This window comes from Pleurodeles waltl, chromosome 5 (genome assembly GCF_031143425.1).
Source record: "Pleurodeles waltl isolate 20211129_DDA chromosome 5, aPleWal1.hap1.20221129, whole genome shotgun sequence".
In the NCBI taxonomy this organism is placed as follows: domain Eukaryota; kingdom Metazoa; phylum Chordata; class Amphibia; order Caudata; family Salamandridae; genus Pleurodeles; species Pleurodeles waltl.
In genome coordinates, this window is record NC_090444.1 from 1827672104 (window position 1) to 1827816282 (window position 144179).

The window sequence follows — 144179 nt, forward strand, 5'->3', positions numbered from 1 at the left end:
GAAGAGCAACGTGTAGCTGGCGGGGTTGCTTGAAATGCCGCCTTGAAAGTATTCACAGGTTTAAGTACCACTCAAGAAGGCGCACAGGTGCTTCACCCGAGCTCGTCAGCTCAGAGGCTCACGGGAGCCTTAATTACAACAGTCAAAATGGGGAGCACCCTGTCTTCCATTCCAGCATTTGTGACCCCAAGGCATCATGGTAAATGCAGTCATTAGCACGAATTTGAAAAGAGTTTTGAAAGTTTTTCACCATAAGTTGGTGCAGCGAGTGCCGTATCTTCGGACACGTGTTTCTGGCTATTTGGCCGTCATCAGCGAAGAGCAACGTGTAGCTGGCGGGGTTGCTTGAAATGCTGCCTTGAAAGTATTCACAGGTTTAAGTACCACTCAAGAAGGCGCACAGGTGCTTCACCCGAGCTCGTCAGCTCAGAGGCTCACGGGAGCCTTAATTACAACAGTCAAAATGGGGAGCACCCTGTCTTCCATTCCAGCATTTGTGACCCCAAGGCATCATGGTAAATGCAGTCATTAGCACGAATTTGAAAAGAGTTTTGAAAGTTTTTCACCATAAGTTGGTGCAGCGAGTGCCGTATCTTCGGACACGTGTTTCTGGCTATTTGGCCGTCATCAGCGAAGAGCAACGTGTAGCTGGCGGGGTTGCTTGAAATGCCGCCTTGAAAGTATTCACAGGTTTAAGTACCACTCAAGAAGGCGCACAGGTGCTTCACCCGAGCTCGTCAGCTCAGAGGCTCACGGGAGCCTTAATTACAACAGTCAAAATGGGGAGCACCCTGTCTTCCATTCCAGCATTTGTGACCCCAAGGCATCATGGTAAATGCAGTCATTAGCACGAATTTGAAAAGAGTTTTGAAAGTTTTTCACCATAAGTTGGTGCAGCGAGTGCCGTATCTTCGGACACGTGTTTCTGGCTATTTGGCCGTCATCAGCGAAGAGCAACGTGTAGCTGGTGGGGTTGCTTGAAATGCCGCCTTGAAAGTATTCACAGGTTTAAGTACCACTCAAGAAGGCGCACAGGTGCTTCACCCGAGCTCGTCAGCTCAGAGGCTCACGGGAGCCTTAATTACAACAGTCAAAATGGGGAGCACCCTGTCTTCCATTCCAGCATTTGTGACCCCAAGGCATCATGGTAAATGCAGTCATTAACACGAATTTGAAAAGAGTTTTGAAAGTTTTTCACCATAAGTTGGTGCAGCGAGTGCCGTATCTTCGGACACGTGTTTCTGGCTATTTGGCCGTCATCAGCGAAGAGCAACGTGTAGCTGGCGGGGTTGCTTGAAATGCCGCCTTGAAAGTATTCACAGGTTTAAGTACCACTGAAGAAGGCGCACAGGTGCTTCACCCGAGCTCGTCAGCTCAGAGGCTCACGGGAGCCTTAATTACAACAGTCAAAATGGGGAGCACCCTGTCTTCCATTCCAGCATTTGTGACCCCAAGGCATCATGGTAAATGCAGTCATTAGCACGAATTTGAAAAGAGTTTTGAAAGTTTTTCACCATAAGTTGGTGCAGCGAGTGCCGTATCTTCGGACACGTGTTTCTGGCTATTTGGCCGTCATCAGCGAAGAGCAACGTGTAGCTGGCGGGGTTGCTTGAAATGCCGCCTTGAAAGTATTCACAGGTTTAAGTACCACTCAAGAAGGCGCACAGGTGCTTCACCCGAGCTCGTCAGCTCAGAGGCTCACGGGAGCCTTAATTACAACAGTCAAAATGGGGAGCACCCTGTCTTCCATTCCAGCATTTGTGACCCCAAGGCATCATGGTAAATGCAGTCATTAGCACGAATTTGAAAAGAGTTTTGAAAGTTTTTCACCATAAGTTGGTGCAGCGAGTGCCGTATCTTCGGACACGTGTTTCTGGCTATTTGGCCGTCATCAGCGAAGAGCAACGTGTAGCTGGCGGGGTTGCTTGAAATGCCGCCTTGAAAGTATTCACAGGTTTAAGTACCACTCAAGAAGGCGCACAGGTGCTTCACCCGAGCTCGTCAGCTCAGAGGCTCACGGGAGCCTTAATTACAACAGTCAAAATGGGGAGCACCCTGTCTTCCATTCCAGCATTTGTGACCCCAAGGCATCAAGGTAAATGCAGTCATTAGCACGAATTTGAAAAGAGTTTTGAAAGTTTTTCACCATAAGTTGGTGCAGCGAGTGCCGTATCTTCGGACACGTGTTTCTGGCTATTTGGCCGTCATCAGCGAAGAGCAACGTGTAGCTGGCGGGGTTGCTTGAAATGCCGCCTTGAAAGTATTCACAGGTTTAAGTACCACTCAAGAAGGCGCACAGGTGCTTCACCCGAGCTCGTCAGCTCAGAGGCTCACGGGAGCCTTAATTACAACAGTCAAAATGGGGAGCACCCTGTCTTCCATTCCAGCATTTGTGACCCCAAGGCATCATGGTAAATGCAGTCATTAGCACGAATTTGAAAAGAGTTTTGAAAGTTTTTCACCATAAGTTGGTGCAGCGAGTGCCGTATCTTCGGACACGTGTTTCTGGCTATTTGGCCGTCATCAGCGAAGAGCAACGTGTAGCTGGCGGGGTTGCTTGAAATGCCGCCTTGAAAGTATTCACAGGTTTAAGTACCACTCAAGAAGGCGCACAGGTGCTTCACCCGAGCTCGTCAGCTCAGAGGCTCACGGGAGCCTTAATTACAACAGTCAAAATGGGGAGCACCCTGTCTTCCATTCCAGCATTTGTGACCCCAAGGCATCATGGTAAATGCAGTCATTAGCACGAATTTGAAAAGAGTTTTGAAAGTTTTTTAGAATAGGAGATGGAGACATCCCCCGTGTACAGACCCCTGGTGCACTTGGCAACAATGGAGGACAGGCACATTATCCTTACCTACAGACTTGATAGGGCCACAATCCAAGAGCTGTGTGCCCAATTGGAGCTAGACCTGATCTCAGCTATACGCCACCCCACTGGTATCCCCCCTCTTGTGCTGGTCCTGTCAGTGCTCCATTTCTTGGCAAGTGGGTCCTTCCAAGTGACAGTGGCCATGACAGCAGGGATGTCACAGCCTATGTTCTCAAAGGTGCTGACCAGAGTGTTGTCAGCCCTGATGAAACACATGCGCAGCTACATCGTATTCCCCCAGGTGGAGGATTTGGCCACAGTGAAGGCTGACTTCTATGCACTGGGACATATCCCCAGCATCATTGGTGCTATTGATGGTACACATATTGCCTTTGTCCCCGCCCCCCCGGAGAAATGAACAGGTGTTCAGAAATAGAAAGAGCTTTCACTCTCTGAATGTGCAGATAGTGTGCCTGGTGGACAAGTACATCTCCAATGTCAATGCAAAGTATCTTGGGTTTGTGCACAATGCCTTTATCTTGAGGAATAGCAGCATCCCAAATGTGATGGCTCAACTCCAGAGGCACAGGGTGTGGCCAATAGGTGAGCCCATGGTCCCCACCCAGTGTCTGTTTGTATATGGGTGTGGGGTTGGCCCTAAGGGTGAGGGTCTGGCTAACAGGTATCCCTGGATATTTACAGGTGACTCTGGTTACCCCAGTCTCTCATGGCTACTGACCCCAGTGAGGAATGCCAGGACAGGGGCAGAGGAACGTTACAATGAGGCACATGGACGAACAAGGAGGATCATTGAGCGCACCTTTGGCATCCTGAAGGCCAGATTCCGGTGCCTCCATCTGACAGGTGGATCCCCGTGCTACTCATCCAAGAAGGTGTGCCAGATCATCGTTGCATGTTGCACAACCTGGCCTTGAGACGCCAGGTGCCTTTTCTGCAGGAGGATGAGGCTGGAGATTGTCGTGTGGCAGCTGTGGAGCCTGTGGACAGTGACGAAGAGGAGGCAGAGGAAGAGGATGTGGACAACAGAACAACTATAATTCAACAGTACTTCTAGTGACACACAGGAAAGACACTGTAACTTCACCTTCCATTGCAATTTTGTGTTGGACATTGGACATGGCAGCCTGATTTTCTAAATTCTATGGCCACTTAATGTACCCTTTGGCATCTCCATTTTCAGATATCTGTGCCCCACCCTGGCTCCTGGTGTGTTTACTGCTGCCCACTACAGGTCATACATATGTATACATAACTGTACAGTTGAATTGCAATGTTTACAGCTTGTTAAACGAATACATATTTCAATCAGTTGACAGACTCCATACTTGTATTTGTTCCAAGGGTGTTTACTTATGTCCTAATAAGTGGAGGGGGTATTGCAATGGGCTGGTTTGCTGATGGAGGAAAGTCCAGGATAGAGTCCAGTCTATTGGTATCACAGGTGCATTGTCCAAGTGGGCACAGGAAGTGGAGCAATGGCAGTTCAAGGTGGACAGGGTGACATAGTGGGACACAAGGGTGACATTCAGAGGAGTCTTATTTCCTGGCTAGGGTCTTGGCAATGTTCTCTGGTTTCTGCCTGGATTGCAGGGACCTTTTGCGGGGTGGTTCTCCTTCTGCAGGGGGAGGGGTGCTTGTGGTCTGTTGTTCCTGTGGTGGGGCCTCCTGTCCACTAGCGTCAGCGGAGGTGGAGGGCTGTTCATTGGTGTGGCTAGTGTCAGGGGCCCGTTGGTGTGCCACTGCCTCCCTCATGGTGTTGGCCATGTCTGCCAGCACCCCTGCAATGGTGACCAGGGTGGTGTGGATGTCCCTCAGGTCCTCCCTGATCCCCAGGTACTGTCCCTCCTGCAGCCGCTGGGTCTCCTGCAACTTGGCCAGTATCTGGCCCTTGGTCTCCTGGGAATGGTGGTATGCTCCCAGGATGTTGGTGAGTGCCTCATGGAGAGTCGGTTCCCTGGGCCTGTCCTCCCCCTGTCACACAGCAGTCCTCCCAGCTTCCCTGTTGTCCTGTGCCTCTGTCCCCTGAACCGTGTGCCCACTGCCACTGACCCCAGATCCATGATCGTCCTGTGTTTGTGGGGTGGCCTGGGGTCCCTGTAGTGGTGGACACACTGCTGATTGACGTGTCCTGGGGACAGAGGGATGGCCCTGCTGGGTGGGTGCTGTGCTGGTGTTTCCTGAGGGGGGAGGCTCTGTGGTAGGATGGGACTGTGGCTGGGTCACTGACTGTCCAGAAGTTCCTGATGGGCCAGGTTGGTCATCTAGATCCAGGCGTGCAGAGCTGCTGTCATCACTGTGGGCATCTTCTGGGGGGGACTGGATGTTTCAGGTACCTTCTCTCCGGTGACATTGTGTGGGGGTCCTGTGGGTATGTGAAAGCAGTGTTATTGTTACTGCGTGTGACATCTTGTGCATGGGTATGTTTCCCCCTATGGTTGTTATTACCAAGGCAGCTTTGGCTTGTGTAAGTTGTGATTCGGTTGGCTAAGTGATTGTCACTAGTGTGCATGCTTTGGTGATGGGTGTCCATGCAGGGCTGTGAGTGGTGTCCATGCATTGGTGGTGCAAGCAGTGCTGGTTACTGGGATGGGTGGGTTGTGATGTTGGGGTATATGTGAGGTGGTGGGGTGATGGGGGTGAGGGTAGGGGTGAGGGTATGTGATGGCATGCAGGTGGGTGGATGAAAGTAGTAAAGATTTGACTTACCAGAGTCCAGTCCTCCTGCTACTCCTGCCAGGCCCTCAGGATGCATGATTGCCAAGACTTGCTCCTCCCATGTTGTTAGTTGTGGGGGAGGAGGTGGGGGTCCACCACCAGTCCTCTGTACAGCTCTCTGGTGTCTTGCAACCACGGAACGTACCTTCCTCCGTAGGTCGTTCCACCTCTTCCTGATGTAATTCCTTGTTCTGGGGTGCTGTCCCATGGCGTTGACCCTGTCCACGACTCTCCGCCATAGCTCCATCTTCCTAGCAATGGATGTCTGCTGCACCTGTGATCCAAATAGCTGTGGCTCTACCCTGATGATTTTCTCCACCATGACCCTTAGCTCTTCCTCTGAGAACCTGGGGTGTCTTTGTGGTGCCATGGGTGTAGTGTGAGTGGTGTGTGTGAGGGTGTGTGGAATGATGTGTTGGGGTGTGTGCTGTGAGCTGCGTGGATGGTGTATGGGTGATGGTGTTTTGTGGCTCTGGTTCTGTGGGTGCTCCTGGCGTGTCTCTCTCTCTGTTGTAAATTGTTTGTAGTGGTAAAGGGTTGTGGGTAATGTGGGTGTGTGTTTTATAGTGGTTTGTGGGTGTGGGTGTGGTGTGTGTATGTGTATCAGGTGTGTGTAGTTTGAATTGTCCAATGTGGTATTGTTTTGTTAGTGTGTGTGTATTTTGAGCGCAGCGGTATGTACCGCCAATGGTTTACCATGGTTGAATGGTGATGCGTGGGTCATAATGCTGTGGGCATATTTCTGTTGGTGTAACGGTGTGGGTTTTGTTACCGCCAGTTTATCACTGACCTTTGGGCTGGCGGACTTGTGTGTGTGTCTGTGTAGTGGCATATTTCTATGTGTGGGTTATAATACGCGTAGAGGTATACCGCCGCGGTCGCGGTATGTTGGCGGCAGTCAGCATGGTGATAAGCGGCACTTACCGCCAATGTCATAATGTGGGCCTCAGTCTGTTACATTAACCAAGAGTCTCATGGTTATCTGTCTCATGTGCTTACACCTAGCATACTACTCTGAAACAATTTATCAACTCTCTCCAAGACCTAATGCAATCTCCGCAGAGGAATGAATGACTCACTTGCATCTAGTAGTACTGTAGCTGGACAGTTCCCACAACGTTTTCTACACAATCCAATTCCCCCAAGCTAATATTATCAACTTAATATCGTCTCTCTAAAGTCTTACCTCAATCTCTCTATAGTTCATGCATTGCTCTTTAGTCACCCATTGCTCTCAGCGCCAATCAGCAACAGCGGCAAGAAATAGTGACTCAAGGCAAAGGCCACAGTGGTCGTCTCTCGCTATCTGGTCTTCTCGAACATACAAAATGTGTCACATTGTATCGACGCTATGACCTCTTCGTCTGTCAGTCCGTCCCTGTTTTTCCGTAGGACACCTTTTATAATTTATTTGATCGATACGTTTGTTAACAATGTTATGAAATTCTTGAGATGTTGTAACAATGGACAATGCATCATCTTGTTAGATGGCAAGGATTGGATACTTGCACTTCCTTGCCCATACGCTGTTCACTTCTGTAAGAAAATTTTTACATACATAAGTATAACACCCACTCATTTCACATCATTCACGTAATGTTAATGTTTCAACCAGTGCTTGAAATGGAAAAAATAAAGTGCCGGTACTCTGTGCCAGAGTACCTGCTTGTTTCTGAGAAGTGCCGGTACTCTCCAATTAAAAGTATTACGTTTTTCCTGAGATGTGCCGGTACTCACCCTCTCAAAATAAAAAAGTGCCGGTACTCAGTACCGGACAGTACCGGCCCATTTAAAGCACTGGTTTCAACTCAAGTGAATGTTATTTTCTAAATACATGTCAGCGCATTCCAAAGCAATATAGCAGGTGGGTTAGGGTGTAAGTAATACTGGTTTGATTGTTTTAAGGAAAGTTGAATCATTTCACAGGTCAAGAAGAGGTTATAGAAGAAACATTTAAATAAGTAACGCCAGGCTAGCAATTTTTGCGAGTCATGCAGCACAGGTTTGGTAAAGTTCAGAGCATGCTTTTAAATGTTTAAGCAATGACAGTTTTCGGTCTAGCAACCCATCCCAATGTTAGTGATTAGTATTATGCTTTTTAATTTTCTATTGGGGGCTTATCTGTGGTAAAGCTAATACAGCCTCAGGATATTACATGTGGATTTATTACAGCAATCTAGGGGCCCGTTTCACAAAGGTAAACTTACACCAAAAGTCTAAGTTAATACCAAAACTCAGAGGAGTAAAGTTAGATTTTTGGTATATGTTTAAACAAAAAGTCTAAACTTAGACCAAAAGTCTAACTTTACTACGACTAAAGTTAAACTTTGGGTCTAAGTGTAGGCTTTTGGTCTAAACTTACACCAAAAGTTTAAACTTAAGCCAAAAGTGTAAAATTAGAGTTTTGGTCTAAATTTAGACTTTTGGTCTAAGTTTACCTTTGTGAATCAGGCCCAAGGGCTTCAATTTGGATCTTTGTGGAGTGAGAAGGTAGCATGAAAGGCTCCAGTAGAAGATTGGGAACCAATCCAGGAACTCCCAAAGCCTGTTTAGGAAGGCACTAGTCTAATCACCCCAGAATGTGGTGAGGATACTCTGAGTTTGCCTTTTCCATGTGTTCCATCGGGCAGCCAAGTGAAATAACAACATCATTAAGATAGAGCTTGCACCACTATGCGGATGTCTGCAACCCTTCACCATTTCACCAACAACCCCCAGTTGCCACAGCTATCAGGTAGCGGAAGAGTATCCCTGTGTTATCAGCAGTGGGAAGTGTTGGACCTGGCTTTTTGACAGGGACATCCCCAAACTTTTTGCCTCCTTCCTCCTATTTTTTTCTGACCTGTTGTTGTTGGCTTTTGACCTCTGGGCACTTTACCACTGCTAACCAGTGCTAAAGTGCATATGCTCTCTGTGTAAATTGTACTACTGATTGGTTTATCCATGATTGACTATTTAATTTACTTGTAAGTCCCTGGTAGAGTGCACTACATGTGCCTAGGGCAGGTAGATTAAATGCTACTAGTGGGCCTGCAGCACTGGTTGTGCCACCCACCTCAGTAGCCCCTTAACCTTGTCTCAGGCCTGCCATTGCAAGGCCTGTGTGTGCAGTTTCACTGCCACTTCGACTTGGCATTTAAAGGTACTTGCCAAGCCTAGAACTCCCCTTTTTCTATACATAAGTCACCCCTAATGTGTGCCCTAGGTAACCCCTAGAGCAGGGTGCTGTGTGGGTAAAAGGCAGGACATGTACTTGTGTGGTTATATGTCCTGGTAGTGTAAAACTCCTAAATTCGTTTTTACACTACTGTGAGGCCTGCTCCCTTCATAGGCTAACATTGGGGCTGCTCTCATACATTGTTGAAGTGGCAGCTGCTGATCTGAAAGGAGCAGGAAGGTCATATTTAGTATGGCCAGAATGGTAATATAAAATCCTGCTGACTGGTGAAGTCAGATTTAATATTGCTATTCTAGAAATGCCACTTTTGGAAAGTGAGCATTTCTTTGCACTAAAACCTTGGTGTGCCCTTCAATCCACGTCTGGCTAGGTTTAGTTGACAGCTCCTTGTGCATTCACCCAGACACACCCCAAACACAGGGTACTCAGCCTCACTTGCATACATCTGCATTTTGAATGGGTCTTCCTGGGCTGGGACGGTGGAGGGCCTGCCCTCACACAAAGGACTGCCACACCCCCTACTGGGACTCTGGCAGACAGGATTGAACTGAAAGGGGGCTTGGTGCATTTCTTAGACACTCTTTGAAGTCACCCCCACTTCAAAGGCACAACTTAGTATAAAACAGGGCCTCTGCCCTATCTCATCAGACACTTACTGGAGAAGAAACCTGAACCAGAAACTACATCCTGCCAAGAAGAACTGCCTGGCTGCTCAAAGGACTCACCTGTCTGCTTTCTACAAAGGACTGCTGCCTTGCTGTTGCCCTGCTGCCTTGCTGAACTCTTGTCTGGCTGTGAAAGTGCTCTCCAAGGGCTTGGATAGAGCTTGTCTCCTGTTCCTTGAAGTCTCAGGACCAAAAAGACTTCTCTCTTTTACTTGGACGCTCCGTGCGCCGAAAATTTCGACGCACAGCTTGTTTCGCTGCAAGAAAAATGCAGCACTCCGACGCTGATTGACGCAACGCTCTTGGGACGATCGAAGATCCGACGCACGGCCTCGCAAGGACAACGCCGCCCGACCTCTAGAGGAGAAATCGACGCGACGCCTGCCGTGAGATCGTAATTTCAACGCGCAGCCCCGCAGATCGAAGTCTAGAGGAGAAATCGACGCGACGCCTGCCGTGAGATCGTAATTTCGACGCGCAGCCCCGCAGACCGACGCGCAGCCGGAGAACAAGCAGGAAAATCCACGCACAGACCCGGGACATCTGGTACTCCCCGCAAACCACAGTAAGAGACTGTCCGCGCGCCGGAAAACGACGCCCGACTCCCCGCGTGGAAAATAACGACGCAAGTCTGTGTGTGCTGAGGAGAAATCGACGCACACACCAGTTTTCCACGCACCTCTTCTCCTGTGGCCCTCTGAGGAGATTTTCCACCAGAAACCAGGTACTTTGTGTTTGAAAGAGACTTTGGGGGTCATTCTAAGTCTGGCGGGCGGCGGAGGCCGCCCGCCAGACTTCCCCCCTCCAAAATACCGCTCCGCGGTCGCAAGACCGCTGAGGGTATTTTGGCTTTTGCACTGGGCTGGCGGGCGACCGCCAAAAGGCCGCCCGCCAGCCCAGTGCAAAAACCCTTCCCACGAGGATGCCGGCTCAGAATTGAGCCGGCGGAGTGGGAAGGTGTGACGGGTGCAGTTGCACCCGTCGCGTATTTCAGTGTCTGCAATGCAGACACTGAAATACAAAGTGGGGCCCTCTTACGGGGGCCCCTGCAGTGCCCATGCCATTGGCATGGGCACTGCAGGGGCCCCCAGGGGCCCCACGACAACCCATACTGCCATCCTGTTCCTGGCGGGAGAACCGCCAGGAACAGGATGGCGGTATGGGCTGTCAGAATCCCCCATGGCGGCGCAGCAAGCTGCGCCGCCATGGGGGATTCCCAGGGCAGCGGAAAACCGGCGGGAGACCGCCGGTTTTCCGCATCAGACCGCGGCCAAACCGCCGCGGTCAGAATGCCCTGCGGGGCACCGCCAGCCTGTTGGCGGTGCTCCCGCCGACCCTGACCGCCGGGGTCAGAATCACCCCCTTTGTTTACTTTCTAAAGACTTAAGACACTCTCTATCACTTTTCAGTGATATCTTTACAAATTCGTATTGCAACTTTGATCGTTTTGACCTGAAGATACCCAGATAAATATTATATATTTTTCTAAACACTGTGTGGTGTATTTTTGTGGTGTTATGCTATGGTGTTGTATGATTTATTGCACAAATGCTTTACACATTGCCTTCTAAGTTAAGCCTGACTGCTCGTGCCAAGCTACCGGAGGGTGAGCACAGGCTGATTTTGGATTGTGTGTGACTTGCCCTGACTAGAGTGAGGGTTCTTGCTTGGACAGAGGGCAACCTGACTGCCAACCAAAAAACCCATTTCTAACAGGAAGGTACCATTATAGTGGGTTCCCTGGCTCAGGTCCAAATAGTGTTCTATGTTACATGGATTTTAGTTTTTTGCTAAGGGTTTGCTTTCATCCAGTTTAAAGTGACCCTCTGATGGCAAACTACTGATTTAGGAGCTTTTGTATAAGCTTAGAAAATTCTTCAAGACCATGCACGCAATAAATATTTTTAACGTTGAATTTATCTAAAAGCAGGCCCCAGGTAAGCAGCAACTAAATCCAGAAATCAGCACACCTCAGGTCTCCCAGATGTTACTACACTGTGCCACACATGTTAGCCCAATTCTGGAAAATGTTCTAATTTGAAAAACATCTTGTACTCTGATCAAGGTTGGTTAAAGCACCTTTTTGCTTCACTTCTCTTCAGGCAACTGAGCCATATTTTGTGCTTGTTGATGCAGCAGAACACCAAAAGCTGATAGGACCTGTCTCATCCGAGAACTGGCATTGAGGTCAGGGGCTCTTGGGAAAGTGATTGAGAACATCACAAAGGCTCAGGCAAACATCCTGCAGCTTGTAGCAGAGAGAAGCATCACAGACTCCACCACCAAGGAACAACTAGTGTTTGCCAAGTTTTCCGCCATGTTTATCACCATCCCTCAACATGTTAAAGCAGCCAATAGCATCCCAGACAACACTTCTGAAACTTAGCTCCCGGTGCAAGGCTCAACCAGAGCACTCCACATTTCCAGTACGATTTCCTGCCACATCGCAGCCTCTAAAATCACTCAGTTGTCAGAAACCCAATTGCTGTGGCTCCGAGGTCAAGGAAACCCACCAGCTAAGACCAACCACCTTATCTTGTACACTACCTGGGCATACTGGGTCTCTTTGGCTAATGGTGTGCTCAACTAAGAGGAGGCAAGGACAAAGGCATCAACTGTGGAGTCATGTTAAGGATCAGTACCCTGACCTGCCACGCTACTGAGCGGTATAATTATGGTCACTCTCCCCTCTCTGATACATCTTACCACATCCATCTCTCATCCACATTCACCGCTAGCATCAAATCAGCACATTGAGCTCCTGCAACCAGAAAAATGGCCAACTCATCATTTCCCACAGCAGACACCAGAAAACGGATGCTCCCCAACAAACACAGCAACACACAACGTGATAGGAAAAATGCTTGAATTAATCTCATCCATCGGCAATGGCCCAGGGCCACATTTGAGTCTATTGTAGTCTTGGTCCTGCTTCAAAATGAACAGTCCAAACTACACGATCAGTCACAGAAACATGGAAACACAAGCAACCCCAGACCAGTTGTGGCCTACTTTGACTTGTCAGTGTGGTACCGCTTGAGTCTCATGGCACAGTGAGCCTGGTACCCACATCTGGGCTTGCATCAATGCACGCTGGAACTCACATGCTTGTCAGTGCTTAGAAACAGCCAGACTGCTGGGACCCCTGCATCCTACTCCACACAGAGTAACCCAGTGCTCGTAATATGCATCCTTGCCTCCCTGATATACCACATCACACCGTCTCTTACACCCAAACACATTACAAACTACATCAGACCGCTACACTCCAACAACCAGAAGGACCTCCTCAGTATACAAATGATCATCATCTGCAGCAAACACACAGAACAACCTTGTTGACTTAAGCTGATCGCTTGGAAGTCCAACACACAACGGAGACGTTTTAAGGCTTGGGCAAAGTGGCCCCCTGATAGAGCCAGCTCTGTTCTGCCCAGTGTCTTGCCCTGATGAACTGGAATAATTCTTAAACGATTGTTTTAATGTTTTAAATACAGTTTCCTTGTAATTTATTTTTAATGTGGGTGATGTGTGAGTGTCTTTTACAGACATTTTGCAGATAAATGCTGTGTTTATGTTACAGGCAACATCCATAAAAACGTTTTGTTTAGCTCAAAACAGGACTTCACTTAATGAGAAATGGGGGGTATCACAGAGATTATTTTCAGTGATATTAGTGAGCTGCTGCTGTGTTACAATATTGAAAACACACTTCACTATCCTTGAATATTAGATGTAAACACATTTAGAATTTGGACAGAGTGCCTGTGCACTGTCAGTGACCCGGCCAAAGAGGGCATAAAAGAGTGGAAACTGGATCACGAAATCACAGATATTCTGAACAGGGGCCCACAAAATATGTTTAGCCCCAGGCTCCCAAAATCCTTATGATGCCCCGAGCAGAGATAGCTGGCTCCATCACAACTACTAGATCCCCACTTATCTATTTGACAGCCCACTTCCACAAAGGTACAGCATGCAGCACATCAAGATGCCAGCTGGAGCAGGAGGGGTGTCACCCACCTGCCATGAACCCTGCAGCAAACACCAATCAATCAATCAATCAATCAAGGATTTATAAAGCGCTCTACTCACCCGTTAGGATCTCAATGCGCTGGAGGGGGGAGCTACTGGTCGTAAAGCCATGTCTTGAGGCGTTTCCTGAATGTCAAGAGGTCTTGGGTCTGGCAAAGGTGGAGCGGTAGGGAGTTCCAGGTCTTGGCGGCTAGGTGAGAGAAGGATCTTCCTCTGGCGGTGGTGCGGCGGATGCGGGGGACGGAGGCAAGGGCGAGGCTGGCGGAGCGAAGATTGCGGGTGGGGGTGTGGAAGGTGAGTCTGTCATTGAGGTAGGCTGGACCTGTGTTGTGGAGGGCTTTGTGTGCGTGGGTGAGGAGTTTGAAGGTGATCCTCTTTGATACTGGTAGCCAGTGTAGGTCTCTGAGGTGGGGGGAGATGTGGTTGTGGCGTGGGACGTCAAGAATGAGGCGGGCGGATGCGTTCTGGATTCTTTGCAGCTTTGTTTGGAGTTTGGTTGTTGTTCCTGCACATAGGGCATTTCCGTAGTCCAATCGGCTGCTGACCAGGGCATGGGTGACAGTTTTCCTGGTTTCGACGGGAATCCACTTGAAGATTTTGCGGAGCATGCGGAGAGTGTTGTAGCAGGAAGAGGAGATGGCGTTGACCTGCTGAGTCATGCTGAGTGAGGACCTCTGTCTTGTCTGTGTTTAACTTGTGGCGTGAAGTCCGTTGTGGAGGTTGTTCTTTGCAGTTGTAGGGTCTTTCATGAGGGAGAGGATCAGCTGAGTGTCGTCTGCGTAGGAAACTATGTTGATGTGGTGGGTTTGTGCGATGTTGGCGAGCGGGGCCATGTAAACGTTAAAGAGCGTGGGGCTGAGCGATGATCCTTGGGGGACGCCACAGATGATCCTAGAGGCTTCTGACAGGAACGGTGGAAGGCAGACTCTCTGGGTTCTGCCTGCGAGAAATGACGAGATCCAGTCGAGAGCCTTGTCGCGGATTCCAGCGTTGTGGAAGCGTGTGCGGAGAGTGTGATGACATACCGTGTCGAAGGCTGCGGAGAGGTCCAGGAGGATGAGTGCTGCTGTTTCTCCTTCATCGAGCATGGTCCTGATGTCATCTATGGCAGCAATGAGTGCGGTCTCGGTGCTGTGATTTTTGCGGAATCCGGATTGGGAGGTGTCGAGCGCCTTGCTGTCTTCCAGGAACTGGGATAATTGGCCGTTCACGATTTTTTCGATTACCTTGGCTGGGAAGGGGAGGAGGGAGATCGGCCGTAGTTCTTGGGGTCGTCTGGGTCTGCCTTGGGCTTCTTCAGCAGGGCGTTGACTTCTGCGTGCTTCCAGCTTTCTGGGAAGGTGGCTGACTCGAAGGAGCTGTTGATGGTGTTGCAGAGGTGGGGAGCGATGATGTTGCTTGCTTTATTGAAGATATGGTGTGGGCAGGGGTCCGATGGTGATCCGGAGTGGATGGAGGCCATGGTGTTGGCGGTGTCTTCTTTGTTGACGGGGGTCCAGGTGTGAAGGAGGTAGGTGTTGCTTGGGGCGTTCGGTTCGTGGGTGTTTGTAATCAGCTGGTGGGTCTGGTGGTTGAAGCTGTGGATTTCTTCTATCTTTTGACGGAAGTGGGTTGCGAGTGAGTTGCAGAACTCCTGTGATGGCGGGGGTTCGTTGGAGCAGGTCCTGGGAGTGGAGAGCTCTTTGATGATGCCGAAGAGCTCTTTACTGTTGTGAGCATTAGTGTCAATGTGGTTTTTGAAGTGGGTCCTTTTGGTGGTGCGGATCAGTTGGTGATGTTTGCGTATGGCATCCTTGAGAGCGATGTGGTTGGAGTCGGTAGGTTCGAGGTGCCAGGTTTTTTCCATTCTGCGACATAGCCATTTGGATTCCTGTAGGTCTGGGGTGAACCAGCTGGCCTTGGTTCTTTGGAGGGTGTTTGGTTTTTTTTTGAGCGGTGCGAGGGTGTTGGCGCAGTCTTCTCTGCACCTTCAAGCTCCCATCACATTCATGAAAAGCTAGCACTTCAACAGACAGATGGTGAATTGACCTCTTAAAAACAACCTTTAGTGATAACAATTGCCTGAACAACTAATTTTAAGGTAAGGTTTTCTTTTTGGTTTTTATGGTTTATTAGTAATTTAATATATATATGTATATATATATTAGTTGTTCAGGCAATTGTTATTCAGGCACAATTGTTGTTTAGACAGTAGTTGTTCAGTACTTAGTTGTAGAGACTTTTTAGTTGTTTAGCTGTAGTGATTTAGGCTATAGTTGTTTAGTATCTAGTTGTTCTGTCACATATTCCAAAATGAGTGCTACACACACTCTGAAACACAATTCAAGCCACAAAAACTGACTGAGCAAGCTGTATCCACTTGGGTTAGGGTTTGGAGTATTTTTTGTGCCTTTGTTGTATTCTATTTTAGGGGGAGGGACTTGGCATTTAGGAACTTTAGCAGAGTTTAGGGAAAACAAAGAATGACATTTAAGCAGGCACACAGACAAAAAACAGCAGGTTTAGAGTGAACCCGCACAACAGCAAGTGCCTGCTCTTGCCATCTTTCCTTTGGCCTTGATCTCTGGACTGTTTAGGACTCATAGCTACTTGGGGTACAAAATGGAGGTGACTACCTTGGGGTTCCTTCCACAAACCTAAGGGGCAGTACAAGGTGTGAGGGGAGGCGTAAGCCCTGCTCAGGTTACTGTGTCCCAGTCACAACCAGAAACTGTTGTACAGAGGGGTTCACCCGTCCATTACTCTGCTTAGACATCCACTCTGCCCTCTGGCCATCCGTGTGTACTTGTTGGTGTGATATCTGTCTGTGTGTTTATGTGCAACGCTATGTATGGGAGTTGTTTTGTGAGCCTATGTTTGTTGATCACTGGGCATAGGTACCAGGATGTCTAGCTGTCTGTGCATCAGTGCCTGTATGTATGCTGGGATGTGTGCATCGTCGTCTGTATGTGTTGTGCTGTCTGCATATGTGCAATTATGTGCGTCGTAAGTCACAGTGCATGGAGACTGAGTACCTGTGAGCGTGCACTATACAAAAGGAACACCTATTGGAACTGGCAATGCTTGTTTTAAACGGTAGTAGATTTTCAGTTCGAATCTCTCGGCTGTAAATTAGTAGACGTCTTCCAGTTCATAAAACACTCATCTTTTGTTATCGCTTTCCTAATTGCTGTAATGATTTCGATGATTATTATGTAACTCAGTCACCTGTGCAGGATTCCTAAAGGAGCCAGGGCTGACTGAACTATTTTAAAAGCATTATACACATGACTGCATTTCGGATACTTTTAAGCAATGTAACTACCTTACAGGCATCAGACAGAGGTGCAATTATGTCATTTTATTGTAATATAGTCAATGATTGCTCTCCACTCTAATCACCGCAGGGCCATTCAGGCACTCAACAATGAAGTGTTGCTAGCTGCTGAAGGAATGCACTTGTCACACATATGGTCAAAGTTACTCTGTCTAAAAGGATAAACAGAGATGGCAATAAATAAAGGAACAGAGGCATCCCAGGTATTTCAGATCTGGACACACTACATAATGTCCAGGGAATAAATACTATCCTTCGTGTGATAACATAGAACAAACATGGCTTCCTGAATGTGGAAGTCATTGATTGGTCGACTATCAGTAGGATGCAAGGTATGTACACTAGATACCAAGGAGCACTTAGCATCCTTGACCTGTCTCGTGGCGGTGAGCTGCTAACTCTACCATGCTGCAGGGAGATGTGGAGACGGAGCCACACGTCAGTCCTCTGAAAACAGGAGGCAGGAGGCAATGCCAGGGAGCTAGCGAGGCAGCGAGCTAGTCATCTCTCATCCTCTAACCTCTTAACGTTTAGCTACTAAAATTCTTGGAACCCTTAACTCTCTTGGGAGCCTCAGCACACCTTCCACATACCCTCAGAGTAACTCAGGTGTGGCCAATATAGCCAACATACCCCCACATGTAGGGGCAACGTGAAGTAGAGACCCAGGTAATGAGTAATCATCATGTCTCTTGAAGCTTTATTGGAGACTTAAGAGGCACAGGATAAAAGGAGGCCTCAGACTACCACAACAGTGCCACCAGAGCCACACTGCTTAACCATAGGATGCCAGGCGCAGCCATACCTAGCCATAAGAACAAAGACGTTGTAGACTTCTGATGTGTCTGTATAATTGGAACTGAATTAACAATGCGTTTTTACTTTAAAGTTGGGTCAAGGCCCTAAAGCCCATTTCCTCTCCTCTCTAAATGTTTTTGTTTTTGTTGGTGCCCGTGATGCCTTGCACTAGACTGAACCAGCTGGCAGAGGAAGCCATGGCCATGAGGTGTTATCCAAGCGCCTCACTCAGTTGACAATGAATTGATTGTGTGCTTACTCCTCCATGACAGTCCTGAGCATGTTTGTAGACCAATGACAGGGATTGATATACTGTTAAAAAATAATAAAGAATTGTGAAAAAAATCCAAGCACCTCACTGCCACAAAATCCTATTTCCCAAAATGCTTCCAGTGCACCTGCTGTGCCTCCTCAGATTCCAAAGATCATTAACACATCAAGGACTCCATTGCGGACTCTGGCCAGATGGTATAGAAGCGAAATAGGCAGTGCTTAATTTGAGCTGGTGGTTTTGGGTGCGGGCACCGGCACTTATTTTTGCGGGCCAGCACTCAGTTTTCTGTATCAGGTACTTACAGCAAGCAAAATACACTAATGGGAAAGACAGAGGAAGAGAAAAACGAAAAAGCGTCACAAAGACAGAAAGCAGGAAGCTGCAAGAGTGAGCTGAAGGGCAGGGAGTGGCTGTAAATGGATTTAAGAGACCTGAGATGACTTCAGGATTATGCTGTTTCAGTATTCCATGCTGACACATTTATAGCAGCAGCCGCGTGTTTCAGGGAAGAGCTTTGGGCACCAGCATGTTTTAATTACAAACTAAGCAAAGGAAATAGGGTAACCACACTGGACAGAATAACTACTAATCTCCTTGTAGAGTGTGATAGCGTACTACCCTGACCAGTGCTGTGCGTCCTCTGCTGGATGTTTTGACCGGAAGTGTGAGGGGGAGCCTGCTTGAAGATTGAGAGAAAGAGAGAGAGAGGCAGAGAGACAGAAAAAGCTGGGTACCGAAAGAGACATGGTGATATCGGCTTTCAGGAAACCACCCCATCCAATGCTTGTTGTGACACCGGCCAATATAGTTGTTGTGATACCTCCCAAGCACCTTAACAAGCCTCGCCTTCTCCTGGCCCGAGAAGATCTTGATAAAATACCCAGAATAACAAATCAGCTCAGGATAGCTGGGAAGCACCAACATTATAACAAATGAAGCCTGTGGGGTGAGCAGTAGGAAACCATCAAACAAAAGATCGTAACTAACGTTGCAATCATATCAACACATTTCTGTCCTGGACTTGCCATATTAAATGAGGAGATTGAACTTCAGTCAGTGCAACTCCTAAGGTTGAGAGAGAGGGACCCAAACTACCCTATCTCCTACAAGAACTAGTTTCAGGAAGAGAGTCCACCAAGAGTCCCCATGCTCTAGTGCTATTCGTCCCTAATCACTTAATCCGCAAGTCTATGTAGGAGATGAAGAATGAGAAGCAGACCAATAAGGTTTTTAACTCTTTGTGCAGAAGAAAGCTTACATGCCCACTGTTAAAATAGGATTATCTAGGACAAGCAGAGGTTCAAACTCACAAATATTCAAACACCTTTCCAACTAGGAGAGATATGCCCTAAAGAAAAACATCTGGCATGGCTTCACTTCAAGGTCAGCCGGGTGTGGAAGAGCAGCATGGAGTCACACGGATGGCTGGTGCAATGGCAGGTCGATGGCATGAGGGCTTTGGAGCAGCTCTGCCAGTTTTTGACACCGAATAAAAGCCTAGGCAGTAAAAACCCACCAATAAAAAATGCTCTGCATATAGCCAAAGAGCAGATTACTAGTAAGCAGAGAGGCATCCCATGGTGCCCCACCTTTTACAATAGGAAGAACCTTGCTACTTAAGGAAAATGCCTATGCTAGTCCTAGTCTTAAAGTTCTGTTATGTTTTAAACAATAGTCAAATCCCATCCTGTAACTGTCAAGAGGCTGTACCTGGTATCTTCCAGTTGGTGAGATGTTTTTTCTTTCATGTTGGTTTTATGAGTCCGGGTCAGAAATTTCCAGTACTCAGAGACTCAGCCCTATTCGATGGGAAAAAAAACAAGAAAGGTACAAGGTGAGCCATGATAACTGGCAGACTCAAGCTGAGAAAACTCTCACAAAGGAGTTTAAAACCTCCAGGATTTATCTTATATGACCTGCCTCCCATCATCTAAAAGTTCGGGTTGCCCAGAAGACACTTGCATGCTGGTGACCGAAAGAGACTGGGAAAGTGTTAATATACTGACACGAAGGAAATGTTCAAAAGAGCTTTATTCAGGATAACCAACCCATAACAGCAATGCTCTGCACACCACCTCAACCGACCAAGAATGTTCCCTCAACCATACGTCAATACCTGGAACACCAGTGTCATCAAGGCTCCAGACCGTGCATGCTGGAACGCGAATGTCACTGAGGTTCCAGGCTCCAAGCTCTCAACATGCCTGAAACATCACAACACATCCCCTCCCATACACTAAATATACCTAGGGATACAGAAAGCAATTAATTAAAACATTACACACTAATGAGTACATGTGTAAAGACAGAACAATAGATCTTAACATATCAGGACACATAGGGGGTCATTCTGACCCTGGCGGTCTAGGACCGCCAGGGCCACGAATGACGGAAGCACCGCCAACAGGCTGGCGGTGCTTCCTTGCCCATTCTGACCGCGACGGTAAAGCCGCGGTCAGAAAACCAGGGCCGGCGGTTTCCTGCCGAATTAGCCCCGGTTGGGCGAATCCGCCATGGCAGCACTGCAAGCAGTGCTGTCATGGGGATTCTGACCGCCTTCCCGCCAGCCTGCCTAGCAGACAGTGAAAAGCGCGACGGGTGCAACTGCACCCGTCGCACGGCCGCAACACTGTGTTGCAGCCCTCCTTCCCGCCGGCCCAGCGGAAAGGTCTGAATGCCGTCAGCGGTCTTTTGACCGCGTAGCGGGCAATTGGTGGTTCCCGCCTGGCAGGCGGCGACCGCCGCCCGCCAGAGTAGGAATGAGGCCCATAGTCTTTCAACCAAAGTCGTTTGGAGCGTAACCTGGATGAATCCTTGTGTGGTGACCCCTTTGATCCTTTCGAGGAGGGAAGATTTTCCAAGTTAGAGGAGTCCTGCGCCAAACTGCACCATCTCACAATCCTGGACATGCTCCACGCATCCCCATTGTCAAGGATCACAATGTTTTTTTTCACCTCCCTAATGCGGAAAGGACCCTTGAAAGATGACTTACCTTTGGTTCTAAAACCAGGATTCTTCACCAACACCATGTCACCAATCTTCCATTTAACATTAGAAACACAATTTTTAGAATCATAACGCAACTTGTATTTATGTTGATACCTCTCTCTAAGTTCAGATGACTTATTACATTTCTCCTGATCCAGTTCATCCCACCCCAAACTGTTTTAGAACCATGCCGGAGACAGCTTTTTACAACCCGACCTACCCCTCATATACTCAAAAGGGGCAATGTTGGTGATGCTGTTAGGAGTGTTGCGATGTGCCCACCACATGTCCCTAAGGAGATTAGCCAACGGAATCCTGGTTTCAATAGCTTCTTGCACACAGGACTTCACCTTTCTATTCATACGCTCAGCGAGCCCGTTGGCCTGGGGTAAGTACAGTGCTGTTCTCAAATGTACAATAGCCAAAGAGTCCAAAAAAAACTTCATGTCCTGAGATGTCAATTGTATGCCATTGTCTGTGACCAAATTACTGGGTATGCCCTCTCGAGAAAATTCTTCTTTCAAAAACTCAATTACCGTTCGGGTATCAACCGAATTTACACATTTAGTCACCACCCATTTGGACGCATAATCCACCATGAGTATGACGTAGCGTTCGTTCGCAGGCAGAAGATGGAAAGGACCCATAAAGTCAAGACCTAGTTTCACCTAGGGTTTTTCAGGAATTACAAGTGGAGACAGTGGGGCTTTCACTATAACTTTGCTTTTATCATTGTGTGCACAACTTACACAGTCTTTCACCACTGCCTCAGCATCACAATCCAACCCTGGCCACCAGTATACTGTCCTAAGTCTGGATTTGGTCAAACTCCTGCCCAGGTGTCCCTCATGAGCCAGGTTTAGGATTTTACCCCTCACCCCCATGGGAGGTATAGATTTAGTACCCCTAAATCATTCACTTCCACTTCAAGAGAGCTCCTCCCTCACATTCCAATACCCCCTCAAGGAGTCAGAAATATTCTTATATTCCGGCCACCCTTTCACAATGAATTCAACAAGTTTATGCCTGTCCAGATCCCTCTCCACAGCTGATTTCCACTCCTCTTCGTTTATGGCCATCTCCTTCACCCAATTGATTACAACCTCATCATCGGACTCCTCGCTACTGTCAATTGAAGATCGGGACAGGAAATCTGCCACCATATTCCTTGGCCATGGTACATATTCCACAACAAAATTGTACTCAAATAATCCTTCCACCCACCTCCTTATTCTTGGGGTCAACTCTGCTCCTTTCTTGGAAAAAATAATTTTGACAAGAGGCTTGTGATCAGTCCTCCCCACAAAAAGTAAGCGCCACAAGTAAAATTTAAAATGCTTGACTGCCCACATATATGCAAGGGCCTCGCTTTCTATGACTGAATAACGCTGCTCAGCCTCCTTGAGGGAACGGGAAGCAAAAGCAATTACCTTCTCCTCCTGGTCCACCCTTTGAACTAGGACTACCCCCAAACCCTTGACACTGGCATCCGTGTACAAGTAAGTTTTGGGACACACATCAAAATGCCACAAGGTGGGCATCTTCCCAATGCAGTTCTTTACAAAAGTGAACGCAGCCATGCACTCCTCCGTCCAAATGAATTCACATCCCTTCTTCAAAAGAGATCTCAAGGGTTGTGTCACACTTGAAAAATTGGCAATGAATTTGGAGTAGTACTCTGCCAATCCTAGAAACAATCTCACACCATCCTTGTCTTTGGGCTCAGGCGCTTGGATTATGGAATTCACCAATTCCAACTTGGGCTTGATTCCCTCACCTGAAATGGTATGTCCCAAGTAGGTCACCGAAGTGACCCTAAACTTACACTTTTCTTTCTTCACAGTAAGGCCGGCCCCAGCTAACCTACCCAAAACTTCTCTTAGAATTTCGTCATGCTCACTCATGGTTCTACTGTGAACTAGTATGTCGTCTTGGAAACATAATGTACCAGAAATTCCTACTAGGACCCTTTTCATAATACGTTGGAAACAAGCGGCTGCAGAGGCCAGCCCAAAAGGCATCCTCAAAAATTGATAAGCCCCCAAGGGTGTTACAAAAGAGGTGAGGTGTCTGGACTCAGGGTGCAAGACAATCTGATGATAAGCCGAGGATAGATCCAACACACTGAACACTTTCGAACCACCCAAACATGACAACTCTTCCGAAATGCTGAGTAAAGGTTGGCGATCTACCCATATATACTTATTAAGATCTCTAAGATCCACACACTGCGGATCTGCCTCCCATTATCCTTTGGTGCCAAAACAACCGGGGCCAACCATTCGGAAGATTCTATCTCTTCAATTACCCCTGCCTCCAACAACCTGTTCAATTCCGCTCTAAGGGGTTCTAACATTAATTTAGGTACTCTTCTGACTTTATGTACTGCAGGGGATGCATTTTTCTTCAGTATGATCCTATGCTCAAAATTAGCCAAACAACCCAAGTTCTCACTAAACACTCCTGGGAATTCCTTACAAATCTCTAGGGAGTCATTCCCATTATTCACCACCTTGACTTGATGTTCTGAATTAGGGTCTAATTTAATTCCCATGTCCCACTGGTGTCGCCAACCTAAAAGATTATTACCACGCTTGGCTACATAAACCTTCCCTATAGTGGTCTTATCCTGAAATAGAATTTTCATGACTTTGTACCCAACTACTTCTATTTTGGCACCCCCGTAGCTGACTGGGTTAATATCGGGTTTAATTAAAAAAATCTGGATCCTCCCCGAAAATTACTTGCCAATTCTTTTCACCTACCATAGTGTAGGGAGATCCAGAGTCTGCCAGGACTGTAACTGTTCTACCATCAAGTTTAATGGAGCACTGTAAACTTCGTACTTGTATAGCGCACTACTCACCCGTTAGGGTCTCAAGGCGCTGTATGCATACCACTGTGGAACCCCTCCTGGCTTTTCCCTGTGAGGTGCCCACTCCTGGGCAACCTCCAAGATGAAGCCAGGCATCCCAGCACTGTTGGGGCCGTTGTGGAAATTAAGCAAGCTATTGCCCAGAGTTACAGAGTGGGACCCATGAATTAGATTAGGCACCAATGTGAGAATTATCAGGTCCGAGGAAATTGAGCCCAAGACCCACCAAGGCGGGAATTGAACCCTGGTCCCGGGCCAGATTTCTGCATCAGGGTCTGCCGCTCTAACCATTGAGCCACACTTCTCCACCTCAGGCATACTTACGGGTCCCTCATCCACCATCCCAGTGTTGTTCCCAACCTGGTCAACCTCATGTTCTACACACAAAACCATTTTGTTGTCATTTTCAGTGACAGAATCTATGTTGCTTTTGTCATTGTTACAGACCCTAGCATAGTGGCCTTTCTTCCCACATTTCCTACACAATGATTTTCGCGCAAAGCAATTAGACCTATTTGCAGTATGACCTGTGTTGCCACAGCGGTAACAATGCAGAAGCTTAACGTCTCTCCTCTTCTCCTGGGTTGATGTCTGTGTCCTATTGTCATTGCCAACCCTTAATACCTCTTCCTGAATTCGTGGTGCTTGTACCAGAGAGAGACTATCTCCTTCTGGATGGTTCATTTCTTTGATCCAGTTGCTGGTACTCTCTATCGTTTCAACAAATGCAATAGCCTCCCTCAAGTCGGGGTTCTTTGTCAACAGTTTCTCTTGGACCTTCTTGTTATTGGTACAACGCACTAATTGATCACGGATAAGATAATCCGTGATTTCACCAAAATCACAAGTGCGCGCTAATGTGCGTAAGGCAGCGACAAAATTACCAACACTCTCAGTGTTACCTTGGGATCTGGCAAAAAATTTGTGTCTTTCTAAAACAACATTGAGTTTAGACTCAAAGTGTGTCGCTAACATCGCTACAGACATTTCATAAACGTCTCTGGGTTCACCATCTGCCCCTCCAATGGTTAAGGGTTCTAAACTCTCATAAATGTTCCTGCCTTCGATTCCCAGGTTGTGTAAAAGAACAGCTTGTTTCCTAGCCGGAGAGAATTTTTCTCCCCCTATGGCTATTAAGTAGGAATCAAAAAGGTTTTTCCAATGTTTCCGAGGAAGAATCGGGTCCCCTCTATCCGATAAAAAGGGGGGTGGCTGAGACATAGTAGGCGTAGCCATAATGAATTAGCAGGGAAGTATCTATCAGATTTGCAGGAGAGATAAAGGTTTATGTAATGTTAATGACTTCAGATCAACCAAACTGACTTGAAATGGAATAAAACAAAATAAACAATCCAGAGTTCAAACAGAAAAAACATGTAAAAACAGCAGTAGGCAAACGATGTGCGGTCTAGTCTTTTCACTCTTCCAGTATTTCTACTCGATTCAATTATGAGCGGTCTAGTCTTTTGCGTGTGAAATACAGCGGTAGGCAAAACGGTGTGCAGTTTAGTCTTTCCACTCCATACAACTGTGGACACACTCGTGAACTCCTTGAAGATGCGCCTGACTTGTGCTCCGTCACTCGCTTCACCAGTGTGTGCAGATTACAAGGAGCGACGCGCGGTCTAGTTTCTCAGTGCCGTATTCACTCTTGACATGCACGTAACATCATGCTCCGTTGCGCGCATCAACTGTCCAGAAAAGTACAGGGCGCGCGGGGGAGCGCGTGCAGTTGCTCAAAAAGAAGAAAGGAGAAAAGAGACGAAAAAAAACTAGTTCTCAAAAACAATTACCGGGATTGGCGTTGGGAAATCCTCGGAGGTCCAAAAAGCAGCCTGACTTCACGCGTAGCAGAGACTTCAAAGCCGGTAAGACAACATGCACTGGTCGCTCCGCATCACGCCCGAGGAACACGATGGCCAAAACCGCTGGGATAAATCGCCAAGACTCTCGGCTGTTCCACGCCGAGTTCACCTCAGGACAGCCTCTTCAAGATTCATCCAATGTCGGGTACAGGACACAGCCCGATAAGCCAGATTGATCAACACCGCTACTTCGACCTCTCTCCTGAGATCTGGCCGATGCGCTGCGGATAAGAATCCGTGGGTTCCGGGTTGGTTATTCCTCTTCGCCAGTGTTAAGAAACTGACACGAAGGAAATGTTCAAAAGAGCTTTATTCAGGATAACCAACCCATAACAGTAAAGCCCTGCGCACCACCTCAACCGACCAAGAATGTTCCCCCAACCATACGTCAATACCTGGAACACCAGTGTCATCAAGGCTCCAGACCGTGCATGCTGGAACGCGAATGTCACTGAGGTTCCAGACTCTCAACATGCCTGAAACATCACAACAGAAAGCTGAAAAGGCAAACAATATGAAGGATCTCCAACTTCCCCCACAACTTACCTGAAAGGGGGAAGCTGCCCAACTGGTACAGGCAGGACCAGCAAAGAAGAATTTTGTTACTGATGCTCCCCCAACCTCAATAACAGCAAGTTATTCACATTCACCAACCATTCCCATCCTTCTACAATTAATAATTTTCTTTACTATTTTCATCTAATTTCTTCTCAAAACTTTATGCAGAGGCCACAGCCTGGTCAAACGCCAATAACAATTTATCATTTTTAATTTGTTGGGAACAGCCTGTGTTGGTTGAGTGGCGGGACTGTATGAATGTTATCAGGGCAATGATGGCATGATTTATGCGTGAATTCTATAAAAAGTATCATGGTAAATACACTATCTGAAGCAGATTCATTTAGTTGATTGATATTAGATAATAGCTATGGTCAATCATATCCAGATTGTGAAGAAGAGGATATGTTGCCATGGATAATTCCCTATTGTTTCTACTCACCATCTTGATGATTGTGGGTGAATTTCATCTTGATCTTGGGGGCAGCCATTCTGTTTATTGGTTCAATTACTTCTGATTGTATGTTGCTCTTTTTATGCCAGCTTTTGGGTAATGTTAAGACAAATCAATAGCATATTCAATAGGTAGGGTGGTAACGTTTTCTTCACATTTTACGACTTGATATAGTTCAAAGTTCATGCTCCATTTTGCTCAATCTTTGTAAAGAAATATATAGGAGAGGCAATTTCTCATATTGTTGATGCAGTTGCTCCTCCCAAATGCATGTTGGCACACAAACCCTATATAATCAATCAAACAACATCAGAGTATAAGAGTGGCAGGTGGCATGGAAAGCTTTTGTCTTGTCTGCATCCCCAGTAGATATGTTGCATTTGCTTATCATACCCATCCTGAATCATGCCTTGCCCACTGATCATGTTCCATCTGGACCATGCCAGGTCCTCGGTCCCCTCCCGTTCTGGACCTTGCCCACCACTAACCCACATTTCTTCGAGAAAAGATACCAATTTTGGGTATCCCCAGCTCATCTCAAACCCCTGAGTATAAAGAATGACCCCACACCAATTCAGAGACTACCTTTTTCATTATGTCCTTACCTTTCTTAAGCAAGTACTTTTGTAGATTCTGCACCTTCATTGCCAATGCATTTGCTATGTGGCTGTGATATACTGTGCAAGTGTTGTTAAGAGGTATGTGCAATAAATTCCAACACATTAAGGGCCAGATGTTGGTACATTCCGAATTGCGACCCACAAATTGCGAGTCTCGAGCGACTCGCAATTTGCGAGTCGCAATTCGTAATGTTGGATGGTGTCCCTGACACCATCTGCGACTCGCAAGGGGGTCGAAAAGGCCCACCTCATTAATAATCATGAGGTGGGTCGCAATTTGCGACTCCCTTGCGGGTGGCGGCCCTCACAGGGATGGTGGTCTGCTGCGGACAGCAGACCACCATGTCTGTGACTGCTTTTTAATAAAGCAGTTTTTTTTTTGTAATGCAGCCCGTTTTCCTTAAAGGAAAACGAGATGCATTACAAAAACGAAAAATGAAACGTTGTCTTTTCATTTTTTCAGAGCAGGCAGTGGTCCACTGCCTGCTCTGAATTTTTTTTTGCAGTGCCATTCACAACGGGTAAGGGGACCCCTTCTCTTTTGCGAATGGATTACCACCCATTACAAAAGGGTGCAAACTGCAATTGGTTTGCAACCGCGTTTGCGGTCACAAAGCAATCCTGCATTGCACTGCGACTCGCAATTAGGAAGGGAACACCCCTTCCTAATTGCGACTCGCAAACCCGTTTTGCGATTCAGTAACCAGGTTACCGAATCGCAAAAGGGGGTTTGTGCATTGCAAAGTGCTTTTTGCACATCGCAAACAGCGAAATTCGCTGTTTGCGACGTGCAAAAAGCTTTGTACATCTGGCCTTAAGTCCCTTATTAAGACCCTGGTGTTCTTCAGACTGCCAGGGCCGCAGTGGTGGTCGGACCGTTGCCAATGTCAGACCGCCAGCACCTCCACTTCTCCACTGGAGGGGCTAGCAGTCGTAATCCGCCATCATCGCTGCCCTGGGGATTACGAGTCCCCTCTCCGCCGGCTTTTACATGACGGTTGCACTGCCATGTAAAAGCTGGCGGAGATGGGGCGCTGGGGGCCTCATGGGGCACCCTGCACTGCCCATGTACTTGGCATAGGCAGTGCAGGAGCCCCCATGGCCAGTCCATTGCGCGTTTTACTGTCTGCTTGGCAGACAGTGAAAAGTGAGACAGCTGCTGCTGCGCCCGAGGCACCGCAACATTGCCGCCAGCTGACATCAATGTTGTGGGCTGTTTCCCGCTGGGCCGGCGGGGGTAAACTATGTTTCTGCCCACCGGCCCAGCGGGAAACTCATAATAGCTCTTGGGGTCAGGTCACCGCACTGGCAGTTTTCTGACCGCACGGCTCCAGCGGACCGGCGTTTCCATCCGCTTAAGTCGTAATGAGGGCCTAAGTGTCTGTCACTCAAAAATGCCTCATAAAGATTCTAATGGTTATGGGGTTGTGGGGAACCTGCTTCATCTTACAGTAATTTGCTCCAATATATATCGGAGGGTTTATATCATGCTTCACATCCCCCAGAGAGGTTTCTTTCAATCAATTTACATGACGGGGTGAGTGTCTGTGTCATGTTAAACCCTTCTCTTCATCCAAGATCAGCAGCTTCCCAAATGAGAAGACCCCATACAACTTCTGACTGAAGAACTGACTGAACTACAAATTTCTTCTCTTACAATCACCAAAGCCCTATGCTCTGTTTCTGCTTTGTTTTTCATATTTAAACTATAGTACCCTCCCAGGAGCAAGCTCTGTTAAAAACACTATTTGTAGGCCCAACCAGAATCCTTGGGAACTTCTACCTTGTAGATGGTACATTGAAAATCGCATGTGGGCTGTTAATGCAACCCCTCAGCCTCTCCTGCACCTAGGTGCTATCACATACCACAGGCCACGATAAAGTTCACTCTTTGAGGATGTGTGGGAATTAACTAAAAAGATCTTTGCAACTACTCTCTCTCTGGTAAGTTTTTGTTCATCCTTTAACTGAGCTATCTTCATTTATTACAGCTTATGATGATTGTGAATTTCCTGTCAGTGGCACCTTCTGGCGTGGCGAAGCCACATCATTATCCTAGCCATATTCGTCTTCTTCAACCACTCATCTAATAGTGTCTCTATTTGGGCTGACGCAAGCCGACATCTTGGCTGTAAACCTCAGAGGTTATACGATCCAGATGTGCTTATGTTTATTTACTTGAGAATGAATGCATGAATGTCTCAAGTACATATCCAGCATTGGAAAAGGAGAACTATCAACTAAGGTACCATACAAAGAAAGTATTCACGTGCAGGTAAAATTTAACATTTTTTTTGGTATGTGTACTCACAAGCTAAGCATGTGACTGAGCAATTTCTTACAGTTTGAACTGCATAGCTCTAAAAGGCAATGTGTGCACAGACCTATACCTTAATGCCTCCAGAGGCATTTGTGCCTATGCCGGGGGCACTGGTTTTGAAGTGGCTGCAATTTAGAGCATATTGTTTTTTTTAATTATACTGCATCTATGGAAGGTAATCTGCAGGAAGAATTACCACCCAACAGAAGGAAAGGAATCCTTTTACATACATTAGGTCCTGAAGAGTTAAGGGTATATGAACAACTAGAAGAAAAAAAACTTACACCTTCAGCGGTCGATGTATTCACAAACGCCATTGATGATTTGGATAATCACTTTACACCGTCCGTTTGCATTTCTATTTATTTTTTTCCAAAGGAAGCCAGGTGCACAAGAATCCATTGATGAGTATGTAGCTGAATTAAAAAAAAACTGGCAATTTCGTGAAAATTGGGTAATCTTCACGATGAAATAATTAGAGATCAAATTGTTTTGCACCGAATGATTCCAATGTTCAGTAGCAACTTTACGCTTATAGTGATTCAGGTCTAAATGACGCAATGGCCATATGCAAAAAGCGCAATCAGCAAAAGGATGTGCGAAAGCAGTGGAAGGTATCACAGGAATGAAGGAGAGTGTATGTAAGTAGGGTCTTCACAAGCGGAGAAATCCAGAGAACTGAGATTGAATAATAGGAAAAGTGACCATCCAGAGAAAGGAGGATGAGACAACCAGAATTCGTACGACAGATGTGGAAGCAAGGATCACTTTGTCAAGGGTAAACATTGTCCTGCCTGGAAACACAAATGCTCATTTTGTGCCACTTTAGGACATTTTGCAAAAGTGTGTCAAAAAAAGAAAAAGGATTCTAATGCCACCGTTAATAGAGTCACAGAACAGAATTAATCTTCAGACAGTGAGACTAATGATGGAATAAATTGTGTTTTGAGCATTGAGACAGAAGTGTTAAGGCTGAATGGCGTACCAGGTCTAAACCTATGTGCTCTTTTACCTTTGGTGGAGTCATGGTGGACATTGTAGCGGATTCTCGGTCCTGTTACACAATTGTTAACCGATCATTGTTGCATAAGAAGCTTAAGGAAACATTAGGAAATGAGTTAGTTCCCACTGATATTCATCATTAAAGCTTTACTGGGGAACCAATAGCTGGGTACAGAGTTTTCAAGTTTGTATTTAAGAGGCGAGAAGCAGTGGGAAAACTGTATGTCGCAGAAAAGGGGCCATCGGTTTTAGGCTTGCGAGCGGGGCAAGATTTGCTGCCCCCGGGAGTGATTTCCGGTTGCCACAAAGTCTTCTGGCACCACTTCATAATGCCAGAGGACGTGAGCGGTCGTGGTCACAGAGGGCTGCTGTTTGAGTAGATTTGCTGCCACTCAAGAAGATTTTCTACTCGAGTGGCAGCAAAATCAACTTGAATGGCTGAGCCTTCTTGTGCAACACATGGTGCCGTTCGCCCTCATTTTCAGCACTGCTCGTGCTACCAGAGCTAAATTGCAGCGTGAGCTGCATATTTTCTGCCCATTGGTGGAATTCTTTGAAATCTTGCAGAGTTTGTCTCTAACTCTGCAAGTTCCACCCACCCCTAATTTTGTGTAATTCAAATATGCAAAAAGTTTTCAGATTGTCAATATTGCTTTCCAATTTGTATATATTTGATTCATTTTAATTGATTGATGTTAAAATTATTTAATTTTATAAAAGAGCCATGAGAAGGCATTGTGGACCCCCAGGGGTCCTCGGGCCACAGGTTAAGAACCACTGTGTGTGGATGTGTTGGTGAACTGCTGGGGTTACAACATAAGGTAAGGTTGAAGGCTAACAATATCCCAGTCTCTCACAAAGTAAGGGACATACCTTTTTGTATAAAAGATGAAGTGAGGGATGAATTGGATGAACTGGAAAAGGAAGGTGTCATCGAGAGCACTGAGGCGAGTGAATGGCTGGTACACACTGTGGTTACAGGTGGGCTAACAAGAAGGTGAGGCTATGTATTAATTTACTTAGTCTAAATCAAAATATTGGAAAAGACAAGTTTCCTCTTCTTAAAATAAGTGAAATACTAGGAATGGCAAGTGGTGCCAAGTGGTTTCCATCCTTAGATCTTGTATCTGCATGCCACCAAGTGCCCCTTCATCCTAAGAGTAAACCTTTGACTGTGTTTCACACCATTTGGGTGTTATCAGTACAGATGTATGGTGTTTGGATTAACATCTGCAGCAGTAGTTGTCCAATGTACCACCTTTTTAAAGTTTGTCTGTGGTTATGTTCTTTTAGGGTGATATCCTTATATAGGGAAGGACTCAGGGAGAACACAACAAAAGAGTGAGAAATGTGTTGACAGTATTGAGTGATAAGGAATACGCGCAGAAATCACAACATGTTGTTTTGCAGTTAATTCTTTCACATATTTAGGTCATGATGTCTCCGAACGGGGTATTTTGCTAAAAAAAGAAATGATTGAAGCTTTCCAAGAAGCTCCTACTCCCAATTCAAAGGATGATGTGAGATCTTTTCTGTGATTAGCTGAATTTTACACCACATTTGTGAAAGATTTTTGCTGTCAAGACTTGATATTCTTGAATTAATAAACACATCAAGTAAATTTGTATGGGACGTCAATTTACAAACTTGTTTTGAATGAATGAAAAATGACATTTGTTCTTCTTTATTGTTTCAAGTTTTTGACCTGAGCCACAACCATTATTACCAGGGTTGCTAGAGTGGGGGTTTGGAGGGTGGAGGTCGTTCTTTCACAAATTGGTGAGGACTCTCAAGAATATACTGTTTCATGTGCTTTACGATCACTGACACATGCTGAGGAAAGATTTCTACCATAGTAAGAGAAATGCTGGCTTGTGTGTCCGGTGTGGAAAAAATTCCAGAAGTATGTTTGAGGTTTGGATTCTTTACTTCACACTGATCATAAACCCATTACTAAAATACTCACAACAGAGGGGTTGGAGAAAGCCACACCCAGATTATCCCTGAGATTGTTAGATTACACATAGAGAGGTCAATACTTGCCAGAGTCTAAGAACAAGGTTGCAGATGGTTTAAGTAGAGCTCCACTTGAAGTGTGCAGTTCCGGGGCAAGTGGTGGGAAGATGTGTGTGTGGCCGACATCAAAGAAAATAACACAAGCGTCATCACTAAAGAACAATGACAAGGATGTAGTTCTGTGCTGAGTAAAGGAGTATATGCTGAATGTTTGGCCCGAGAAGAAATATTTAGATATGGACGACCCTTCTGGGAAATACATGATGAATTGTCCTGGGAGGGTGAGGGTTTTCTTCTAAGGGGAATCAGAGTGATCCCCCTGTTAAGCCTAAGGAAGAAGGTGTTGGAAATGTCTCATGAAGAACATTTGGGTATAGTCAAAAGTAAAAGGAAAATCAAGTTGCATTATTGGTGGCCAGGGTTAGACCAGGAATTTAAAAGGTTAATGCGCGAGTGTTTAGAGTGTCTGAATGCAGAGAAATGTTCAGTAACATTTAGACCACCCGTGTCTCCTTTGCAGTGCCCCAATACTTCTTGTGAGTCTTTAAGCATTGATATCTTAGGGCCTGTGGAGGATCAAAATGTGGTTGCCCAATATATCCTTGTATTGGTAGATTTATTTTCTAAATGACCTGAGGTAAGAGTGGGAGAGAAAGTGGAATCCAGTACCATTGTAAAATTCCTTGTTGATTTGTTCCAGCCTAAGGGCATACCAAATCCTTTGCTGAGCGACAGTGGGCCTAAATTTGTTTCCATGGTTTTCAGAACTTTTTACGTAGGAATAACATCACAGGGTAACACACTATGGGCCAGATGTATCAAGAATGCCTTTTGCGAGTCGGAAATAGCGATTTTTAAGAAATCGCTATTTCTGATTCGGAAAATGCAATGTATCACATTTGCGATTCGGTAATTGCGATTTCTTAAAAATTGCAAATGCTATTACCGTATCGCAAATTGCGATACCAGCCACATTCGCACCTATGGGCCTGTAGGCCCATATTTGCGAATTTTTTGCATTTCCAAGATTGCGATTTTTTAACTGGAAATCGCAATTTTGGAAATGCAAAACCCCAGGGTGCTGGGGGCCTAAAGCCCGCTCTGCTGCACCCCAAAAAGTTTTTTAGGACATGTAAGGTCCACACATGTCAAAAGGGCATGTGTGCTTCACATGTACATTTTAAAAATGCATTTTAAATGCATTTTTAAAATTTGCATATGGTTACCACCAAGTTCAACTTGGTGGTAATAGCGATTCCTTAATGCCCAATTCGCATTAAGGAATCGCTTCTTACATGTGCTTAAGGAATCGCAAATAAGGAATCCTTATTTGCGATTTCTTATTTAGAGTCGCAATTTGCGACTCTCTAAACAGGGTCACAATTTTAAGGAATCGCTATTTTAGCGATTCCTTAAAATTGCTTTCAGAATGCCTTAGATACATTCTGAAATGGCTTTTTGCATTCGCAAACGGGCATTTGCACCGTTTGCGAATGCAAAAAGCTTTGATACATCTGGCCCTATGTTATATCATCATGCAGGAAATGGTGTGCTGGAGCGCTTCAATAGGGTATTGCTGGGCAGCACACAAATGGCAATTAGGAGTTAAAAAAATTGGCAATTAGAAATAAATAAATTGATTTGGGATTGCCACACTACACCTACTGTCACTGGATTTTCACCATTCAAAATTTAAGAGGGAGAGATTCACTTACCAAAGACAACCAGGGATGCATGGAAGAGGAAACCATGAACAAATCACATGGAGAAGGTCAGAGAGAATATAAATAACATACAAAAACAATTTGACTGTAAACATGGTGTTAAAGAGATAAAACTGCTATAGGTAATTATGTAACATGAAACACCAGCAGAAGAAAGAAAAAGGGTGCACTAAATTTATAAGACCCTTTAAAGTAGTTGCTATTTATAATAATTCAGCCAACCTTAGTGATGAGGAAGTTTGGCAGTTTGGCAAATTGGCAAAATGTGATACAAAGTGAAGGGATGAAGATGAGAATGTGTGTAGTGAGAGTGAGTCAAGAAGGGATAACCGACATTGGTTGATAGATGAAGATTTAGAAGAGAATGTGATGGGAAGGAATGAGAGTTCTACATCCAAGGTTGTTGGCTGATCTTCTAGAGCAGGGCGTGTTCTGCCTCAGCCTAAGAGATGGGAGGATTATGTGGTGGGATAGACCTGCTTTTGGATACAGTGCTAATGTTACCTACCACAACAGTTACAGTTTTGAGCTATTAATCACCTTGTTATTGTTATAGTTTTGTCCTATTTGCTCTGTATTTAGGATTTGCAATAAGCTTGTATGACAGTAGTTTATTTCTATAGGTAGTGTTGGTGTATTTGTCTTCATATTATTAAAAGGGGAGATGTGTTGTGTCCAATGTCATCGCATTCTGTAGGTGACAGAATACGTTGACAGGAAAATGGAATGGGGCGTGCGGGCCATTGGAGGAGAGTTGGAGGGGCAGGTTGCATCCTTGCTCTGTGGGCTTGGGCACCACAAATGAGAAAAGAGGATTTAAACCTACTATGTTGACTATCTGACTTTACAAGACCCCTTCTCCCATTTTTCTATCTGTTCATCAAGTCATTGCTTTTCCTCTTTCTCGGATTAGACACAATTCTGTATGCAAGGACATGCTGGGCAGGCTGTGTAAAACTGAGGGTGTTGGCTGCTGTCGTGCCCTTTGGCAGACCGTGTGCACACCACGTGACAGTAACACCAGACTTCTGTGCTGCAGTGTACTTAACAAACACTGACGCTCATCAGCCGTCTGCCAAACACGGTACAAAGCCTGTTTATCACTCTAGTCCTGTCTAATTTTTATTACAAACATTCCTGTTCTGCCAGGAACTATATAAATATTTGATAAGATTTTAGATCAAACATGCTGCTGGCTAAAAAACATCATCAACATAACGAACAATGCTGGAGCCCAGGTTAATAAAATAGCTGCCCCCAGCCCTCCCTGTCCTGGAATGACCGACTCTGTCCAGGCGCCTCTCTCATTGTACGTCAACTAGTGCTTAATTTGTAAAAGCAAATAAGTGCCAGTGCCTAAGGTATTTCACGGCAAGCCACTGCAGCTGATGCAACCTGCCAGTCCTCTCAATTGCCAGTGCCACAGTTACCTTATAACCAAAAGAGTCCAAAAACTGTGAATATTTGGATTTTCCACCTTGCGCATTGGTTTAACAAAATGCCAGGAGTAGAGAAAGTGACATCACATACCCTTTAGCCTTATTGACATCCCAGGAAGTGACATCATATGACCCTTGACCCTGATTTTTCAAGGAAGGCATGCCACATGACCCTAGCATCACAACACATGATATCGCTGAAGTACCATATTAACTGCATGATTAGTATAAGAGTGCAGCACAGAGAAATGCCTATTTTAGATACAACCAATATTATGGTGCTGACTTGATCTTTGAAAGTTCGAGGGCTACTAACTAATCCATTGTATGTTAGGCAGCGTCTTGAGACCCTCACGGGTCAGTAGTGCGTTTTACAAATCCCTGATTGGTTGAGACATATGACAGGGTGGCTTCTGGAATTTTTACAGCATAATCTCAGTAGTGTCTCCCCTGGGATTGTGTGGGATGCCTTCAAGACTAGAACACAAGGGGAAACAATTAGCTTTAGTTTAAAGTGCCAGAAGAATAAAAAACAACTTTTGGGAAAGCTATATGGGCAACATGAGACGATGGAAGTCCAGCCTATTGAATGTGTTACCAGAGGGGAGAATATAGGGTCTGTACAGCACAGACTTGGGGTAGCCAAACCAGCCATTACCAAGGTAGGTACTTGATAGGGCGACAGAAAATAATCTGGTCTGTCAGAAAGAGTGCTGTGAGTTTAGTGACAGGTTAGGGCATCTGCTTGCTCTCCGTACATGACAGAAAATCCTCGCAGGAAGAAATAACAGCTGTGGCAGATGGGGCCTGACACCTAAGGATGGATCCTGAAGGTATACGCACAGTATTTCAGGTCTATTACGCAATACTATCCTCCGAGAGAGGACCCGAACCAGACAATTTAAGCAAAGTAGATACTGCAGACAATGAGATTGAGAAATACCTAGAACTAATTTCTTGCGACAGACTCGTACTTGAGGGCAAGTGAGTATTAGATGCTCCTCTAACTCGGGAGGAGATTTATGCTTCACTTAGGGAACTACCAACTGGTAAGGCCACAGGAACAGACAGGATCCCACTCAAGTTTTATAAGGTCTTTTTTGAGAGCCTGGCCAATGTGATGACTGACCTATTCCTTTATCTATAAAGAGGGGAGCATATCCAGTCCTGGGCCTTGACAGACATTAGTGTATTCTTGAGAAGGGCAAGCCCCCTCATAGTCCAGGGTCGTCGCCCTATCGCTCTCATTAATAGTGATACTAAACTTTATGCTAAACTTTTGGCAGCAAGATTGGGCAGTATTATTAGTAAATTGGTCTCCTTGTGGCAACACAGCTTTATCCCACCAAGGGATACTACGGACCATGTTCATCGGGTAATTACTCTGTTCAATGTAGCTGGGGACTCAGGAGAGCCCATTGCCCTGGTTTTACTAGATGATGTCATCGGGTGGCCTGGAACTATTTTTGGGCCTTAATAAAATGGTTCAGGATTGGTGCAACGTTCAACACTGAAATTCAGTCGGTTTATGGGATGCCTACAAATATTGAGTGGAGAATCTGACCCTATCAAGATCGTAAGAAGAACCAGACAGGGATGTGTGTGGTCCCCTCTCTTATTCGTTTTATATATCAATCCACTGATCAGGTGACTGGAGTCTAATTTTTTGATTCGTCCTATGCAATTTTCTGGCACATGCACTAAAGTTTTGGCATATGCCGATGATCTGGCTACAATTACTCCTGATCCAATCTCGGCTATGCAACAGATTGTCAAAGAGGCAGATATATTTGGTAAGATCTCTGGCTACTTTTTGAATCCCAGTAAAACACATATAGTATCCAATCAGTTTGTACCAAATGTCCAGGGCATTGTAGTCAGAGAAGCGCTATATTTGAGGGTCAACATAACAGCTTATCTCAATCATTTGGTTGACAGCAATCTTATGCCGATATTAACTAAAGCCAAAATAGACTTGGGGAGAATGGATAACCTTTATCTATCTATAATTGAATGTTGTAATGTTATTTAGAAACTTCACAATGGTCTTGTGTGTTAGGAACTGGCCACGTGGCAGTCCAATTTGTTCTACTAAGTCAACAAAGGGGATCAACTCTCCCTGTTGATAACAATCTTTCAAGGACTGGATCCCTTACATCCATCCAGGATTTCAGCTGCCCTGCTGTAAAGCAGGAGTAAGGGTCGCCGTGGGAGAGACCCACCAACGGGATCGCCGGGGCGTAAGGGGTGGTAGTGTTCGTCCTCTTGAGGGCTCCCTGACAGCCGACGAGAGCTGCCGAAAACAGTATGCCCAGTCTACTGGCCCCCAACTGCGGTCTAATCAGCCTAGCCAAGAGCCCGCCTTGATTCACAGTAGTGTCATCCAGGCCCAACTCCGACAAGCCCAATCCACTGAGCCATCTTGTGGGCCATTAGAGCAGGGCCGCCAAAAAGTAGAGCTCAAAATCAGGTACGTCCAAGCCTCCCTCCCAGGAAGGCAGGCGAAGGGTAGCCAGCGCCACTGGTTGCGTCAGTCTGTGTAGTTTTGGGGAGAGGTATCACCAGAGCCTCCTTGGTGTTGTGTGGTAGGACCCTCCCTTCATATGCTTCTGCATACATCTCCATAAGTTTTGCCGCTAGATCTCCCAGGTAGCATTTATAAAATTCCAGTGGGAGCCCATCTGTTCACGGGGTCTTACCCTTTGCTAGCGATTTAATAGCAGCCTTGACCTCCCGGATATCCATTGGTGTCCCCAGGGCTTTCTGTTCTGTCTCAGGAAGCATTCTCAGATGTTGGTCACCCAGGAAGTCTCATATTGTTCCCAGCAGTTCCTCCCTTGGTGCACTATATAGGGACTTGTGATAGGTCTTGAATTCATTATTGATGTGAGTAGGTGTGAAAAGTGGTGGTCCGACCCCAGACATCAATTGGGTAATTGGCCTGGCCCTGCCATCCAGACGAACCAACCAGGCCAGCAGCTTCCCTACCCTGCCCTCTTCTTCATGTATTTTGTTTGTATATGTTTTATAGTAATGGCAGCGGGGTGCTTCAGTTCCAGGGTGTCTACTAATTGCTGCTGGGCGTCTGGACTACTGCCCTGTCTGTTGTCCCATTTATATTCAAATCGTAAATTTCAATTGCACATTGCCGGAAGAGACAGTCAGCCTATTGATGGCGACGGACGCGTCTGACTGTCTCTTCTGGCAATGTGCAATTGAAATTTTCGATTTGGATATATTTGTCATGTTATTTCAGGATACCTTATGAGGATTAATATGTATACATAGGCCTTGAGAAAGCCCAGGTGAAAGTACCTTGTTTGGGCGAAACACGTGTCGGCTGGCTGTGCTCACTCTGTTCTATGACTCAATTTCTGAATAAACTTTAATCTGGATAACCCTTGAGAATAGTTCTCGAATACCTTAAGGAGCTTCAAGAACATTTGGCGATTGGTTGCCTTAATAGTTATTACCATAAGTGGGAACTTACCATATATCTGCCACTCTATAAGAAAAGGGCTGTCAGGGAAGTGGACCAGTCTGGCAGACATGGTGTGGAAAAAAGCGATCTGATCCTGGGTGGTGGCATATATGCTACCCATTACCACAGGCTTACCATAAAGGCGTCCGTCAACTAACACATACCAGTCCCCTTTATCTATGCAGGAAGGTGTCCCTTCCTGTACAAAAACAATGCTGCCGATAACGCAGACATCCTTGCACCATGGTGCAAGGGTGCCTCCGCAGGTGAGGGGCAGCAATTTGTGCGCCAGCGTGGGGGAAAGAACAGAAATGCACTCTATCTTGTTAATGCAGTGCATTTCTTCCCATTCCCTGTGGCACAGGGCAGTGTAGCACAGTCACTTGCTCTGCTTCCCAGTGCCACGGGACTTGTAAATATGTCCCAGAATCTCTAGGTCACCAAGTGATACCATGATGGGGCTCAACATTCTTTGTGCGATAGAGCCTAAATGTGACAGAACCTTGCCCCAGACAGGATGGAGAGTTGCCCTATTCGGCACATAATGTCACAGTATTGTGCCCTCTGAAATGTAGCAGCAACAGAATAATAACTATAATAACTGAAGAAACATTCTTAATCTGCACCATTTTCTATCTCTGTTCCTAAAAACCGTTTCGAAGGAGGATGCCAAAACCTTATGCCTCTCCACGGGTGGTGTAACAAGAAGAAATATTTTTACCTTTCCTTTCTATGTGTGCTGCATTCTGCATTGTGCAGCACACATAGAAAGAGGAAAAACCCTCTGGGGATTCTTTTTGTGCTTGAAAGTGCCCCTTGCAGCACAAAAACAATCCCGCATGCACCGCAAACACCCTTGCACCATGTTGGCACAGTGCAGGGGAAAAGGACAGGAATGCACCGTATTTCATAAACGGTGCATTCCTGCCCTTTCACATTGGCGTAGGGTAGCGGAGCAAGAAGACTTGCTGCGCTGCCCTATGCAATTCCCCATAAATAAGGTCTTATACATATAAATCATAGTGAAGAATGGGGTTAGCTAGATCCTCAAAAGCCAGCCATGCCTGATCGGATCATTGCCTGTGCAGCGCCAGTGCTTAATTTGTGACATAAGGAGTGCTGGTGCTGAGGGTCCTGAAGCTCTCCTCAGAAACCGGCAGCCAGTGCAATTAAAGATCCACCAAGGCTAGTTGTCCTTAATTCACTACCAAACACGCCCTGCCCCCTTCTTCATGCTTGCAAGTTCCTGTTTTTGCGTTTTGGGATGGTTTGGCTGTCTTCCTCTTCCTCTCCCTGGTGTGTGTGTTTTTGCTCTCTTGTTTAGAGAACAATCCGGGCTCTCTTATACTATGGGACAGATTTAAGAACCCCTTGCTCCACTTTAGCGCTGCCTTAGCGTCATTTTTTTTACACTAAGGTGGTGCTAAGGTGGCCTTTTCCACGTGCCATAATGAGAAAGTGGTACAATGTATGAATTGCGCCACTTTGTAATCCTTTGCGCCACATTATGCATGTGCCATGCATAATGTATGCAAAGGGGGCATTCCAGCGCAAGGAGGCCCGCAAAAACGGCGCAATGAGAGCTACAAGATTTCATTGCACCATTTTTAACGCCTGGACGCACCCATTGTAATCAACGGGCCTACTTGTAATTTGCTCCACCAGTGTCAACATTTATGATGCTAGTGGAGCAAAGTGCCACAGTAGGGTCGGCCACGGTCCAAAGGCATAAATAAAGGAGGGCGAGGTCGCTCTTGGCCTTCGTGCCAGTGTTGCCAGATTGGAAGATTTCCTGCACAAATCGGTGGGGAAAAAAAACAATTACGGGTGCCTAATTGTTGGGCGATTATTGGCCCATTGTGCTTAAAATTGGTTGTGGGCGGCACTGACCGCGCCACCAGCAGGCAGCGGACATCACCTGCACTCTAAGCTTAGCCTGCCTAAGCCTTGTCGTCTCGTCTCTCCACTGGTCAAGCCTGTCAGTGGAATGTAGGGAAGGGAGGGAGGGATTTAATTGCAGTAGCCTCATGTTTAATGAGGAGGGCTTGGTGCACCGGCACCTCTTTATTTACAAATTATGCACTGCTTTTGTATTGTCCGTCACTGTAAGTGGAGAGGTGAGCAATCCTTCGCCCCTTCAGCTCACTCCAGCAGCTTTCTGCTTTCTCTCTTTATGGAGCTTTTTCATTTTTCACTTCCTCCGTCTTTCCCATATGTGTCTTTTTTGCACGTAGTAAATTCTTGAGGAAAAAAAATAAGTGCCGGCCCTTAAAAAAAGTGTCTGTGCTCTGCATCGGAAACACCAGCACAAATTAAGCCCTGTACAAAAGACCATTTGCCCACCATTGCCAGCACTATTGAGGCAATAAAAATGGCAGTAAATTCATGAGGAAGAAAAATAACTGCCAGCCCTCAAAAAACTAAAAGTGTCTGCTCCACACCGGAAACAAGTACAAATTAAGCACTGGATGGAATCATATAAAGGTTGGTCATTTGATTTATGCTTTAAAATGTTTTCTTCAGCCTACTATTGCATTATTTAAGTGTTAAAAGTTTAGGCTACTTTTTGGGCTGGGACCGGTTCATGGGCTGGTAGAAGGCTTTTAAAATCTGGCAACACTGCTTTGCGCAAATGCACTTTGCGCGTATGTGTCTCTGATTGTTGTGTTGTGCTAAGTAACCAAAGCGCCCTGAGTCCTACCAAACGAGGAGAGGCCCCTCTCTACCTCTTGCACCCTGTAAGGATCTGATGCGAGAAATAACTGACGAGTCCCACAAATAAATACCGGTGTCCCACCGGGTCAAATGAACCTCTGGCGCAGCCTCCTGAGACTATAAGGCGCGCGTAAAGCAGCTGCACCGGGAGCGCGGGGACCTGCGCGTTAAGATTCCGGTCACAGGATACCGCAGTGTGCGGGTCTGGATGAGAGGGCGGTCCGGGGTCCCCCGGGCACAGGCCTTTTACAGAGTAAACACCGCACACAGAGCATGAAACCCGCCGATACACAACGCCTCGGAGCTGGCTGCTGGCAAAGCGCGCCGGAGTGTGTGGCCACTGCGGGGCTGTGAGGCGGCCTCCATCGGAGCCTGCCGGCCAGACCCACTCTCTGCTTCCAGGAGAGGCCGTCTGCTGCCTTCTAAGCTGTGTTATAAATGACAGTATTTTCCTGTTAGTCATGGCGGGCTCGCAGTGACCCAACCGCGGCCACAGCACAGGAATCACTCGGGCGTTTACGAGAAGAGCGCGCCGCGCCGCTGTGAACCCCCGGGAGTGGCCGGTGGGCGCGCAGGGCGCAGCCACGTGGCCTCTATGAAATGACTATGGTCTACGGGTTAAATCAGGTCTTCACAACTCTCACAGGCCTTACAGGTCAGGGACTTCTTAAACAATTTGGGGGCCCTGGGCCAGATGTACTTTGGGGAGGCCCTGTTTGGAACTGCTTTGCATTTATGATCCATTTTCAGCTCTTTCATGCCCTCTCTGGCCGGGTCACTGGCGTGCCCAGGAACTCTCGTCTACATTCCGAATGTGTTTACATGTAATATTCAGGGATAGTGGTCTGTGTTATTAATACTGTGCGGCTCACTCGTATTACCATAAATAATATCTGTGACAATCCCATTTCTCACATATGAGATCCTGTTTTGATCTAAAATCAGTTTTTTTTACTGTGGTGCATGAAACATAAATATATTTATCTGCAAAACGTTTGTAATAACCTCACACACAACTCACATTAAAAATGAATTAAAAGGAAATTAAATTAATAAATTAAAGGGAAACAATATTTAAAACAATCTGTGGAAGAACTATTCAGGGTCATCAGGGCAAGACTCTGTAGAAGGGAGTGAGCACTATCAGGCCCCCCCGAAAGCCCACTTTGCACATTACTTAAGACCTCTCTGGAACGGGTGTGACACAGGGCTCTGCAGCTATCTGTCCCCTAATAGTGGGAAATGTTGCACACTCGTGATCAGAGAAAATGACTGACGCAACCTGTGATCTTGTTCAAGGAGGTTCATCCCCCCCACCCCCACCACCATATCCTGGTGTACATGCCAACCAACCCCAGTAAGGTTCAAACTGGCCCTGCTAGGCCAAGATAGATAAAAAAAGCTTAGTGGCTGGTGGTCTGTTCTTGTACGTGCTGTGTATAGGATATACATTTGTTCTTCTCTTTCTGTAGGGGCTTGCTTCCTTGGACATTCTGATGTAAAGTGGGCGTCGTTCCCTGACCATTGCTACCTGCCCAGTGCCTTCCCAGGAAGTGGTGTCCAATGCTGAAGCAGGGTCCAGTCCCACCTCCTTAAAGCTTTGCTGCTAGTGGAGCAAACACTAACCCAACCACACTACAGCTCCACCACAACTGTAGATTGAAGTCCCCATCCCATGTTAGGTCTGCCTACAGACAGCTTTAGCTGTATTGACGACCTCATGTCTTCAGCACGAAAAATATACACTTAGAGGGGCACGGGACCAACTCTTCCGCTATTGGTTTGTTTGGATCAACCCACTTTTGAAGAAAGTGGTGTTCACATTCTGGATCAGATGACGCGGGTGCTTAAGATCGCCGCTAGCTATTAGTTAATATGTATATTAATCGGTATGCCTTTAGAGTGCCTCCCACTGCAGGGCATGGGCGGGGAGGTAAAGCATCTATGGATTGCAAAGAAGAAGTGCTAGTGCTCAAGTATTCTAGGTCCTAAAGCTCTGTTCATGTTGCAGAAAGTTGCTGTCCTAAGACAGTCTATAAAGTGGTGAAGTCATTTGCGGATTTGACCAAACGTATCCCTAACTTCTCCCTTTCTCAATCACAGTGCAATGAGATTTCTGACTTTTTTGTCAATAAAGTCGAGGCTATTAAAAACACCTTTTTACCCACAGTAGAGGCACATGAACTGACTGGTGCCTGCAGTGCTAGGACTTTAGTAACACATTTTCAGCCTATTGACCTATCCTTTGTGCAGCCTTCCGCATTAACCTTGAGATCTGGCCTCCCTTTGGATCCGTGCCCCCCAGACATTTTAGGTAAGCTCTCTCAACAAAACCTAGAGCTGATTGTCCACATATTGAATCAGGCCCTTCTTAATGGGGTAGTCCCTAGTAGCTGGAAAACAGCTTTAGCCACCCCTCTGCTGAAAAAGCCTAATGCTGATCCACTGGTATGGCCCATCTATAGGCTTATATCTCTATTATCTATATGTTCAAAACTATTGGAAAAACATGTGAATCTGAAATTAACACGAGTCACAAAGCAGAATCTCAGTCGGTTTTTTGTGCAGGTTACAGCACTGAATCTGCATTGCTTGGGGTCACTGAATTCTTGAGACAGAAATTGGATGACAAAGGGGGCAGCTACTCTCCTGCTTCTGGACTTGAGTGCGGCATTTGCCACTGTTAACTATGACATTTTACCCAGAAGACTCAATGGCTTGGGCATACAGGGTAAGACACTCGTCTGGATTAAATCCTTTTTGGAGAACCATTTTTTCCAGGTCCACTCAAATCAATGCAGATCTAAGCCATGTGCTGTCACGTCAGGTGTGCCTCATGGCTCCATCTTGAGCCCTTTACTTTTTAATCTTTATGTGAGGCCACTGGTTGACATCGTTGAGGGTTTTGGCCACACTCTCTTTCCCTATGTAGATGATACCCAAATTGCAGTTTCTCTGTCTTCAAAGGATCAATCAACCGTGGCTGCACTTCCTCACCGCCTACAACAAGTGGCAAACTGGATGTGTGCTAACCTTTTGAAGTTGAATGTTGATAAGACTGAGGTACCACTGGTGGGTAATTTCTCAATATCATGGGGACCGCACCTTTGGCCGGCATCCTTGGGCGCCCCTCCGCTCCCTGCCTCATCTGTAAAAAGCCTGGGAGTATGGTTAGATCAGGATCTGTCAATGAAGCAACAGATAACTAAGGTGGCTGCCATCTGTTTTGGCATCTTGAAATGGCTGAAAAAAATCCTTTATTGTATTCCACTTACAGTCCAGCGCACTGTAATCCAAGCCTTAGCTATTTCAAGGCTGGATTACGGAAATGTTCTTTATCTTGGAGTAACAAAAGCCTATTAAGATGTCTTCAAATAGTTCAGAATGCTGCTGTGCCCCTTTGGTTCACCCAGCACAGCATACTAGCTCTGCCACCTTGCTAGAATCTCTCCATTGGCTGCCAGTGGACAAGCAGGTGCATTTTAAAGCACTCTGCTTTATGTATAAATGTCTTCACAACATTGCCCCTCCTTATATGAGCTCTGAAGTTACCTGCTATGTGCCTGGCCGTACTCTCAGATCAAGCTACCAGAATCTAGCTGTTGTCCCTAGAACTCGGGGGGGTTCACCAAGGCGGTTGTTCCTTCCGTGTCTTGGGACCCAAACTCTGGAACAACCCCTGTTCTTGAAAGACTGTAAATCCCTTTTGGGATTCCGCAAACTGTTTCAAACTTGGCTGTTTGAACAGGTAAATATATAGCTCTTTGAGGCCTTGGTTGATGATTACTGTATCTTTAAGCTAGCGCGGAAAACCGGCTGGGCAGCCATGTGCTTTATAAATTGCGTAATCAATCGATCATTTGCATGTTAATAAGATTTTGCAACTAAATGTGTTTTTACTTCTGAATGTGGATTGTGCCCCTAAAGTGCTTTCACACTGTGGCAGAAATTGCTCCAAGGTGTTTTTGCAACTTAACTTGATTTTGTATCTAAAAGTAATTTGTAGGGGAGGCGTGGCAGGATATTGACCAAAATGGCTCAGCCTTGAGAGAGCTTCTCAGTTCCTAATTATTCCGTAAATAGCGCATAAGAATTCCTGAAAATTCATGATAGATACCACCAGAGACTGGTAGATCCGAGTTACTGCCAGAAAACCTAGGGCCCCATTTACGAGGTTTTGACACAGGGCAGCACTGCAAGGATTCTTGCAGCGCTGCCTTGCGTCAAAGAAAAGGGCAGGAATGTGCCATATCTATGAGATATGGCACATTCATGCCCATTTCCCCTGCGCTGGTGCACAATGGGCTGCCATGCACCAGTGCAGGCACCTTTGCACCATGGTGCAAGGGTGTCTGCATTGCAAGGATGATTGTTTTTGTGAAGGAAGGGGCACCTTCCTGCACAAAAACAATCACGAGAGGCATTTTCCTCTTTCTATGTGTGCTGCAGAATGAGTTTAGAGCAGGGGTCTCCAAACTTTTTTTGTAATAAGAGCTACTAATGTTTGATGACAATCATCCAGAGCTACTAATATTATTAGTGCTGTGTGAGAAATCGGGTTGTTGGTTGATTGGGGTGTGATCCCTGGTCATGCAGCAACCACCGTTCTTTCAGGGTATTGGACAATCAAACCCAAAATAAAACTGTGCTCAGCATCTGGTAGCTTTAAGCAGAGAAGGCAGGCTTAACTTTAAGGCAATGTGTAAAGTATTTGTGCAACACTTCAAACAGTAAAACAGTGAAAACACAACACAAAAAGGATCCCACACCAGGTTAGAAAAATAGAACTTAATTTATTAAACACAAGATCAAAACGACAAAAATCCACTTTCTAGACCTTGATTTATGATTTGTTAAAGAACAGAGCTTAGGATGCCAAAAGCGCCAAATGCGGATATTTGGTCACACAGGATCAGGGCAAAGTCAAAAGTTGAGGCTGACCGCAATGGAGCACAGGGCGGCTACAGAGTCCCAGTTAGGCCTGCTGAACCAAAGTACCTTAAATCGTGGTGTGTGGAGCGTTGCATGGATCCGCAATGGAGATCGGTTCTGAGATGCAGTGCGAGATCCTGATGCATCATCCTGTCTACAGAACTTGCTACACAAAGACCGGTGTCGAGGAAGCATGGCACAGTTGAGACAATGCGTTGGCTCAGATCTACGCAGCAGAAGCGATGCAGAGGTTTGTCATCAAGGCTGCCATCAACGAGTGATGAGAGGAGCTTACGCCTGGGAAAAGCGTATCACAGTGGTGGTTCTGAAGACGATGCCCTGGTCACAAGATGTGGCAATGCGAGTCTGTTGCATCAGTTCTGACCCATGCCATAGCAGTGATGAACGGTTCTGTTCCATGCAAGAGCGATGATGCATCGTTGCTGCTCCCGCAAACACCTTAGGCTTACTTCAAAGTGTATAGGACTATATTGCCACCACTTGTCTGGGCAGACTCACAGATGGGAGAGCCCAGATGCAGAAGCAGGCTGTTTGGAGAAGTCTTTCATGCGCCTGAGACTTCAGATCAGGAGATCAGCCAACTAGCTCTTAGAGTCCCTCTGTGTTCTGGGTTGGAGAGATGCAGGTCCAGTCCTTCTCACTCAAGGCAAGAGGGCAGCAGGTCAGCACAGCAAAGCAGGAGTCAAGCAGAGTAGCATTCTAGCAAAGTGGCAGTTCTTCAGCTGCACATCTGTTCTTCTTCCTGGCAGAGAATCCAAAGCTCCAGAAGTGTACTGAAGTGGTGGTGTCAGAGGCCCAATAATTATACCCAGTTGGCCCTTTGAAGTGGGGGAGACTTCAAAGACATGCCTTTGAAATGCACAGAGTCCCTGACATTCCCTCCCTAGCTCCAAACCCGCTACCGGGAGTTATGCAGCCCTTTGTGTTTGGACAGGATGGAGCGTGTTCATGTGTAAGTGAGCTGTCCTAGCTCCTCCCTTCCATCCTGACCAGGATGGCCCATCAAGACTCATCAGGTCACACATAAGCTCCCATTGTGTGTGAGTGTCTAGAAGGAATACACAAAGCCCAGCTGTCACCCAACCCTAGTCATGTGCAGAGACAGGCTGCAGGCACAAAATGGCTAAAGTAAGAACATGCCAACTTTCTAAAAGTGTCATTTTCAGAATTGCAATTTAAAATCCACCCTTACCATAATTTGTGATTTTAAATTGTGATTCCAAAGACGCCAAACATGGACGATCTATCTCTTCCCAATTCGAAGTTATACTTCTAAAAAGTATATAAGGTAACTCCTATAATATTCTATGGGGGAGATAGGCCTTGCAGTAGTGAAAAACTAATTCAAGGATGTTTCACTACCAGGACATGTAGAATGTAAAAGTACATGTTGAACTATTTAAATACACTGTACCCTGCCCTTGGGGCTGCCTAGGGCCTACCTTAGGGTTGCCTTATATGTATTAGAAAGGAAGCTTTGGGCCTGGCCAAAGGTTTATTTGGCCATTCTCAACATGGCAGTTTAAATCTGTGCACAGAGACTCTGCAATGGCAGGCCTGAGAAATGTTTAAAGACCTATTAATTGGGTGGCAAGGCTCCAGGCCGAGCATATGAGTTCCGAAAACGCAGACATTTTTGTCTCAAATATACATTCTCAATTTTGGCATACACATTATTTTACCAAAGCAAAGGCTTTCTTACCGGGAGCTGGTGAGCCACCAATAGGTCACAAGCTATTCGTTGGAGAAACATGGTTTGGTGTCCAGGCAAGGAGTACTCCTGGAGTCCTAGGCACTTCGCATTGTCATAGTGCAGCCAGGATGAAACAGTTGCTTGAACTACCATCCATTTACCCTCGAGGAGAAAAATAGCAAACCGTGTGCTAAACAGTTTCAGCAGGTAGATGTGATGCATTTGACTCATGGGGCAAATGACAAGGAAGCATCTCATAGGAATCTCAAGTTGTTCACACTGGAGACTAGGATAGAAGTCGGACCCAGAGTGTGGGACCTCCAGACAGAAGGCCATATCAATTGCTGCTTGCAGTGAAGAAGGAACTCAGGTTTGTCCGATTGAGCTTCAAGAACTTGTTAGCCATCCATTCAGCCTCGGAAATAGTTAATTATATCAGGCACATTGCTATCCAACCGGAGCAGAAGTAGTGTGCCGCCAACATAAGTGTAAAACGAAAAACCAAAGGGTCTAATCTGTGCCAGAAGAAAAGCAACATAAACAGCAAAACAAAGTGGGACTTAGGGAGGAGGGCTTCATAACACCACATCCAGTGATCGAAAAGTTGACCTGAAAGGCAGAAGAGAAGCAGATGGATTCCTGTGAAGAAGAGATCTGAGACTCTCCAAGACAATATGCCTGAGCAAGACGTAATGATCCACAGAATCAAAGGCTGCAGAGAGGCCTAAAACGATCAAGGTGAAAATTGCTCCTTCGTTCAGTCATTCAGATATCATCCATGGTTGCCACCAAGACTGTTTCCGTCCCACACCAATAGACAACAAACTGACTGGGTTGGGTCCAAAAAGGATGAGCTCATTAAAAAGAATGATAAAAAAACGGTACCAGCCTTTTCTAAGATCTTGGCCTGAGGAGGCAGAGATGAGCTGATATTGGGACATTTCGTAGGTGGTGTGCATTAGGATTTTACAGGACTGGTTGGACAATTGCTTGCTTAACAGAAAGTGTGTAAAAAATAACCAACATACTTTTATAGAAGAATTTTTAAAAGACCTATTTTCAGGGAGAGAAGAAATAAAATACAGATACATGTGTTTCATATATGATTGAAAAAGAGGACACTTCGTCACATGATTTCTGTGATAAATACATGGTTTGTTTTAATTGAGATCCGCAAATTCTTTAGCAATGTCAAAGAAGACAGTGATCATGTTTTATAAGCCTGATTTTAATGGGTGTTAATGGTGCGGTTTTAAGGACTTATTTCTCCCAATACATATATACTTTGTCTTGACTAGTTATGTTAAAAGTAGAACATAATCTAGCTAATATCAACTATGGCATAAGCAATGCCTCCTTTATATCATTTGCACGAGGAGGAAACTGTGATATTCAATTTTGTAGATATCAGCACAACATCATGGAGAACCAGGAAGCAGAGAGATGGACCCTGTGTGTGAATCACAGACAGCAGGCAGTGAGGTCTGCCGAAAGTTTATCCCACAGAGAAGTTGTGATTAATCTCATTGGGCCTTTCAAAATATCAAAAGTATTAACCAGCGCACAAATGAAAAGGAGTTGAGACTTTCTTTGGTTGGGAAGATGCTTGAGAAAATTAGTGAAGTGAATATGCACATGTCTGACGGTCTCTCTGGCTGTAACCAGAGTAGTATCAGAAGAAAAACAAGCATTGGCATAGCCAATAGGTCTCGCCTTTTGTATGTGAATGCCGGTTTACTATTTTTGCCTTTTTTGTGTTATTGTTCAGCATCTCGCATAGGGTAATAACAAAATGTATGTTTTACTGGATTACTCTTCACAGTAACACCAGACCGCAACATAAACCTGAGCTAAAATTCCAGAGTGCCACTAAAAGTGAAAAAACGCCAATACATTGCCTTGACACAAAATACTGAACCAAGGATTAGTGTCAAAAATGTTGATGCTAGTCCTATAAAGCGCCAGACTAGCGTCAAAATTTATGACGCTAGTCCCCCTGACTACCGCCATGGTGTGCCATATTTTAAATACGGCGCACACATGGTGGCGTTAAGGGGGCGCTAAAGAGCACAAGGTAAGTGGCGCTGCACTAGGTGCAGCACCACTTTTCATAAATCGGTCCTACATTTACTATTTTTGAGACATGCTAAACCATTTTGTTTTAAATCTCACCTTTGTTGATCCCTACATTTAGGAAACTGTTGTTAAAAATGTGTGAAATTAGGTGTCCTCCGATGTGTAAGTTTAAAGAGGGTCGTTTAGAGACTAAGGTACTTGGGGCCCGTCCAATCCAACAGGGTTATAAACTTCTGGAAAATACACATTTATTACTTACTAATAAAAAAAAAAAAGAATTTAAAGTTAGTATGTAAAGTTGGCGATGCGATCAACCACACCCTCAGCATTATTTCATCTGGGACAATACCTACACAGACAGATTTCCATGTACAGGGCAATACACTATATATATATATATATATATATATATATATATATATATATATATATATATTTTTTTTTTTTGCAGTTTTATATAGCACAAACTGGATCTGAAGGTATTGGTGCGGTTTACATGAGCATCAGTTACATTACACAAGGATACATTATTTTTGGTAGGCACAGGGAGATTAATTGATTTGCCCAGAATTACGGCATGTTGAGCCGACGCAGAGACTCAAACCTGGTTACCCACCTCCAAAGTCGGAAGCTCTGGCTGTTATGCCATATCCCTATTATATTTACATAGATAAAACATAGACATAGTATGCAGTGGTGTGACTGTGTCTAATGTAAGAGTATGTTATGAAATAGAGGGCGGGTCTTCACATGTGGTGACCTCAGTATAACAATGGGTTCACCATCCTCGTATGCCGCGCTGCAGCCGTACAGCCACTTGATGTTGGTGGCGTTGCGCTCGATGAGCGAGGGCCTTCAGTGCGGATGCCTGTGGAACTTGTCCTCCTGCAGCCCCTGCTCACAGCTGTGCCGGCTGAAGCTACTGTCTGAGGTAGCCATACTGAAGGTGAGCAGCCTGGCGTTGGGCAGCAGAGCTGAGAAGCACTCCCGGCCTAGTGCCTTGATGACTTCTGGCTTCAGGCTGCAGTACCGGAAGAAGGTGTCAAACTCAGAGAAGGACTTGGCGTAGTATGAGCTGATGTCGGACTGGGACTTCACTGCTGCTCCCCGAGGCAGAGCTGAGCAAAAAACACAAGCTGAGGCAAACTCGGAGAAGGACTTGGAGTAGTGCAAGCTCAAGTCGGAAACATGAGCCGAGGTAAAAGAAAAAAATAGTGCATTGAAAGTGCCACGAATGGCCAGATGTGAAAGCCTACAAGTAATGGGGCCAATCGCCATGGGCTTGAGCAACACACCAAAAGGAAGGACAAATATAAGCGAATGATCACAGAAACGCAAGGATTTTCGAAGGACACACAAAGTAATGAATAAAAAGGGATGGGTGTGATCTAAGCCCACAGAGTAGATACAGCATGCCTGGAAGAGGCAGCGCATGCGCTGCCTAAGCGAGACCTAACAAGCAGAAGGAAATGCACTGCCTGGTGGGTAGTATTAGTGACAACTGGGGCAGATGAAGATTGGACTAAGGTGTCAGTATGGACTATGCCTATGGTACAGAAGGAGAGCAAACCAATACAAAGTATACAAGACTAATCGTTCTGGTAGATTGGATCAGGAGGGAGAGAATATTTGCTAAGCCTTCTCCAAAGTTGTTTGCACAGCGAGGTGGCCTCTAGAGCATAAGTAGCAGATCAGTAGAATAAAGGTTAAGTCTGAGCTAACCGCTAGAAAGTTGGCAACCCAGAAAGTGGGTAAGGGAATGCATATGAACTTCAAAATGTCACAATAAGTAAGGGTTGCTACTCACCATGAGCCCATGAGTGGTCATAATGAAGGATGTGAAAGCTTGGAGGGACAACAGAGTGATATCAGGCACAAAGGAGTGAGGAACTGTGATAAAGGTGCATTACCCGAGGGATGGGGACCAAAATGCGAAACTAGGGTTTAGACAGTGGTTTCAAGTGAAGAACGGTTGAATAGACCTTGTGTTTTCAGCCTATTGGGATGTATTTGTTTGCAGGGGCAGTCCCACTGATGGTGAACACTTAGGGTGGAACGGCACAGGGCAGCTTGCCTTTCACATTCTAAATTTTCCCAGCTGACATGTCTGTGACCAGCCCCACCTCCCATCCGGGAGTAGGTATCAGAGAAATAGAAAGGCAAAACGAGATAAATTGGAGACCAAACCTCCATTGCTGAAACCAGATACTTTGGAAAAAACAAGATAAAAGAAACAGACAAAAATTAACAATAAAGTAAACATCAATAAAAAGAAGAAAGAACATGCCCGTGCACATAATTAAGGAAGCATACTAAGCAACAGACTGCAGATCAGCACACCAGTGGAGACATCCACGCAGTGATACAGAGTACTGCACTTTTATGCTTAGAATAGGTCTGACTGGCACCAGGCAGCATCAGCTAACATGCCCCTTACCAATGAGTGATGGGCCATCTAGGAAACAGAAAGATGGCAGAAGACAAAATGGAACCCGGGCCTTAGCTGCATAAGCCAGCTACTGGAAAAGTATGAGTTCATAGAAATGGAAGGGCAAAGACGTAAAGCAACCATAATTAAAATGATAAGTGCCAATACACTAGCTACAATAATGAAGGAAACATAACAAACACAGAAGTGCATAATGAAGTACAATAATGAAGGAAACATAAAAAACACAGAAGTGCAGACCAGAACGCCAAACCATACAAAGAAAGCAAAGTGATGGCAAAACTAAATTAGAAACTGTCTTCAGTAGTAGAGTGCAATCACTTGTGTTACTGGTGTTACTGTTTTTTTCTGAATAAAAGCCTCTCTTTCTGTCTTTAATCTTTCACACTTTCTCAGGAGTAAAGTGTTGTAGAGTGCTGTAATCTGGAGTGTCGTAGACTGGAGTGCCATAAGGTGGAGTGGCAGAAAGTGGTGTACAGTGGAGTGGAGTGAAGTGGCACAGAGTGGAAAGGCATTGAGTAGAGTGAAGTGGCATAGAGTAGATTGGGCTGGCGTAGACTGTAGAGTACAGTTGCGTAGAGTAGAGTGGTGCAGAGTAGAGTATAGTGCAGTGGCGTAGAGTGGAGTGCTACATAGTAGAGTGGCATAGAGTTGAGTGGGATAAAGTGCACTTGCATGGAGCGAAGTGATGCATTGTAGAATGGTGTAAATAATAGGGGAGAATGCATTGGCATAGAGTGCAGTAGAGTGGCATAGAGTAGAATGTGCAAAGCAGAGTGCAGTGATGTAGAGTACAGTGGCATAGACTGCAGTGGTTTAGAGTAGAGTGGCGTAGAGTAGAGTGATGCAGAGTAGAGTGGTGCAAAGTGGTGTTGAGTGTCGTGGAGTGGCACAGGGGACTTTGCAGTGGCACAGAATGGAGTGGTGTACAGGTGAGCAACAGAGTGGAGTTGAGTGACGAAGAGTGCAGTGATGTAGAAAGATTGTTAAAGAGTAAAGTGAGGTGGCGTAGAGTGGAGTGGTGCAGGGTAGCGTTCAGTGGCATAGAGTGCTGCAGAGTAGAATAAAGTGGCATAGATGTAATGGTGCAGAGTAGATTAATGTAGAGTACAGTGGAGTGGAGTGCATTGGTTTTGAGTAGAGCGTTGAAGAGTGCATTGGCATAGAGTGCAGTGGTGTACATTGCAGTGCATTAGAGTGGAGTGGCGTAGAGTGCAGTGGTGTTGAGTGGCACAGGGCAAATTGCAGTGGTACAGAGTGGAGTGATTTAGTGTGGACTGGCGCAGAGTAGAGTGACAAAGAGAGCAGTGGCATAGAATAGTTTGTTGCAGAATGGAGTGAAGTGGCGTAGAGTGGCCCAGTGCGGGGTAGAGTGGGGCAGCATAGTGTAGAGTGGGATAGAGTGCAGTGGCATACAATTTAGTGGTGCAAAGTGGAGAAGTAAGTGCACATGCATAGAGTGCAGCAGCATGGAGTGCAGTGGCATAGAGTGCAGTGTTGCAGAGTAGAGTGGCGCAGAGTGGAGTGGCCTAGACTGGAGGGGAGCAGAGTAGACGGGTGAAGAGTGCCAAGGTGAAGAGTAGAGTAGCGTAGAGCGTATTGGCAAAGAGAATAATGGTGCTTTGTTCACAGCAAGAGCTGTGAACAAAGCCTCAGGGAGCCCGAGGGGATTTTAATCCCCTCGGGCTTTGTGAGGAATTTGTTTTATTTAACAGAACATTCTGCCCTGAGTGGCAGAATGTTCTAATAGCCTTAGAACCCGCTGTAGCGGGCTCTACCGGCTATTAAAGGCCCTCTCCCTTGTTAAAGGCCTTAACGCGGGAGCTGGCCTTTAATAGCCGGTAGAGCCCGCTACAGCGGGTTCTAAGGCTATAATGTCACATTAGAATAGACCTGAAGAGCAGAAAGTCTTTCGTCCTGTGGAGACTTTAATCAGTGGTAGATGGATTAAATTCCTGTGAGTTCCAGGACTATCCATTGAAGGAAAAAGATTACGCTACCCGCTCAAACAGGTTATTTAAAAGACAGCAAAATGGAAACCTTGTAAAAGTTTCTTGTGCAGTAAATTAAATGAAAATAAGTGTGGGCCAATGACTTGCATTTTTGTGTATTAGTTACATGCCACGAGAATGACCTTTCTACCTATTTTCTAATTAGGGCAGTGAACTACAGATTTCAGTGCACTGTGAAGGTTTAAAAGCATGCAACCGCTGCCACTTCAGTTAATGGTGCCCTTTTTAAATATACCTTACATTTCAGGGTTAAGCATTAAGCCGCTGGTACCAACCTTTGCAAGATGCTTCTTCTGTTGTGGTATACAGTGTCACACCCGCCATTTTAAATGCAAAAACTGGTTCCAGTTGTGCCTTTTAACATCCAGGATCTGCATGGAATGTGGCATGCCTGTCGTTAAGCTCCCGTCACAGTGTTTGCTCTAAATATGACAGGGAAGGCATTGGCTGACGACTCAGATATGGAGTCTGACATTTAAAGTAGAATGCACCATTCATGTGCACTTTACAGCTGACTTGCAAAAATTCAACTATGTCAATTAAATAACTGAAATGGTTTCCATGTTTGAGGTAAAGCCACAAGCGTTGGGGAACTATTGAGCGGTTCCTCACTCCCCAAAGGTCTAAACTCCAGCTAAACATGTAAAAAACTAGAAGAAATCCTCCAGCTCAACAGGGACGTCTGTTTTTCGTTTCATTTGGAAAACGAGAAAACATACTGACATGATCCCCAGGCCCCCAGGCCATCAAGAGGTGTCAGAGTTGTTTCTTTTCGATAGAAATGTCCCTGGCCTGTTAATGAGAAACAGGATGCCCGCCCTGCACCCGTCAAATAAGGCCCAAAGTCTGGGTTCTTCAAGAGGTCGACCCTGGGGATACTGTCCTCTGCAGCTAAATGTCCATAAACCACAGAAGAGTCTGTGTAAATGTGCAGATCCTTGGACACAGTGAGTATATTGACACCGTGAAGGGCACAGCGCCTGTAGGTATCATCTTACTTAGCTGATGGATTCAGCTTGCTTTTTTTCTCTTAATATACATTTGGTTTTATTAATGTAATGCAGAATATTGTTATTATTAGTCGTAGTATATTTATTAATATTATTATTATTATTAAAAACAATGAGACGATCTGGAAGTTAAAAAGCTGAGCCCTGGGTCTTGGTAAGTTTTTGTGATAAAAAGAAGCGTAGGAGGCTATTACAAGTATTTACAAACTTGTACTACCTGGGAGTACGGACAATCATCTGGCCAGAGTTTAGGTGGTAGGGTTTTTAGAACACAGGGACCTTCTTCAATCTATTGTTACTTCCCAATATCATTGGAGAAGAATTTCATAGCCTGGATCATTCTAACCAGAGGCAGGATTCTATTCCATGAGTTGTATATGTCATGAATAGGTGTAAAGGTGTGTCAGGCGAAGAGATAAGAGCTCCTTAAGATAGACATAAGCGAGCTTTCAACTTACTTCTTCATGCCTGGATGTTTCTTGTGATGTGGAAGCGATTTACCTCAGACAGCTGTGTGCAATAAACAATATTCATGAAGGGGTTCTGAATACTATTCAGCTAATATTTGGCGCTAGGTTCAGTAGCAGTAGGGGAAAGTGACACTAGACTTAATATTACTTTGATAATTTTGCAAAAGTGCACTGAAGGCTTTATTTATGGCCATGTCACACAGTGCGGTGCACTACGTCACCTTGCTACGCCGCACTGCGTGACAGGGAAAGGGCAGGAATGAGCCCCTTTTAAGGTAATATGACGCATTCCTGTCCTTTTACCTGCTCGGGTGCATAATGAGCTGCCTAGCGCCAACACAGGCACTCTTGCACCGTTGTGCAGGGTGCCTGCGTTGTATACAGGATTGTTTTTGTGCAGGAAGGAGCACCTTCCTGCACAAAACAATCCTGGGATGCATATTCCTCTTTTTATGTGTGCTACAGAATGAGGTGCAGATGCTGAAATAGGCAGAAATAAGGAGAAATAGAGATATTTCTCCTTGTTATGCCTCCCCTTGGAAGGTGTAAGATTTTGGTGCATCCTCAAGTTTATAAGTTCTTGTAAATCTGGGGATATGTCAAAATCCATGGGAATTGCATGGGAACTGCCATGACAGCGCCTTCCCAGGGCACAGTAATGATTTGCGCTGTGTTGCATTACTCTAGATTTTTGGAGCCACTCAGAGCCATGCAAGGTGGCTTTGTGTGGCTTCAAAAATCTGCCTTAAGGTTTGCTTCACTCTTTCACCACATCACATGAACCTGGAGGGCCCTGGTAACATGATGACTCTTTTTGTAGGTAGTTTTGTCTTTCATAGGTTTTTCATCTAATTTTGAATGGATTCATTAGCCCCAGCTGCCGTAACCCTCAGTGACTTTACTGGAGAAGAGATCTTCCACATCATAGCTGGAGGATTTTTCTTTGGTTAAATGTCCAGAGTTACAGGTTCACCTCTGACTCACAGTGGATTAACTTGTGATCCCACACACTATTGCCAATACCCCTCACCGCGTATTGGAATATCTAATATAGTATTAAGACTCAGAAATACCAGGTTACTCCTAAGGGGCCATTTCTTATTTAATGAGTGTTAACCATCCCTACATCCAATTGGAGCGCTTCTGTACACAACTGGGCATCAGTGATTTCCTTTCCTATCGTGTTTGCGGTCAAGTGAGCATTGCTTTTTAAAGTAATTGGGTGGGCCTTGTAGACTCTGTCCTCTCTACAGTCACAGACCCCAAAAATGTGGAGCACAAGCTGCTACACTGAAGCTCTCGTCAAGTTAAATCATCATCCTGACATAAAAGACTAAGGACCTGAAATGGAGTTTGCCAGGGAGGTTACTTCGTCACAGCAGTGACAGATATCCCGTCCGCTGAAATATAAATCCCATAATGTCCTATGGACCCTAGTAACGGAGTAAAGCCTCCGCAAACTCTAAATCAGGTGTAGTACTTTTAATTAAGGTATCAAGGGCTGATGTATAAACTAAGGTTGAAAGGACCACAATTTGCAAAAGTAAAGGCCTTGTGACAGCAGAACAGTGGGTCGCAAAGTACTAAACACACATTGTGAGTCAGAAAAGTCTTTCTGAATGGAAAAGTGCTGTTTTTCACTCATACTGACTCGCAAAGAAAAGGTAGCATGTGAGTTAGTATGCAATGACTTGAAATTGCAATTGCTGTCATAAACCATTCATGAGTTACTGAGGCTCGAATAGGGGTGGTAACAGATTCAGAAAGTGGAAGCTGTTCCCTCGCTCGCACCTTGTGATTAGTAGCTGCCTGCACTGGGGAACGTACAGTGTCACATCTGTGCTACTTGCTCCCCGTAGCCTTTTAGTGAATGACAACATTTTTTCAAAGCAGTCCCTGCCCCTTTCAGGGACAGATATCTTTAAAAAAGACATTAGCATCCAGGGAATGTGAAAGAAGTATGGAAGTCTGCTGTCCCTTTTAGGCCTCCATTCCTGCATTTGCAGTCCATTCACAGATATGGCCAAAGGGCTCCTGTGGCATGTTTATTAAAGAGTTAGGAGTTTCTGCATACATATTAATGAGGCAGGAGTTTCCTGCGAGCAAGGCAGTGAGTTGGCAAGGGAATGAGCGAGATATTTTTATATATGCTCACCACAGGCACATTCAAGAGATGGAATGAATTATCAGCAGGAATGTATACCAAGCTTCCTCAGGATCAAAGGTGGACTTTGTAAGAGTGAAGTAATAGTAATTTAGAGAAATTCTATGTGCTAAAGTGTTAATTGATGAAGTCAACAGGGCAGGCAAGGATAGAGGGTAATCTGAAGTGAGTTAGATGTGAGAAATCTACAAGTTACAGCACAGCTACCTATGACAGGTAGTAGACTGAGACAGATTCCTATGAATTAGAAGGAAGCAAAACCTCTCCAACAGTTCATTCTCAGCAGCTTCTCTATTGATAGACACAGACACCATGTTGTTTTGACCAAAGACTTGTCTAATTGGATCACGGCGCCTGAACCCTTTGTTCAGAAAAGTAGATTGAACTTGCCACAACCAACAAGTGATCCATTGGCTTCAGCTGAGTTTGTTTTTTGTAGAGTGCTGCAGACACCACCACAGTTTCATGGGGGCCTGGTGTAGAAAAGCTTTTTGTTGCCAATTAAAGTAGTCTGAGACATCTGTATCTGCCAACACCAAGGTTATTCAAGGAAACAAAGAGCAGAAGAGGCTGCTCTGTGGTTCATGCTCAGGAGAAGTGCAGCTGCACCCTCTCCTTTACAGAGGGATGGTGCAGATGCTCAGGTGAAGTGGGGTAATTTCATCAGCATTTTATAGTGTATCCCACCTCTCTCTCTGGTGCCCCAACTGTAGTCCAACTCCACCTCCTCCTCTATCCAAACTGCATACATGTGATGGAAAGCTTCCACAATTAAATGCTTTGCATGAGCACTTATACTAATCTGCAACACGCACGTGTTTTCCCTCTGTGACACTCACATTAATTTAACCATAGTTAATGTAGGCCTCGATTTAAAATGGCGAATGTCCACATGCCATGATTCCTTCTTATTGTGGATTTTTCCTATTTCTCGTTTCAAGAGCAGAGCTGTACCAGACAACCTTACTAGAATGTATCTCTTGTTTTAGTTCTCATGTGAATGTTTATCTTTGGATGTCCCTTTGAGACTGGAATAATGAGCACACACCTGAGAAGGAGGACATCTTGACCAGAGTTTATAATCTTGATGATGATATTTAGCCAACGTTTGTGCATCAGATGCTCCACTGTGTTAATGGTGGAAAGAAACTGAGCTTACATTATGGTAATGTGCTTCATTCTGATTGCTTCCCTTCATGGGAACAGGCATAGAGGTGTGTCATCTTCAAGAAGGAGAAGATGTAAACTAATGAAATGCAGTTAGTTAGGAGATGCTTGCCTTGCTCTCTTTAGAGATGATGTCCTTTCCTGGGCAAATACTTTCTTACTCGCTTAACTGAATCTTTATTTGATTTATTTGATTCTACCTTGGAGGTTTTTTCCTGCTGACAGGTTCTCCCCAACTATCCTGATCTTTTCTTAGCTTATTTGAAAGAATTTCCCTTCATGGAAATCAACTTTGATTTACTTCATAACAACGTTTTAAATTTTCGCCTTTGCATTTGTGATTTTGAACTTGCTTTGAATAATATTGACTAATGCATTCATGTATTGACTACTAACAAAACTGATCATTATAACATTCTCCTTCATTTTTGTTAGGCCATATGTGCTTCACGTTATTGAAAGATATTGATTTGTTATGCCAGCCTCAGTCCGCAACTAAAGGTCCACCCACTTGAGCGCTGTTTGTGCTTTTGTTTGCACCAGAAATTTGTACGGTGAAAACCGAAGCAACATAGGTCTAAACCATTACCCACTATTAATAGAGGCATACCATTGTTAGTTTTGGGATTTTAAATTTAGCCAGGTGCTTCAAAAAGTACAGTGGCACTGATTTACAAACATATATGTGAAAAGTCAGAAATCCAAGCATTTTAGGTTTACTCCTAAATAAATAGGGAGCTTTTTAGAAGACTCACAAAAGATCCCAGCACTGGTTATGTGAATCTATTCAAATCACAGATTTCCCTGTATTGTTTTGCCTTATGCCTTTCCTCCCCCATGAAATATGGGGATGTTGCATACCCTTTCTCACTCTGGAAGCACAATTATTCTTTACTTTGGAAGAGGTACATGAATGTGTGTTTCCAGAATTGGAATGCCATTGCAAAATATTCATGCTCCCACAAAGTTTAGACTTTGTAGGTATTCAAAGCATTTTGCATGACCAGCTCCAGGGGTGCATCTACCAATGGTGCAGCTGGTGCAATGCAATGGGGTGCAGAGGTGTGGGGATTGCAATTACAACAGACCCTTGAGCCCTGAAAAGGCACCAGCACAGGCACTGGAAGCAAAGGTGTGAGGGATGTTGTAGGCCCCCCCCAAAATAACCATGCCAGAGTTCTGATCATGAGTGGGAATAAAAAATGACTTCACATTTTGTTTTAATCTTGTCACTTTTACTGTGCATTGAAAGACAGAGGTCAAATATCAGTCTTGTCTTCGGAGAAATTACGCTTATTATTTCATTATGAAGCCTGGTGTTTACTTTTCTTTGTCTGACTGCAAAGTGTTTGGGATTTTCTAAAGTCAATCAATCAATCAATCACTTGTAAAGCGCACTACTCACCCGTTAAGGCCTCAAGGCGCTGGGGGGAGGGTTGCTACTACTCGAATAACCAGGTTTTGAGGCGTTTCCTGAAGGTCAGGAAGTCCTGGGTCAGTCGTAGGATCGACGGGAAGGGAGTTCCAGGTTTTGGCGGTGAGGTGTGAAAAGGATCTGCCACCGGCTGTGATACGTTGGATGCCGGGAACGGTGGCGAGGGCGAAGTTGGCAGAGCGGAGTTGGCTGATGGACGCGTGGAATTTGAGTTGCTTGTTGATGTAGGCAGGGCCTGCTTTGTGGAGAGCTTTGTGGGCGTGGATGAGGAGTTTGAAGGTGATCCTCTTGTTGACGGGGAGCCTATGTAGGTCTCTGATGTGGGCTGAGATGTGTTTGTGGCGTGGGATGTTGAGAATAAGGCACGCGGATGCGTTCTGAATACGTTGCAGTTTCTTCTGGAGCTTAGCCGTTGTTCCCGGGTAGAGCGCGTTGCCATAGTCCAGTCTGCTGTTGACAAGGGCGTGGGTGACCGTTCTTCTGGTTTTGATGGGGAACCATCTGAAGGTCTTGCGAAGCATGCAGAGGGTGTTGAAACAGGAAGATGAGACGGCGTTGACTTGCTCGGTCATAGTGAGCGATTAGTCTAGGATGAAACCAAGGTTGTGTGCGTGGGTGGTGGGAGTTGGTGCGGTTCCTAGGGTGGCTGGCCACCAGGAGTCATCTCATGCGGATCGGTTAGAGCCGAGGATGAGGATCTCAGTCTTGTCCGAGTTCAGTTTGAGGCAGCTCATCTCCATCCAGTTAGCGATGGCATGCAGTCCGTTGTGGAGATTGATCTTAGCGGTGGCGGGGTTCTTGGTGAGTGAGAGGATCAGCTGGGTGTCGTCTGCGTAGGAGACGATGTTGAGGCCATGAGATCAGATGATGTTGGCGAGCGGAGCCATGTAGATGTTAAAAAAAGTTGGGCTGAGAGAGGATCCTTGTGGGACGCCGCAGATGGTCTTGGTGGCTTCAGACAGGGACGGAGGGAGGCGGACTCTGAGTTCTATCGGAGAGGAAGGATTTGACCCAGTCCAGGGCCTTGTGGTGGATCCCGGCGTCGTAGAGACATGCGCTGAGGGTGTGGTGACAGACAGTGTCGAAGGCTGCAGAGAGGTCTAGGAGGATGAGGGCAGTGGTTTCGCCTTTGTCGAGCATGGTCCTGATGTCATCGGTTGCGGCGGTCTCAGTGCTGTGGTTCTTACAGAAGCCGGATTTGGAGAAGTCTAGTGTGCTGTTGTCCTCCAGGAAGCAGGTCAGTTGGCTGTTGACGATCTTCTCAATGACCTTCGCTGGGAAGGGAAGGAGAGAAATGGGCCGGTAGTTCTTGAGGTCTTCGGGGTCTGCCTTGGTTTTTTTGAGCAGGCCGTTGACTTTGGCGTGTTTCCAGCTCTCAGGGAAGGAGGGGGTCTCGAAGGAGCTGTTGATGATTGCACGGAGTTGGGGGGTGATGATTTGGCTTGCTTTGTTGAAGACATGGTGGGGGCAGGGGTCGGAGGGTGATCCGGAGTGGATGGTGCTCATGGTCTTGGTGGTGTCCTCGTCATTGGTTTGGGTCCAGGTGCTCAAGAGGTTGGTGTGGCTGGGTGCGTTGGGGTTAGTGGTGGCCGCAGTGGTCGTGAGGATCGAGGAGTCGAAGCTGCCGTGGATGTCCGTGATCTTGAAGGGAAAAAAGGTGGCGAGGGAGTCGCAGAGGTCTTGCGAAGGAGGGGGGTCGATGGAGCAGGACTTGTGGTTGGCGGGTTCTTTGACGATGCTGAAGAGCTCGTTGCTGTCGTGCACGTTGTTGTCGATGCGGTCTTTGTAGAAGGATCTTTTGGTCGTCCGGATGAGCTGGTGATGCTTGCGGATGGCAGCCTTGAGGGCGGCGTGGTTGCTCTCTGTTTATTCGTGGCACCACATCTTCTCAATTTTCCGGCACTCCCACTTGGAGGCCTGAAGGTCGGCGGTGAACCAGAATGCTTTCATGCTGGTGCGGTTTTCGAAGGGTTTCCTGAGTGGAGTGAGGGTGTTGGTGCACTCGTCTAACCACTGTTTGAGGTTGAGGGCGGCAGTGTTGGGGTCGATGGTGCTGGTTGGCAGGGCACGGGCGAGGGTGGAGATCAGCTGGTCTTCCGAGATCTTGTTCCAGCTGCGGCGAGGGATCTGTTGTGGGTGGTGGTAAGCGATGGGTTTCTGGAAGGTGAAGTGGACACAGAGGTGGTCGGTCCAGTGGAGTTCTGTGGTATTGGTGAAGGTGATGTGGCTGCTGGCAGAGAAGATGGGGTCAAGCATGTGGCCGGCTGAGTGGGTGGGCGTTGTGACAAGTTGTTTGAGACCGAGGTTGGCGAGGTTGGCGATCATGGCAGAGGAGTTGCTGTCGTTGGCTTTGTCTAGGTGAAAATTCAAGTCGCCGAGGAGCATGTAGTCTCGAGAGGCGAGGGCCTGGGTTCTGATTGTGTCAGTGATGGCGTCGCAGAACAGTGGTTGGGGGTCTGTAGGCAAGGGTGCCTCTGAGAGTGGTGTTGGCGTTGACGTGAATCTGGAAGTGTAACTGTTCGGCGGCATTGATGGTGTCGTTGGTGTTGGTTGAGATCCTGATGGTGCTAATGTGGCCTGTGGCGATTCCTTCTCCTGGTTTGTTGGTGCAGTCTCTGCGGGTAATCTTATAACCTTCGGGGATGGCTATGGCGATGTTGGGTTCCGAGGAGGGGTTCATCTAGGTTTCGGTGAGAAGGCGATGTCTGGGTGGCTGAGGTGAGTAGGTCCCAGAGTTCGACGGCATGCTTGTGGACGGAGCGGGTGTTGAGGAGGATGCAGCTGAGGTGGTTGTGTGTGGAGCTGTTGTGGTGCTTGGTGGCTTGGCGGTAGGTGAACTATGCCACAGTCTTGCTGGTGTGAAAGGAAAGACTTTAGGATGTCATTCTCTTCTTACACAACAAAGTATAAATACCTATACATGAACTGTATTTAATATTTCAAAATAAATGAACAGTTAGGAAACCACAAATGAAGCACTTTTCTCCTAATTCTGAAGTGTGAATAAAACTGACATTTTAATAGGATGAAAACAAATCAAGACACCATAATTAGTGTGGTGCAAATGACAAATGTTCACTGAAACACAATTTCCACCCAATACTGTTTGTATGCTATACAGTTTTATCAGTAAAACTGTCTGCCTGTGCAAATTCTGTAGTCATTTGAATGGAAAATGTGCTCTCTGTAAATGACGGTGCTCCAGCAGTATGATTTAGTAATATATTTCTGGCAGTATGCTCCTACATGCAACACTAAATACATACTACGCCCTTACCACTCCCCTGCTCCTGGCTAATTTGTGACACTTGCTCTTTGTGTGATGATTGGAATTTTCACAACCCCTATGAGTTCAGAATGTAACATAGAGGGCAGCATCCTCAGTCTGAAAATTGTTCCTGCACCACTGCCTAATGGGACCTCAGGAGCTCTACAGCACTGGGAGCCTGTCATTAGCTTCACCTGAATTCCCTAGCTGCAGGAGTCAGACTCCATTAGTGAACTAAGAGGCAGCTCACTTGTCATATGCACCCTACATCTAGTCTATATTCTTATTTTACACAGAGCAACATTCTAGTCTATCGAGTCAAACACAAGAGACATTTTTGTACAGCACACATCCTTACTGATTTCAAAGTTTTCTCATATGTAATAATGAAAAAATAGGAGGCACAATTAAATAAAAATAATTGTCTAGGATCACACAATTTGGTCAGGTGGCCGAGCTGGGATTGATCCCAGGTTTTCTGGTTTCACTTTGTGTAATTTAGCCACTACATTGGTATCTCTTTCTTGCCCCAGTTTGACATCAATTCGTAATGATTTGTCTTACATTCTTGGTGCATGAGGTTGGAGCATGGGTAGCAGGCAGAAGCCACATCTTGGGCTAGAGGGCTCAAAAGGACTTTGCGTTGAACCAGAGCCTGGCATCTGGCTTGTGCCTTTCGGGCTCACTCTCCTCTATGTTTTACTCCAGGGAGTCTGTGCCCTAGTTGCTGCTCCCAGTGACACCTACATTGTGTGAGAGGAGAACTTACACTGCTGCCAGATGCTGCACACTGTGCGGCTCATGCATTGTATTTAAGGGTGGAATTGTATTGGTACTACCCAGTACCACATTTTTGCCATGTCCTTGAAGAAGCCTTGTACTGACTGGTGATGAAGCAGAAAATGAAGGTTTTGATTTATTAACGCATAAACGTAGTGTGAAATAATCATGTGTGACTTTAACCGAACTAATAAAGATTGTACGCGGACAAAATGTGCCCTCAGAATAGTTTGCCAACATTTATACGCGTGCTTTATATAACGTGGTGTATTAGAATTGCACTAATCCGACATAATCATAAACGTGTGCTACGATTTGCTTGTTTGAAATGCGTTAGCTTAGCATTACTTTAGCGGAGGCTTTGGCCTAGTGGCCTGGTCTCACGGTTTAGATGCTCGTATTTTTTCCACTGTGCTATTAAACGTGTATTTCTGCTTGAAGCTGTACTTTTCCACAGAAACTGTTCACATGCTTATCTTAAAGTTTCGTGCCAGCCTGGCATATTTTCTCTTTCCTTCAAGGTCGACTTGCAGGTGCGGACAATGGAGGCTCTGAAAGTGAGCTAATTGGTAGACAATGTTGCAACTTGCGTACCCATCTCCAAGGATAATGTATGCTTAAGTAAAAGCTTGAGAACTGTCGTTTTTGATTGGACAATTTGAAGCTAACCTATGAACCCTCCAATGGAGACCCTACTGGATTTGAACTGTTGTCTATAAAAATCAGGTGCACGAGAAGAAGGTAGGCATTGCGCTATCATCAGCCATTACCAGCTCGATACCCGCCGTTTTGCAGACTTCGTAGCTATTATGGCCCACTTTGCTGCGACGCCATTTTGAGAGACTTTGATTCTTTCTCTAATCGAGAGAAAGAGACTTTAATGATTCTTGCCCTAGAGACTTTAACTTTGAAATGCCCTTTGCATGAAGTAGTAGTTTTATTGCCGCCGTGAGGCAATTGCCCCGTCCACCCCTGCCCCTTTGCCCCGTCCCATGCTGATCGAGAAACGGTACCTGTGAGACGAAGACTTCTTTGTATGCTGATCGTAATTGGTAAATATGAAAGGAAATTGTAAAATTGCATTGTGTTTCTTTTAGGTAACCAACTGCTGATTTTTGACAAGATCCCTAGTTAGGAGTTTTTTCTAAATTAATGTTGCTAAATTGTTTTTTTGCATGAAGTCCCACATGCCGATGCTAATTTGAGGTTAGACGAGGATTCCATATGTCGCACGATGCAATTTGAGATCTTGTTATGCTGACTAGATGTACGCAATTAGCTCATTACAGATTATCGTATTAGTGCTTTGCATTGCTATTATCGAATGCCTTGTGATTCAAATGCTACACAGATTACACTTGTTTCGCCGTTATGGACAGCTATTAATGTTCATTTATGTTTATCATTTGGTGTTGAGACACATATATATTGTGCTAGCTTTGTTAATATAGGGAAATAAATTCACTAACTTTGCAATAAACTGGTGTGGTTATTCCTGACTGAAAGGTCAGGGTTCGCCGAAATGTATTCTGGACTAATTGTTAAGTGTTATGTTGATCAAGGTATTGCCTATGTTCGTTATTGATTATTGATTTGATGCGACTGATCGATATAAGAGTACGGAGAGTTCCCACTTAGTCAAAAGATTCATCGGCCTAAAGAGCGTCCGAACACAGGTAAATTACTACTACGGTTCGCTCTATCAGTAGATGGTAGCAGAGGACGGTTTCGTCTTTTGGGACCCTGTACTCTTAAAGTACATGGTGTTGAATTAACGGTTACGCATTTTGAGACCCCACTCGAGAAGTTGAATTAGATTTTTCTTGGATAAAATAGATTGACAGAATGATGATGGGCTAGGTCCACCGCGACTTTCCCGGGATCTCGGAGCTTGCGAATGGAGAGAACGGAGGTGTGGAAACAGCGTTGGCGGTACTAGTGATGGTACGAGTGAAGTTAGGGTTTTGCGCTTGCACAGCTTATTGCCGCAGGGTGTGTGAAAAGGTTGCGAGGATTTTTTTCTTTTAGAAGATAGCGGAGGTGCGACTCCGAGTGTAGAAGTAGAGAAGTCGTCGAACTTCATAGAAATAGCGGAGGTGCGGCTCCGAGTGTGAGAGTAGGGAAGTCGTCGAACTTCATGTGCGTGTGGCGCTTTGTGCATAAAAAGGTCCACGTGGTTGTTGTTGTTGAGACGGGCCCTGCGAGGTCAAGAGACTCCGGAGTATGTTGATCCATGTTGTGGTCTGGGCGGTTTAGTAGGTTGATCGGGCGTGGTCAACGAGTCGGTACGTGTGTTAAGGAGTGAAAGAAACTTCGACTTCGGACTTTGACAAGATTCTAAGTGCACTAGAATAGATCATTGACAAGTTGAGAGTAGGTCTGCGGGTCAGATTTGCTTGCGAACGTGGGGACCGAGAAAGACGGAATAGCGGCCGAGGCTAGTGAAAGGTCCCTAAGGTCCTGAAGCGATTGTGTTACCCTTCCTGTAGTAAACCGACAGATCTGTTTTATTTTTGGTAGCTCGCGATACATGCAAGAAGTTGTTACGAGAGGAGCTGAGTGAAGGAGGACTAGCCGCGAGGCTTTGTCAGCCGCAGAGTGTGTGAGTGTGACGTCACTAGGAGCCGCGCTGGGATAGGTTGGTTGGAGAAAAGGGTCACGCACGGATTGGACGCAGTCCGTGGGGCTCGTTTGGAAGGGGAAAGGCAAGTGAAGAGTATTCCGGCAATTAAAGTCACCTATTGATTACAAATTTTGTGGAATAAAAGTGACCTATTGATTATAAACTTTGTGAAATAAAAGACGAGAAAATGAAATTCCTTAAAGCATTTAGGAGTGCGATGAAGGGGGAGTCTTACATCAAAGCGAGCGTAGGAGAGGAGACGCCGCCCGAAGGCACACCAGCTTACATTGTAATGGAGGAAAAAGGGGTAGCTCCGTGTCTTTGGCTAAAGCAATGGCACAAACTGACAGAGAAACATGGGAGCGTAGCGTTCCCGATACATGGGACATTCAATATAAGGATCCTAGAGAATTTAAGATTCACGATGTATGACATGAAGGTGCCTCCAAGGCCAGCCCAGTTTGAGGCTCTAGCAATCTGGGAATTAATGGCTAGACAGCAACAGAAAAATAAGTTTGAAACAAGGATGAGGAAGGTAGAAAAGACACTAGCGGATGCTAGGTGGGATAATGCACAGAAGGTGTGGAGGTCAGATGTACTGCAGGGAATAAAACTGTTTCCCGCAATTACTAAGGAAGAAGAGGAGACAGGTAAGAAAGCTACCTGTAAGACAGACAGGAAGTGTTCCAAGGATAGAGAGGACGAGGAAAAATTGAGGAGAGAAGAGGAGTTAGAGGATGAGGAGTTAAGAATGCAATTGCTGAACGACCGTCCACCACCTTATGCGGAAAATGGACAAGGTCCGGGTACCAGTTCTGCCCCTCCGGCACCGGTACAGAACAGTGAAACCCAGAGTTCAGGAGCGTCATCGGGATCTAAAGACCCGAGTTTACTGTTTACCCCGCAGATACCGCAGGTTAGGAGAATATATCCAGATGTGCCCATGTTGAAACCAGCAGAAAATTATCAGCCGCAGATGCCAGGGTACTACAGCAGTGACAACAGTGCAGGAATGATTATAGATCCAACCGTAAGGGGAGGACAGAATGGTCACAACCAGACATTGACACAAGCTGAATCAACTCAGTTTTTGATGCCTCAAAAGCAGATGCAGGGAGGAAACGCACATGCTCAGATGACGGGGAGTCAGATGGGCATGCCGGCAATGATGACCCATGGTGTGGGAATGAACATGCCTCAGAACATGGGAAATGGACAAAACCCAGATGCGATATCACTACCCATTACTGTAGGTCCACCGGTACCTCTGTATAGTCAGCCTAACTTAGGTATGAGCGGTCAGGGATCAATGCTGCAGAATGGGACCGAAAGGAGGTGCATAGAAAACACTCCAGGGATAACTCCGATAGCGGCTCAGCCAACTGGATCTGGGTCCTTGATGGAGTTTAGTCCCATATGTGCTCAGTCAACACTGGTGAGGTCGAGCCCCCCACTGATAATACCTCTAACATCGAACACTGAAAAGTTGCCGCAACCATCAATGGCAGTCGATGTGAATGCTACACTGATGGGGGTAAATGCGCAACAGCTGACACAGTGGTTCAACAGTCTAAATTCCACACAAAGTTCAGCCAGTGGGAAAGGAGAAGACTATATGAATAGGGTCAGGTTGAACATGGAAGCACAAGAATTGGTGGAAGGGACTATGGGTGTCAATAGGTTAGAGTCCTACACGGAAGAAGAGCTGAGGTATCTATGTCCCAGGATTACGAAGGAAGTGAACAAGGTACATAAGAGCTTGCAGGAAGCAGCTGACAGAAACGGGGTTGACATAGACAAGATGAAACACTTGAGCAGAAGCTACAGGTTGGATTTTGGGACCACAGATTTTGAACACATGAGGTCAGCAGGTAAGAAGACACACCTTAGAGAATTGCTACAGAGTGCACAAGTGTGGAGGTGTTTAGACAAGTGGGAAAGCAGATGGGTAAAGAGGAAGGAAAAGAGGAGGGACAGTGCTACAGAGCATAATGAGAAGAGACCACAAAGCAGCGAGACAGTAACTATGTTACCAATGAGGGAGACAGCAGGGGGAAAATTAATACATGTACCATGGCACAGAAGCGACATTCAGCCTTTTACGGACGATTTTCCCAAACTGAGAGAGAAGCCGATTGAATGGTATCAACAGACTGATAGGTTTGTGAAGCTTGCAAAATGTCTCTGGGAAGACCTGAACACACTCTTCGAGATTGTGGTTCCAGCAGATTTGTGGGAGGATTGCAAAAGAGGTGTAGGTTGGCCGACAAGTGAACCAGAGAGAGACAGGGAGACAGGTGCACCATCACCTATGGTGATGAGCTTGTACTATAAGGTGATTGAGCATTTGAAGACGAAGGTTGCCGCGAAAAATGTGGATTGGCAGAAGATTGATCGAACTGCCCAAGAGGCTAAAGAATCGATTCATAGTTACTATGAGAGGTTGTTGAAGGCGTTTAAGAACTACAGTGGCACAGAAACAATCGAGGCGAAGGATATGCTTCATTTTGTGTTCAGATTTGTGGAAGGGTTGAGACCAGAGATAAGTCAGATGATAAAGTCGCATTTGATTTGTTGGCAGTCTAAACCGATTGACGAGGTCTTGACTTATGCGAAATACTGTAGCGACGAAATTGAAGTGAAACAGAAAAAGTTGAAAGAGAAAGTGATGATGATGCAACTTAAAGCAGCTCAGACAGGTCTGCAAGGTTTGCAAGGGATGCAAGGGTTCCAACAGCAGGTGCCGCAACCGCAGCCGCAGTTGCAGGGAAACATGTCGTTTCAGTCACAGGCGAGAGGCAGAGGCAGAGGAGGTTTTGTGAATAATGGTCCGGATTTGAACACTGTTGTGACGGGTGTGCAGGCAATGAAGAAGGTGATGCCGTGTCACGTGTGCGGAATTGTCGGTCATTGGAAACGCGAGTGCCCGATGGTGGTGCAGGAAGGTGCAGGTGCAGGTGTTGGTCAGCAAAACAATGATGTCAATGCATTTCAGACAATGAGGGGACCGAAAATGAGAGGTCCAAGCCCAAATTTTCAGACCATAAATCAATTGCAGGGATTGCAACCTATGCAGCCGCAGCAGATGCAGATGCCTCGTATGCAGATGACGCAAATGCAGCCAATGCAACAGCAGTTACCCATGGTACCTAATCAGCAAATGCAAATACCCTTGGCACCAATGAGTCAGCAGCAAGTGATGGTTCCTCCACAGGTCTCGGGTCAGGTAATGAGTACAAATGGCACCGTACAACAGTTCCCATTACACAGTGAGAGTGGAATAAACAATGTATGGGAGAGTGAGAGCTCAGAAGAGGAAGGAGATTGTGTGCTCGCAGCATCCTTGGAAGTTGATCAAAAGGGTCCGTACGTAGAGGGAAGAGTAATGGGTCATCGTGTTTCATTCTTGGTGGACACGGGAGCCACACGTTCAACTGTTAAGAGCATTGAAGTACCAAATTTGCCACTCTCAGGGAGGACAGTTCAGGTGGTGGGAGTAGCAAACAGGCACCTGACAAACCCAATAACAGATCCGGTACCAGTCAGCATCGGTAACTATCAAGGGGTACATCAGTTTGTGGTATGTGACTCAAGCCCGATAGCACTGTTAGGGAGAGATCTATTGTGCAAATTGGGTTGTTCGATCATGTGTTCGAACGAAGGAATAACAATCCAGACAAGTAGTGATGGGGAAGAGGAGGACAGTGTAGAGGGGGATGAGATGGAAACTGTAGATGAAGAGTATCCTCTAATTTGCCTTTTCCCGATGATAACTGAAGAAGATATTCCAGCCGAGTTACGGGAAACAGTCGGAAAGGAAGTGTGGGACATGACAGGGAAAGAGGTGGGATTGATGAAAGGAGTGGAACCAGTGAAAGTGGCTGTAAAGCCCAATGCAATATTTCCCCAGACCCCACAATACCACATGGCACAAGACACCCTCATGAAAGTTGCCCAACTCATTGACGAATTTGTAAAGCAGGGAGTACTGAAAGAAGTGTTAAGCAGTCCATGTAATTCACCAATAATGGGACTAATAAAGCCGAGTGGAAAGGTCCGACTTGTGCAGGATTTGAGGAAAATAAATGATATCGTAGTCAAGTGTTGCCCTGTTGTACCAAATCCAGCTGTGATAATGTTTCAAATTCCTTGCGATGCCGAGTGGTTCTCAGTCATCGACTTGTCACAAGCATTCTTTTCTGTGCCTCTTCATGAGGACAGCCAATTCCTTTTTTGTTTCAAATTCCTAGACAGAGTGTACAGTTGGTGTCGAATTCCTCAAGGGTTTTCTGAGTCACCGTCAATATTCAATCAGATTCTAAAGAAAGACTTGGAAGAGTTAGAATTGCCATTCGAATCAACCCTAGTACAATACATTGACGACTTACTGGTTGCATCAAAGACAGAAAGTGGCTGCACAGCCGATACCATTGCTCTGTTGAACCATTTGGGAAGGAATGGACACAAGGTGTCTCCTGCCAAATTGCAGTTCTGTCAGGAGAAAGTGAAATACTTGGGTCACCAGATAGAGAAGGGGTCACGGAGAATAATGAAGGAAAGAATAACAAGTGTACTTCAAATGAGTCCGCCCAAAACGAGAAAGGAGGTGAGGAAATTTTTGGGAATGGTGGGCTACTGTCGCCAGTGGATTCCCAACTTCTCGACTCTAGCGAAGCCTTTACTGAAACTGACCCAGAAGGATGCTTTGGATCAAATTGAGCTGAAAGGAGATGAGATGGATGCTTTTGTCGAATTGAAAGAGTGCATGTGCAGGGCTCCAGCTTTAGGTATGCCTGATTACACAAAGCCTTTCACATTGTTTTGTCATGAACGTGATGCATGTTCTTTGTCTGTCTTGACTCAAGCCCATGGTGGCGTAAACAGACCAGTAGCGTATTTTTCAGCTACTTTGGATCCGGTCGCAGCAGCACTCCCAGGGTGTTTGCGCGCCGTAGCAGCAGTTGGTATCAGCCTCACTCAGAGTGAAGGAATAGTGTGGGACACCCAGTAACAGTCATGGTCCCTCACTCAGTTGAAATACTTTTGACCCGCTCCCGAACGCAGCACATGACTGGAGCTAGACTCACAAGGTATGAAACGATTATTCTGGGCTCACCGAATGTGCAGCTGAAAAGGTGCACTACGTTGAATCCAGCTACCTTGCTCCCTGGAGAAAATGCTGAAATTGAGAACGCTGAAGACGTCGAGCATGACTGCCTTCAGGTGACTGAATTTTGCACAAAACCTCGACCGGACATTAAAGATACTAAACTTGATGAAAATGACCAAATTCTTTTTGTTGATGGTTCTTGTCTAAGAGACGGGATGGGGATTTTGAAAGCAGGATACGCTGTATGTACTGTAACAGGTGTCTTGGAAGCGGGATGGCTCCAAGGAGTCTATTCTGCACAAGTAGCAGAACTTGTAGCCCTTACCAGAGCATGTCAACTGTCTGCATTGATGAAAGTCACCATTTACACTGATAGTCAATATGGGTTTGGGATTGTGCATGACTTTGGACAACTATGGTCACAGAGAGGTTTCCTGACTTCTTCAGGATCCCCAGTGAAGAATGGGGAAAGGATAAGGGAATTGTTACACGCCATTCAAGTGCCAGCTGAAGTTGCTGTGGTAAAGTGTAGTGCTCATACGAAAGGACAGGACTATGTTTCTCTAGGAAATGCATATGCGGATCAAGTCGCAAGATTTTGTGCCTTGAACTGTATATTACTAAGAGATGAATGGAATTCAATAAGTGAACCAGAACTCGAACAAGCTGAAGTATTTGCCTTGAAGGTCGTAGATACAATAGAGGAACTAAAAGCATTACAAAATAATGTCAGGGAGGATGAAAGAGATTCCTGGATTAAATCACAATGTATAAAGAGACCAGACGAGTTATGGGTTTCAAATGAGGGAAAATTTGTTTTGCCAAACAGTCTCTTATCACAGCTTGCGCGGTTCTATCATGGGCAAGCTCACCTAGGGAGAGATGCCATGATACGATTGTTCAAAACTGATTGGTTTAACCCCAGATTTCGTCAAGCTGCAGAAGCAGTGTGCCATCGATGTGTCACTTGCCAGCAGATGAACCCAGGAAAGGGAACGGTTGTGAACGCGAGTCACATTGGTAGGGCAAGCGGGCCTTTCAGTCGTATGCAGATGGACTTCATTGAGATGCCTGTGCATGGAGGTCTGAAATATGTGTTGGTGATTGTGTGCATTTTTAGTCACTGGATTGAGGCATACCCCACACGTAGAAATGACAGCCTTACAGTTGCAAAGCTATTGTTGAGGGAGTTGATACCACGTTTCGGATTCCCGATCTCTTTAGAATCAGATAGGGGAAGTCACTTCAATAACAAGGTGATAAAGTTACTCTGCGAAGCGCTGAACATTGAGCAAAAACTGCATTGTAGCTATCGCCCTGAAGCATCAGGACTGGTGGAGCAGATGAATGGTACACTGAAATCAAGAATGGTGAAAATATGTGCATCGACAAATTTGAAATGGCCTGACGCATTGCCCTTAGTGCTAATGTCAATGAGAAAAACCCCTGATAGAAAAACTGGATTGTCTCCACACGAAATTCTCATGGGCAGGGCTATGAGACTTCCTGCAGTTCCCGCAAACGCGCTTTTGAATATTACAGATGATATGGTGTTAGACTACTGCAAAGGTCTGGCTGACGTGGTTCGCTCTTTCTCTCACCAGGTGGAAGCAACCACCTTGCCACCGATCCAAGGTCCAGGACACGCACTGAAAGCAGGTGACTGGGTCGTGGTAAAGAAGCACGTGAGAAAGTCGTGTCTGGAACCCCGTTGGAAAGGCCCTTTCCAAGTGATCCTGACGACAACTACCGCTGTGAAGTGTGCGGGGGTTCCCAACTGGATTCACGCCAGTCACACAAAGAAGGTGTTGTGTCCCACAGATGAGGAAGTTGAAGCGCTGAAACTGCCAGTGCCTGATAAAACAGTGCTGAGTGCTGAGACAGAGCAAAACAGAACTGAAAACGAACAGGCAGAAGCAGGAGAGAGAGAGATATTATTGGAGAACGAAGAGTCCGACTCACTTGGGGAAGACCAAAGGAGAAAGTTCAGACAGCGACGAAGAAGCTGAAGGTGACAAAGAGTCTGAAGCAGCTGAGGGTAGCAAAAAGCCTGAAGCAGCTGAAGGTGACAAAGAACCTGAAGCAGCTGAAAGTGATACAGAGCCTGACGAAAGTAACGGTGAAGAAGGGCTCGAAAAAGGTGAAAAAGCAGGAGAGCCTGACCAGAAGAGGGCTTTCCCAGAAGCAGACGATACAGAAAAAGAAAAAGAGAACGTGATCGATTCCCCTGAAGGAGGGGACAAGGCAGGGCAGAACGAAAAAGTTCAAACATCTACAGAAAAGGTCGCAGGTCCATCAAATGGACACGGTGCAAAGAGGAGACTAAGTATATCACCAGTAAAACAAAGGACTGGAGAAGGTTTGAACGACGGAGAAAGGCCAAAGGTGAAAGAGAAAAGAAAGGAAGTGTCTGTCGTGGTACCAACCTCGAGTGAAGAAAAAGACTTGACAAAAGAGGAAAGTACCAGCGAGGCAGAATCGAAAAGAGAAGCAAAATTGAAAAGGAAAAGGATACCGAACAGAAGGTATTCCGGTCCTGAATGGGCATATGCAGTCAATGACGATTGGACTGACGAGTTTGTATCTCTAAGCATCGAAAACGAAGAAGAAGAAGAGATACCAATAGAAAAGAAAAGTTTTATGGACAGTGTTGATTGAAAGGGTGATAAACGATATCGCTTGTTACAATATAAAGTGAAACAAACAACCAGCTGAGACATTGCTAAACCGGATGAGACATTTGCTAAACCGATAAAGACTGAGTTATTGCCGAATTGAGACAAATGCTGCTAACCGATAAGTGACTGGCCTCCTGAAGAAAACTGTGTGAACATTGCGCTCGTTCAGCTTTGTAACTGAATTGCTAAATAGTTTTATTTTATAGGTGCTTCTAGCTCTCTGATTCTATACAGATCATGACGCAAAACAATAGAAAGAAATATTGTAAATATGTGTGTATAGGCTTGGTAATTACATGTGTACTAATAGTAATGGCAATTGTGCTTGGAATACGTGGTAAAACTGAGAATGAGAGAATTGAGGCTTCTACTTTTGCTCCTGTTACTGTCACTGAACTAACCGCATTGAAAAGGCTAGCACTGGATGAGAGACTCTTGCATGATAGGAAAGAGCTTTCGTATAATGTTTTCTATCGCTTACTAACAGAATATGTTGAGACAATGGATGCGAAAGATTGTTATGTGTGTACCCAGATACCGACATCAGTGAAGGAAGGGGTGACATATCACCACATGCCTCTTACATACGGGATTACATGTAGTATAGTAATGTCTAGGTTTTATGGTCAAACTAACATACAGTATTTTTACTCAAATTATGATGTTACCTTTGCTTATGTTCCTATAATCGCGCAGCTAAGCCAGACTGCAAAAGATTGGGATGCAAAAATTATGAGGGAATTTTTCGAGCCAATGCAACCTTTTGAAACGGCTCACGCTCATAGGGAAAATCTTACCTGCTCGCTCTCTGCAGTAGAAATAAGCTTTTTAGATCGCACAGATGATAGAAGGGCTCAAATGAAGGCGAAATTAGAAAAGGAGTTACATAAGAGGACTTCAGTAGATAATTATGATTTTGCTACAATAAAGACACAAGGGAAAATTGCTTTAGATGCTTGGCATGTAGGGAAGTTTTGTATATATCGAGGTGAATCTTATTATGACATTATTTTTGTAGGAGCGAGTGAGTGTAAACACACGTTTATCTTTAAGGCCAAATGGACATTCATGATGGACGGACTTGACCCTGTCATTCCAGGTGTATATTACATTTGTGGGTATAATGCCTATTATCGTCTTCCGAAGGGATGGTGGGGAAGATGTTATTTGGGTATAGTGTTCCCAAAGGTTTATCAACTGGATGACCTATCGATGATTCAAAAGACATCTGGATCCCATCGTATCCAGAAAAGAGAGACCGCAGCTGCTGTGGTAGGTGATATATTTGGAGCCATGATTCCTTCATTGGGAGTTGTGCTGAATTCCATCAAAATAAGAAAGTTGTCTACTATAGTGGATAACATGTTGACAAAGTTTTCAGGTGCTATAATCCTGATAGATGCTGAACTTGCAGCGGAAAGAGCTATGACTCTTCAAAATAGGCTTGCTTTAGACATTCTTTTAGCAAAGGATGGTGGTGTTTGCAAAATGCTTGGTGCACGACACTGTTGTACCTATATACCTGACAATAGTGTGAAAATTAAAACTATGCTTGCTAATCTAACAAAAGAAAGTGCAGATTTGAAGGAACTGAAAGAACCAGGAGTGTGGGAGAAGGTTGGAAAAGGACTTGCTTCAGTGGGACATTGGATTGGGGGAATTTGGAATGGAATATTGCTAAAAATAATAGAGGGAATTTTAATAGTGATAATTTGTGTATTTGGAATTTGGGGAATAAAAAGGGGAATAATAATGATTATGGAAAGAATAAAAAGAAGAAAGGAGGAGAAAATTATGAAAAGAATGGCAGAAGAATACAAAGCGCAAACTAGGGGAACTAAAAGGAAAAGAGAACTGACAGAATTTTAATGGAATAAAATTTGTGGGCTTAATTTGTGTGATGACGAGTAGTCATCAGAGGAGGGATTGATGAAGCAGAAAATGAAGGTTTTGATTTATTAACGCATAAACGTAGTGTGAAATAATCATGTGTGACTTTAACCGAACTAATAAAGATTGTACGGGGACAAAATGTGCCCTCAGAATAGTTTGCCAACATTTATACGCGTGCTTTATATAACGTGGTGTATTAGAATTGCACTAATCCGACATAATCATAAACGTGTGCTATGATTTGCTTGTTTGAAATGCGTTAGCTTAGCATTACTTTAGCGGAGGCTTTGGCCTAGTGGCCTGGTCTCACGGTTTAGATGCTCGTATTTTTTCCACTGTGCTATTAAACATGTATTTCTGCTTGAAGCTGTACTTTTCCACAGAAACTGTTCACATGCTTATCTTAAAGTTTCGTGCCAGCCTGGCATATTTTCTCTTTACTTCAAGGTCGACTTGCAGGTGCGGACAATGGAGGCTCTGAAAGTGAGCTAATTGGTAGACAATGTTGCAACTTGCGTACCCATCTCCAAGGATAATGTATGCTTAAGTAAAAGCTTGAGAACTGTCGTTTTTGATTGGACAATTTGAAGCTAACCTATGAACCCTCCAATGGAGACCCTACTGGATTTGAACTGTTGTCTATAAAAATCAGGTGCACGAGAAGAAGGTAGGCATTGCGCTATCATCAGCCATTACCAGCTCGATACCCGCCGTTTTGCAGACTTCGTAGCTATTATGGCCCACTTTGCTGCGACGCCATTTTGAGAGACTTTGATTATTTCTCTAATCGAGAGAAAGAGACTTTAATGATTCTTGCCCTAGAGACTTTAACTTTGAAATGCCCTTTGCATGAAGTAGTAGTTTTATTGCCGCCGTGAGGCAATTGCCCCGTCCACCCCTGCCCCTTTGCCCCGTCCCATGCTGATCGAGAAACGGTACCTGTGAGACGAAGACTTCTTTGTATGCTGATCGTAATTGGTAAATATGAAAGGAAATTGTAAAATTGCATTGTGTTTCTTTTAGGTAACCAACTGCTGATTTTTGACAAGATCCCTAGTTAGGAGTTTTTTCTAAATTAATGTTGCTAAATTGTTTTTTTGCATGAAGTCCCACGTGCCGATGCTAATTTGAGGTTAGACGAGGATTCCATATGTCGCACGATGCAATTTGAGATCTTGTTATGCTGACTATATGTACGCAATTAGCTCATTACAGATTATCGTATTAGTGCTTTGCATTGCTATTATCGAATGCCTTGTGATTCAAATGCTACATAGATTACACTTGTTTCGCCGTTATGGACAGCTATTAATGTTCATTTATGTTTATCATTTGGTTTTGAGACACATATATATTGTGCTAGCTTTGTTAATATAGGGAAATAAATTCACTAACTTTGCAATAAACTGGTGTGGTTATTCCTGACTGAAAGGTCAGGGTTCGCCGAAATGTATTCTGGACTAATTGTTAAGTGTTATGTTGATCAAGGTATTGCCTATGTTCGTTATTGATTATTGATTTGATGCGACTGATCGATATAAGAGTACGGAGAGTTCCCACTTAGTCAAAAGATTCATCGGCCTAAAGAGCGTCCGAACACAGGTAAATTACTACTACGGTTTTCTCTATCACTGGCACTGCGGTACCATATTTGACAGACCCTGCAGTACCACAGGTGTTCCATGTCTTTGAAGCAAGCTTGCACTAGCCAGCACCACCGCACTTGTTCCATACCCTTGAATGAAGCTTGCACTGTTCTGTGTCTTTCATTGAAGCTTGCACAGACCCTGCAGTACCACATTTGTTTCATGTCTTTGAAGGAAGTTTGCACTTGCTCGCACAGCAATGCAACACTTGCTCCGTGTTTTTGAAGGAAACCTGTACTGGCCCTGCAATACCACACTTGCTCCATGTCTTTCAGGAAACTTTGCAATGCTCTTGACCAATGCTCTATGTCTTATGAATGCGAGCTAATGACCCGCAGCACTCCTGCTCCCTGTGTTTCACTGTAGGCAGCTGGCTCTCTATATAGCAAGGCCAGTGGTGTTCATGGAAAAAGGATCGTTGTCCTGCCACCCTCGGTCGTGGAGCGGAAAGAACCGCAAAATAAACCCAGAGCAAAATCACTGCTCGGAGACAGTGTGCCGAATCTCCTGGGTGAACTCTAGTGAACTCTGCAGATGTCCTACTATGCAGGCGAGGATTTCTTTGACCTGCAGGCACAAGCTACAGCAGTGATATCATCGGAGAGGGAGGGCTGATTTACAATGCAATTGATCCAGTTGCTTTTGGGGCACAAAAGCAGTGACTCTGTGAGAAGTTAGCAAAGCTACATTCAATTCAGTGGGTTGGGGTGAGGCAGGCCAATGAGAACAAGGAGGGAGTGGGTGGCAACAATTTATAGATTGCACAGAGAAGCAGGCTCTGTGCAAGGGCTACTCTACAGGCAGCAACATGGGTTTTGTACTGCATTTGGTTTGAAAAAAACTTTATGAAGCGGAGCATGACAGAGAGCTCCTAATCTCGACTGTAGAGGCCCAAGAGAATGAAGTAACCAGTTCCAAGCAACAATTGCACTAGTGGACCAAGAGGTAAGTGTGTAGTTAAGTGTCTGCCTGCATCAGGATCTTTGTCCCCACCCCCCCCTCTTTAGCAGCTACAGTGAGGTGGGGTTCTTGATGGGCCTTTTCTGACTGCAGCTCGGCAGACAAAGATTCATAATTAACTTGGGAGGATAAGTGAGTAAAAGGAAGGATGGGTGGATGGATGGATAAAATGCTGGGTGGATAGATGCATGGATGAATGAATGAAAGGATGGATGTAAGAATAGAAGAGTGAAAGGCAGAGAGGGTGAATGAGTGAAAGGGAGGGTGAATGAATGGATGGGTGGAAAGGATGGGTTGATGGATGATAAAAGAAAGGATGGATGGATGGTAGAATGAGTGAAAGAATGGATGGATGAGTGGAAGGGTAAATAGATGGATGAGTGGATAGATGGATTGATGGATGGATGGAGTGCAAGTATTGATGGATGAGCGAAAGGATGGATGAGTGAAAGGATGTATAAAAAGAATGATGAGTAAAACAATGGATGGATGAGTGAAAGGCAGGGCAGATCGATGTCTGGATGAGTGAAAGGGTGAATTGATGGATGAATGGATAGATAGATGGATGAGTGAGAGAAAGGATGGATGGCTGAGTGAAAGGGTAAGTGGAGGGATGTATGAATGGATGGATGGACAAAGGATAGATGGATGGGTGCAAAGATGGATGTCTGAGTGAAAGGGTGGCTAAATGGGTGAGCCAAAGGGAGTATGATGGCTGAATAGAGTGAAAGAATGGATAGATTGACCGAAAGGGTGGATGGATGATTGAATGGATGGATGAAAGATGAAAGGGGTGATGGGTAAGTAAAAGGATGGATGATTGAGTGGATGGATTGGTTTGATGGATATGTGCCTCTGGACAAGTGGCAGCTCTCCTTTATGGGCTCCACAGCTATACTACACCCTCCTTGTTTTGTGGTCCATTTTTATTGTACCAAGAGTGAACAATTTCTCACTCTTGATATAATAAAAATAAAATGCAGACTTGCTTCGGGTCCAGCAACAAACTGAGGCAGCTAGTGAAATTTTTTGATTGCTGACAAAGGTGCAGGAAGGTGCCTGCGTCAGCCATCAGAGACACAGTGAGCATGTCTGTGTGACTGTGTGTGTGAGTTAAAGTGAGAGAGAGTCAGTAAAGGAATGAGTCACAGTGAGTGAGAATGAGTGACAGTAAAGACCAGTATGTGTGAGGGAGAATGACAGTGAGTGTAACTGAGTGTTACTGTGTGTAAGACTGAATCACAGTAAGACTAATTCAGAACGAGTGAGTATGAGTGGGACTGAGTGAGACAGAGTGCGCCAGAGTAGAATGCGTGAGACTGTGAATTAGTGAGACTAGGCGAAACTGAGTCAGAGCCAGACAGTGAACTTAGTGCAAGAAAGTGTGAGAGAGCCCTTTAAGAAAAATCTCTTTGGAATTTGAGCCAAGGATTATGCCCGCCACTTGTAAAGGTCACCAGCAGCCACTGCTATTTGGGGCCAGATGTAGCAAACATTTGCGAGTCGCAAATGGCCCAAATCGCTATTTGCGACCTCGCAAAATCCGAAATGGGATGCAAAAATCCAATTTCCGAAATGCAAATAGCGATGCGAACCATTACCGACTCGCAAAATTTGCGACCTGATTTTGCGACCCGCAAATAGGAAGTTGCAAATTGCGAGTCGCAAACCATATGCAAAAGCCAGTCGCAAATTGCGACTAGTCGCAAAAAGCCCATTTTGCACATCCAGATTACCACTAACTCAGAGCAGGTGGTAACCAGAACCAACGTATAAAAGGAGACCCAGAAGGCACCTGGGTGACTCAAAATGGCTGAACTGTACGTGATAGCAAGGAGGAGGAGAGCCCACGCCGCACAGCAGAGGAGGAGGACGCAGAGACAGGAGAGGATATACCGAACCAGGCACACACTATTTCAACAAATTGAGGAGGAGATGTATGACAAATATAGACTGAGCAGTGCAGCAGTTTTAGAATTAATTGAACTACTTAATCCTCAGCTTGAAAGACAGACAATGCGCGGCAGCACCATCCCTACACATGTGCAAGTGCTATGCTCACTGCTCCTCTTGGCCTCGGGTAGCTAGCAGGGGGTGATTGCTGTGGCAGGTGGGGTATCCCAAAGCTCACTCTCACCATTCTTCAGATCATTCCTAGATGCCATACTCACAAGCATGCCTAGATACATATACCTACCCAGGAATGAGGCAGAAATTAACAGCACCAAGTTGGACTTCTACAGAATTGCCAACTTCCCCCATGTCATAGGGTGTGTGGACGGGACACATATACAAATCTGCCCTCCTGCAAATCTGGAATATGTGTTCCGTAATAGGAAATGTACTCACTCTCTCAACATCCAGGTGGTATGTGATGCACATAATGTCATTGCTGACATTGTAGCTAAATTTCCAGGGAGTACACATGACTCATACATTTTCAGGTACAGTGGGATACACCAGCGCCTAGAACGTGGGGAGTTTAAAGACGGATATCTTTTAAGTATTGCTGACTACACCCTGAAGCCTTACATACAGGTCACTGTGGAAACCATTCATGCCCTGCTAAAATTGCTTATTTTTGTCAAACAGGTGACAGTGCATATTCCCTGAGACCATGGATACTTACCCCGTACCTAACACCTGGCAATGAGAACAAGAGGTGATATAACAGTGCACATCGGCGGACCAGAACTGTCATTGAGAGGACCTTTGGCTTGTTAAAGGTAGGATTCAGGTGCCTCCACAAAATTGGTGGTGCACTCCAGTATGCCCCAGAAACAGCATACAAGATAGTTGCCGCCTGTGCCATCCTACACAACACTGCCACCAGATGTGGGCTACATCTCACCCCTGAAGACACAGATACGGAGGATGAGGAGCAAGAGCTACCACACCGACAGTCTGGGGATAGAAGCATCGCAAATGAAGGCAGACAGAGACAGAACCACATTGCAACCCAATACTTTGGTAGGTGCGTGGCAACTGTCACCACACTTACTAATGTCAGGCACACATAGCCCAGTTATGTAGTGAAATAAACAAAATCTTTTTATTACTAAACTATATGGAAAAAGAATAGTGCTGTATGTCACAGTCTGTAATTGTCCAATTGCAATGAAGATACATTATAATTCATGTGCCTCATGTACAGTGCTGTCTGGTGGCTCACACCCTCCTCCTAGTGCGGCCACCATGGCTCATCCCTGGTGGGTCCCCTGACCCCTGCCGTGCACTACCACTCCATAGCACACAGGACTCACTGGCAGACATGCTACTGATGGTTGACCTTGCTGTCCTGAGGGATCTCCCCTGTGCCCCTTGCAGCCTGCCTACTTTCCATAAGGTCCACTGCATGGCTGATGCGGCCAAGTCCTCGCGCCACATCGCCAGCAAAGTGCCCAAGTTCCACCTGTAAGCTGACTGTCCGTCTTGAGAGGCCTGTAGTATTGGTGGCAAGACGCCCAATTGATGCAGCCAGGCGGTCATAACGTACCGCTGTGTGGCGCTCCCTGCGCCTTGCATGTCCTTGGTCTGCCACTAGTTCAGTCACCAGATGTCGGATGGCCTGTGTCAAATCCCCTAAATGTTCATTCCTTCTGTTGAACTGACTGTTCACATTCGCCAGTCCATGTGTCATGCTGCTCTGCATTCTATTGAGGGTTCTGGTGATGGTTCTTAATTGTCTGTTTTGCAGGTGCTGACCATGGATGAGGGATGCCTCCAAGCCTGTGAAGAAAGCTTCCCCTACCTCCTCCTGGGGCACCGACTGAACTCTGCGCCGGCGTCTGCGCATCCGTCTAGCTGCTGGCTCTGATTGCCTCTCTGTGGGGCTGGGCCCTGGGGTTGTTTCAGCTGCCCCCATGTCCTGTGGTTGTTCCTCTATGGACCCTGGTGGTGTCCTGTGGGCCCAGCAATTTCACCAGCAGCCTCCTGCAGTGTCTCTGGCCCATGTTCTCCTCCCTGCCTGATGTCGCTGCTGGGGGTGTCTTGTGGGAGCCTGTGGGGCATAGGGGATACACTGTCAGTCTCTCACATCTGTTTTATGCCTCATAATAAACATTTGCCTATATTCTGACTAATGTACTACATTGCCCATAATGCACTATTCTAGAGGTTGCTAGACTGGAATGGAGCTAGTCTGGTGGTGCCTGCTGCTGTGTACTGGGATAGTGTGTATACTGCATTTGTGGGTGTCAAAGCATATCTCATGGTACTCACTTTTGGATGTCCCTGGCGCTGAACTGTCCACTTCTCCAATGCCAATGACGGCCTCTGGCTCCAGGGTCTGCTCAACCATGCTTTCCATGGCTGTGGGTGGTGGGACGGTGGATGGGCCTCCTCCGGTGCCCCTCATCTCCCTCATGCGCTTCGCAACCCTCTCCTTCGTCCTGGAGCGCAGGCCGTACCACCGTTTCCGAATTTCCCCGAGGGTGCGGTGGCTCACCCCTATGGCATTTATCTTGTCTTGGATCTGCTGCTTTTCTTTTGAGTGTCTGGGACACTCATTGCTGCCTTCCCAAAAAGTTCATCGTGGTGCAGGCAGCATTCTTCAGTCAGCACCTCCAGCTCTTTGTCGGAAAACTTCACTTTCCTCCTCCTGCCAGCACTGCCTGTCTCCTCCATTGTTGCTGCAGCTCCTCTCACCTGGGTGTGGCACAGCAGTTTGGAATGGGTGTGGTCCTCCCTCCGCCCAGGTGTATTTGATGAATTTCTGGTTCTGATGTCATCACCAAGAGCCAGGAAATGGGTTTCCAAACTGTTGTGCTGCACCTGCAAACAATTTGCGAGTCAGTCGCAATTTGCAACACCCTTCTCGCAAACGGCGATGATGCTTTTAGCGAGGTCGTAAATTGCGACCGCGCTAAAAGCGAAGGTCGCAAATTGCGGTGCGACACCTATGCGACTCGCACATTGGTATCACAAATATTTCTTACATTTGATTTTGCGAGTCAGAAATAGCGATTTGCATGGAGTCGCTATTTCCGATTCGCAAACTTTTACCTCCCTATATCTGGCCCATAGTGCACTAAAATGAAGTACACTGTGTAGAGAGTCCAGTGGATCCCCAATTGGTATTCACAGAGGTAAAAATAGGTAGGACTAATGCTCTATTTTTTGGTAGTGTGGGCGAGCAGTTAGGCTTATCCGAGGATAGTGTTAACCATTTGTTGTACTTACAGAAGCAATACATGAGACACACACTCAAAGAATAAATCCAAGACCAATTAGGAAAATAAGAATTCTTTTTATATATGTTTCAAACCCAAGAACTTGGTAATCATGTAAGTAGACTTTTAAACATAAGTACTTTGCCGTTTCAGAAATCAAGACTTTTCAGAGTTCTCTCAATGTTATCATACGGAGGAAAAACAATGTTCAACAAACACAGGTTTAACAATGGCTTACAAAGCCAATCTCAGTGAGTTTAGGTATGTACTGGGCCCTGGTCAGAACCACACTAACAAGTCACGCTGAGCGGCACTGGGGCAGCCGGGTGCGGAGATGCAGTAAGGGGTTGAGTGCCCAATGGTTTTCTATTGGATTTTGGTCCTCATGAAGACAGGCTGCAGGCTCTGGCCAGGAAGCCAGTCAGTGACAACAAGCAGGTAAGCAGGTAAATGTGGGTGCACCATTGGTCCTTTTCTCCAGTGCCTCCGGGGACAGATGCAGGGGTATCTTTTGGCGTTGGGTTTTCACATCCGGGAGCACTTGTGGTCAGGGTGTTCTGTGTGTTGAGGTTACAGGCATTGTCGGGGAGTCCGGCAGGGGTGGACCTAGGGTGAACTCAAGCTTTTAGGAGCCATGGGACATCATTGTTACCACTGACCATCCTCAGAGGGGGTCAGGGGCGATGGGTGCAGTGGTTGCTGGAGGTGTTGGGTTTCTCTTGCCACAAGCCCGTGGGAGAGGCGGCCTGTGTGCAGAGGCTGCAAGAATCGCGGGAGAGTCCATGATGGGTGAGACCACACTGGACTCGGTCTCTGGGCAGCTGGTGACCCACGTTGGCACCATTCATTGGCTTCACATCAGGTCATGGATGTTGGATGCAGTGGCCACTTCTTGTGTCTGGTTTCGGGGGTTCCAGGCGCTACAGAGTCCTTTCATTGGAGTTTCTTCTTGTAGGGCAAGTCCGATGCCCACCTGAGACCTGAGCCTTTATCAAAGGCTGGACGAGTTGGCTTCTTGTGCAGGATCCTTCAAGGTCAGCAGACTGGCCAGAGGGGCTTTTTGCAGGTCAGCTGCTTCTTCTTTTCCTCTTCTGCAGGTGAAACTCTTCTTTGTCCAGGTCTTCTCAGGTTGTCAAAGTCTGAGTTCTAGGGTTCAGGGGTGCCACCTAAATGCTCATTTTAGGGGCATTACAGGGAGTGTTAGGCGGTTGCCAGTGGGCTGACCACCTTTAGGGTGGCTGCACCCTTCTTATGACCACTTCTGCTGGAAAGTGAGCATAACCCTAATCCTAGTAGCCTAATTCCTTCCAAGCAAGATGGAGGAATTTGAAAAGTAGTGTCCACTTCAGCTTGTCCACCTTAGGGGTGGGACTGGCATGAAGTGGGCGCTCCTCTTAAGTTTAACTAATTCTGTTGCCAAACGTGGGGTCAGGGCACGGGCGTTTGTCATCTCCGCCATTTGGAGAGACCTGGGTCGAATTACATGTCCATCCTGCCTGGGAGAGGAGGTCACACCTCCGCCCAGAGCAGGCCTTTGTCTCAGGCCCTTGGGGGCCAGAAACATGTCTGTGGTGGCTGAACTGGTCAGGACCAGTAAGTCAGCACACTAGCAGCTGGTAGGTTTTCAGGGGGCACCTCTAAGGTGGCCTCTGTGTGCATTTTTTAATAAAACCATCACTGGGGTCAGTGAGGGTTTATTATTCTGAGATGTTTGATACCAAACATCCCAGGATTCAGAGAAGCTATCATGTAGCTGGGGAACTCGTAATGACCAGTGTCAAGCACATGCATTTAAAATAGCTTCTCTGTGTACTTACTGTGTCTCAGAATTGACAGAGACATAGCAGGGGTATGTCTGCTCATGCATATGTGCCTGGATGCACCCTGCCTTAGGAGTGACTAGCACCTGGGACCTGGCACACAGGGGTGTGTGACAGGTCGTGTTTTCAATTTAGCCTCCACCAAACTCGCAATCACAATGGCAGCACTTGTGTGAGTTTGGTGAGGGGTCCCTAAAGGTGGCAAAGACTTGCCTTAGTACTCCAGGCCCTAGGTACCAGGGTTACCATTTATTAGATACTTATAGTGGCAGCTAAAGAGCTTGCCAAGTGTAGTTTTGGGGAAGAGACCTGGCACTGGGGACCTGGTCAGCAGGGACCCAGTGCGTTAAAGGTAAAAATCACACCAGAAACTAGGCAAAAAGTAGGCCGGTGACCAAGTCAAATGAGTCACTTTCTTACACTCATGTTTTCTAAAAAATAACACACAATCTTGCCTAGAGAAAATTTGCGTTGGGTAACCCCACTTCAGTTATTCACAGACAGATTGTCATTCACATACGTTGAGCCCTTCAGAACAGCATACATACAACTGGGCAGTGGATCAGCCCACTTCAGCCAATGTCTTTGTCGTCAATTTTTAGCTCTTCCTAGTAAACAATCACTGGTTTTTAGGATGTCAGGCAGTCTGAGTAAGAGTATTTTGCCTGCTTACTCTGTATTACTCTGAGTCCAACTTCAGGAGATATTTCCTTTAGTTCATCTCCCAGCAAACAACTGCAGATCAGTGCTAATGTTCTGCTGCTATTGCTACTGAACCACAACTTTCTCATGCAGAGCACCAGGCATCTCAGCTGCAAGCTTCAAACCTTGACATAACTCTATCGTTTATTACTGTTCCAAGATGGCAGAACAGTGCAAATTTTTCCAGTCCGATGTTTTTTATTGATGCTCATGCCCTCCACATTTAGTTGGCATAATTTTTCTTGTGTCTTTCTTTGTTTTACCATACGTTTGCACTACGAAGAAAATTACCACCTTGTTTTTGGAAGGTAAGTGGAACTTTTTAATGTGCCAAGATTCTTCCATGCAAAGATCCACAAATATCAGACTCACACAGTTCTCATCCAGCAAACATTCAAGCTTCAGTGTAGGTTATTTTAACAGAGCTTTTAATTGTACTGGTGGACCTATGCGCCAGATACTAAACCAGTGCCTCCTACGCCACCATCCGTCCGAACTCTACTCCTTCGTAAAGAGCGGTGTAGTTGTGTGAGCAGTGTGCTTTTGTGAGTGTAAGATAGCCACCATGCTTTGTGAGTGCATTGTCAGGGTGTGCGTATGTAATGCAGGATTAACTTTGTCTTTTGTGAGTACAATGTAATTGGTCTAGATTGCAAGCCGTGCCTGGGTGTGTGCAGAGTGAAGCTGATGCCTGTGTAGGCGAGGTGTGTGGCTATGTGAGAGCATCAGTGTGAGTGCGGGTTCCCTGCATGTTATGTCTTTGCATGCATGCACTTTCCAATGACCAAACCTAATTGCTTTGAACAAGCTTTTCAGGGTTATTGCATTTCTCCTCGTTACGCCTGCTCTGGGGAGGCGTAAGGTTTTGGCACTGCCTCAGGTTTACCTGATTTTGTAAATCTGGGGCAGTGTCAAAATCTATGGGTTTTGCCTGGGAGCGCCCACCCTAACGCCCATGGAACGCCTCCTTGACGCAGAGTAAGGCAACTCAGCCTTGCTCCATCTCGATGAGGCCATGCCAAGCCACGCAGGGTGGCGTTGCGTCGCCTCATAGATATGATAAAGAGGCGTACAACTCCGGAGCGTCTAAAAAAAGTGACGCTCCAGCAGCGCAGGCTTCTTGTAAATAACCCCCTCTGTCCACAAATCAATCTTTTTGGATCCTTACCTAACACTTAGTTGCACTAAAAGTTTCTTCAACCAGAGCAACTGTGGCCATCCTCAACAGCAGGCTCACCAGTAAAAGACCGAGCATCGCTATGTCAGACACAAGGTGAAACAGACAAGATGTGCCGCAGGGCAGGGTGTCACGTTCAGCCCAAAATATTTATCTTAAACCAGCTAAAATAGCAATCATAAAATCATCAATAATGTATAAAACAGAATGAAGGGGGTAGGTAAGAGAAAGATTGCCTTAGCGCAAGTTATTAATCAATGGCGTGCTGAGTCGTTATCCCAGGTACGCTTTGCAGTGGTCTGTCCTGGCGCTACTTGGCATTAGAATGTGGAATATACTTACGTGTAGGCTGGAGTGTGCTGGAAAGCCTACAGGTGGGAGCACCCTCCAGCCGCTATCATCTGTAGATCCAATAAAGTCCTCCAGTGCTTAATTTGTGCTTGTTGTTTCCGGTGCTGAGCACCGGCACTTATTTTTGAGGGACGGGGCTTATTCTTCTGCCTCTAGCATTTACTGAGTGCAAAAGACACATATGGGAAAGACGGAGGAGGAGAAAAACGAAAAAGCGTCCCAAAGGGAGAAAGCAGAAAGTTGCAATGATGAGCAGAAGGGGCAGGGAGTGGCTTTAAAGGGATTAAAGAGGCCCGAGATGGCTTCAGGATTACTCTGCCTTAGTAGTCAGTGTTCACACATTCAATTGCAGCAGACGCGTGTATAAGAGGAGAGCTTTGAGCACTGCCACGTTTTTATTTACAAATTAAGCACTGAAGTCCTTGCTTGTCAAACACCCAGAGTCTGAGCTCTCAAAACTGGCTAGAGCTTGTCAAAGCATGCTGGCTCTGGAGGAGGAATCTTCCCGGTGGTTTACAACCACAGGGAGGAATCTACGCTAAATTATCACTGGGAGTTGGTGTGACTTTTCAGCATAAAGAAGCTTGTACCATCGGTGAGTCTAAGGAATGAATTTAAGTATCCTGCAGGTTAGGAGCTTAGAGATGCTACACAATAAAAGAAGACAGTGTGAGCAGTACTGGCGGCCCAGTATGGACCACAACATGCTAAACACAGCTGATCAAATCAGAGTGTGTTGCAGAATTGACAAGAGTGTGAAGTGCTGTGCTCCATCTATGCAGAGAGGGCCGGCGTTAGGGTAGTGTGACTGGTGCAGCTGCACTGGGTGCTGGTCTGGGGGGAGGAGAGTTCTTTGTTTAGCAAGAACCTAGGACTGAGAAACACCTACTCCAGAGTTCCTTTCAGGCAGCAATAAAAATGTAAAGCTAACTCTTCTGATTAATGTTCCTACTAGAGAGAGAGAGATAGGAGTTTTGTCCAGTGGGAGTTTTGACTCGCCATAAAGTAGCGCAGAGGGTTAATACGCCTGCTGCAGAGAACGAGTACCATGCAGATCACAGATCTGTATTTTATGTGGATAACTAGGGTGGATTACTGCTTTTGTCACAGAGATTCTTTTATTACCGCAGCTGATAAGGTACAACTGTAATATAGAGCAGTGACTGTTACGAACTGTCATCAAAGGGCTACATGCAAACTGCATAAAAATAGGTTAGGACGTTATGTTTTTCCGCAGTCGTTCATTATCTATGCCAAAAAGGATTTGCTTGGGTAGATATACATTCTTATTAGCAAAGGCAACCTTCTCCAGTTTTTTAAAACAAATGAAATGTATGTGAGAGAGGGGCTATGAAGAGGTGAGGGACACTTTTGCCTGGTGGTAGGGAGGAAGTCCGAAGAGGAGGTCATGGGGGTGGGTCAAAAATAATTATCGAAGTGGGCGCCACCAGTACTTAAGCATGCCTCATATGCAGAAGATGGTTTTCCATGAAGAAGCTTGGGAGAACAGAGGTTTTTGACTTCTTAGGTGAATTCCATGTTCTGCAGCCAGAAAACAGGTTTGTTATTGGATTTATAGACCACCATTCAGAATCGATCGAGGAGAGGTCTGTGCAGCAACCAGATACGAAGAGTGCGTTGGACTTTTTGATGGCTATTTTCTAATAAAAGGGATTTCCAAAGGAATTGATCTTCATTTGTTTCCTCGTGAATGCAAAATGATTCTAAGGAATGCGGTATCAAGCAGAAGAATGGTTTGTATCACCCCCAAGACATAGGAATGGCTGAGCATACTAACAGGATTGTGGACATGCCATGGTATTCTGCCACTAGAAACTACATATTTATAATTACATAGCCAGCAACATACCTCATAGCAGTATAGGAATCTCATCCTCTATGGTTTTGAGAGGCTCCTGATGTGGTTACGCAGTTGGAAAAAAAGGGATAACTCTGAGCTGGTTTACATTGAGGTGATGAAGATAAGGGCAGAATCAAAAATATTTTCAGATTAGAGTGGAAATGGGGCGGTAACAACCTGTATATTGGTGGGATGTAAGGGAAGGACTTTTTGCAGGGGAAAATATTTCCCTTAAGACAAAAGAAATTAAAAGTCCAAATGCTCTTCAGCGTGACATTTCGATACAAAGAAACATTCCTAAGTACAATTCAGTAGGCGCAAATAGATATGTATGTGAGTATCCCTGAAAATTTTACAAAATCGGAAAATTCACTCACAAAATAATTGCACTCATAGATGAGCAAGTTTTAACCGTTTTACAGAAAGACACTTTGCTGGACAACCCCGTTTAAGAAGACATAGGGGGTCATTCGGCCGTCCAGCGGTCAAAAGATCGCTGGGGCCATTCTAACTTTCCCGCTGGGCCGGCGGGCGCTACCTAAGGTAGCGCCCGCCGGCCCAGCGGGAAAGGGGCCTGCAACACAGAAGCCGGCTCCGAATGGAGCCGGCGGAGTTGCAGGTGTGCGACAGGTGCAGTTGCACCCGTCGCGCTTTTCACTGTCTGCATAGCAGACAGTGATAAGCAGGCTGGGGCCCTGTTAGGGGGCCCCTGCACTGCCCATGCCAGTGGCATGGGCAGTGCAGAGGCCCCCAGGGGCCCCAGGACACCCGTTCCCGCCATCCTGTTCCTGGCGGTAAAAACCGCCAGAAACAGGGTGGCGGGAAGGGGGTCAGAATCCCCATGGCGGCGCTGCTTGCAGCGCCGCCATGGAGGATTCGCCCAGCCGGGGGAAATCCGGCGGGAAACCGCCGGACCCGGTTTTCCGACCGCGGCTTTACAGCCGCGGTCGGAATGAGCAATGAAGCACCGCCAGCCTGTTGGCGGTGCTTCCGTTGCCCGCGGCCGCCAGGGTCGGAATGAGGGCCATAATGTTGTGCCCTGGTCATAAAGATGCTTCATTTAATTTGAAGGGATCTCTTTCCTGATTTTTGTGGTGCTTTTTCAATGGTTAAGTAAGCCAAAATCTTTACCCACTTTTCACTCTCTCCTTATCAGAAGCCAGAAAAACGCTAACATTTGTGACCAATTCCTGCATTACCTGATATAGAAAAGAAAGGCAAAGATTAGCGGCTGGTGCGTCATCAGCTGGCAGCGGTTCGAAGCCTGCCGTGAGCTCAGAAGTTTCTAGAAGCTGTAACATACTCATTATTATATAACTCCCTTTTGTCAAACGGTGCTTTTCCTAGTGACAGCTGTAAGTAGCAAAAAACGGGACTAGGAAAACTGTCATCTTGTGGGCATCAAAAAATAAAAAGTGAGAAGACGTGTGACAGGAAGTGCTGGAAGATGGATGCTGGGCTGAGGCGGATGTGGGAGATAATGATGCTTTTGCACCCTTGTGATTGATGGTTCCCTGTCCAAAAGCGTAGTCTCATCATCTGGCCGCCTTAGTTCTAAATTGTAGATTTCATCCAGGCTCCCTGTGCGCCACTGTCATACATTTTGTCAAACACCAGGCCAATTGGCCACAGCGTTCCACAGAAAGGCAACCCTCCCATGGTACAAGCGCCCTCTCAAGGGGCTCGCGCACAAGGAAATGTTCCAATTAGCATTGAACCATCAGGGCCTCAGTGAGGCAGCCATCTTGACGTGTCAGATCTTTCTGTATTCCTAACACCTGTTGGTACAAATGATCCCTCACTTTTGACAGTAGTCTGCTGCGCATGCCACATTAGTTCCCCTTCAAAGCGCGAGTGCCCATTAAACCCGATCATTTTTCAACATGTACCAATTCTCTTTTTCAGTCCTCATATGAAAACCCAACAAATTTGAAATCAAATCTCAACATGGTGATACAACTCATAATTCTAAAAGTAGACGCTGCAAGCTTTAGGAGTTGCGATTTACAGGATTACTAATAATTCGCCCCTGTTTTCTAACATTTTGACTTCTGTGGACCCCCACTTTATCATTTTTGGATCCCGGGAACTGAATCATTAGTGGAATCCTAGGACCCCCCACTGAGGGGGTCACTCTACCCTGGCGGTCGAAGTGGCAGTCGGACCGCCGCAGACAGGGAGGTCTGACCGCACCATTATGACCGTGGCGGAGCCGACATGGTCCAACCGCTGACACCGCCAGGCTGCAGCCAGCCTGTAGCATGGCGGTCCCGGCTGTTGTAATCCGCCAGGGCAGCTCTGCCCTGGGGATTACGAGTTCCCATCCACCAGCCTTTCCTGAAAGCTGGCTGAATGGGGATGTCGGGGGGCCCCTGGGAGACCCCGCACTGCCCATACACAGCCCCATCATGCATTTCACGGCCCAAATTACGGGCAGTGAAATGCGCCAGGGGTGCTGTCGCATCGATGCACCACAACATTGCCGCCGGCTCAATGTTGTGGTGAGTGTTCCGCTGGGCCAGCGGTACACTCCTAATGTGGCGGGCAAAACTCCAGTACTGGCGGTCTTTTGCCTGCAGCGGCTTCAGCGGTCCTGTAAATGGAGCGCAGAAGTCGGAATGACCCCTGAGTTTTTACTGAAAGCCGGGGACACTGGCCTAAACATTGTTTTATATGAATAATCATTTAGTCTCGATGTAGCTATCTCGCTGCAAGTGGTACTAGGCTGGCCTTTAGTTAATAGTACTAGCTGCAGCGTCTGCTTCTCGTTGAGACCTTACAAATCCCATTTACCTCAACTTCCAAATAGTGTCCTTTTCTTTTCCTATTCACCAGGTCTTCTGCAAAGAATCTCAATGGTGCATCTCTTCTATATTTCAGCCCTGCACTCAACGCAAAAAATGCAGAATGCAGATGCAACATTGGTATGCAATATCACTTTTACTTATTATAAATATTTATGAACTGTGTGTCTCCTCCCTAGTTTTTATTCTAGGGAACTCATTAGCGAGTCTGTAGGTTGGTAATGACTTTTAAATTGTGATAACCTTCCATCTTAGATTTTGCTTGCCCATGAGAGTTGATCAATACACTGTCTGCCTCTCAACATTTCTTTAATTCCTCCAAACCTTTCTTTAATTCAGTCCCTCAACCTCTCCCCCCCTCCCCGGTTGTGAAACCAATTTCTTTCTGAAATCGTTTTTAATCTTCAACAGATCTCACACTTTGCAGGGCTGATATGGTGTAAGCACCGCTAAACCTCTCCAGAAGGAGGAAAACAAACTCAAAATCACACACACCAGCCCAGAAGACATCCTGATGCTGGAAATAGTCAGGGGCAGGCTAGAGAGTGCATCTTTTTTAGAATTTACCTCCATAGAAATCCCACTTGCTGAAAATATCCTGACTTTGTTGTACAGTGTAAAATAATCCATCTGCAGCCTATCATTTATAAACCTTTGTCATAGTTAATGTTTGGAGAACTTTTGTATTAGAAAAAAATAGGACACTTGGATTTAGTAAAGGACTCAAACTTGCAAGAGGTGTGTTGATTTATGTTGGCCTCTATCTTGGAGTTGCCCTTAGTTCTATCTTCTTTCTGTTTTTGGAGGATGGTTTTGTAGCGGCTAGAGCTGAAGGCTTTGGATCTTGGGAACCAGATTCATATCCTGGTCTCTGGTCAATATCACTTATTCTCACCAAGCCAAAAAAAAGAAGAAAAACATGTTAATGTACTCTTTTTTTTGTAAAGCACTGTACTGCTGCTGGGTCAAGTATGTTCTACAAAAAAAAGACAAACCCTATTAGATAGGAAATAAAAAACCCTTGTGTCATATGGTGTCTTCCTCTCATTTGTACCTGTTAGAGCGTCTACTTAGTCTTTGGAAAAATCTTCTGGAGTAACAGCTACTCGCAGGTGTTGGTGGAGTTGACCGCCATCGCTGCTCAGGTGAGGAGAGGAGTGGGTTCAGGTAACAGATGTGTATATGTGGCATTTACTCTGTGGGTACCCTACTAATTAGTCCTGGCTTCAGAGGAGAGGCCAGTACACAGCTATCACTATTGAAACGGGATTCAGGTGACAAGGCATGGTCAGATTCTGATACTGTTTGCAATGAGGGTGCAGGTCTGCTTTGCGGATGGCCAGCCGAGGAAACCCACATAGTAAGTTTGAGTGGATGATGAAATGTACTTTGTAAAAGGCCAGGTTTAGGCCTCTGTCATTAGGTGGACCTACCTGGCTTACTGGTATACTATTGCTTAAAAATGTATCTTTAACAAATAGCTAATATGAAATATAAAGGAAGAGACCTTAAAATATAAGAAAATATATTTATTTTGAAAAACAATATATTCCACTCTGTCCACCCCTCAAGCACAACTAACATAACCACTGACCTTTCCCCAACTCATCCCAATCTCACCATTTACAACACACTCATCTCTTCCTAAACTCAACCAAGTGAAGCCTACCCCAGCCCTAACTCATCACACCCCCATCATGCCAACGTACCCCTTTACAAAATTCAATTAATTTGAACTTAACCCTTCTCCACCTCACCTCAATCCCCACCACCCTTACCACACCCACCACATCTCTAAACCCAACTAAATTAAGTGTAACCATTTCCTTCCCATCCCATCCCATCCCTACCACCTAAACACAACTAAACAAAATCGAACATTCCCCAACTCATTCCATCCACTTGCCCTCCTTCGAATCACTCCCAAACAAGAACAAAAAAACTGAAAAAGGGCCACAAAACCCTTACAAATAAAACAGTTTCACTATCACACTCAGGGCTGCCATTGTTTAAGCCTTTGAGTGACAGCTGCTCTTTTTTGCTGATTAGTTTTTAATTTATATTTGTTTACACATCACCAGTTTTGACCACATCTCCGCAATTTGAAAAAAAGTGTATGAAGTTACAGAGCATGCGACTCTGCAACTTCCATGGCAGACCCATGCTGTGTAAGAAACCGGTGAGATTAATAATAGTAAAATCCAACAGCAAACGCGCCTTTAGCATCGAAGCACTGGCCCTGGCCTTGCCCGTGAACTTGGCTTTTCCCTGCTCTTTCCTGGTTGTCCTGAAAGGAGGAACGAAGAAGAAGACATTGGTTAGTGTTATTTACCACAGTGAGTATGGGTAAGTATGGGTACGTATGGCTAATATTAACAGATACATCTATAGCTTCAATAACCACTCCTGCCCTCCATTTTTCTAGTCATAAGCATTTCTTCTCCAGCAAATACCCATTCCTAGACCCCATATCTTAGTACATCATTGCTAACATCACACTAAAGGTATCAGCAAGGATGAAGGCCTTGTACTGGCAGAGGAGTAATGGAAGAGCTATACACCTACAACCTTTTGAGTCTTCCCTCTTTCCTTCTCACCTCCTGTCCATCAACATATACCTAAGCATACCTGGCTTTCTGGCTGTCTGCCGCCATACTCGCTGTCCTTCATCTCACCATCCAAAACATTTTTTTAAATCCCAATGCTGGCGGGCTGTAGTATCCACTCTTGACTCCCTCCCTTACATGGCCCTTTGTCACCTGGATCAGCCATCCCCACTGGACTGCTATATTCATTGTGGTCAAATAAAGTGCATAGAATACATATCTATACCTAAAGGAACAGGTACTGTCCTGTCAGCCGTGGGTTTGCACCTCTGCATACCCACATCTGGCAGTAGAAATCTTCCTAGCAGCACAATAGTGGGCACCCTGATTACTCCACCTACCTCAGGACTTTGGCAACTTGGACTCGGAATGGGAAGTCTAAGAAGCAAGCACTACTCTTTGAGATGGCACAACCAGGAACAACCTTTGATATTCAGTGCTGTGACACAATAACAGCCACTTCACTGAAAGATTATTGGGTCTACGGAAGTGACCAATATTACATTGGAAGAATCATTACATCACAGTCAAACATTTATATATTTACTTGTATTAAAAAGTCCGTATATTTGTGTAATAATTTTGCATGTATGTACATATATGTCTTTATATCAAAATATGTGTACATATATTTGCTTATAATGTATGTATATATAATGTGATAGATAGATAGATAGATAGATAGATAGATAGATAGATAGATAGATAGATAGATAGATAGATAGATGATGGGCCAGGCCCTTTACTAGAGTCTCCCTCAGATATTTGCCTTTTGTTGCTGAACCCGTTTTTGTTGGCTTTAGGACTCTGCACACTTTACCACTCCTGCTAATCAGTGTTCTCTCCTGAAAACATGGTAAAATTGTCTCACACCTAATTGACACATTTATTTTACTTATATTCCCTAGTATATGATACTACATGCATGCATGGCCGGTAAATTAAATGGTAATAATGAGAGTGCAGCACTCATTGTGCCAACCACTAAAATAGCCTTTTAAAGCATGTTTCATGCCTGCCAATGAAGCCTCTTGTGCGGTGTTACACTGTCATTTTGACCTAGGAAAATAAACCTTTTGCCAGGCTCAAATCTTCCTTTTTAATATATATCACCCCTAAGGTAGGCCCTAAAGGGTCATAGGGCTGGGTACATTGTATTTAAAAAGTAGGGCATGTGGGTTTAAGTTTTACATGTCCTGTTTTTGAAAAATGCCTAACGTAGTTGTTCACTACTGTAAGGACTATCTCTCCAGTTGACTAAAATGTGCTTACCTTATAACATTTAATAAGTGATAACTTTTGTTTGGGAAGAGAGAGAAATCGCATGTTTGGTATCTCATTGATTGTAATGTAAACACCTCTTTAATGATAAAGTAGGATTCTAAATCACATTTCTGAAAATGCCACTTTTAGAAAGTTCAAAAACAACAAAGTGATTGGGATGCGGCCTGAGCAATTGCCAGTGGCTGAGATTAATTCAAGCATTCTATTCATCACCTTGTTGTTTTTACTTTTGGAAAGTTGGCATTTTGTTGTCCCAACCATTTGTGCCTTCCTCCAGTGTCTTGGGTTAAATGACTGTGAATGGCTTTGTTGTTGGAGTTTGTGTATTTATACCAGACAGTGACACAAAGGGGATTTGGTGTGTGCCAGATGGTTGGGGCAGAGCTGTGACCAGACCCACTTATATTTCAAAGGACCTTACATACTGCGCACACAAATGAACCTGACACTAGTCTTTTGTCACTCCAGACTTCTTGGAGCTTTGATGGGGGAAGGGAAGAACTTTCCAAAACTAGATGTGGTGTAGTGTAGGGATTCCCCCTAATTTAAAGATTGGCCACAGGTATAAATATTGGCCTTCCAGAGCCACTCTTTCATCACAAGAAGAAAGACTGCCTTGTTCCCCAAGAGGACTGCCCTGCTGCTCGCGGCCTGGCTTGTTCCCCAGATGACTGTCCTGCTGCTTGAGGACTGCTTTGCTGTCTGAGTAGGAAGACTGGACTTACCTTCATCCTATGCTCACCTGAGTGACTCAAACGGTTAATTAGCTGACTCCCTTTCCTGAGCTACAGCGACACAACGAGCCCCAGCGGACTCCTTGCAACTGTTGTGTGACCTGCTGCACTGGGCAGCCTGGACCTGCATAAGCTCTGCTAACCTTCGCTGGAGTGAGTCCCTGATCCCCAAGAAATGCCTCCCCAGGTCCTGGACCCTTAACTGGCATCAGAGTACACTACTTTTCATGAACTGGGGAAATCCTAAAATGATGAGCTCTTTGCGACCACGAGTGGGCCCATTCGCACTGAGATTCTGCCATCCATGACAACCGGCAGTGAACCTGAATCTTTGCGCTACAGTGACCGCCAGCAATGACTGACAATGCAAGATCTGCACTTCAGGCTACAGCAGCAACAGTCTGTAGTGACTCCCAACACGAAGCCTCAGCAATGACTGTCAGTGACGCTCAACCAGCTCTTGATGCTGTTGCATAGAAAGCTTGCACAGCCTGGCCTACTCTTCGCGCACCAGCTACAACCACACATGACACTCTGCTCCTCTCAGCCTCCTCCACCGCGCCATACTTCGAGAAGGCAATATTTTCTGCAGGACTAACCTGGTCCCTGTAACCAGCCCGCTCTCCATCATGGTCTGCCTGAACTTGTGACATTCTTGTGACCCAGCAGTACCAGATGGCCATAAATGACACTTTGAGCTTATAGGCGTTATACTAATCTAAAACTATGAAATGCATATCTCCGGTTCTAATTGGATTTTGTCATTCTGGTATAATTTTTATTTAAATGTACTCTATTTTTCTAAAGTGATTTGTGTTTTTTCTTTACTGTGTTTTCACGTTATTACTTTTTGTGTGCTGCATAAATACTTTACACTTTGCCTCTAAGGTAAGCCTGAATGCTTTGAGCCAACTTACCAAAGGGTTATGCTCGGGTTAATTTATTGACTTTGGTGGCTTATCCTGACAAGGATTGTGATTGTTGCTTGAGTACGGCTTCCGTCCTATCAAGCAATAACCGAATTTCTGATAGATAGATTGATAGATAGATGGATAGATAGATTCAGTAGTAAATGGCAATAGACTTTTTCACTTATGTAGCTCTGGTTGAGTGGAATTGGGTTTATCCTGAGCTTAGAAACTTTGCTAGAAAAACAGACAATTTAGGTGAAAAGAATTTGGATGTTGGCGGTGGTGTACATGCGCTCTATGTAAAGGAGGATCTCTCAAACTAAAAACTGGGACCTAACCAGGGTTCCCTACTTGTTTTTTGCATAATTTATGCTGCACTCTAAACTTGCAGGAGCATGGATAGGGCTTCTACTGGGTGCACCCTTGAGTCCGAACAAAGATCTAACAAGAACAAACCATTTGTCTGCAGCTGCTTTTACTTAAAATATGTTGTCTTGGAAGATATTTTACCATTCTGAAGCTGTAATGCTGTGCCACGAATGAAAGGAGAGTTAGATCAGAGTTTCAACTGAAAAAGCATTTTTTTCTTAATAATTTTGACACCATTTGAAACATTTAGATAAAACTTTGAAAAAGGAAAGAAAATCCACTTTGGGTTCTTCATGGCAAGTTCTGTGCAAATCCATCAACCAAAGTCCTAGAAATAGAAAGTTCTAAAAGTGATATCTCCTTTTATAATTCAAATAGGACTCTATTCTCCCTTTACACAGAAAGAAAACAGATGAAAATAATTACGCCAAACTTGGCATGTGAATAGAATTTCACTCAAGTAAGTGGTTTGATGGAAATCTGTTCAGAAGTTTTTAAGAAATTAGCATTTAAAAGTGTGCAGATTTGGGAATGAAGCAGTTATATTTTAGAGATAATTTTTATCTTGGGAATCCTTTTAGGATTCACTAATCCATGGGGATTTTCAAATTTGATTAAAAAATAAAGGGACCCCATTGGACAAGAAAGCTTTTATCTCCCGTCATGCTATGCGGATTTGTAAATCTGGCTATGGTTTTGCAAATCCACCATGCTCTATTTGACTGGCCATCACATAAAAGTTTGTGTTGCAGCCGGAATGACCCAAAACTGTGCACTGTGTTGGGAAAAAGAAAGAGGAAAAGAAGGTAACGTGAATACACACTGACCCACATTCCTATGTGGGATCAAAGGGACTTCCATCAATAAAATACACATTTGAAAAGTTATTTTTATTGCAGGTTTCACAAATCCTAGCCTGGTATAGTATATTGATCAGTCTGACATTGGGGTGGTTCTCGATTTCTATCCTGAACGTGCAATGTGGGGATTATTGTGTTAGGCACAGTTTGAACAAATTAGGCCTGGGCGGAATTCCAACCACGCTGGAGTAATCGGAGTAATTTTGGTAATTCTGTGTTACTCTTAGATGTGGAATTACCGATAATGACATGTTTACGTCCACTTGCATGATGAAGAGTAATTTCGCTAGAAAAATCCTTCTGCAAGAGCACATTTAGCAAGTGTGAGGGACTTCTTCTGCTGCTGTTTATGTTCTGTTGCATTTAACACTTTTTTCTTAGCGCAAAATGTACTCTTGCATCCATTTTGATCAAGCTACCACTCGTGTGTTCGCTAGATCCGCTAACTCCTGCACAGACGTGATCTTGGGTGACTGACATGGCTGCCGCTGGTGTGGCCTCATAGGGTGGACCTCTTATGCTTTTCTACTTAAGGAGAAATAGTTATACCCAATGTAAAGCAAGGCAAAACATGTGGGGTTAGCCTTCTTTCCTCAAAATTCAAAGACCTGCAGTACAAAAAAAGCAAGCTAAAACAAAATTATTAAAATTGCAGAGAAATTGAACACAGCTAAAATAACAAAAAATAAAAAATCAAATAATAGGAACTACAATTGTGAGGGTGCATATGCAATGGAGAAAATCAGAATAAAGATGGTTTTAGGGGTGAACCTTTCGGTGCTGCCCCTGGCAGCTACGTGCTCCTGACAACACCAGAAATAAAATGCCCTGTGCATCCTTATTGAATATTGAAATGGCAGCATTGGAAAATGGCATTCACTAGACAAAACATATGAGCAAACAAGTGACCTCTGCAACATCAATAGATTAACAGGCATGGTAGAAGATATCAAATGAAACCCTAAACCTGATACATATACCATCACACAGATCATGTGAAGTCTTTGCATGTAAATTCTTCTGAAAACATCTCTAGGTATTTCCCAAACCTTTTCACCGGTGAAGACGTTGACTGAAACAGACTAAACAGAGGCCAGCAGCGCTGTATGAAAATCTGCACCCTTTGGTGCGGAAATGGGGCAAAATTGTGCAGTGCGCCAGTGATCTCATTGAATGCTCTGGAAGGCTTGATGTTCTATGCAAAGAGGCTTCCATTTTACAGCAATGTATATTTAGCACATTTGGGGCCAGATGTACAACGCCGTTTTGTTGGTACAAACCCTGCAATTCGCAAAATTACATGGTTGACAACCTCAACTGGCTTTTTGTTATGTATGAACTCATTTTGTGAGTCAGAAAAGAATTTCCAACTCACAAAACCGATTACCAGTCCATAGCGAATCACAAATCAGAGGAGGGGCGTTGAAAGAGCCTTTGCTTTCTAGTTGCAATTCTGTATTGTATGTGTTGATCAGTTACTGACACCTCAAAGGAGATGGTTACTAATTTGGAAAGTAGAAGATATTCCTTTGTGAATGGTACCTGCACCCACTGAAGCTTTTCCAAATAGGAAACTTTTTATAAGGCAGCGCTTTAAAGGACATGAGCTACTGTAAAACACAAACCTTCCTGTTTGAGAATGCCAACACATGGATGGTGGTTTGCTGTTCCTTGCAGACGACAATAATTATGACAATCCGCAAGTAAAAACCTGCCTAATTATTATTCATTATGCATGTTCTGCGTGCCTTGGTGACTGGAGATTTTGCAGCATGGGTTTTGTACAGCTCGATGACACCACAAAGGGTTCCCAGAGGAGCTTATTTGTTGAAAGCTCCAAAAAGCCCAGAGCAATGAATTGCATTGCAACAAATTGTTCACAGTCAAATAAGCAGATGGGTGAAATGTCTACGTGCTGACGACAATCCATGATGAGAGCACCTCCTGGTCATGGTTTGGGGCCAATCAGCAGACATTCACAAACCCAACTGTATACTTGATTACAAACCAGTACATTGGCAGAGTGACTAAGAATAATCAGCTACGTCCTCTATATAATGCGAGTGGTAAAAGTTGCACATGGTATAAAAAGTTGTTTACCCACTTGATCCAGTTGGCAACATACAATGTGTATACTGTTTACTGTCAGACCACCGGTGAAGACTGATACCTTTCTGTGGCTTTCAGTTGGCCCTAATTGAGAGTCTTACTCCTGTAGAAGCAATAGCCTCTACTTCGTTTGTTGTGGAGGCAAAGCTGTATTGCAAGGCAGCAGGATCGGCGTATTGTCGACCGTGTTCCTGCAATAGGAATAAAGAACTGACCAGCAAAGGATGGAGGCTAGAGAGTTGGCATTAGTGTCCCCAGTGCCTATCTCAGCCAGGCCTATTTTCTCTAACTTTCTTCACTTTGTACCACACCAAAAGGGAAGTTTTGGCAATTTCACTGAAGTGGAACTGTCATGTCATACAGATAGTAAGTACCGGTCCCAGACCTAGCTCTCCCTGTGCTGCTCCATCACACTTGCTCCTGTCTTCTCCTTGCTTGTTCCCCCATTTTTTTTGAGTGCCCTCTCCTTTCTCTTCCCTCATTCTTACCCTTTTCTCCATTTCTTGCTTTTCTCTCATTTTCACTGCGTTCTCCTTGGTTTTTCCTCTGTTCTTTGTGTACCTTCTTGCTTTCTTCTTCCTTTGTCCCTAGTTTTTGTGTGCCTTCCCATGCTTTTCCCTCGTTCTCACTGTTTTGTCCTTGCATTTTCCCCCATTTTTTGTGTACCTTCTCCTTGCTTGTCCCTCATTTTCACTGCTTTCTCCTTGCTTTTCCCCTGTTTTTTGTGTACCTTCTTGTTTTTCCTTCTTTTTCACTCCTCTCTCCTTGCTCTTTGCCCATTTTGTGTGCCTTCACCTTGCTTTCCCTCATTCTCATTGCTTTCGCCTTGCTTTTCCCCCCGTTTTTTGTGTACCTTCTTCTTGCTTTCCCCTAGTTTTAATTGATTTCTCCTTGCTTTTTTGCCTGTTTTTTGTGTGCTTTCTACTTGCTTTTTCCTCATTCTCACTGCTTTCGTGTTGCTTTTCCCCCGTTTTTATGTGCTTTCTTCTTGCTTTCCCTTTGTTTTCACTGCTTTCTTCTTGCTTTTCCCCCATTTTTGTGTGCTTTCTCCTTGCCTTTCCCTCTTTTTCACTGCTTTCACTGGGACATGAAAGTGCCTGGATACCCCGTTGGATGATTAGCTGCGCTGTATAAATCATGATTGATTACATAGCCATGCATGGATACCTACCTTCCGTGAGCCACTATTTGACTAGGAAAGCAGTTTTTCAATTGTTCCCTCTAATTTGGAAAATCTTTACAACTTGGTCTTGCTTGTTATTTTCAGCATCTGTCAGAACATGGGAGATGATCTGTTTGCTATGTGACAAGTGTTGGACTTTTTGCCTTACGCAGGGTCATCCCCAGTCTTTTTGCCTCCTTCCTCCTGGTTTTTCTGACCTCTCGCTGTTGGCTCTAGGACTCTGAGCACTTTATCACTGCTGACCAGTGCTAAAGTGCAGGTGCTCTCCCATCTAAAGTTGGTATGATTGGCTTATACCTAATTGGCATATTTAATTTACCTATAAGTCCCTTGTACAGTGGTATCTCTATACCCAGGGCCTGTAAATTAAATACTACTAGTGGGCCTGCAGCGCTGCTTGCGCCATCCACCGAAGTGGACTTTTAAACCTGTCTCAGGCCTGCTAGCGCAGGGCCTGTGTGCGCAGTTTTCTGCCACAGGGACCTGGCATCTAAAGTTACTTGCCGGGCCCAGAACTCCCCTTTTACTACATGTAAGTCACCCCTAAGGTACGCCGTAGCTAGCCCTATGGGCAGGGTGCCATGTATGTAGAAAGGCAGGACATGTGCCAGGTTGCATGGCCTGTCCTGGTAGTGACAAACAGCCTAACTTGGTGTCTCACTGCTGTGAGTGCTGCCTTCTCATAGGATTGCATTAGAAATGCCCTGCCTTATGTGTAAGGGGTATTGTCTGATTTATGAGGGGTAGCGTAGGCGTGTTTGGTATGGTTGTGATGGTGATAATAAATGCTGCTTACTAGTGTGGGTGTATTTTTTATTACTATCACAGAAATGCCACTTCTAGAAAGTGCACATTTATCTGTGCTTATGACTCTGGTGTCCTGCAGCTTGACTCCAATCCACGTCTGGGCAGAGTGACAGTTGGGGCTTTGTGCATACTTTTCAGACAGCCTGTACACAGGGAGGGGGGAGGTGTCACAGAGGTGCATCTGCATACTGAATAGTCTTCCTGGGCTGAGAGAAGGGAGAGGCGGGGCACACCTGCATTTGTAAAGACTGTGCCCTGGCCTCACACATTAGGGTCGTTAACCCCCCACTGATGTTTGGAGCCTGTGCTGAAAGGAGAGAGGGGCACTCCCAGAACCAGTTGTAACTGGCTGGAACCTCCTCTCCCTACCATTGTAAAACACTGTAAGAACTGACTATAAGTACAGGGGAATTTTCCCCACAATTTGGAGACTCTTGGAATCATCTTAGAACTGGACACCAAAGGCTGAAAGGACTCACCAGGAACCGCCATGGACTGCTGCTGTTGTGCTGACCTGTGACCTGCCTGGTCACTGTGAAGGATTTGCCACTTGCTGCCTTTTCCTTTTGCTGGCCTGTAGCTGGACCCTCCACCTGAGGACTTTGTCTTAAGATTCTGCTCCCCAGGGCAGGGTGCTGTGGCCCCTCACCCCTGCATCCATTTCTTCACGAGGGGTGCTTCTCCGTGGTTGCGGCTGCCATAGCGCTGATTGCAGCGTGCTTATGGAGCCTTGGGAGCTCGTAGGCTCCTTGCTGCATTGTGCCCCTTCAAATAAGATCACCGCAGTGGCCCGGGAAGCTGGAAGAACACTTGTGCACCGCATCGGGTTGTGGCTTCATGGCAGGACCAGGGGAAGGCGCGGGGAGTACCCCCTTCCCCCTGGCCTCTGCGTTAGGAGCAGGACGCTCCTTTTCTGCTGTTAGGTAAAATGGGCATTATTGTGGCCCCCCCACCCTTGGTGGAAGGGCCAGTGGAGGCCCGGGGGAGCGCCCAGAGATCGTGGGTCCCGGGAGGGGCCTGTCATTAAACCAGAGGGGGTGCGTGGTGCCCCCCTCCTGCCCTAAATTGTTTTTGCTGGCTTTGGCCCTCCTCGTGAGGGCCGGTTGAGGCCCTGGAGGGCCCCCAGTAATCACGGTCCCCGGAGGGGCCTGTCTATAAAAGAGAGGAGGTGCATGTCGCCCTCCTCTGACCCCAAAGTATAAGGGAGGCCCCCGTTTTGCGCATCGGAGCGCCGGGGGCCCCATTGTTCGCCTTCTAGGCACTGGAGGTGCCTTCATCCAACCAGGTACTGTTTAAAGGACCAATATAGTTGCAATCCAAAGTTCTTTCTACAGACTTTTGTTTGATTCATATATTACCTACCTGCGTTTGATGTTTTTACATATGTGTATGCAAATGTTCCTTTTATGGACATGCTTGCTAATATGTTTTTCTAACTTGCCATATGTTTTCTAATGTTCCTACTATAGGCATTTTATGATATTCTTATGCCAAGTGCTCTGATGTAATAACGTGTTTTCCTGACTGTAACCGGACGTCCCCAGACGCCGGTCTTCAGAAAGACACAGAAACTGACGAAGGATTCCCCGCGGAGACCCCAGGAGCTCTGGACGTCGTGACGTCAAGCGTCATGTACGCCAGAGTGAATATTGAAAAGGAGGAAGCCGCCGTAGACCCAGAGATCGCGAAGGATCGAAACGCACAAAAACCAGCAAGAGAGCCGATCGAACGCCCAAACGAAGCGAGTCCCCGGAAAGCAGACGAGCACCGCGAAAGAGGAGCGATACCCAGGGAGCCTCCCGCCCCTGAGCCGGTGAAGTCGGGAGACCGTCCGAAAGCCGGCCGCGTCCCTGGAGGGGCGTGGCCTACCGAGGTACGGTCGTACCGAAAGGGGAGGGGGACACCGGGTGGTTACGGGGTTTACGAGGACTATGGAGACTACGGGGAACTGAGGGAAGAGGGCTGAGGTCTTATAGGGAGGGGGAGGTGGTGTAAAAAGGAACCCCGGATACCCTCTAACCTCACGGGGACCCGACCATAAAAACTGCTAATAACCCAACAAGGGAGCTACACGAACGCACTGGGACAGGGAGAAGGACGTGGAGAAAAGTAATCCTCACCTCCCTGCACTCCTGTATCTACCCCCACCTCCCTACTAACCTAAATAGCTCTACCTATTATTTAAACCCCACTTACCTTTTTCTTTTCTCCTTTATTTTTGGGAACCTGGGCCGCTGACGCATGGGAGGAGCAGAATCTTCCTAAAGCCGAACCAGACCCCACAAGGATCCTTATCCAAACCCTGGAAGAGAAAATAAGGAAACAAGAGACTTTATTATTTATCATTTGAGAGACTAAATCAAACCGGACATTCTAGGAAATAGTTAATTTGTCTTAAGACTGCAAGGGAAATAAATTAATTAACCCCGTGAGTACGCGTCTGTCGTCTTAAATCCAATATCCCTTCGACCCGGGATAAAGAACCCGCCACAGTGGTGCCAGAAGTGGGATATTGGACCAGGCGACAGGCAGTTCAAGACCATGGAGGATAAACCCACCATCTCAGATATGATGCAGCAGTTGGCCGAGGGACAGAGGCATCTACAAATAGTATGGGAAGAACAACAGAAGGAGGCTAAAGTAGAAAGGGAGGCCCTGCAAAGCGCGCTCAAAAGTCAGGCCACTATCATGGCCAACAATCAATTGGTTCATGAAACTGCCATCAAAAATCTCACGGATACCATTGCTGCCACCCGGGTACATCCGAATGTGCCTAGTTCGGTCCTACAGCGTTACCAGGAAGGCGAAGATCCTGATGCTTTTTTCACCAATTTTGAGCGAGTTGCCACTTCCGCTACTTGGCCCCAAGAGCGATGGGGTCAATATATAGCACCATTATTAACAGGAACCCTCCAAGCGGCTTATCAAGCGGTGAACCCAGGGGGAACAACTCCATACCAGGACATTAAGAAGAGCATTCTGGAACGGGTGGGTTTCGATTCAGAACACTACCGAGTCCGGTTCAGAAAGGCTAAGTGGGGACCCTCCGAGAATCCCCGAGCCCTATACTTCCGGATCAAGGATTTAGGTCTCAAATGGTTAGGCCCCATTGGGACTAATCGGGAAGACATCATCGAGATCGTCCTCTTAAAACAGTATCTAGACGCCCTACCCCCCAACACACGCCACTGGATTAAACAACACCCAAACCCAGACACTAACACCACCATTGAGTTAGCATGTGCCTTTCACCGCTCCCTCGAGTTTAAGGTCCCCCCCCTTCGGCCAACCCCTAGTCCGGTTCGACCGAGTCCCCTTTCATCCTCATCGGCAGGACGAAGAGCCAACGAGGATACTGGAAAAACACGAGGGTTTGAAAAGCCGTATGTTCAACAGCCACAGTGTTTTAGTTGTGGTGAATGGGGACATATAGCCCGGGTTTGTCCCCTAAAAACCGAAAAACCCGAACCAATGGAAATAGGAATTACTAGGGGACGAGTCTTTTATACCGGGGGAAAAGAAACCCCATATAAGAAGAGACTGGTTATCAATGGAAGACCCACCCTGGCCCTCATTGATTCAGGATGCAGTCAGTCCGTAATCCGAGCTGATCTACTCGTTAACCCTACCTTTACTGCCGGACTTACTGTATCCATCTGTTGTATTCACGGAGAAACCAAGGAATATCCTCTAACCTGGGCAACCCTGTCCTGGGAAGGAAAAGAAAATCCCATAAGGATGGGGGTAGTGGAACGACTAGTGGAAGAAGCTATTATAGGAACGGATTTTACCAAATTTCCGGAGCTTCTAGATAGTACCAGACATTCTGAAGAAATGAATACATGGTGGAACAGTGCTCCCTTCTCTAACGTACCTATACCGACCCCGTTAGACTGGTACAAACCCTCTCGGAGTGAAAAAAGAGCAACCAAAAAAGCCTACACACAAGAAAACTCGAGCCCAGAGATGGTAATTACACCCGTTCTTACCCTTACTAACCTGCCCCCCTTCCGGAGCTGCCAAAGAGAAGATCCAAGTTTAGTTCATGCCTGGAAAAGTGCACGACCCCGGGCCCTCCAAGATAAAGGTCCATCGTTCACAATAGTCAAAAATCTATTATATCGAGTCACTAGCACGGGCCGAGAAGAAAAGAAGCAATTGATAGTCCCCGAACCCTACAGACAACAAGTTCTACACCTAGCCCACAGTCAGCCAGGGGGTGGCCACTATGGGAGAGAAAAAACGGAGGAGTATCTGTTGAGGAGGTTCTATTGGCCGGGTGTCTTTTCTCAGATTAGGAAATTCTGTCAGCAGTGTCCTAAATGCCAAATGATTGATCCTGGTACGAGGAGAAGAGCCCCTTTACAACCCCTCCCTATCATAGATATTCCCTTCTCACGAATAGGAATGGACATTGTTGGTCCGCTCCTACCCTCTTCCCGGGGATACCGTTACATATTAGTGTTGGTGGACTACGCCACAAGGTACCCCGAGGCCCTCCCCCTTAGTAGTATTAACACCAAGAGCGTCGCCCACGCCATGATAGGCTTCTTTTCCCGAATCGGTTTTCCCCGAGAAATCCTAACAGACCAAGGCACCCAATTCATGTCCTCCTTAATGGCACAGATATGTCAACTTTTGGGGATCAAACAATTGCGGACTTCGGTCTATCATCCCCAGACTGATGGTCTGGTGGAACGGTACAACCGAACACTGAAAAATCTTCTAAAGAAATCTATCTCCGATTCAGGTAAAGACTGGGATAGGAAACTCCCCTTAGTATTATACGCTGTCAGAACCCATGAGCAAGCTTCTACGGGCCATAGTCCGTTTGAACTGCTGTTCGGACGACAACCCAGGACCTTATTAGACATGGCAGCGGAATTATGGGAGGAAGAGGATGGGGAAAAGACCCTTCTGAAATATACCCAGGAATTAAAAACCCACCTACACACGGTGTGGGAAAACGTGAGAGTAAACATGGAGAAGGCTCAAGAGAAACAGAAAAAGTATTATGATAGGAATACTCAGTTGAGGACTTTTTCCATAGGGGATAAAGTATTAGTGCTTCTCCCCAGTTCAGACAACAAACTGTTAGCAAAGTGGCAGGGACCATATAACGTGACTGGAATCGTAACACCGGTGACTTATAAAATTCAGCTAACCGATAGACCCAATAGGTCACAGATCTTCCACGTTAATCTGCTAAAAAAATGGGAAGAACCTGTGACCGACCCGGTCCGAGGATGTCTGGTTAACACTGTTAAGGAATTGGAGGTAGGGTGGTGCCCCACTGATCGCCCTAGTGGAAGCGAGATACCGGTCATAAACACAGACATCTTGCTTCAACAACGCAAGCAGTTAAACAAACTCCTCTATGAACATACTCAGATATTCTCCCTGACACCGGGTAGAACCAAGTTGGTACATCATCAGATCATAACCCCTCCTGACAAGATAGTGCGGTTACGCCCTTATCGTATCCCTGAAGCTAGGAAGGTTCTGGTAGAAAGCGAAATAGAGAAAATGCTAGACCTAGATATTATAGAACCTTCTCAAAGTCCCTGGTGTTCGCCTGTGGTATTGGTACCCAAACCGGATGGGTCTATACGTTTTTGCATTGACTTCAGACAAGTCAATTCTATATCCCAATTTGACACGTATCCTCTCCCAAGAGTAGACGAACTTTTAGAGAAATTGGGGAAAGCTCACTACATGTCTACTCTCGATTTGACAAAAGGCTACTGGCAGATCCCGCTAGCCCCAGGAGACAGAGAAAAAACGGCCTTCTCCACTCCCTCCGGGCTATATCATTTTAAGGTTCTCCCTTTTGGGTTACATGGCGCACCCACCACTTTCCAACGTCTCATTGATACCATTCTACGACCGCATACCAGCTACGCTGCCGCCTATCTGGATGGCATCGTCATATTTAGCGAGACATGGGGGGACCATTTAACGCATATAGGAAAAATCCTTACAGCATTACGAAGGGCTGGACTGACAGCCAACCCTTCTAAGAGCCGACTGGCCTTTAATGATATCTCTTACCTGGGCTATCACATAGGAAAAGGTATACTGAGACCCCAAATGAACAAAATCGAAGCCATCCTACGCATCGATGCTCCCACCTCGAAAAAAGAGGTCCGTTCTTTTTTAGGCCTGGTAGGATACTACCGACGCTTTATCCCTCATTATTCCACCTTGGCCGCCCCCCTGACTGATCTTCTGAGAAAGGGACAACCTAAAACCATTACGAGACTAAACCCGGATCAATATCATAGTTATCGTACCTTGCAGAAATGCCTCACTACTCAACCGATCTTAAAGTGCCCGGAGTTTAATAAACCATTCCACCTTCAAACGGATGCCTCCGATGTAGGATTGGGAGCCGTACTTTTTCAGAAAGATGAAACCGAAGTCAGCCATCCCGTGGTCTATATTAGTCGTAAACTGTTTCCCAGGGAACAGAAATATCCCATTATCGAGCGAGAGTGTCTTGCCATTAAGTGGGCAATCGAAAGCCTCCAATATTACCTTTTGGGCAGGTCCTTCCTGCTGTATACAGATCATGCTCCCCTTACCTGGCTCTCAAGATATAAAAATACCAACAACCGCATCCTGAGGTGGTTTATTGAGCTTCAACCTTTCTCCTTTCAGGTCTGCCACCTCCCAGGCGACCTTATGGGTCAGGCCGACTATCTATCCCGGTTCCCGGGTCCTGTGGGACTCGAACAGCCCCATTCAAGTGAGGGGATGTGTAACCGGACGTCCCCAGACGCCGGTCTTCAGAAAGACACAGAAACTGACGAAGGATTCCCCGCGGAGACCCCAGGAGCTCTGGACGTCGTGACGTCAAGCGTCATGTACGCCAGAGTGAATATTGAAAAGGAGGAAGCCGCCGTAGACCCAGAGATCGCGAAGGATCGAAACGCACAAAAACCAGCAAGAGAGCCGATCGAACGCCCAAACGAAGCGAGTCCCCGGAAAGCAGACGAGCACCGCGAAAGAGGAGCGATACCCAGGGAGCCTCCCGCCCCTGAGCCGGTGAAGTCGGGAGACCGTCCGAAAGCCGGCCGCGTCCCTGGAGGGGCGTGGCCTACCGAGGTACGGTCGTACCGAAAGGGGAGGGGGACACCGGGTGGTTACGGGGTTTACGAGGACTATGGAGACTACGGGGAACTGAGGGAAGAGGGCTGAGGTCTTATAGGGAGGGGGAGGTGGTGTAAAAAGGAACCCCGGATACCCTCTAACCTCACGGGGACCCGACCATAAAAACTGCTAATAACCCAACAAGGGAGCTACACGAACGCACTGGGACAGGGAGAAGGACGTGGAGAAAAGTAATCCTCACCTCCCTGCACTCCTGTATCTACCCCCACCTCCCTTCTAACCTAAATAGCTCTACCTATTATTTAAACCCCACTTACCTTTTTCTTTTCTCCTTTATTTTTGGGAACCTGGGCCGCTGACGCATGGGAGGAGCAGAATCTTCCTAAAGCCGAACCAGACCCCACAAGGATCCTTATCCAAACCCTGGAAGAGAAAATAAGGAAACAAGAGACTTTATTATTTATCATTTGAGAGACTAAATCAAACCGGACATTCTAGGAAATAGTTAATTTGTCTTAAGACTGCAAGGGAAATAAATTAATTAACCCCGTGAGTACGCGTCTGTCGTCTTAAATCCAATATCCCTTCGACCCGGGATAAAGAACCCGCCACACTGACTACTGCTTATGTTGCAGAATACTGAGTAACCTGTGTGTTATGTGTGACTACTGCTAGGTTGCAGAGTAACTAATGTGTAACGTTCTGACAACTGCTAGGGTAGCAGGATAGTACTGATATGTGATGTTTGGTCTGATAATTGCCTTGTGTACAATACAGTATATTTTCATATATTCTGGTGTTGTGTTTCCTTTGTGGTGGGAATATTGCAGCACGTGTGTTGTTTGTGTTGTGCAAACGCTTTACACAATGCCTCTGGGTTAAGCCTGACTGCTCGTGCCAAGCTACCAAGGGGGTGAGAGCAGGGGTTATCTTGGACGTGTAACTCCCTTGCCCTGACTAGAGTGGGTAAGTTCTGCCTGGCTGAGGTGCATACCCTAGCCAACCAGAAACCCCATTTCTAACAACAAGTGTATTACAGTCACAGCCCAGCTCATAACGGTGGTAGGAACTTATGCCACATAGTCACAAAGTACCCTATGCGCCAAACCCTAAAGCCCTTAGTAGTTTTTGAAGTGCTTTTTTAAGGAACTTAGGACAATGTGCCCCAGCATATTTACTTTAGTTTAAAAGTTGATATGCTCATATAGTGCGAGGCAGTTCTTAATTTGAGCTGGTTGTTGCCAGTGGGGGGAGGGCAAAGGAACTTTTTTTGAGGGGACAGCACTTATTTTGTTGCATCAGGCATTTACTGAGTGCAAAAGACACTAATGGGAAAGACAGAGGAAGAGAAGGACGGATAAGCGTCATAATTGGAGAAAGCAGAAAGCTAAGGGAGTGAGCTGACGGGATAGGGAGTGGCTGTAAATGGATTATAGAGGCCCGAGATGGTTTTAGGATTATGGTGCCTCAGTATTCTATGCTTGCACATTTAATTGCAGTAGCCATGTGTTTCAGAGAAGAGCTTTGGGCACCGGCACATTTTTATTTACAAATTAGCCACTAGTCTGAGGAATGTAGGCCAAGTCCCAAAGGTTACCTCCAACCTCCCCACCCAACTTACTTACACACACTGGAAGCCTAAAGGCTCATGAAAGACACATCCACTTGAGTTGCCATGGGGAGGCTTACTAAAAGTTCACTAGGCACATATACAGTATTAGTCAGGACTTTGTGTGAGAAGAAGCCATGAGGAGGTAGGAAAAGCTTAGCCTAGTTTTGTTTTCATAGCAGTCTTGTATAGTTAGAAGGCAGATGGTCAAGGTAGAAGTGACATACTGAACATTGCACCCAGCACTACATACTTATTTGAGGCCTGCTTTCCATCTCCATCCTCCATCAGAATGTGTTAGATGTTCTGCTTGCTGTATGACAAGTGCATTACAGTCAGGCCACAAGATATAATACTAGACATATGTCATGTTATCACAGAGTACTGAATAGCGGTGAGATGCTGATCTGAGTGTAGTGTTAGGCACATGGATGGCAGTATGAATTGCATTATGTATGGTGCGAGAAAGGCATTATGTATGGTGTGTGAAAGGCATGTGAATGGACCATAACATAGCTGATGCCTTGATGAGGCTTTACGGTTTGCCACTATTAGTCAGGGGTTCAAGTTTCTGATACTGTTGTCAGTATTTGCACTTTGAACCAGGCATTATTAGAGGTGCTAAAATTAAATGTTCCAGGGAGTCCAGGATGGTGAGACTGCATGGATCCCACAGAACTTTTTTACCCAGAAGAACTTACAAACCTCAAACGTTAGCTAAATATACACATTTCCTCTCATTACTGTGAGGGAAAGTTCCAGAAACTGCAAGTATCTACAAAAACACCAACCAATCAGCAGTCCCACATATCAGAAATGTGTGGAATTGCATGTTTTTAGTATGCCTGGGTGAAATATTAATTATGCCAGTGTAATTTGTGTAATTTTGCGAATCTCACATTACACTTGTTACATGAAATTCCCAAAACTAGGCTATTATGTGACTTTGTGTAATTACGCACCATTCACAGTAAAACTTTTCCACAAAATGTGCAATTTGCAGTGAATGTTTACAGCAAATGCATTTGAACAACAGAGAGCAAGTTGCTTTTGTTCACTGTACTTTGTTAAATGTGTATTTGCACCACAAATTGACGCCAGGACTTATTTTACATTAAACTGTAGCACAAATCGACAGAGTTTCGTTTTGCATAGTGACACATAATTTTGCATAATTGTGCTGAAAACATTGCAAAATTATGCTAAACCTAATTACACAAATTTTACACACCACTGGTTTGTAGCCAAAGTTTGAGGTTTGGAAAGCCTTATGGGTGAAAAACCCTCATGGCATCCATATGAGTTATGTCTGCTTGGAAACTCCTGGGTGTCTAGTCACTAGACATGTCTGGGCTTGGTAGGTTTTTCTTGATGGACGCGACCTCGTGCCCAAATTCCACACCTTCGCACATCACCAAACTGGGTCGTTTTTCTCTCCGTTGTTTTTCATACAATTCTGCTTGTTCCTGAAGGCTGGGAAAATGGTGATCATAGCAAAGCACACCTTGTTAAATACCATTTTAGAAAAAAACATATACTTTCTGGCATAGCATTTTTCCCCTTTTTTTACCAAAGAAACAAAATGTAGCTATATTTAGGCTAATTAGAGTCCCACAATTATTGGAACAAAGGGCACATGTTTGGCATGGCTATCTCATATGGGACAATTGTTACAAAAGCATAAGCACAAAGCACCCCACATATAAAAAAGGGTTCAGCACTAGGGGTAAAAAAGTTTAAGCACATAAGGGATACAAGGTATGTGCTGCATTTGACTGGAAATGTGACAACATTTGTTGAAATCACTAAAGTGAACAACCAAACATAAAACAGTAACACCCACAATGCAACATTCAGACACACACAACAGTCAAAACGTGAATGCATCATAGGCAACACTACCACAGAAAGGTTCCACACAACAAATATGCACAAATATTCTTCTCACTAATTGCCAACTCCAGAAATTAATTCTTAACTCGGTCCTGCGGCTTTCTTTCCTGTGCCCTATTCACTTACCTTCTCCAGCTCAACCTTTCCTCTTCTGTCCCTGCCCTTCTCCGTCCCTCGCCAGCAGAGCCAGTAATAAGGAGGAAAAGTCAACTTTAGTAGTGAACAAGAAAAATAATGGACTTTGGTCCAGACTTACAAAGGCTTTGTGTCAGGTTTACATGACTTTTTTAATGCAAATTTGACGCAAAATCCTTTTCGGGATTTACAGACCAACCTAAATTGTTATTTGTGTTGGCTTTAATGCAAACTGGTGTGAACTGCTGCTTTGCTTTACTCTGTCTCAAGGGGGTGCTCCATAGGTGGTACATGGGTGTTCTTGTGCTTTAGCACCCATGGTTTGACACAAAACCCTATCTACTAGCAACAGTAGACACGGGTTTGCTCCAAAAATTAACATCACTTTGAAGCAGGTGTTAAAATGGAGAAATGCTTTCATTTCTCATAACTTTTCTGACCTTTTATGTGTGTTGCACACATACAAAGTAGGGAAAGTTTTAAAGTTTGTCTAAGCATAGTATTATGTACTAGACTTGTACCCTTCCAATACAAAACCTACAGTAGCCTCACACAGACACCTTTGCACCAGGTGTGCGCACTGCACTCGGCAGCCGGATAGTGCATCAGCGCTAGGGAGACAGGAGGCTGTTGCCATATCTCTGTAGATATGGTCCATTGCTGCTCTCCATGTCACGCAATGCTGCAGCTTTGGGTGCTGAACCGTGTTGTGTGACAGGTTCATAAATCTGTGCCTCTTTTTGGCCAAAAGTGGAGAGTGCCAATTTAGGGAAAAAGAGTAGGGCTAGGTACAGTCAGGTCAGCTGAGCAGGTGCCAGGCTGTCCGGACATGATGGCTGCCATTGGAGCATGCTAAATTGATGTAGGATATTGTTAGGAGGGCAGCTGCCAGCAGTGCTTAATTTGTGCTTGTTGTTTCCGGTGCTGAGCATCGGCACTTATTTTTGAGGGCCGGGGCTTATTCTTCAGCCTCAAGCATTTGCTACGAGCAAAAGACCCATATGAAAAAGACGGAGGAAGGGAAACACGAAAAAGCATCACAAAGGGAGAAAGCAGAAAGCTGCAAGAGGGAGCGGCAGGGAGTGACTTTATATGGATTAATGAGGCATGAGATGGCTTCAGGAATACAATGCCTCGGTATTCTGTGCGCACATTTAATTGCAGCAGCCGCGAGTTTAAGAGGAGTGATTTGGGCACCGGCACCTTTTTATTTACAAATTAAGCACTGGCTGCCAGTAGTGCAGCAGCTCTGGAGCCCAAGGGCGGGAAAGGAGCTCTGCATCCTAATTATGGCTGTATTTTACTACAGCAGTGTAGGCGTGCCCAATTTGCTGCCTGCATTAGAGCCCATGGCACCATGACAATGCAACGGGATATTGCTGGACTCCTGGAAGAGTCAGGATGGAGATCCCACACCATCTACAGGGAACAGAGAGATCACAGTAAATCCATTATGTAGCAGATCTCAGGCTGCAGGGATCAGGTTTGCTTTCTGCTCCAGTAGTTGTGAGACTGCCAACATAGCAAGAGCGCCACTCTTAAAAACAGAACAGATTGATTCATGAAATCACCACAAACCTAGGACTGTGAACAGCTTAGCTAATTCCCAAAGAAAGCAGCTAAGGAAGGGGTGTAGGGAAAGGTTATCTCAGCTGCTAAGTCTATTCAGTGGGGTCCAGATTTACTAAGCCTTTGCATTGGGATTGCACCACTTTTGTGTCGCAGCCCCAAAGCAAAATCCACGCTCAGATTTACTAAGCCATGCAAATCAAGATTTGTTTGACTTTGTGGGGGACCTTGCATAGTTTCCTGCATCTACCCATGTATTTTGATGCAAACCCATATTTACTAAAGCCAGGTAATCTGGGTTTGCTACACAATGGTGCACCTCCCCGAGGCTGGTGCAACTAGGAGATATATCTTTACTTCCCCTCGTTACTTCCTCTTTCCACGTGTGGTGCTGCATTCTGAGGCACACTTGCAAAGAGGAATACTCCTCTAAGAATGCTTTTAGCCAGTGCTTAATTTGTAAATAAAAACGTGCCGGTGCTCAAAGCTCTCCTCTGAAACACGCAGATGCTGCAGATAAATGTGCGAGCACATAAAACTGAGGCAGTGTAATCCTGAAGCCATCTCGGGCCTCATTAATCCATTTACAGCCACTCCCTCTCCCTTCAGCTCACTCTTGCAGCTTCCTGGTTTTCCTCTTTCTGACGCTTTTTCGTTTTTCTCTTCCTCCGTCTTTCCCATATGTGTCTTTTGCTCGCAGTAAATGCTTGAGGCACAAAAAAAAGTGCCGGCCCACAAAAATAAGTGCCGGTGATGCGCTTCAGAAACAACAAGCACAAATTAAGCACTGCTTTTGGCACAGGAGAGTATGTCTTCCTGCAGAAACTATTCCAACCGCAACACAAGCACCCTTGTGTAGTGGCATAAGGCTGTCTGTGTTGTTGCTAGGCAGCCAGAAGTGCGCCAGCGCCACGAAAGAGCAGAACTGCACCATATGCACCATATGTTAGTAGATATCGCATATTTCTACTCTCCCTTTTGGCATGACACACTACAGAAATGTCCCTTGTTGTGTTGAGTCATAGTTTTGTAAATCTGGCCCTGGATGGATATACAGGGGAATCCAGGATGGACAGACAGGAGAAGAAATTGGCACACTGGAGCCCCCTAGTGTATTGATTTGGTGTGACGTGAGCAAAAAACTGACCACAAGGAAAAAGCAAGTTCCAGCTCTTCCAAATATAGCCACATTGCCTTAATGATTATGGAAAATGTAATATAACCTACAGGGTCACAGCGCCCTTAGCGTCAGATTACCATGCCAGACCAGAAGATTGTGTGCACAGCTATTAGTGAAAATCTATTTTTGACCAGAATTGATCACATTTCTGGGAATACATTGTCTGTCTGCAGTGATTCGTAGGAGAAGATGGGACGTGGAATATGTAAGAAGAGAACAAGAAGGCGGGCAGGTAAGGTAAGATGAGACTCAACAGATAGTAACACAAACCCAATGAGCAAGTGTTAATTCACGTGAATCAATGAAGGATGTGATTCGACATGGAGAAGGAAATGGACATGCCAGGAAGTCACCGGGCATCTTGCAGAAGGGAAGCAGACTGGACAGGATGGGAAGGCCTGCACTGGTGAGCCTTCCTCCAGAGAAAGGGATCACGGCTCCAGAGTCACTTCCAATCAAGGATGTAAGAGGAGTGGTAAGGCCAGGCGGGAGGAGGCGGGATCTTCTGCCAAGGATAATCCAGAGCCTACAATAGCTGTTCTAAAGAGGGGCACTTCACCCTGCTTCTAGGAAAAGAGAACAATGGTGTGCTCTAGGGGAGGATGGGAACACACAGGCTCAGATTTTCAAAGGTTTTGTGTTAGCTTTTTGTCACTTTTTTAGCACAGACCCAACACAAAATCCTTTGTGTATTTGCAAAGCAACGCTAATGATTATTTGTGTTGTTTTGTTAAAAAAAAGCTAATGCAACAGAGCACATTGCGCTGCCATGCGTTACTCTGCAATGGATTTTGACACAAACACGTCTACAAAAATTTGTAGACATGGGTTTGCACCAGATGTGTGCCTGCCTGACGCTAATGTAACGAGGCGAAGCATCTTTATTTCTCCACATTTCCGCTTTGTGTGTGTGCTGCAGTTTGCATAGGATAGGTGTTCCCCCTTACTGCACAAAAACTATCTGTACCTTAATACAGACACCCTTTAACCAGGGTGCAAACGGTGCCTGTGCTGGAGCTAGGGGTCCAACTGAGCCAGCCCAGGAAGCAGGGGAACTGTGCCTATTCTTGGGTGACATGGAGCAGTTGTGCTCACTCCTCTTCACACAACTTCCTTTGCTGCACTGTCTCAGGCGGGCTCTTTACAAATGTCCCTCTTAACCCAGCATAAGATGGCGGATTCCCTGCCTGCTCATCTGGAGGTATAACTCTTCAGTTTAGTGGACACAGCAGCCATGTCAGGACCAGAGTGCTGAAGCTCAGTGGTTGACACCTTGAGTTATTGCTCACAAACATTAACAGACTGGCCACCCAATCTAAGGTGACTGATTCCTCATGTCTGGCAGAGTCTCTGGAAGGTCACCATCAAAAAAGGTTGTGAACGAACATGGCACCCTAATCGTGTACTGAGGCTTCAAGGGTTTATTTCTGAGGACACAGTTGGTGGTGTTGATTCGAACAGCACTCATGGGGAATGAGGGCATTCTCTCCAAAAATAGTGACTCCCAAGGCATAATCAGTGATGCTAGTGGATGGAGCACAGCCAACATAGTGTAACACATTATGGCCTCAATATAGTCCTGGGTAGGGTAACCACGTCTGCCTAGACATAATTCCTGCTGCAACCCTGACACTGCCCCATCACAGGTGCCATTATACCAGCTGTAGACACCCTTGACTAGAGGGGCCCCTGGGTCATGGGGTGAGAATACCACCTTGGAGGAGAAGACAACAGCACTGAGGTAGCAACGCATACAGACTGACATACCTGTCCACCTAGCAGCCATGCACAACCTCCTGGTGGAAACGGCTTGTGGAAACGGCGTCTGACGAACCACTCCAGACCCTCTCGGATCTGGCTTTGCACGGGCGGTACATTTTAGCAGGGAGTCTGTACAGTTACGTGCTGGCCGTTGGGGTGGTGAGGGCACTGGGGCCATGGCAGTCTGTGGGCTGGCTGATGGGAGCATTACCTGTTCTCCCATGGTGTTGTTGGGCATGTGCCTGCTTGGAGGACCATTGTAGCTGGTAAAACTATGCCAGGTGATCTCACACTTGGAACACCAAGCTAATTGTAATCAGGCAGAGCTATTTGCCCTGGGGTGTACCACTGGGCAAACTCATAATAAGGGCATTGACTTGCTAAGCCTCCACACTGTACTGCTTCCTAAACAGTCACCCACCACACCACATTACATTCTACTAACTACCTCACCACAGTACATTGTACCCTAGGGAAACAAACCAGCAAACCTGCATTTCATTGTGTGGCTAATAATGCCTTGCCTTGTACCCTATTAGCATCAGCCCACCATACTGTACTACACCATATGGACACATTCAACAGCACTGTATCCTTAGTAAGGTATCTCACCACACTGCACTGCAACCTAGGAACCCTAACCCACCACAATGGGTTGCATCCTAAGGAAGCAAATTTGTCCCACTACGTCCTATGGATCGTAACCAGCACCCTGACACTGACATACAACACTGGACCCATGCCTTAACCACGAAAGGTAAGTATAGTAAGCGAAGTACATAAGAACTTCAGAAAGGAGACCTGAAGATTAAGCAGATTGCTGCTACCGCTGCAATAGCCCTAAGGCCTGCATTCTGTGTTGTACGGTAATTCCCATAGAGCCATTAATAGGAGTTACTGCCCTCATCCGAATTCTAAATTGTGGTGTCGCACCCAGAAATCTTGGCTGCTAAGAGCAACCACAATCCCCATTTGATGCCTGGAGAAAAACATATTTACCCAAATCCCATAATCTTGAGCAATTCTGCTCACCCAGAATTAGCAGCATGGGTAACTCTTTGACTAAAGGAATTCCGAGCTCAATTCCAATAAACAGGTAATAGAACACTAAGGGCCATATTTATACTCTGTTTGCGCCGGAATTGCGTTGGTTTTTTTGACGCAATTCCGACGCGAAACTAACTCCATATTTATACTTTGGCGTTAGACGCGTCTAGCGCCAAAGTCCATGGAGTTTGCGTAATTTTTTAGCGTGGACACCTACGTTGCGTTAATGAGATGCAAGGTAGGCGTTCCCGTCTAAAAAATTGACTCCGAGGCATGTGCGCCGTATTTACACTCCCGGGCAAAATTCACGCCCGGGAGTGGGCGGGTAAAAAAAAATGACGTACGGCCGCTTTTGCGCCGTTTTTTAGCACCTGGAAAAGGCAGGCGTTAAGGGACCTGTGGGCTCGGAAGGAGCCCAGAGGTGCCCTCCCATGCCCCCAGGGACACCCCCTGCCACCCTTGCCCCCCCCAGGAGGACACCCAAGGCTGGAGGGACCCATCCCAGGGACATTAAGGTAAGTTCCGGTAAGTATATATATATTTTTTTGTGGCATAGGGGGGCCTGATTTGTGCCCCCCTACATGCCACTATGCCCAATGGCCATGCCCAGGGGACAGAAGTCCCCTGGGCATGGCCATTGGGCAAGGGGGCATGACTCCTGTCTTTGCTAAGACAGGAGTCATTTCTATGGGGGTTGGGAGTCGAAAAAAATGGCGCAAATCGGGTTGAGGCGAAAAATTTGCCTCAGCCTGACTTGCCCCATTTTTTGGCGCCCAAGCTCCATATCCCCCTACGCCGGCGCTGCCTGGTGTACGTCGTTTTTTTCCACGCACACCAGGCAGCGCCGGCGGCTAATGCCGGCTAACGTCATTGATTAAATACGGCGCCCGCATGGCGCTTCAGAATGGCGTTAGCCGGCGCTAATTTTTTTGACGCAAAACTGCGTTAGCGCAGTTTTGCAACAAAAAGTATAAATATGGCCCTAAGGGGCATATTTATACTCTGTTTGCGCCGGAATTGCGTCGTTTTTTTTAACGCAATTCCGACGCAAAACGAACTCCATATTTATACTTTGGCGTTAGACGCGTCTAGCGCCAAAGTCCATGGAGTTTGCGTCATTTTTTAGCGTGGACACCTACTTTGCGTTAATGATATGCAAGGTAGGCGTTCCCGTCTAAAAAATTTACTCCGAGGCATGTGCGCCGTATTTACACTCCCGGGCAAAATTCACGCCTGGGAGTGGGCGGGTCAAAAAAAATTACGTACGGCCGCTTTTGCGCCGTTTTTTAGAGCCTGCTCAGGGCAGGCGTTAAGGGACCTGTGGGCTCGGAAGGAGCCCAGAGGTGCCCTCCCATGCCCCCAGGGACACCCCCTGCCACCCTTGCCCACCCCAGGAGGACACCCAAGGCTGGAGGGACCCATCCCAGGGACATTAAGGTAAGTTCCGGTAAGTATTTTTTTTTATTTTTTTTTGTGGCATAGGGGGGCCTGATTTGTGCCCCCCTACATGCCACTATGCCCAATGACCATGCCCAGGGGACAGAAGTCCCCTGGGCATGGCCATTGGGCAAGGGGGCATGACTCCTGTCTTTGCTAAGACAGGAGTCATTTCTATGGGGGTTGGGAGTCGAAAACAATGACGCAAATCGGGTTGAGGCGAAAAATTTGCCTCAGCCTGACTTGCCCCATTTTTTGCCGCCCAAGCGCCATATCCCCCTACGCCGGCGCTGCCTGGTGTACGTTGTTTTTTTCCACGCACACCAGGCAGCGCCGGCGCTAATTTATTTGACGCAAAACTGCGTTAGCGCAGTTTTGCGTCAAAAAGTATAAATATGGCCCTAAGAATTATTTCCAGCAGACCTAGTTGGCATTATGAAACCTGTTTGAGAAAGATGCATCCTTATTTTATAAGGCATGTGTTATGCCCCACTTGGAATGTTGTCCATGTTCTCAAAGGTTGTTCTCCACAAGCTTTGAAACATGTATGTTGGAGTTTAGGACCCATTTGCATTCAGGCCACTTGTTTTGTCCCCTCAAAGTTCCAGAAATCCAGAAAAAGAGAGCCATCTCTTAGAAGGGGCCATTCCTTTGCATTCCAAGTCTTGTCAGAAATAGCCTTCAATGTTGGTCACCTTTGTTCCACAGCTCTTTTATCCACAATGCATTCTAAGTTTGAAAGTAAAATCATCCGCTCCTATTCACCACTGCATTTTTAATAGGTAAATTAGTACTTCTACAGTACTACTTCATAAACTTTTAAATGCCTCTGTGAATTGGCCCCACCCATCTAAAATGGGAGAATCCAGGGAATATTCATATTAAAATAGTACAAATAGAAAGGGCATCGCCCTCTTTACTTTTGGACATTTTGGGGCCTATTAACAGAGGAATTTATGCGTATGTGAGGCAGTACTCATGTAGTACTACCTTACATCCTCATACATTCCTCTGTGAATTGGTCCCAGAGATGCTCACAGATACGGCAATTGTAAGCCATAGGTCACACTCAATAATGGAACTTTGTCATTTTCAGGGTGTTTTCGAATTTCCATCAGCTCTTATTAAATGATTACTTTTGCTAGGTTCCTAAGGGAATGGTTGGCTTTCTTCAATAACTTTTGCTATGTTATGTGATGTTTTCTCACATGATATCAGAGTATGTTTTATGTGTTTTCAACACTTGGAATATCCCCCGGGGTGATAAGCTGCGCTTTACAAATACTATGATTGATTGGACATTATGGCCCTCATTTCAACATTGGCGGGCGGCGGAGACCGCCCACCAATATTGAACCGCCAGTCGCCCGCATATGTGGCCAGGAACCCGCTGGCCGCATTTGGACATCCCTGATGGGCCGGCGGCTGGAAAAAGAGTTTCCGCCCGCCGGCCCAGCGGGGAGCAGGGCTGTAACATTGCCACCGGCTCCTAATGGAGCCGGCGGCAATGTGGCAGTGCGGCAGGTGCAGCAGCACCCGTCTCGCAATCCACTGCCCGTAATTCGGGCAGTGGATTGCGCAATGGGGCTGTACCTGGGGGCCCCTGCACTGCCCATGCCAAGTGCATGGGCAGTGCAGGGGCCCCCAGAGGCACCACAAGTCCCCTTACCGCCAGCCTGTCCATGGCGGTAGGGGGAGACGAAATTCCCAGGGCAGTGCTGCTTGCAGCACTGCCCTGGCGGATTACGACTGCCGGGACCGCCATGGCGGTATACCGTCGGTCCTGGCGGTATGACCGTGGCGCTTTTGCCACGGTCAAAATATGGTGTGTAGTACCGCCAGCCTGTTGGCGGTACTACCGTCACATTTCCCCTGGCGGTCGGTGACCGCCAGGGTTTAAATGAGGGCCCACATAAGCACTAGCAAAGCCCAACAGTGCATCAGAGTGTCCAATATGAGGGGACTGTACATGTTCTGTCAAATGTTGACGGACAGGAATGGAACAACAGAAGGCTGAAATCCAACTTTCCGGTTGGAGGTTATTCATATCTCGTTCAACTGGTAGTATCGGTTTGATGTCAGCTGTTCATCTGTTTTTTAATAGTGATCTAGGAACATGTGAGAAAATTATGGTCAGAGTTAATAGTAATTGTGAGGTACATTTAAGTCTCCTCCGCAAATAAATAAAATTGTACACCCAAACCTTCTACTATGGGCTCCTAGGAGCTCATTGTGAGTGTTAGTGGAAGAGTAAGGTAGCCCTTATGACACGTTAAGATACCCTGCAAATCAGAAGAACAGGATCAATCAATCAGTATTTTTAGAGTGCGCTACTCACCCATAGGGTCTCAAGGCGCTGATCGGAGAAGGATTCATCTGTTCGAGGTAACATTGAAACCACTGGACTACTTCATAAAGTCACAACCTCTCTTTTAGAGAAGCAGGATGCCATTGTTGATGGTTCAAATGCAGAGCATGAGTGCAGCAGAATTAGGAGGCGGATTCCCTTTTCATTAAGCGGTATGAGGGCAGCATCATCAACTTTTATCATTGATTTTTCTTTTCTGTGTCACAGATTGACTTACCTTCCTCTAAGAGATTGTTTGATTCCAGATTCCTGATATTCCTTGAAATGGGAAGCTGCACAGTTTTCCAATAGCTTGGCTACAAACAGGAAGCCTGTGATGAGCCAAACATTTTGAGGCAGTTTAGTATTAGGTGAAGGTGTTTTTTAGGGATTGAGGCACCAATCTGTGTGTGACTTCCAGCCAATGGGATAAGAGGTAAAGACCGATTTGTTCTTAAAAGGGCAGAGAGTGTATCCAAGACACTACAGGATTCGTGAAAATGATGGCTCGTGTGAGTGATAGATTTTTTGTTGAAGAACTTAAGGGCATATTTATACAGCGTTTGCGTCAAATTTGCATCTTTTTTGTAAGCAAATTCGGTGCAAAACTAACTCCATATTTATATTTTGACTCTAGACCTGTCTAACATCAAAATATTGGAGATTGCACCATTTTTCAGATGCGTGAACCTACCTTGTGTCAATGAGATGCAAGGTAGGTGTTCCCATTTAAAAAATGGTGCTAACCCCATAGCCCTATATTTATCACCCCGTGCTAAAATGACACACAGGTGGGGTCGCTTTGCACCATTATTTAACACCTGGGTCAGACCAGGAATTAGGGGACCTGTGGACCCATTTCCATGGTTGAACACCATGGAATGGGTCCACAGGTCCCCTCTTCAAGGCCCAGGAACACCCCCACCCACACCAGAGGGACACCGGAGGATGGGGGACCACATCCCAGGTAAGTAGGGTAAGTATAGGTAAGTATTTTTATTTTTTAATTAAAGTGCCATTGTGGCCCCAACTTGGGGCCCCCTGCATGGCACAGGGTGCAATGGCCATGCCCAGGGGACCCTTGTCTTTTCAGGAGTTATGTGGTAGGGATGGTTTTGCGTCAGAAAATGACGCTAGGCTGGTTAGAGGCATTTCTTTTTTGCCTCTAACCAGCCTAATGTCATTTTTTGAAGCAAAACCCCCTTCTCCCATACCGCCAGCCCCACCCGGCTAGCCTCATTGTGTTTTTACGCTAGCCCACACTTTGTGCCGCATTACGCCATTCCATTAATATGGTGCCCAGCTGGCACCCTGGAATGGCGCAAGCTGGCGCTATACTTTTTTATGCAAAACTGCGCAAACGCAGTTTTACGTCATAAAGTATAAATATGGGACTTAGTGAATCCTTTGTATCTTTTTGTTCAGATTGCTCATTTATTTTATTATTCAAATAATTTCTATAACAGTTCATAATATTTTCTAGGCCTATATTTGGCCATATTGATCTAGGAAGTCAGAAGGTTAAAGTCACTATAGCTGAGGCAGCAGAAGAATTATAATTAGATTCAGATGGATTTCATAAACCCATGTTAAGTTCCACCACAAGGATCATGGGGTTGCATAGTGCTGTAGATTGTATTTAAGGAGCATAACTGCGGAAATATTAGACCAGCATGGTAAAGCTCCATTGGTTACTACTTAATGTCAGGGTAAATTAAGGGGCCCTTCGTAACCTTTTGGGTGCTTGATAAACAGGTTTCATTTTGCCATGTGGGCTTGATCTTTGCATATGAACCCAGACCAGCGTCAACAGCTGGGATACATTTTGGATAACAGTAAAATGGCTACTAGGAGGACAATCGCCGCCCCGCAATACTTCCTTTAGAATCTGGGGTCCCCAAGATGCCAGCCAAGAGCCACCTACAGAGCCTTTGCTTCTTGTGCAATAGCATGAATCTTACTCATGGATTATGTACTTCACCGGCTGCCCTCCTGACAATATCGTACCGCAATGTGGATCAATAAGGAATGAATATGAAGAGCGACTATGAGTAAACTGTTGCAGTCTGATGCTGCTTAATATCATCTCTTCATCTTTATTGCAAACTTTGCACTAATTGGAGAAAGTGGACAGATCACTGTCAGATAAAAACTCAATTGCAGCCGTTGCAGAATGACGGAGGTTTGAGTGAATGTTTTTCAGCCTGATGTCTTTTAATCCCAATTTTGCACATTTTTGCAAATTGTACCTTGTCACGCCTGCACTTTATATTTGGTTTTCTGGAAGAGGCAGTTTAAGAAGAGGGGAAACAATGTGGAACAAGAGAGTATGGGGTGATATTGCTGTCAATGAATGAGTTTATCTTTTTCTCTTTTATGCTACGCTTGCATTTTTAGCATACCTTGCACTGTCAATGTTTGCACCAAATCCCTGGTTTCATGGAAGGTGTATTGTAAGATACCCTGAGAAACAACATGAAATAAGAGGATGCAGGGTGATACTGTTCCCTGGAAGAGGTTATTGTTTTATATTACCGTTAATCTTTTAAATCTATTGCTTTGTGATGTGCAAATACATGGATTTAATTAACCAAAATCAGCTTGTCAATGTCAATCACCAGCATTATTCTGGCCAAAGCTGGTACATAGGAGCAGAGTACTGCCACCATGAGGGCCGCTTCCTGATATTTCTTACTAAGATCTCAGCCATTACACATAGAGAGGGCGCCAGTGCTCAGGTGTCTGGCTTTACCTGACTGCTGGTTGGATAGCAGAAGGCTTCCTAGAGCTTTGCTTGTAGCCTTTTCCTTGGCTGATGGTGTAATACGTCCTCATTGGATTCTGCTGCACTCAAATGTTGGTCCAGAGGAACTGTCTTTTTTGTGTGGGAGAGGTGTACCAAGTAGGACAATTCTGTTGTCAAGAGTACTTGTAAAGGGCCCTTCCAAGGATGTTGAAGAAAATGACACCTTTGCATACACCCAGTCACCTGGTTGCAGGGTGGGGCCTGATGTTTCTGGGCTGCACTACCTCACAGTGAGACTGTGTAATACCTCTGTCAATGTCCTGCAGTATTATAACACCAACTCATCTATTATGGATAATGGAAGGATATTGGTCCAGGTATGTGTAAAGTCTTCCTGTCAGGATATCATGTGGGCTTATTTTTGTTACTTGGTCACAGGTACCTCTAATAGCCACCATTGCAAACGGGAGAGCATCAGTTCAGGACAGTTCAGTTAATGCACAAATAATTTTAAACTTGTTCTTAGGTATTCCATTCCTCCTTTCATCTTCATGGGTGACAAGATCAGTGGAATGTCTGCAGCACCCCCAACCAATTCCAGATGCCCTGTATTATCTTAGACACAGAGGCTGGTCCATTAACTGAGCTGAGAAGCCTTTGAGCTACAGAGCTCAGAATTCGTACTTTGAGAAGGAACTTTGCTATAGACAAGGCTTCACACTTCTTTGTAGGGTATGCCGCTGTCCATTTAGAAAACATGAAAACTATAAAAAAATAAAGACACATTGATGCTTGTTGCGTGGTGGAGCTTCAATAAAATCCATTTGTAAACAGTCAAATGGTCCCCTTGTTGGAAGAAAATGTCCTGATTCGGTTGGTGAACCTTTATCAACATTATACTGTGCACACACGCTACAGCTTTTACACAATCTTCCAAATGCTTGACAAAATTGTGGGTGAAACCAACATTAAGAAATCAATCTAGTCATGCCACTGTGCCCTATATATCAGGGGCCATGAAACAGGTGGGCCATTGATGAAGGCACACTCATCGGTAAATAACCTCTCCCATTTGATCCTCCCAACATAAATGGGGTCTTTGGTTGCCAGTTAGGTTGCCCCCTCTCCAGGCAAGGACCCTCACTCTAGTCAGGGTAAAGGAGAATCACACTCAGTTAACCCCTGCTCCCCCCCTTGGTAGCTTGGCACGAGCAGGCAGGCTTAACTTCAGATGCAATGTGTAAAGTATTTGTACCAACACACACAGTAATACAGTGAAAACACTACAAAATGGACACCACACCAGTTTAGAAAAATACGTAATATTTATCTAAATCATAACAAGACCAAAATGACAAAAATCCAACCTACACAAGTTAAGATATGAATTTTCAAAAAAATAAGAGTCCTAGGCGGTCATTACAACATTGGCGGTAAAAGCCGCTTACCGCCGTGCAGAAGACCGCCAACACACCGCCGCGGCTGCGGAATTCCGCGACAGCTATTATGACCCACATCTCGGAACCCGCCAAAATTCAGACACCCACACAAGTCCGCCACACCAAAGGTCAGTGATAAACTGGCGAAAACAAAACCTCCACCGTCATGCCAACAGAAATACGCCCACACTATCACGACACACGAATCCACGCAGCGGTCTTTCAACCGCGGTATTCCATTGGCAGTACACACCGCCACGCTCAAAATACACACACTCTTACAATACACAGCCACATTGGACAATTACAAATACACACACTTGATACACATACACACACCACTCCCACACACCCATTACAATATAAAACACACACCCACATCACCCACAAACCCCTACGACCAAAAATTGAGAACGAAGCACAGAGAGAGACACCACCAGAAAGTACAACAGCATCCACAGGCACATAACACCATCACCCACACAACTTCCACGCACCTCACACAACACACCACTACATATCACCACACACCACCCCACACATCACCTACACCACCCCATGGCACGGCAAAGACACCCCAGGTTCTCGGAGGAGGAGCTCAGGGTCATGGTGGAGGAAATTGTCCGGGTAGAGCCACAGCTATTTGGATCACAGGTGCAGCATACCTCAATTGCAAGGAAGATGGAGCTATGGCGAAAATAGTGGACAGGGTCAACGCAGTGGGACAACACCCAAGAAATCGTGAGGACATCAGGAAAAGGTGGAACGACCTACGGGAGAAGGTGCGTTCCGTGGTCTCAAGACACCACCTGGCGGTTCAGCGGACTGGCGGCGGACCCCCACCTCCTCCCCCACAACTAACAACATGGGAGGAGCAGGTCTTGGCGATTCTGCATCCTGAGGGCCTTGCAGGAGTTGGTGGAGGAATGGACTCTGGTAAGTCAAATCTTACCTATTACATCCCCCACCCTACCTGCGTGCTATCAGATACCCCCACCCTCGACCTCACCCCTATCACTCCAACTCCTCACAAATGTACCAATATCACAAACCACACATCCCAACACCAAGCCCTGCATGCAACAACAAAGCATGGACACCCATCACTAAAGCATGCCCACTGCACATACCCCCCTAAACCATCATCACACAAGCTCCCACACAGGAATGCCAGCACTGGGGTACACGGTCAGCCACCCATTGCACACCATGCCACACACAGATGCAATAATCATGCCTTTCCACCCCTGCAGGACCACTACCAACGACACCAGACAGGAGGGTCCAGACATGTCCACTCCACCCACAGAAGAGGCCCACAGTGAGGACAGCACCTCTGTCCAACTGGATCTAGATGACCAGCCCGGACTATCGGGGGTCTCGGGACTGTCGGTTCCCCTCACACAGGCACAGGCCACCACAGACCTTCCCCCCTCTGGAAACACCAGCACAGCACCCACCCAGCGGGCCCATACCTCTGTCCTCAGGACACGTCAATCAGCTGTGTGTCCACCACTACAGGGAACCCAGGATAGCCCACCACCCCAACAACAACAGGGACCTGGGGGCAGTGTCAGTGGGCACACGGTCCAGGGGACGGAGGCCCAGGAACACAGGGGAACTGGGAGGGCTGCTGTGCGACAGGGGGCGGACAGGCCAAGGGAACCCACTCTCCACGATGCCCTCTCCTCCATCATGGGAGCATACCACCACTCCCAGGAGACGATGGCAACAATACTGGCCAAGTTTCAGGAGACCCAGCGCATGCAGGAGGAACAGTATATGGGCTTCAGGGAGGAACTCAGAACCATCAGCTCCACCCTGGGCACCATCGTAGGGGTGCTGAAGGAACTACTTAACACCAGGAGGGACACTGTGGCACTCCAAGGGGCGCCTGACACTAGCATGGACGATGAACTGGCCACCACCTCCGCCGGCGCTAGTGGGCGGGACGCCCCGCCACAGGACCACAACACCAGCACCCCACCCCCTGCAGAGGGAGAACCACCCCGCAAACGGTCCCTGAGATCCAGGAACAAGACAGAGCGCGATGCCAAGACCCCCGCCAAGAAATGAGACCACCCTGATTGTCATCCCACTGTCCCACTTTGTCACCCTGTCTATAATTAAACTGCCCCAGCTCCACTTCCTATGCCCATATGGCCAATGCACCTGTGAGACAAATAGACTGGACTCTGCCATGGACACTCCTCCGCCATCACCCCTCACCATTTAACTTCCCCCTCCAATATTTTGCATTTAAATAAACACACCTAAAGCACAAAATTATCTGGAGTCTGTTTGTGATTTCGAAATAGTGTATTTGCAATTACAGTGACAAAATGTTCTTGAAATAGTAATGTCAACATACCTATGTCACACTGCTCTAGTCCATGAGGAATCAAAGCAGATGTCACACAGTGGGACCCACATCTGTGAAACCGTAAGGGAAAGTGACAACTCAGTGACCATACACTGGGTGAAAACGACAGACAGTAGAGAGGTAGTAGTTGAAAAGTACATGTAGTAGGCAGGAATGTATTCTCACCTGTGTTTCAATGGAAATATTGCTGGATCACTGAGTCCCTGTTCTGCATGTCTTCTTCCTCTGCTTCATCCTCATCACTGTCCACAGGCTCCACAGCTGCCACAATACCGCCATCTGGACCATCCTCCTGCAGAAAAGGCACCTGTCGTCAAAAAGCCAAGTTGTGAAGCATACAGCAGGCCACAATGATCTGGCACACCTTCTTTGATGAGTAGAAGAGGGATCCACCTGTCATATGCAGGCACCTGAACCTGGCCTTCAGGAGGCCGAAGGTCCGCTCGATCACCCTCCTAGTTCGCCCATGGGCCTCATTGTAGCGTTCCTCTGCCCTGGGATTCCTCACTGGGGTCAGTAGCCATGACAGGTTGGGGTACCCAGAGTCACCTGCAAATGGCAAGGGACAACTGTTAGACACACACTAACCTCTAGGGATAACCCCAGACAACTATTCCCACTGTCTTGCTTCCAGGTGCTCACCTAATAGCCACACACGGTGCCTCTGGAGTTGCCCCATCACATAAGGGATGCTGCTATTCCGCAGGATGTAGGCGTCATGCACTGAGCCAGGGAACATGGCATTCACATGGGAGATGTACTGGTCTGCCAAACATACCATCTGTACATTCATCGAATGATAACTCTTCCGGTTTCTGTACACCTGTTCACTCCTGTGGGGGGGGACCAAAGCCACATGGGTCCCATCAATGGCACCTATGATGCTGGGGATATGTCCAAGGGCATAGAAGTCACCTTTCACTGTAGGCAAATCCTCCACCTGAGGGAAAACCATGTAGCTCCGCATGTGTTTCAGCAGGGCAGACAACACTCTGGACAATACGTTGGAAAACATAGGCTAGGGCATCCCTGATGCCATGGCCACAGTTGTTTGAAAAGACCCACTTGCAAGGAAATGGAGCACTGATAGCACCTGCACTTGAGGGGGGATTCCTGTGGGATGGCGGATTGCTGACATCAGGTCTGGCTCCAACTGGGTACACAGTTCCTGGATTGTGGCACGGTCAAACCTGTAGGTGATTATCAAATGTCTTTCCTCCATTGTCGACAGGTCCACCAGCGGTCGGTACACCGGAGGATTCCACCATCTCCTCACATGTCCCAGCGGACGGTGCCTATGAAGGACAACAGCGACCACAGAGTCAAACAACTCATAGGTACGTACCCACAGTTTACCCAGAACACCAATCATACACAATATATGTGTTGAGACTAGGCCTAGGTATGTGTGACGCAGTTGGAAATTAGGCCATGTGGGCCCCTGAAATGGCGGCTGCCTGACCTCTAAAGTGGGACAATGGGATGTGAGGTAACTACTCTGGCGTTGTACACCGTCGCGGTAGGCGGTCGGAGACCGCGGCGCAATGCTGCATTGGTTAACATTGGACCCTATGGGTCCCAGGAGCCAATGACGATGTACGCCGGCGGTGATGGTACGAACCGCCGCGGACGTGACCGCCATTTTCTATCTGTTGAATCACTCGATACCTGATCTTCGACAGGAGAGGACCTACACTGCAAGTGCTGCTGTGACCTCGGTCTGGAAGAGACAATGGATCGTGCGTCTGGTGAAAGGGCCCCTGCCTTCACGTCGGAGGAGTTGGAGAAGCTCGTGGATGGGGTCCTCCCCCAGTACACACTACTCTACGGTCCTCCAGACAAACAGGTAAGTACACAGGGAGCGTGTTGTATGGGCTATGCCTGTGTGGAGAGGGCTGGAAGTAAGAAGGAAGGGGGCAGAGTTCTGCGTGCATGAAAGACGGTGGGTGCATGTGCCACATGGCAAGGGTAGGGATGGGGGCCACTCACTTTGACGGTGCAGTTGTTAATGACTTCTCTTCTTCCCCTGTACATTTCATGTAGGTCAGCGCCCACCAGAAGAAAGATATTTGGCGTGCCATCGCCAAGGACATCCGGACCCTGGGGGTCTACCACAGATGGAGCACCCACTGCCGGAAAAGATGGGAGGACATTCGCCGCTGGAGCAAGAAGACGGCAGAGGCTCAGCTGGGGATGGCCTCCCAACGTGCCCATCGAACCATGACTCCCCTGATGTTCAGGATCCTGGCGGTGGCGTACCCGGAGTTGGATGGGCGCTTGAGGGCATCACAGCAAACACAAGGGGGTGAGTACACTCTCATTCAGCTGACTTTGCGAGCAGTGGAGTTGTCTAGGTGGGAGAGGAGGGCTGTGGGTTTCCCTAGGCCAGGGCGAGTTCCGTAGGCTAGGCCCCTCCGTAAGGCATGGCCCTGTGGCCCCCCACCCCACCTCTGTAGAGTGCCAAGTACAGCTATTCATGCCCCTGTGTCATCTATGTGTGCAGCTGTCGTCCATAGCCTTGTAGGCCATTTCCCAGGAATTGCACTGTAGAGCCCAAGAGCGCGGCGTAGTACAGGGGGCTTCTGTGTCTGTCTTGTCCGCCAACGGTAGCGGTAATCCATGCACTCAACATGTCTTTATTCTGTTTCCCCCCCCCTTTTTGTGGTTTCCCTGTTCTTGTGTGCATTAGCATCATCAGGCGGAGGAGCAGTGGCACCGGAGCATGAGGGAGCTGCATCCCACATGGCCATGGAGGGCCACACTACGGACTCAGAATTCACCAGTGGGACGGAGGGCGAGGGGAGCTCCACGGCGGGGACAGGAGCTGACACCAGCGACACGGACTCGTCCTCTGATGGGAGCTCCCTTGTGGTGGTGGCAACATCTGTGCCCCCCGCATCTACAGGTACAGCCGCCACCCCCCCTAGCAGCACCTCCCTCCCAACAGCCCCTCAGCCTTCGCCCCGTGCCCGCTCACCCAGGAGGGTGGGCATCACCTTCGCCCCAGGCACCTCAGACCCTGCCCCAGTCACCCCTGCTGCCCTCAGTGAGGAGGCCATTGACCTCCTCAGGTCACTCACTGTTGGGCAGTCTACCATTTTGAATGCCATCCAGGGTGTAGAAAGGCAGTTGCAACAAACTAATGCATTCCTGGAGGGCATTCATTCTGGTCAGGCGGCCCTTCACCAAGCCTTTCAAACTCTGGCCTCAGCACTGATGGCAGCCATTGTCCCTGTGTCTAGCCTCCCCCCTCCAACTTCCTCCACCCAAACCCAATCCCCTGTACCTCTGCCTATCCCAAGCACACCATCAGACCAGCCTGCACACACCTCACCACACAAGGGAAGCTCAGGCAAACATAAGCACCACACATCCCACAGGCACTCACGCAAGCATCAGACACATGCAGACACACCAACATCCACTTCCTCCACTGTGTCCCCCTCCTCGTCGTCTCCCTCCTGCCTCCCAGTGTCGTCTACACACACACCTGCATGCACTACCTCAGTCCCTCACCAGCACACCCACCAGCACACCCCGCTCACGTGCAGTCACCACCCCCACTACCATTCACACGTCCCCTGTGTCCTCTCCCAGTGTGTCTGTGATGCCCCCTCCCAAGATACACAAACGCAGGCACACACCCACCCAACAGCCATCCACCTCACGACAGCCTCCAGCACATGCACCTGCACCCAAAGTCACCAAACGTACACCTCCTACTACCACCACCTCTTCCTCCACTCCCAAACCCCCTCCAGCTACCCGTCCCAGTGTGTCCCAAAAACTTTTCCTGTCCAGCCTTGACCTTTTCCCCCACCTCCCCCACCCCGTCCATCTCATAGGTCCCGAACTAGCACCTCAGCCACAACATCTCCGGGACCAGTGGTGCCTGTAGTCACAGGTATGTGGAGTGCACCGGCCACCAGGACAGCCAGTGTGGCACGGAGCCACAGCACAGCCAATCCCCCCCCTGTGAAGCATCAGAAGTTGGCCAGTGCCCGGAGGGAGAGGGGGAAGACTCCAGCCACCCAAGCCACTCCCAGGGGTCCCGGTGGGAGTGTGGACTCCTCCCAAGGTGGGGAAGGGCCACAAGAAACCTGGCAAGTCTGGGAAGAGCAGCACAGCGGATTAGACCACCATCATCCCCGCTTCCCAGGAGGGCCCCGCCAGCCCCATCCCAGCTGCCCAGGAGGGCCTATCCCAGCTGCTCAGGAGGGCCCCGCCAGCCCCATCCCAGCTGCCCAGGAGGGCCCCACCAGCCCCAGCCCAGCTGCCCAGGAGGGCCCCGGCAGCCCCATCCCAGCTTCCCAGGAGGGCCCCGCCAGCCCCATCCCAGCTGCCCAGGAGGGCCCCGCCAGCCCAGCTGGGCCATGAAGGACCGCCAAACAAGCACCGCTGAACAGGGCACCGCCAAATCAAGCACCGCTGAACAGGGCACCGGCAAAGCAAGCACCGCTGAACAGGGCACCACCAAATCAAGCACCGCTGAACAGGGCACCGCCAAATCAAGCACCGCTGAACAGGGCACCGCCAACTCAAGCACCGCTAGCCCATGAGCGGCAGGGGCACTGACGCAACTCGGACCGTCACGGGGTGAGTGATGCACTCTGGGCACCAGTCCCCCTCCAGAACCAGTGGAGAGATCCATCCACTACCTCTGTCCTTCACAGGATGAAGCACTCTGGGCACCAGTCCCCCCCAGAACCAGTGGAGACATGCATCCACTACCTCTGTCCTTCACAGGATGGAGCACTCTGGGCACCAGTCCCCCTCCAGAACCAGTGGAGAGATCCATCCACTACCTCTGTCCTTCACAGGATGAAGCACTCTGTGCACCAGTCCCCCTCCAGAACCAGTGGAGACTGTTATCCACTTGAGAGACTGTGGCTTTGCACTCCCCAGGATAATGCAGTGGGCAAACCACCCACTGTACAGGCTTGAGAGACTGTGGCTTTGCACTCCCCAGGATAAAGCAGTGGGCACACCACCCACTGTAGAGACTTGAGAGACTGTGGCTTTGCACTCCCCAGGATAATGCAGTGGGCAAACCACCCACTGTAGAGACTTGAGAGACTGTGGCTTTGCACTCCCAAGGATAATTCAGTGGGCAAACCACCCACTGTACAGACTTGAGAGACTGTGGCTTTGCACTCCCCAGGATAAAGCAGTGGGCAACCCACCCACTGTAGAGACTTGAGAGACTGTGGCTTTGCACTCCCCAGGATAATGCAGTGGGCAAACCACCCACTGTAGAGACTTGAGAGACTGTGGCTTTGCACTCCCCAGGATTGAACAGTGGGCATGGAGGCCCCTCGTGGATCTGGCGTCGTGCACTCATCCGGCTGAGGTGCCCCCCCTTCCCTTCCCCCTGAGGTGCCTGTTGTATTTCTATCTGATGCCCCTGCAGTGTTCTCTATGTTTTGATCTGGTATCGAGTGTGGGCCTCGCCCATGCATTTTGGGCCCAGTGGTCCACGGACTATGAATGGTGCAATACCTGGACTACTATTCTTGGCGTATATTTTGTTAATAGTGTATATATGTATATTTTTGTGTACTGGATTTTAATAGATTACAAGGGTTACACTCATTTCCTTTTGTCTTTGCATTCTTCTGGGGGGGGGGTTGGGGTTGTAACTATAATGTATAGATATGTATTAGTGTGTGTGTTGTAGTGGGTGAGGGTGGGGGTGGGGGTATTGCGTGTGTGTGTCCCTGTTTTTTGCCTCCCCCCTCCCCTGTGTCGTAGGTGCAGTACTCACTGTGGTCTTCGCCAGCGTTCCGGGTCCATGGTGTCCTCGTTCCTCATGGAGTGTGTAGAGGTGAGCGTTTTTCCTTTGAAATTCCTGTTTCCGCCGTGTTTTTATCCGCGGTGAATCCGCCCCGGAAAAGGTGGCGGATTGGCCTGTCATAATAGTGTGGGTGGTACATTGTCTCCCGCCTGTCTGTTGGCGGTGACTGCTGCGCTGTTTGTTTGTACCGCCGTGGCGGTCGGAGTGTTAAAGTGGCTGTCTTTGTTGGCAGTTTCTGCCACGGTCGTAATTGCAAAACAAATTCCGCTGGCCTGTTGGCGGTCTTACCGCCGCTTTAACACCATTCGCCAGGGTTGTAATGACCACCTTAATCCTTAAAAAACAGTGAGAATGTTGTTGTTACACAAAGTACCTGGTTAGCATAAAAAATAAAGCTGCACGGGCGAGTGTGAGTCGGAAAAAGCAGTGATGCGTCGATTCCATCCTCGCAAGGGAGGCCGTGCGTCAGTTTCTTCTCTGGTCAGGTCAGCATTGCGTTGTTTCTTCTCTCTCACAAGAGAGAGATGCATCGATTTCCAGACAGGGCACCTCGGGTCCACGCAGTTGGGTTGACTTTGATGCACAGGGACGATGCATGGAAAATCCTGTTGCACGGTGTCATAAAACCGCACTGAGTGGGATTTGCATCATTATCAGCAGCCACAAGCGAGTGTTGTAAGCCCTGCATGGCGTTCTGTGTGTAGATTTTCAGCTCTTGCCTGCCAACTTCACCTTCCAAGGGCCCAGGGACTGGATAGGGACCACTTGGCACGGCAGGAATCTCAGCAGAGAGTCCAGATGTTAGCAGAGGAAGTCTTTGATGACCCTGAGACTTCAAAACAGAAGGCACGCTCAACTCAAGCCCTTGGAGATTCTTCACAAGCAGGAATGCACAACAAAGTCTAGGATAGCCCGACAAAGCACAGTCACAGGCAGGGACAGCAATTCTCAGCTCTTCTCCTTGGCAGAGGTTCCTCTTGAATCCAGAAGTGATCCAATTTTCAGGGGTTTGGGGTCCAATACTTACACCCCTTTTTGTCTTTGAAGTAGGCCTGCTTCAAAGGAAAGTTTCTGTTGTTCACAAGATCCTGCCTTGCCCAGGACAGGCCCCAGACACACGCCAGGGTTTGGAGACTGCATTGTGTAAGGGTAGGCGTATACCTTTCAGGTGTGAGTGACCACTTCTCCCCCCCCTTCCTAGCACAGATGGCTCATCGGAATATGCAGGCTACACCCCAGCTCCCTTTGTGTCACTGTCAAGAGGATATTCACAAACAGCCCAACTGTCAAACTGACCGAGACAGACAATCCACAAACAGGCACAGTCACAGAATGGTTTAAGCAAGAAAATGTCTACTTTCTAAAAAGTGGCATTTTCAAACTAACAATCTAAAAAACAACTTCACTAAAAGATGTATTTTTAAATTGTGAGTTCAGAGACCCTAAACTCCCCATTTCTATCTGCTCTCAAAGGGAATCTGCACTTTAAAGTTAATTAAAGGCAGCCCCCATGTTAACCTCTGAGAGAGATAGGCCTTGCAACAGTGAAGACTGAATTTAGCAGTATTTCACTGTTAGGACTTGTAACACACATAAGTACATATACGACCTTTAACGTACACTGCATCCTGCCCATGGGTCTACCTAGGGCCGACCTTAGGGGTGCCTTACATGTATAAAAAGGGAAGGTTTAGGCCTGGCATGTGGGTACACTTACCAAGTAAAATTGGCAGTGCAAGATTGCATTCACAGACACTGCAGGGGCAGGTCTAAGCCATGTTTACAGGGCTACTTATGTGGGTGGCACAACCAGTGCTACAGTCCCACTAGTAGCATTTGATTTACAGGCCCTGTAGTGCACTGTACTAGGGACTTACTAGTAAATCAAATGTGGCAGTCATGGATAAGTCAATTTACATATACAGTTTACATAGGAGCACTTGAACTTTAGCACTGGTTAGCAGTGGTAAAGTGCCCAGAGTATCAAAAACAGCAAAAACAGAGTCCAGCACACATCAACAACCAGGGAACCAGAGGCAAAAACGTAGGGGAGACCACGCCAAGGATGCTAAGTCTAACACGTGTCCCCCCAGCTGAAAGTGGGGATCAACTACCCAACTTCCTGGGAGTTCTCATCACTAAGAGGGATAGAATCTGGACAGACCATCATCATTGGCGTGTTCTGTACCAGGGCAGAGTTCCACCGTAAAGTCCATCCCCTGTAGGGCAATGGACCACTTCAACAGTTTTGGATTCTCAGCCTTCATCTGCATTAACCATCTGAGGGGCCTGTGGTCGGTCTGAACCCCGAAGTGAGTCCGAAACTGAAGGGTCTTAGCTTCTTCAGCGCCCAGACCACAGCAAAAGCTTCACACTCAATTGCACTCCACCTACGTTCCCGGGGAAGTAACCTCCTGCTAATGAAAACTAAAGGTTGACCTAGGTTCTCTTCATTTAGCTGTGATAACACTGCTCTTATACCATGCTCCGAAGCATCAGTTTGCACAACAAACTCCTTGGAGAAATCAGGTGCAGTCAGCACAGGTGCTGTGCACATGGCAGCCTTCAGGACATCAAAAGCTGTTTGGAAAGTCTCAGTCCAGATCACCTTCTTTGGATGCTTCTTGGAATTCAACTAATTCAAGGAAGCATCAATGGTGCCATACCCCTTGACAAACCACCTGTAATAGTCAGTGAGGCCTAAAAAGGCCCTCACCTCAGTCTGGGTCTTGAGAGGTTCCCAAGCCAGAATGGTGTCAATTTCTGGCTGTAGGGGTGCCACCTGGCCATTCCCCAACTGTTGTCCCAAATAACCAAATACACCACTGAACCCTGCCCTATCTGGCACTTACTGGCCTTAATAGGGAAGCCTTCCTTTTGCAGGGCCTCCAACACTCTGCAGACATGCTGCAAGTGTTCCTCCCAAATGGAACTGAACACTGCAATGTCGTCCAGATAGGCTGCATTGAAATCATCCAGCACAGTCAATATCTGGTTGACCAACCTCTGAAAGGTGGCAGGGGCATTTGTCATCTGAAATGGCATCACTTTAAACTGGAAGTGCCCATCAGGGGTAGAAAATGCTGACCTCTCCTTGGACCCCTCAGTTAAGGCAATCTGCCAGTACCCAGACATCAAGTCAAAGGTGCTCAGGTATTTGGCAGCTCCTAACCGATCAATGAGCTCATCAGCTCGGTGGATGGGGTGCGCGTCAGTCTTAGTGATCGCATTGAGATCCCGATAGTCCACATAGAACCAGAGTTCTGGTGTGTCACCAGGAGCTGCAGCCTTTGGGACCAAGACCACAGGGCTGGCCCAAGGACTACTAGAAAACTCAATTACCCCTACGGTTAACATCTTTGATACTTCATCTTTGATGCTAGCCCTGACCTTATCAGTCACCCGGTAAACCTTCTGTTTAACAGGAGAACTGTCCCCAGAGTCCACAACATGTGTACACTAGTGTGTGACCTCTGGGATCAAGGAGAACAGGAAGGCAAACTGACCCAACACCGCGACAGTCCCTCTGTTGTTCTGAGGTCAGCGAGGGGGAGAGGGTCACTCCCTCCACAGACCCATCCTTTTCTCCAGGAGACAGGAGGTAAGGAAGAGGCTCACTTTCTTCCTCCACCCCATCATCTATTGCTAGGAGCATGGACAATTCAGTCCGTTCAAAGTGTGGCTTGAGGTGGTTCACATGCAGGTCCCTCAAGGGGTTCCTGGGAGTCCGCAAGTTCACGAGGTAGGTGACTTTGCTCTTGCGCTCCACTACCTCAAATGGCCCAGTCCACTTGTCCTGGAGCACCCTTGGCTCCACTGGCACCACCACCCACGCTTTTTGTCCAGGTTTAAACTCGACCAGAGTGGCATGCTGGTGATACCACAGTTTCATGTCTTCCTGGCTTGCTTCTAGGTTCTCTTGTGCAATAGCTCTGAAGCGGGCAGTCTGGTTTCTAAAAGCCAGCATGTAACTGAATACATCCTGGGGAGGTTTACTGGGGGCTTTCTCTAAGCCCTCCTTCACCAGACTTAAAGGTCCCCTGACACGCTGGCCATACAGTAACTCAAAAGGACTAAATCCAAACCCTCTTTGAGGCACCTCCCTGTAGGCAAACAGAAGGCATGGCAAGAGGGCGTCCCACTTACGCCTCAAGGGCTCTGACAGGCCCATAATCATGCCTTTCAAGGAACGGTTGAGCCTTTCAACCAGACCATTGCTTTGGGGGTGTTAAGGAGTGGTGAACTTATACGTTACCCCACACTCCTGCCACAGAGACTTCATATAAGTAGATATGAAGTTGGTACCCCTATCAGATACCACTTCCTTGGGGAACCCCATGCGGGTACAAAAAAAGAACCCATCAAAGCACGTCCCACCACAGGGGAATTTGATTGACCTCAGAAGAATGGCTTCTGGGTACCCGGTGGCATGGTCCACCAAGACCAGGATAAACCTGTTGCCCATGGCTGTCTTGGGATCCAGAGGCCCCACAATGTCAATACCAACTCTCTCAAAGGTGGCACCAACTACAGGAAAAGGTTGGAAGGGAACCTTGCACTTCCCCCAACTCTTGCCTGATAAGTTTGGCAAGACCTACAATGAGCATCTGAGTGCCTGCGCATTAGGGGCCAGTACAAGTGGGTGACAAGCCTGCCAAACGTCTTGTCTTGCCCCCAAATGTCCAGCTAAAGGCACATCATGAGCCAGACCCAGTAGGAAGGCTCTGAAGCACTGGGGTACCACCAGCACACAAGCTGACCCAGAGTCAGTAACCTTAGGCTCATTATATAGGAGGCAGTCCTCCCAGTAAATCAGATGTGATCCTGGCTCCTTGCCAGCCGCATGATCTGCAGCCTACTGCCGCAGACCCTCCAGAGTAGGGCATACTCGCAGTGCCTCACAGAATGCCTACCAGGTGCGCCTCCCTTCCTGCTGTCACTGTGACAGCTGAAGGACCTTCCCCAGCTCAGCCTCTTGTTCCCCTGTAGGCTCCGGGGCGTCACCCTCGGGTTCAGCCTCCTCCCAGACAGCGGGAACTTCTGGGGCCAGTTTCCCACACCCCTTGCCCTTCCTCCTTCTAGCGGACCACTGGGCCACTGTTTCAGGCTCCAGGGGCTTCTGACCACCCTGACGGGCTGCCATTTACCAGGTAAATATGCATACCCACCCAGGCAGACCTAACATTTCCAAGTGTGACCTGTGCTCCACCTCCTTCCAAGGGGAATCCTCCAGGTCATTGCCAACAAACAATCTACAGGCATGGTTGGACTCACAGCTACTTTCAAGGAACCTGAGACCACCCTCCCCATTCAAAGGGAACCTGCGCCACTCCGTACAGGCGATCTGAGTTGTCCACTGCAACTATTTGGTGAAGTACACAGGGATCTATCTGCTCTTCAGATACCAGGTGACTCCTCACTGTAGTCACATTGGCTCCTGTGTCTCTCAGATCCTCCACCCTCTGCCCATTGATGGTCACCCACTGCCTGTATTTCTTAGTGTTCTGAGGCACTAGGGTTCTCTGGACCATCTCACTGTCCACTGGTGAGACAAAGGTCATCTCAGCTGGCTCCCACCCACCTGGAACCAACTCCTCCCCAAGAGCTACACTGGCCAAACCCTGTGACTGAGCACCAGTGGGTGCTGGTGTACCTTTGGGACATTTGGGGTCCACCCTCACATGACCCACATGACCCACCTGATCCCATGCAAAGCACTTGCGGGGACCCCCCTCCACAGGTTTCCCTTTGGAAAACCGTGGTTCCTTCTCACTGGGGGGCTGGGAATCCTTACCCTAGGAACTAGGTTGGGGCCCTTTAGAGAACTGCCCCTGTTTACCCTTACCCACCCCCCTTTCTTCTGAGAGGGACCCTGCCCACCCTTGGCGTGGTCTCCCCATACCTCTTTTGGACCCTAGTGCTCTCCCAACGGTCCGCTTCCTGCGCAAGCTTCCTGGGGTCAGTCAGCTTCCTGTCAGTCAGGTGCTGGCGCAGCTCTGGAAAACAAAGACTGTACAAGTGCTCCCAAGCAATTAAATTGTAAAGCCCCTCATACGTTGTTGCCTTACTGCCCTTCACCCAACCATCCAGTGACCTGCAAAAGGAATCTACACACTCCAACCAAGTTTGGGACCCTTTCTTTTTGTAGGACCTAGACTTGTCCTTATACTGCTCAGGGGTCAGACCATATCTTGTGAGTAGGGCATCCTTCATTATGGTGTAGGTGAGTCCCTGAGGATCCCCTAAGGATGTCAAGGTGTCCCTCCCCTCTACCTCAAAGTGCTTCCACAGACCGCTCCCCAATGTGCATCAGGGATCAGATTAACAAGAAGAGCAGACTCACACCCCTTGAACCACAAGTATATGTCATCCTCCCTTTTATAGTCCTTCACTAAGTCCTTTGGAATGTGTACCATTCTCTGAAGCGGCACTGAGGTACTGCTGCCACCATCCCTACTGGACTGGCTCCTCTGATCCAGCTCCCTTATGAGCCAGCAGTAACCTTTTCTCTTCAATGGCCAGCTTTCTCCCTTCCATCTCCATTTTGAGCCTCTCTAATTCCATCTGGTGACTCCTCTCTGCCTGTCTGTCCTGTAACTCTTCAGGAGTCAGACCCTTGGATGGCACACTGCTACCTGCCCTGGAGACCCTACCCAAGGCATCACAGGTACACCCACTACACTACCCACTGGTATATTGTGTATACTCTGCACCTCCTC